Source organism: Etheostoma spectabile, chromosome 3 (assembly GCF_008692095.1).
Source record: "Etheostoma spectabile isolate EspeVRDwgs_2016 chromosome 3, UIUC_Espe_1.0, whole genome shotgun sequence".
Taxonomy (NCBI): domain Eukaryota; kingdom Metazoa; phylum Chordata; class Actinopteri; order Perciformes; family Percidae; genus Etheostoma; species Etheostoma spectabile.
This window is the reverse complement of record NC_045735.1, coordinates 31,277,805-31,403,582: the sequence shown is the minus strand read 5'-3', so window position 1 is coordinate 31,403,582 and position 125,778 is coordinate 31,277,805. Positions and strand designations below refer to the sequence as shown.

The following is a 125,778-nucleotide window of genomic DNA, read 5'->3' as shown; positions in this document are numbered from 1 at the left end:
CGTTGTACAGGCAGTCAGAGTATGGGAAACAGTGGTCTCCATGAGGTATCGCGGGTGAGGTGTTCAGGGTAGGTTACTGTTCGGTGGGCTGGTAATTGGGTTTCATGAAGACTTCATGCGAATTATAGAGGTTTACTGGCCAGAATGTATACCCAGGTCAAAACTCTGTAAAAAAAGTGCCCAGAGTGTCAGCTCACCGCTGGAAAACCTACAGCTCCGCACCCCTTATGCCCAACTCCATGTTCATTTCCACTCCTTTGAGAGGGGGTGGTGTAGAGATTGTTGGGATCCAGGGTAGAAAGAAGGGTCAAGACGGGCAACAAGTTTATTTTAGTCATTGTGATTATTGCTACTAGATAGCCTGAAGCTACCTAAGGAGACGTAAAAAGCTAAACAGGTCAGCTCCAGCGGTGCTTAAGTTTTTCAGCCAAGTAGGAATTCCCAGAGAAGGCCTTAAGATAAGGGACAAATTTTAGAGCCGGATCTACTTTCTCAAGTTTATCAGCGTTAGGTATTAAAGAGGAGTTGAGACCACCTCTACCACCCTCGACTGATGGACTTGTTGACGATTCATAAAACTTGATTGGTTATGCTTAAAAAGTTTGTGTCAGACACAGGAAAGGACTGGGACAAGTGGCTTCCATGTTTGCTTTGTGCCATACCGTGAAGTGCCCAGAGTTCACGGATTTTCTCCCTTGAAGGCTCTTTATGGTCACTAGGTCATCAGAGGTCTCGGCTGTTCTGTGAAAGTGGGAGAGTCAGTCACCAGAGTCTAGACATTGTTTCCTTGTCTTGAAGATGCGGGAAAAATTATGAACAACACATCCATGGCTCGTGACAATCTCCTGACATCCAAGGCTAAACAGAAGCAGTGGTATGGACCGGTCGGCAGGACAAGGAGTTTTGCTGTGGGTTGATAGGGTTTGTTACTTTTGCCCAAATCAGAACTAAATTGCTGGCAAAAATGGCAAGGCACTTTATGAGGTAAAAGCAGAAGATGGGTGAGGTTGACTTGTACCAGATCGTAATGCCTCAGCGGAAACAACAGCTTCAATTCTCACTTAATATGCGCTAGAAAATGGGTCCCACGTGTCGGTCCGGGGGGGTCTGCACCCCATTCTTCTTGTTGAGCTGTGGAGGAAGAGGAGGATTGGGGCAACAACTTCTACGCTGATGAAGAGGAGGGGAAGCAATGGATCTCAACACCTGTCCGATGGAGGAGGAGGAAACGTGCTCTGGACATTCTTGCCTCTAGACCTTTTTTCTAAACAACTGGAAGGACCGAGGTGGTTAATGCAATCATCGCTTTAAAGGATCCAACCCCTCTTCGCCAACGATGTACAGAGTTCCGGAGAGTCTTTGCCAGGTTGAATGAGAGAGCGGATATGATGAGGGAGATGGGGGTGATGAGCCTCTGTCAGTGAATGAGCAGGCCCAATAATCTGGTGCCAAAGAAAGATTCAACGCTAAGATTCTGTTGGACCTCAGAAAAGTCAATGGGGTTAGTAGGTTGGACCCTGTTACCCCCTTGCCCAGGGTTGATGATCATTGAGAGACTGGGCCAGTGTAACTTCATCAGTACGCGGACCATGTAAGGGGTATGGCAGATCCCACTCACCGAAGGAGCAAGGAGTGGTGACGGCATCAAAACCCTTAGGTGGACACTTCAGTTACAGCTTCCTTGGCCTTCAGGGGGCCCTGCAACGTTCAGAAGGAGGGACAGTTGTTGACGGGCACAGGTCCTATGTGCGGACTACCTCGATGATGTGGTGTCTATAGTTCCAGCTGGGAGGAGCACCTGTGTCCTTAGAAGGGAAAGTGTTGGGGGGAGTGGTGAGGCGGCCGACCATCCGACCGGACAAAAATGTTGCCCTTGCAAGCAAAGAAAGCACGTATCTGGGTGATAGTCTGCTTGGCAAACGGGCGTGTTAGACCTCAAGTTGCAAGGTGGATTGCTATCTTGTCAGCTGAAACAAGACTCGCACTAAGTCACACGTCAAGTCGTTCTGGGCTTGGGTGGGTTGGGATATTTTTGTGGGGCTCTTATGCTGGAAGGTTAGACACCCTGGTATAGGGTTTTTGTCCCTGGGTCTTACCATTCCGTTCCCCTTTCCAACCTGACGGAAGACCACCCAACAATTTCAGGGAAAGGGGGATGTGAAGGCTTCCGGTGCTGAAGCTGCTCTGTGTACGGCCCCTGTGGAAAAGTCCATTTCCAAAAACCGTTCTTTTCAGACGGACTCTTGAATTTTGGGTCGGGGCCCCCGTGTTACAGGAGCCAGTGGTCTTAACCCCCTTTTTGTACATCACCGAAATCCCGACATGAAAAAAGTATCAGTTGTGGAGAAAAAATCCTTGCAATATGGGCTTGGCCCTTTTCGCTTTACTTGCTAGACGGAATTTGTTCGGGAAAACAACCACCGGGCTTGCATGGCCCGGGGTTTGGGGGCACCAAAATTCCCAAACTAAAAAGCTTTCCCCTGCAAAATGGTGGAAATGCTGAAGTAAAATTTAAAAAAACTGTAAAAAACTTAATCAGTAGAAAATTTTAAATTTTTGGGAAAAGAGGGGAAAAAAAAGTAAATGTTTCAAAATTTTAATAACACACAATTAAAAGTGGTAAAAAACAAAACAAAAAGAAAAATTGTTAAATCGAAAGAGATTTTGACGTATGAGAAGAGTTAAAAAGTGGGAAATGGTTTCAATAAGTTTAAAAACAACAACAAAGTCAAAAAAGGTGGAAAATTCCCAAAAAAAATAAATGCTAAAGCTTTTTTAAAAAAGCTTAATTCAAAGAAGATGTTAAAGTAGGGGAAATTTTTAAAAAAGTCGGAAGGGGTTTTTATTAAGTTAATAACACCAAAAAAAAATCATAATGGGGTTTTAAATGCCTTTGTCGGGGTTGAGTACTGCGGGGGGACGCCCCTCCATTGCACGGGGCCATCCTAGGATTTGACTGTCTTTGGGATTTTTGGTGAGGTGCCACTGTGGGTTTAAACCCCATTTCCCACAAAAGGCATACACAAACCCTCCCTCCCACCAAAGAACCTATTACAATGTTTATCCTTGTTATATATAATAGAAAAAGGGTGAGGTGGGCCCCGGGTGTGTGTAGATCGGTGTGTGTTTTTGGTGTCTGGGTTGTGGGGTTTTTGACTCTGTTTTGGTTGTGTCCTTTTTTGGGTTTGTGTGGGTGTTGTTTTTTGGGTCTTTGTGTGTGTGTCTGTGTTTTCCGGTGTTTGTCTTGGTGTGTCTGGTGTGTGTTTTTCTTGTGCCCTGGGGTTTTTGGGGGTTTGTCTGTGTGTCTTGTTTTTGTCGTTGTTGGGGTTGTGTGGGGGGGTTTTGTGTGTCCTGTTTTTGTCTGTGTGTCTGTGTGTGTGTGTGGTTGGTGTGTGTGTGTGTTTTCCCTCATAACCACGCCCCAAACCCCAAAAGGATTTTTTTTAGGAACTTACATTGTAACATAAATAGAGCACCCAAATTTTTAAAATTTTGAACCACGCTTAGTGAAAGATAGGGCGCGAATTTTTGGAGCAAAAAGATTTGAAGGTTTTAAAAGCTTGCTCCATTGATTTTAAGGTTTTAAAAATAAATGTTTAAAAGTTTAATTTTTTAAAAAGTATAAATTGCGAAAATACGAAGAATCCCGTTTGCGGGAAAAGTGAAAATTGAAGATTTTAACATAATGATGTTAACCCTGTGGGATTTTTTAACCCGGTCTCTGGGCCCAAAGGATAACATACCCCTCGCCACCCCCGTAACCTGCTCTAAAGACTATACATGTAAAATAAATAATCTGTTTTTGTGTGTTTTGGGGTTGTTTTATGTGTGTCTTGTTGTGGGTGGGTCGTGGTGTGCCGTTTGTTTTGTTTTTTTTGTGTCTCTGTGTTGTCTGTGTGTGTGTGTTTTTGTTGTGTGGTGTTGTGTTGTGTGGTGTGTATGTGTGTGTTGTGTGTGTGTCACGGTGTGGGTTTTTCTGTGGTTGTCGGCCTTGTTGGTTGTGTGTCTGTGTTTTCTTCTTTTTTGGGCCTGGGGTTTGTGTTGTGTGTGGTGTGGGCTTGTGTCTGTGTTGTCCCCTTTTGTATGTGTGTCTGTTCCGTGTGGTGTGTGTTTTGTGTCTTGTGTGTGGGGGCTCTACTTGTGTGTGTTTGGGTTCCCCTCTTGTTGTGGTGTGCCCCCTTTGGGGGTGCCTGTTTGGGCTCTGTGGGTCTATGTTCTGTTGTTGTCCCCGTTGGGTGTGGTCTCTTGTGTTGGACACCAAAGGGCTTGTTCAGGAAGCTATACATTGCAATATATAAGGGAGACAGACAGACATAGAGAGTTTTGGAGTGTCTGTGCAGGGGTTGCCATGGCTACATGTAATCAGTGGCCATGTTTGTAAACACAGTTAGGAAGCCTTTGATCTCTGTGATGTCATGTCTTTGATCTGTAATCAGTTAACGACCGCAGCTGTTGTACCCTTCACCTGTAGGAAACGCAGCTCCTCAATGACTGAAACTAGCTCTCAAACAAATGGTCATTGCGCCAAAGGGATATGAGATAGAAAAAAAATAACTTGCCCATGAGCACCAGGAGGCCTTTGTGAACGTATTGATGTAAAATTCATATGGATAAAGTTATAAATGTGGGCGTATCAGCGATTAAAAAAAGTGCTTCGCTCTGCGTTTTGCTCAGAAATGTGGACAATGTTTAACATGGCAGTGGATGGAGGAAGATCCTGAACTCTTGCCGTTTGAAAGATCACTGAGCAAAAAATATAATTCACATCGCATAAATGAGCACATTGGCTGAAACTAGACAAGAATACTTACGTTTTGATGTATAAATTGTCCATGACAAATTAGAAATGTTGGCGTGGGAGCAAGTTATAGAGAACGGAGTAAGATCATTTTTTCAAAGCGCGTCACTCTGATGACATCACTCCACACTCTACCGAACGCAATACACACTCATTGTAAATGCAGAAAAATCATAAAATGTACACTCTACTTAAACAGCTTTTTCACAAAAACTGTAAAATATATCAATCTGAAAAGCCAAGTTCTGATAGCTAAATAATTTGTGAACATTTTAAAGTTTGAACCACGTCTGTAAGTGAAAGTATGAAGGCGCTGAAACTTTTGGGAGCAGAAGAAGATTTGAAGGATTTGAAGCTTGCTCTCATTGACTTTAATGTTAAAAATTTTTTTTTAAAAGCTTAATATTTGAAAAAGTATAAAAAGCAGAAAAATTGCTGAAGAAGTCCCATCATCTGCTGAAAGAGCTGAAGATTCGAAAAGTTGAATGGTTAAAATAGCTGAAAGTATGCAGAAGATGCGGAGAGCCAAAAAACGTACGGAATAATGAGAATAGACTAGAAAATGCATTTCCTGCAGAAAATGCGTGGGAATGCTGAATAGCTGAATTGCAAAAGCTAACCTGGTTGAATGGCTAAAATCAGTAAGAAGAAGCTTAAATCAGTAAGAAGAAGCTTAAATCAGTAAGAAGAAGCTTAAGTCAGTAAGAAGAAGCTTAAATCAGTAAGAAGAAGCTTAAGTCAGTAAGAAGAAGCTTAAGTAGTAGAAAATAGTAGGAAAAAAAGTAGGAATAGCTTTAACTAGAAAATGCATTTCCTGCAGAAAATGCGTGGGAATGCTGAATAGCTGAATTGCTAAAGCTAACCTGGTTGAATGGCTAAAATCAGTAAGAAGAAGCTTAAATTAGTAAGAAGAAGCTTAAATCAGTAAGAAGAAGCTTAAGTCAGTAAGAAGAAGCTTAAATCAGTAAGAAGAAGCTTAAGTCAGTAAGAAGAAGCTTAAGTAGTAGAAAATAGAAAAAAAAAGTAGGAATAGCTTTAATTAAGTTTAATAACACCACTAATGTAAAAAAAGGTATGCTAAAGCTAACCTTTATAAATTGCTTTAATCAGTAAGAAGATGTTGACGTAGTGAGAAGAGTTGAAAAAAGTAGGAATGGTTTTAATTAAGTTGAATAACAACAATGTAAAAAAGATGGACAAATTCTTAAAAAATTTAAATGCTAAAGCTTATCTTGAGAAGTAGCATAATTCGTAGTGAGAATATTTGAAAAAGTCGGAATGGCTTTAATTAAGTTGAATAACACCACAAAAAATCATAATAGGGTTAAATGCCTTTGTCAGGGTTGATGTACTGCGGCAGGGATGAAACCCCAGTCCATATGCACTGGGCCATCACTAGGAGTTGACTGTCTTTATGGGAATACTTTGGTTGAGGTCCCGCTGCGGGAATTGAACCCGGGTCTCCCACACAAAAGGCATGCGTCATAACCACTATGTTACCACCAAAGAACCTGTTTACAATGTTATCCATTGTTATATATAATGAGACAAAGAGTGTAAGTGTGTTTGTGTGTGTGTATGTGTTTGTGTGTGTGTGTGTGTGTGTGTGTTGTGTGTGTATGCGTGTGTTTGTGTGTGTGTGTGTGTTGCTGTGAGTGTGTGTGTGTCTCTATTTCTGTGTCTGTGTGTGTCTTTGTGTTTGTCTGTGTGTGTTTGTCTGTGTGTGTCTCTGTGTGTGTCTGTGTGTGTGTCTGTGTTTGTGTGTGTGTGTCTCATAACCACTGCACCACTACCAAAGGATTTGTTTAGGAAGCTATACATTGTAACACATAATGAGAGACACACACACACACACACACACACACACACACACACACACACACACAGAGACGTTTTAAAGTTTGAACCACGTCTGTAGGTGAAAGTATGAAGGCGCTGAAACTTTTGGGAGCAGAAGAAGATTTGAAGGATTTGAAGCTTGCTCTCATTGACTTTAATGTTAAAATAAAATGTTTAAAAGCTTAATATTTGAAAAAGTATAAATTGCAGAAAAATAGCTGAAGAAGTCCCATCATCTGCTGAGAGAGCTGAAGATTTGAAGAGTTTTAACACTAGATGATGTTAGACCACTGTGGGATTTGAACCCCAGTCTCTGGCACAAAAGGCATGAGACACAAACCACTTCGCCACCACTGTAACATCTTTTTGAAAGAACTATACATATTGGGGACGAAAATCAACCATTTGCACAGAGCTCACAACTACAATGGAGTATCATAAATTTATCAAACCCTCACCTAGACAGACAAGGAAGTCAGAGCTTTGTGCACCGGCTCACAGTAAAATAACTGCCAATTCCATTGCCGAACGATGTTCTATTAGCCCTAAAATCAGACTTCACTGAGAGAACTTGAAGATAAATATGTCTCCCAGAATTATGTTTATTTAACACAGTTCCTCAGTGACATCACGCAGAAGAAAGATGGACTATATGAGATGCCCCTCTCATTCAAGGCCAACAGTCCACCCAACCTACCAAACAACAAGAGGCTAGCCACAGTTTGCCTGCAGTGTCTTAAGAAGAAAATAAAGACCAATAAACAATATTATGATCAATACAAAACATTCATGGAAGAAACAATTAACAAGGGTGATGCAGTGCCTGCCCCTACAACCTTTGAGTGAGAGACGGCATCTGTTACCCCAGGAAACCAGACAAGCTGAGAGTTGTTTTCGACTGTTCAGCTAAATGCCATGGTGTTTCTCTAAATGACACTCTACTTACTGGGCCTGATCTTATCAATCCTCTGGTAGGAGTCCTTTGCCGCTTCAGGAACGAGGCTGTAGCGTTTATCTGTGACATCGAAAGAATGTTTTTTCAGTTCACCGTCACTCCTGAATCACAGAATTAGGTGGAAAGGTGGAGATTTGGAATAGGAACCACAGGAATACAGGATGGCGGTTCATCTCTTCGCAGCTGCCTCATCTCCAGGATGTGCCAGTTTTGGCTTGAAACATCTGGCATGGCAACACAAAGCTACCTACCATCAACATTTGTGGAGAAAAACGTTTGTTATGTTGATGACAAGCTAGCCAGCGTCCCATCGGTCGAGGAAGCCAAGAAACTGATCCCTGAGTCACAGGAGTTGTCACAGGAGAAATTCTACTCAAATGAGGACGCAGTCCTCGCCTGCTCAGATCTCTCAGGAAGAGCAGAAACCATCACACCTCTAGGACTGGATCCAACCCTAACAGAGCGTGCACTTGAGACTTTCAGCTTTAACAGCAGCTTGAAAGATCAGCCTTCAAACCCCACGTTTTTGGCCTTTCAAAAAGCCTTCTTTATGACTATTTGGATTCACGCGCCTTCCCCTAAATGGAAGGGTATATTTAAAAAGCTGTTCAGGGGGCATAAAATGGGGGCCATCCCAAAGATATCAGGCCCGGTGGGAGGAGTGGTTTAAGGGTTTAAAGGGTTGAAAGGGGTTTTAATTCTGAGTGTCCCCCCCATATGATCTTTACTTGCTGTGAGTTGCCCCAATTTTTTGGGATGGGCATCTGGGGGGGATCGGTGCTGGCTTGTTGGAGAGGAAGAAGTAAACGACCCCCTTTTAAAAACTTTTGTGCCTGGATAAAAAACCCAAGGGGGGACTAACCTTGTTTTTCCATCTTACATAAACTCCCCAGATGGTGGCCTTTCAAGTTTTACTTATTACATTGTTTTGAAACCAATAAGGGGAAACTTTACAGCTTTTTTTTTTCCCCCATCAAAAGACTTGGACGGTTGGAGAACAGAGTAGCCAAAAGTGTTTTAGTACGGGAAAAAACTGTCTATGGAAAACTTTAAATAAATTACTGGTTTAGAAGTATTGGTTTACTGAGAGTCGGGGTTAAATGCTGAAAACAGGTCAAAAACAGGGGACCTTTTTTTTGGCAAAAGGGGGGAAAAATTGGGCCGAACCCTTAACTTTAAACCTTACTATGGCTGGCTGATCGGAGTTGGGTCTGATATGGTGGGTTTTCCCAAAGGGGTTTTTTAAACTTTTAAATTTAAAATTTAAATTTGAGATTGTTTGCTGGATTAAAAAAATTTTTACTTCATTGGGGAGGGGGATGCATGCTAAAAAACCCCCCTTTGTACAGCCAATGCAAAATGACCCCCCACAAATTGATAAAGTCTTTCCAAGACATCTCATAAAAAAACTCTGTACACATTAAAAATCCCAAAAAATTCAAAAGTGGAAAGTATTTAAAAATACTGAAATTGGTGAGCCAATTTCCATTGTCCCATGGGGGACCTACAGGGAAAAAAAAAAGGAAAAACTTTAAATAACCCCTTTTCACCTGAAACTTCCCAGTGATTATTTAAAACAATTTTTTTTATTACAAGTTTTTTGAACTTGATGTTTTTTTTTGCAAAAAAGAAAGTCTTATTAAAAAGTCCAACTTTTCCCCTTTGTTACAGAAAAGGCATCGTCCGATTTTTTTTTGAGCTAGACGGTGGAAGACACTGTGGTCCCGGGGGGGGTTTCAGGCAAAGGGGCCCTGGGGCCCCGGGCAAAAGCGACGGCCACATGTGTGACTGCACGGGGAAGAAGTTAAACCCAAAGGGAAAGGGGGGACAGAATGTCGTAATCCTGGGGATTTGGGAGGGAACTTGTACTGCTCAGTAAGTTAAAATTTGATTTTTTGGATATGTAAAGATGCCATGTTTTTTTGCTGTGTAGGAAGGGGTTTGGGCTTGTGGGGACTAAAGGGTGTTTGTTGTTTTTTGAAACCTTTTTTAAAAATTTTTTATGTCTTTTTGTAGGTGGCATATTGACAGCATGTAAATTGCAAAACGTTATGAAAATGGTTACTATTTTTTTTATATTTTAAACATGTAGTATGTAAATTTAGGGGAATTTTAAAAAGATTCAAAAAAAAATTAAAATTTTTTAAACACGGTTTTTTTCAACGGGCGTCTTTGCTAATTGACTGCTACAAATGTAGGGTTTTACAGTGTAAAAAAATAAATAAGGAAAAAGGACAACCTTTTTTTTTTTTTTTAATTTATTTCCCTTTTTGCTCTATCTAATTCTTCACTTACACTATAACTCTGTTTATATAAATAAATATCGCAAATATCGCAACCCCTTTTGATATAATATTCTGCAATGTGATTTTGCGATAAAGACATTGAGTTGCTGTATCATTCCTATTTTGGGGACTGATGGGAACAACAATCTTTGACATTGGTAAAGTAATTAAGCAAGATCCTGTCGCTAAAATTGGAGACAGACACCGGCAGAGCAGAGTGAAGTCTCAGTGACCAGAGCAGCGTAGTAACAACGTAGAATGTAGATTAGAAACATGTCTGATCATTTTAAGAAATGAGCTGGTGTGAAACTAGCCCAGAACACAGGACCTTTTCCGTATTTGTTCCCGCCCCCCAGCCCTATGCAACCAAAAAGAGGGCTTGACGTTTTTTTTGGCATGCTGAGATTTTTCCAGTGTGAAAACCAAACCAAACCAAACGACCGAGGCAATCACTCCAAGTTTACTAACTCACCAACGGATTTGGACCAAAGCAAACAACTATGTGTGAAACCTGAAATGAGCACAATTAGCACTTTAACTTGAGGTGTAGTAAGTAAGAGAGTCAGGTTTGGGGGAAGATGTCTCAGGTCTATTCGCCCCAGAAACCCAGTGTGTCACTCGAAATACAAAAGAAACATAAGAACGACTTTTCTTCAAACTTCTCACGAATGGAATTTAACATTTTTCACAACAAATACTAAAGCATTTATCATTTATAATATGGGGGAAATTGCGTAACAGGTCTTTTTTAGCTTGTGCACTCTAAAGTTCTGTACCCCTACAAGTCCAGAACACAGGACCTTCTTCCTGTATTTACTGTCTCGTTCCCGTCCCCAGTCATATCCAACCAATAAGAGGGCTTGACGTTCTTTTTGGCATGCTTGGATTTTTCCAGGTGTGAAACCAAACCCAACCAAACCGACCGAGGACAAATCACTCCAAGTTTACTAACTCACCAACGGATTTGGACCAAAGCAAACGAACTACAGGTGTGAAACCTGAAAATGAGCATAATATGAGAACTTTAAGTTGAGGTGTAGTAAGATAAGAGAGTCAGGATGGGAGGAAGGATTGTCTCAAGGTCTGTTCGCACAGAAACAGTGTATGTAACAGGAATGTAACATTATTCACAACAACTACTAAAGCATTTATCAATTAAAATGTGGGTAAAATTGCGTTGCCGGTCTATTTAAGCTTGTGCACTCTGAAGTTGTCTATGCCCATACAATTTGAAATTAGGTACAGTGCTCCTTGTAAAAAAAAAAAAAGTTAGTCTGGAGCCCTGGCCCTTTTAAATAAGGATCACATTATCACATTAAATAAAATAAGGATCACATTTAGTTTCATGAAAATGGGGAACCTGAAACTTCTACTGCCATGTTCAAAAGGTTTCAAACTATCCCCACAGGGTAGTTTAAAACATTTTACGCAAAATGTGTGTGTGTCCGTGTGTGTGTGTGTGTGTGTGTAAGAGAGAGAGAGAGAAAGAGAAAGAGAGAGAGCAGAGTATAAAGTTGGAGAATGCTGCTCACTTAGCTCAGATACAGCTCATTGGTTAATAAGAACGCTGTCGCTCTGTTACCCATTTAGGAATAGGAAGTAACAGAACATGTGTGTATCCGTCTCTGGCCTCTGAGACTACATTTACATTGCTACATTTTGGTTTAATAAATAATATGTTTTGCCATTGTTACACCTTGCATTGCAGTCTTAAAGGAACACGGCAAGTTATTGGGACTTAAGCTTATTCACCGTTACCCCCAGAGTTAGACAAGTCCATACCCTTCTTAAAACATGTTCCTATGTGAAATAGGAACATGTTGGCATTATTCTGTCACTTATTGGGAGCAGTAGCTAGTTGGAACCAGTTACCTGCAGGATCTTTGCTAGGCTAAGCTAATGCTGGGGTCGTCAGACAGCACACACGGACATGAGAAGGGTATGTGCCAACTCATCTCACTCTGGGGGTAACGGTGAATAAGCTAAAGTCCCCATAAGTGTGTTCCTTTAACGGCCGTAAACGTAGACGTTTGGCAACACCAACACTGACGGCTCAAAACACTGCTTAAAAACCAAAACGTAGCCATGTAAATGTACCATGAATCTCTTCTGGTTTGTGTGGGTTTTCCCCGGGTGCTCCGGTTTCCTCCCACCATAAAGATAATGAAAAATGTGTTTTCCCAAAAATAAAAGATAAAAAACCCACTTTGCCTCTGGTCCCCTATTGTCAAAAAGGGAAACCATTTTTGAAATGAAAGGGTTTTTTTAAAATAGCTCATTTAAAAAAAATTGGAAAATTTTAAGGGGAAGGGTTGATGTTTTAGTTTGGGTAATTTTAAAAAAAATTCATCTAAGAAAAAGCTCAGGGGAAGGGGACGAACTCCTTGTATGGGTTTTTAAAACACCAAATTTTCAGTTTTTTTTTTTTTTTTTTTTTTTTAAAAAAAGTTCAAAAAAATTTTTGGTTTGACCCCTTAAAATTTACGTTAAATACACTACTGATTGTTTTTTCCTTTCAACCTTTTTTTGGGGGGTTTGGTTTGGTTTTTCCTTTTCCGCGAGGGAGGAAGGGGTAAAATCCCAAAGGGCCGGGGTTAAAAACCCAAAAAAAAGACAGGCGGTAGACTGGTTTAAAAATTTTTGGATTGGGTAAAAGAGTTTAATTTTTTTTTTTCCGGGGAGAACAATCAAACAAATGACGAAATGGCAGTTCCAATGAAACGAGAAACAAGTGAAACCACAATTTCTGGTAAAACAATCATAAAAACCCCTTTTTTTTATATCAGTGCCCCCAAAGGGGAAAACCACCCTTTTTGGGGGTCGGAAAAACCAGTTTAATCTAAAACCCTTAAAAATCATTGGACCTCAGGCAGCCCAGGGGGGGCCTCTTTAAAAAAAAAAGGGGGGGGCAAAGGGCCCCCTTTGGGGTTTTTTTTTGTCCAAATTTTGGGCCCCCCCGGGTCTTAAAAATGGGGAAGCCGAGGAAAAAAAGGCCCTTTTTTGGGCTCGGGGGAGGCAGTTTGGGCTCACCGGGGGGACCTGCTTTTATAAACACCGTTCTGGGCAACTGTTTCGTCAGGTCCCCCACGTCATCTACCCTTTTGGGGGACAAGGGCAAAGTCAAAACCCAATCCGTTTTTCTCCTAAAAAGAGTCCCCTGAGGACAGATACAGGAACCAAATCCCTTCCTGGGGGCCCTTTGGAATAATTTATGAAAATTAAATTTAAAAAATCTTGGGTTAATGTAATTTGCCCATTTACTTTTCCCCCCTTTTGTTACAACTAATCAAAACCCAATCGAAAATTTCTAAAAACCCAAAAAAAAAAAATGTTTTTTTGTGATGATTTTAAAAAACCTTTTATTTTAAACAAAACCCACTACATCTTACCCTAAAAAAAAGGATGAAAGGGAAAAGGGAAATTTTATGAATCGGGAACTACTGAAAGGGGGAAAGGGGGGGCCCCTGATTTTAAAATTCGCGTTTTTTGTGGGTTCAATCAAACAGCCAAGACATCTTTTTTTTTACGGCACTGCCTAAATACAAACCCCTTTAAAAAGAAAACCAAAAAAAATTAAATTCTTTTAAAGGGGGATAATACAAAAAATGCTTCAAAACAAAAAACAGTCCAAAAATTTTTACGGGGAACCCCACAAAAATTCCCCTCCAACCCTTCCACCCCCCCCAAAAAATTTCCCAAAGCGCCCCAACCCCCCCCCAAAAAGGGGTTTTTGGGGAACCCTTAAGTAAGACAGGGGGTTTTTTTGCGGATAAACGGTGTCATTAGGTTACCTTCAAGTGTCTGGAAAGGGCCAGCATTAAATCACCTAAACAGGGCCTTTGGCCCCCCCCTGGTCTAACAGTAAAAAAACCCCTCTGGTGCTAAAAAAACTTTTTACGCAAGCTCCAAAGGTTTTTTGGGAAAACGCTAAACCCCTGAAAACAGGCCGGGGGTAAAGTTTTTCCAAATTTTCCCATGTACTTTCAACATTCTTTTATTAATAAACCCACCCCCCCGGGTTCCCCAAAACAAAGGGGCAAGGGGGAACTCACGGGACTTTACCTTAAAGAAAGGGGCGGGCCGTGCAAAAAAATTTTTTAATGGGTTTGGAAAAAGGGTTTTAGGGTGAAGCCCTTTTTTGGAGGGGGGAAAAAATTTAAAATCTTTAAAATAAAACAAAATATGACCCACACCGCGGAAAATTTTCCGGAAAAACCCAGTCAGACTTTGGAAATAAAATGCATTGCTTTGTCAAAAAAAAACCTTTTATTTACCAAGGAATCAGGGGGAGGGGGGTGGTCCTTTTCGGACTAAAAGTGGATCGAAAGGGGTTTACAACAAAAGGGATTTGATGCTTAGCAAACCCCAAAAGGGCTGGCAAGGGTTATTGTTTTGGGGGAAATTTTATTTTAAATTTAAAAACAATAAATTAGGGGTTTATAAAAGTTTCCCCCTTTTTTTTCCATACAAGGGGGGGAAAAAAGGGGGGGAGAGCGCTCGGCTCTTTTGGGGAACCCCTTTTGCAAAAAACCCTTGATTGCGTGTGGATTGTCCAAAATACTCGGTGGGGTAACTTTAATGGGAGAAAAATGGTTTTAAAAGAAATTTAGGGTCAGAATCCTCTATCATACCTGCAAACAAAAAAATTGGGCCCCCCCAAAAACACAGACAGAAAACGGGAGAAAAAGAATACACGGTGAATACCCAGTCCCGGGCTCCCTTTGGTTCTTCCATGGGCCCGGGGCGAGTGCTGGCCCTTCCCGGGTTGCTGTGTGTGTTGGGTGGCTGGTCGATGCGAAACCGGGCGGGGAATCAGGCTCGGGCTCTGGTGCCATGGTTTTCTTCTGGGTTTTCCGATTTTTCGTCCCCCAAAACCAAAATGCCCCCCGTCGGGCCCGGGCCCTTCCCCCACTCCCGTTTCTGGGGGGTTGTGTTGCAGCGTTGGGGGGCCAGAACTTAGTCTGTCCCCACGGATTTCCCGGGTGTCTGGGGGACTGGCTTGCCCCCCTGGCCGGGAAAAACCCCTCTTGCGTGGGTTTCTTTGGATCCAGGGAGCCCCCCTTCAAAACCCTTTTCCCCCGTGGGTGACCAGAAAAACCCTGGGGGGCCCTTTCCCAAACTTTTGGTTGCCATTCACCCCCGGGAGTTTTTTTTTACACCCAAAACTCCTGCTAAAGCGTGTGGAGCGGTCCTTCAGCGGGGGGGGGCCAGGGCAGAAACCTGGATTCTTTTTGGCAAGAACAAAAGACATTTTTGTACACCCACCCTGACATTTTCATGCTCGCACGGGGCAGAAAAGGGAAGGGGTTCTCTAGAAGTTTCTAACCCCCACACGGGGGGCCCTCCCGAAGAAAATTTTTCAAAAGGACTGGGGTTTTAACTGGGGGTTTTCTTACCCTCATTCACTTCCATATTTTTTTTCTTAAGGTCCCTTTTCACTTGACAACCGACTTGATTTTATAATAATAGAAAAATAAAAATTTTGTTATTTGAGTTTTTGCAACACTGAACAGTTTTTTTGAAGGGGGAAAACACCCCCCCATTTTGGGCCCAAACCACACAAAAAACTTTTTTCACCCTGTCCGGTGGAGATCTAAAAATTTCATCTGAATTTCAAACCCTTTCTTTCCAAAAAATTTTCCTTTTTTTTGGAAAAAGGGTAAAGGGCCCTTTTGTGTCCATGTTGTTTTTTCCCAATACACCCATTTGCCCCTTTGACACAGGGTCCCGGGGCCCCAGGTGTAAACTTTGCAAAATGGGGAACCCCAAATGGTTGGAAGGAAAGGTTTGGGACCCGGGCCCCCGGCCAGAAAATCCCCCTTTAAAATTTGCACTCGGGGCCTTTTTTCCCCACTGTTTTCCCTGCAGCACTGTTCTGAAAGGGTGAAAAATCGTCAGCTGCCTGTTGTGGGCAAACTTTGGGATTAGCCTAGCTAAAATGGAAAAAAATCACTGATAAATCGGTGATGTAAAGGGGTTTACCAAAAAGACTTTAGGAATTTTTCGGGGGTTTTCCCCCCAATGCCCCAAAAATCATGTAAAAAAAAAACCCCAAAAAGGCTTCCCTTTGGGGGCGGTAGGTTTTAACAGACAAACCTCAGCATTTTTCATGTTTCCCGGTTAGAGCAATGATTTCAGCACCCTGCATAGAAATGTTTTTGGAAGAGGGTTTTAGCAATTGGTTTTCTAAATTGATCTACGCAAACCCCCCCTGCCCCCGCCGGGGGCCCGGGGCACCTAAAGGGCCCCCTCCAAAATAAAAAACCAACTGGTTTGGCCCCGGGGGGGGGGTTTTTCCGTCAGATCGGGGGGCGGGGAGCACAGGTTGGGCAACTCCCCAAAACCCCAGTCATGGGGTTTTCCCCCCTTTCCCTTTCCCCCACAGGCATAAAGAACGGGTTAGCACTAAAAAATTTTTAAACATGCCATTAGGTTTTTAAAGCAACACTTTTTTAACCATAGATAAGGTTTGCAAATAAATGTAAAGGTCTTGCCCCAAATAGGACAAAGAAACTACATGTGGCCCTAAAAAAGTTAAAAAAAGCTAAAATGGCAAAAAAACCCCCTTAACCTGTAAAACCGGGGGGCTGAAAGGAGAAAAAACCATGCCACCCAAACTTTTCCACCCCTGTCTGGGAAGGGAATTTCCCGGGGTTTCCAAACCTAAGGTTGGGGGGTTTTGGAAAAAGTTTTTTTTAAAAATTTTTAAAAATCCTACCCCCGGGGGTTAAACCACGGGGACATGGCCATCGAAGCAATTTTTTTACCATTTTAATTATGTCAGAAAAAGGGTTTTAACTAACTAGCAAAATTTTGGGGAAAAAAACAAAACAATAGGAACACACCCAAAAATCCATAATTAGTTTTCTTTTTTTTCAATTTTTGGGAAAAAAACTTTTTCCAATTCGAGATAGACAATGTTTTCCCTGACGCTAAAATGTCTGACCCCCAAAAAAAAAATGCACTTTTTTTTTCCAAAATTCCCTTTTGGGGCAAAACTAGCTTTGTCCCCTTCTGTTTCCCCAGGTGGCAAACATCCCTTTAGTGTTTTTTAATCTTTTCAAGCTCTCCCCCTCATGCTTTTTTGTAGACAGTTGGGCTGTCAAAAAAAAATCCTTTTTCCAAAACGTGTAAATGTGTAGGCCCTTAAACCATCACATAAAACAACCCAAAAGGTTTGCCCCTTTGTTCACGGGAACAACTAAAAAAAAAAACGTTAGAAAAAATAAAAAACGGGAAAATTGTGCCCCCCCCCCCACACTGGAACCCCTTGAATTTATTTGGTAGGGTTTTGGCACATTGGGAGCCGGCCCTTTGGCCCCGTGCATTTACTGCTTTGGGGCCCTTTAAAAAAACCCCAAATTTCGAGGGGTTTTCCCCTTATCACAAATTTTTTCTTGACGGGGAAAATGGGCCCGGGCGAAGGGGTTTAAATCAGGACAGGGAAAATAAAAACCTGCTTCAAAAGAGAGTTAAAGACCCCCCTGATTCCGTTAATTGTTTTCTTGTTTCATGGTACGGGTTTTTTTTGGGCCTGAAATCTGAGCGAGGAGTGATGACGACCGGGTGAAAATTTTTTGAACCCCACTCCCTACTTAATTTTCGCTGCCCCCAGGGTTTTTCGGGGACTTGGGCCCGCAGCGGAGAGAATCTGAGGGTGAAACAAACACAGAATTATTCAAAAAAATTTCCCTGTGTGGGGTTTCATTTTTTTCCCCTGGGAAAACACTGCGGGGTGGCCGTTCCCAAACTGTGACAGGAGTTTTTGGATAACTTTCAGTCCTTCAGTCCCGCTGGCCCCGTCCCAGGGCACAGGCCCAAATTTCCCAAGGGTCTGTGTGGATTTGGAAAAAAGAGAGATATAGGGTTATGAGTTGGATTTTTGAAAACCCTTTCCTTTTTTTACAAGGGTTAAATTTACTGCCCATCATATTTTATGCCCAAATGTAAGCCCCCTCAAACTCATCTGTTTTCTTCTTTGAAAAAAAAAAAAAAAAAACTTCAACAAAAAGTCATCTTTTCCCCCGATTAAAACAAAATATTTTAATGTGGGTTTTGTTCTGACATGAAGTCAGAAGGGGTTTAAAACCCCTCTCTGGCCTCATGCACGGCTTTCAGCATACCCAAGGAGACCACCACTGAAAAATCAGGGGGAGAAGTTTTGGGGGAAAAAAATGATTTAGGCTGGCTTTTGACTTTTAATCTCACAACCTTGAGCCTTTAGGGTTTTAAAAACCCTATGCCGAACATTATCCCTACCTAAAAAAATTCACAGGGCTTTTGGGGCCCTATGTACACACATCAGAGGGGGAAAATCTTTTTTGGACAACTGCTCCACTTGCACTCCCACCAAAAAATTCCCCAGAAAGCTTTTGATTTAAAAATAAAAATTTTTGAAGCCCATAATTTTTAAATTTTTTTTAAATTGTAGCACCAATTTATACACCTTAGTAAAAACATTACATAAGTAGGAAAAACCTTCCCCAAAAAGTTTTTTTTTTCTAGGGACCATATTGCGTTAAATTCTCCCCCATCGGTTTTGGGGAAAAAGTGTGTGTTTTTGGGCGAGCGTGTTAAACATTTACCATTTTCTTTGCAACCCGGGTTTTTTATGTTGTTTTCATTTTTTTCCCTTTCCCTTATCCGGTGCAGACCCGGCTCAACTCTCCCACTCCCGTTTCCCCTCCCCCCCTTTTAACCCACCTTGCGTTGGGCCCGGGCCCCAGCTGGGGGGCCCCCGGTTTTTGGCCCCCTTCGTATTTTGGGGGGCCTTTGTCTGCCCCGTGACCCTCTTTCCCCCCCGTTGAAAAAAGTGGCTCGGGCCACGGTGGCCCCCGCCCCCACTTCGGCTTCTGCCTCTTTTCCCCCGCTTTTGGGGCCCCTGCCCCCTGCCCCCCCCCCTTTTCAGCCCCCCGTTGGGCACTGTCCCAAGTTATTTTTTTTTTTCTGTTTTTCTTCTTGTTTAGCCTGCTCCGCTGATTTTTTTGCATTGGATTATGGTACCCGAATCTGCTTTTATGTCAGATGGAGGGGGGGGGGGGGCCGGGGGGCTTGTGTTTTAAAGAGAGCGTGCAGCCCAGGGTTGGGGTGTGTGGGGCGGTCCGCTCCTGGGCTTCTTCTGGGGAACACGGGCGGGGTTTTTTTCCCTTCGGCCCGGGTGGGGGGAGGAGGGAGGGGGGTTTGGGTTTGGAGAGCTGATCCCCCATCTTTAAGACTCGGATAGAGGGAAAATGCATTTGGTTTACCCCCGTTCATTTCTCCTCTCTGGGTTTCAAAAAGGGATTTTTGTTTCCCCCCTTTTTACTATTTTTTTTTTATCTGGTTTTTCCCTTTTCCCCACAATGGCCCTTTTTCCAAACCCCCGATAAAAAATTTTTTTTTTTTTCTCTATTTTAATTAAATCCTGGTGCTTTTTTTAATGGGGGGGAGGTGTTTTACCCCCTCTCAAAAATTTTTCTTCTTCTTTTAAATCTTTTTCTTTAGGGACCTAACTTCCCCGGGTCCCAAAAACCCCTTCCAGGGGAAACCATGGTTAAAGGGGCCAATAACCCCAAAAATTTTAAGGTTTTTGGAAAAAACGTTTTTACCATCTCATAAAAAAACCAAAAAGGGCCTGAAGGGAAAGTGTGTTTTGTTTCCATTGCCCCGTCTAAAAATTAAAAGAGCAGGGTAAATTAAAACTTCTTTTTTGGGGGGGAAATGCACTATACGGCCCAGTTTTTTCCTCGGGAAACTTTTTCAAAAAAAAACCGAAACGCTGGAACTTAATTTAAAAAACACCAAAAACTGTTTACGTTTATAGGGGTTTTAACCGGGGGTGAAAAACCAGATAGGCGCTAAAATACTGTTTATCTGTATGATTTTTAAAAACATCCTTCAAACCCCTCCTAAATCCCTTGTTTTTTGAGAGATGTCAAAATTGTTGGGGGGGATTTTTGTTTAAAAAACCGGAGGGGTTAAAAAACCCCCGAATAAAAACCCTTTTTCTCTTTTTTTTTTGTAAAAACCCTAAAATTTCCCCAAAACAAAAGAAAAACCTCCCAAATTTTTCCCTTTAAAAACCTTTGGGCATTTTTTTGTCCCCACCGGGGGCCCCGGGATCCAATTCAAAAGGGGGTTAAAAATTTAAAATTCCAAAATTAAAACCCCCCCTGGTTTTAAAAACTTTTCCCTTTTTGTTTGGGGTTTTTAGAGTGGAAAACATCGAGCCCTCCCCCGGGTTTTTGCCCTCTGTTTTCTCAAAATTTTTGGCCCAGGTTTTTGAGGCAGGGGATCCCCCAATCCCTGGGGGCTACCTTTTCCCTATCACCACCGGGGTCCCGGGTTTTGAACCCCCCCTTGAAATCCCGCCGACAACGCCAAATTTTTGGGAAATTTCTGTTCACGGGGGGGGGAGGAAATTTTTTAAAATGGGGAAAAAAGACCTTTTTTGGGGAAAAAAAAAAAAGACAGGGTGTAAAACTGGATTAAAAGTTTGGATATTCGGGAAAGATTTAAATTTTTTTTCTCGAGGAACAACAAAAAAATGAAAGAGAAAAAGGGAATTTTCCCAAAGAAACAGAGTAACAAGGAAAACCACAATTCCCGGTAAATCAACAGTATACACTTCTTTATATGCGTGGGCCCCCAAAGGAAAACCCCCTTTTTTGGAAACCCGTTTAAAACCCCAAACTAAAAATCATGGCCCCAGGCAACAGGGGGGAGCCTTACTTTTCTGAATCTGTCCCCCCGTGGGGCCCCAATGGGCTTTTAAACCGGGGCCCTTCTAAACTTTTGGGTAAAAAAGGCTCGTGGGCTCTTTGGGTTCTCTGGTCTCGACCCCGGGAAACCCCTATATAAAAAAAAACCCCCTTTGAGGCCCAAATGTTTTTTGTCAGGCTCCACGGCACTACCCTTTGGGGGGACAATTTCAAATCCCTAAAATTTTCCAGGGGTCTCCCCACAAGAATCCCCTGAGGACAGATACAGAACCCATACTTGAAAACCTTAAGATTTATTTTTTAATTTATATGAAAAACATTTGGTTAAATTTAATTTTGGCCCGACATTTTTTAAAGGGGGTTTTAATTTTTAAAAAAAGTTTATTAAATAAAAAAAACCCCTCGTGAAATTTTTGAAACCAGAAAATGCAAAAACCCCAAAATCCTGAAAAAGATTTTACGTAAGCAAAGTGGGCTTAAGTAAAAAACCCTTTTTTATGGGAAACCAAAAATTTTAAATACGGCCCCGGCCCCGAGAAAAGTTTTTGAATTGGGGAGGTCAAGTAAAACCAAATGAGCAAAGCTTTCCGTTACTTTGAAAGGGGTTTACAAAGATTAAATTGGAAAAATTTTCCAGGGTATTGACAATGAACCCCGGGTCTAAATTAGGGTGACCGAACCCCCAGTTTCCCCGGGGACCGTCCCCGGGTGGGCGGGCCCCCCGGTTTTTTTACTGTACCGACAAAACCTGAAAATTGGGAAAGAAAAAAAAGAAAAAATTGACCCAAAAATTTTTCAAAAGTCCCCACACCCTCCCCCGCAAAAACTCAAGACAACCCCGAGCAACGCTCCCGAGCGTTTTGAAACCATTTTACAATGCTAAATTATTTTATTATTTCCCGGAAATCTGGTTGGTTTTTTGGTTCAAACATATCTTAGCTGATTAAGATTCCACAGAAAGTGGAAAGATATCTAACTAAGTATACCAGCCAGTGTGGGACAGATTGAGTAATGAGAGAGCCAGAGAGGGAGCAGCTCAGGACACTCAAAACACTGTTGTGCAATTTCTTAGACTGATTTGTTGAATCAAAGAATCTTCAGGGAGAAGGGATGGTGCAATAATAGATCTTTATTCAACTGAAAGACCCTGAAGAAAACTGACTGCCCTTCCTTCAGCATTCGTTCCTTTTACCCATGGCCCCAAAACAGGCCCCCACTTCTCACTGGACATCCCAGCAACAACATTCCCACATGATTTCACTCAAACTCCTCATGCTCTTCCAATGGTTTATGTAAGTAGTTGTTGGAGTGACTCCCAGACATAGTTCTGATGTTCAGAACTTGTGCAGAAAAACAAGTAAAAAAACTCCTGAAAAAAGTTTCATAAGAGGAAAGGTTGACACAGAAAAATAGAAAACATAGGTAAAACACATTAAGTTAAAGTACTAGATTAAAACAGAAGTGTAGGAGATAAAACAAAAGTCATACAACACAAGCACTATTTGTTTTGACCAGATGATGAGTCAATGTAAAAATGCAAATAATGCACAGTGATATGAAAATATCGTCAAATTTACAGGTTGCACATGTGTGACCAACTTTGTAAAAACTACTTCCAAGTAGTTGCAAAAACTCGCTAAATGCCATTTGGTCGCAGTATAGAGCCCTGATTTTTTAAGGAAACAACACTGATGAACATCGGCTGCGGATCATCACTCATGAATGGATGATGGACTGATTTCCCCAGGAAAATGGTAACGACAGTGCCACAACAGCATGTAAATGTTTCTTCATGGTGAGCACAGCATTAATAATTTAATCTTGGGAGGTGGAATTGCTCAAAATGATAACAGAAACGCAATGCTTATTTGGTTCACTTTCTGGATCAAATCAACATCACTGGCGAAAACAGTGAACACACAGATACGTCCCCCATTCCTGAAACACTTTCCCTGGCACCTAACCTGGGCTCTTAACTCCAATCTGTTACTAGTGGTCATTCAATATTTGGTAAAACTATATTTGAAGGGGTATGCATAAGACTGACATGACACTTTTACTTTGATGACTGTCATGAACATGAAGGAGTCATTTTTGAGTGTTTATGCCTGTTGTCATTAAGTGTCATTCGGTAAATTATGACACTTTTAAAGCAAACTTAGCATCGTCTGAGATGTCTTTATCATGACAACTTGACTTTAGCGAAGACAACAATCTCTGTATTATGACAACTTGACAATAAACTAGACAACACAACCTGTGGCTGTCATGAGAGCATTATAATTGTGTCATGAATATTTTTCCTTGACCTCAGGTAAAGTTAAACCATTTAGACTTGTCATTAAGATGTCCTAAATGTTAAAAGACCAGTTGACATAATAAACGAGTAGGTGTTTTAATAAATTTTTGGAAAAAGAAAACAGGGGTTTTTGGGTTTTTCTTTTTGCAACCCCGCTTTTTGGGCCGTGTCAGTTTCAATGGGGGGAAAAGGGGAGGGCGGAAAGGGGCCTGAGGGCAGCGGCGTTGAGCTCCCCTTTTGGGGGGCTTTTGGGTTTTTTGAAGGGTTGGGCCCAAATGTAGGGCAAACCCCCAAGAACAAGGTGAAATTATCCCGGGAAAAACCCGATCAGCATGGGGGTTCTTTGGGGCCCCAAGGTTCCTTTCACAAAATTTTTCCCCCACAAGCAAAAAAACGAAACCCCCCAAATTTTGTCAAGGGCAGGGGGGCCTGATGGATTGTTGCGGCTCCCAACTCAAGTAGATTTTTAAAGATGTTTTTATTTTACTTTTTATTTTTTGTGGCGATTTTTTCTTTCTCCTTACTTTTTTAAACACAAAAATTGGGAAAATTTTTACTCCTTACATGTTCCCAAAATTGTAAAAAAAGAGTTTGGAAAAGGGGGGAAAAATAGCGCGGGAAAAGGCCACCACGGGGAGGGGTGCTCGCCCCCCACAAAAGGAAAAAATTAGAAAAAAGGAAAAAGAAAAAAGCTGCCCGGGGATAATTAGTGAGATTGTGGCCCCCTTTCCAACTGAAGTTTTAAAATTCCCTTTTGTCGGGTTAAAAACCAAAGGGCTGTTTTGGTTTTATATTTCCCGCAAAATTTAAAAGAAAATTAGTGGGGTTTTTGGGGGTGTTCTTCCCCATGGCACCAATTGGGCCCACTGTAATTCAATTGACAAGGGGTTTTAAAAATTATTTGAAAAGAATTTGTCCCTTCTGTTTTTTTAACGGGACCACCTGGGGCGAATTTGGGGAAACCAGAATCATTTTTCCCAGTCCAAATCTGTCCCAACTTGCCCCCTCATTCCCCCGGGAAATTATCTTTATTTTTGTTTACGCCTCAATACCATATTCCCAAAGGGAATTAGTAGTATGTTTTTAAAATAGCACTTTTTGGTCTTAAAACTACTAAAAACGGGGCTTTTGAATTAAAAAGGGAAAACATTCCCCATTCACAGAAATTCCACGGGGCCCGGGGCGGCTCCCGTAAAAGGGGGCCCACCTGTTCCTAGATAAAAAACGGGGGTTTCAGGGTTTTGCCGGGACATTTTGGGACATGGGCCCTGCCCCCTTTCCAAATTGGCGGGGAAACCCCCCCGTTTCCCCAATGACCCACAGCCGCCCCTTTCCCAAATTTTCAATTAAAGGAGGGGAAATAATTTACTGTCCGTTGCTTTTGGGGAGGGAAAGGACTAAGAAAAAACTAAAAAGATTGGTCATTCTGCATTAATTCACAGCAAATCTTTGCGGCTTGGGCGCTAAGTTGCACTAGTAGTATGGATTTGGGGGACATGATTGAATGCAGACAAGCAGCAAACACATTCCCCCATCCTCGCCATCTGAAAAAGTTGGGGGACAGGGCCTCAAGAAGGGTCTGGCCAAGGGGGGGGGAACTTCTTAAATTGGGCTGTTTTGGGAAAATTAAAATTTTAATCCCCATTTTTTTTTCCAGAAGCATTTTTGAGCACACACAAAATAAAAAGGGGAAATTTATTTAAAGGGTTTGGGGGAAGATTAAAAATAGAAAAAAAAAACTGTAATTTAAAGAATTCAAACTGGGAATTTATATTTGTAAAAAGGGGGCAAAATCTTATTAACCTGGACTCCCGGTTTTTGTCATCATAACCACCTATGTTTTGTTTTAGGCCTAGTGGCAGACATCCACTTAAAATGTAGCCATTGCCATTTAAAGACCAAGTCCTCCTTGTCCACTAAAGTTCCTCAGTGTGCTCTCTAGTTACGTCTGTGTTCTCCAGGTAGCTTTTCATAACAAATGGTTGTCATTCGCAAGGCTACTTTTACTTTTATACTTTAAGTACATTTCCAAGCCTGTACTTTGTTACTTTTACTTGAGTAAAGAAGTTTAATCAGTTCTTCCACTTTTAACAGAGTATTTTTTAACACAAGTATCTGTACTTCGGTAAGTACGGAAAGTGAGTACTTTTGCCATCTCTGCACTTACACTATCACTCTGTCCATAGGGTTTGTCACATAGTGGCCCTGTGCTCTGACGTGTAAGTGGCACGGTGACTGGCCAATGAAACATGATCATTTTAGCGTTTCAAGCGACTCTAAATCAAACACAATTAAGCCACACAACCAGCGAACGGGACGCTGTGCTCCAAAACAAACAAAATATTGCAAATATCGCAACCCCTTTTGATATAATATTCTGCAACGTGATATTGCAATAACAATATTGAGTCGCTATATTATGCACCCCTACTTTGTGACTGATGGGAACAACAATCTTTGACATTGGTATTAAGCAAGATCCCTTTCGCTAAAATTGGAGACAGACGCCTGCAGAGCAGAGTGAAGTCTCAGTGACCAGAGCAGCTGTAGTAACAACGTAGAATGGAGATGTAGAAACAATGTTTGATCATTTTAATGAAATTAGCTGGTGTGACAACTAGTCCAGAACACAGGACCTTCTTCCTGTATTTGTTCCCGCCCCCCAGTCATATGCAACCAATAAGAGGGCTTGACGTTCTTTTTGGCATGCTTGGATTTTTCCAGGTGTGAAAACCAAACCAAACCAAACTGACCGAGGGCAAATCACTCCAAGTTTACTAACTCACCAACGGATTTGGACCAAAGCAAACAAACTATATGTGTGAAACCTGAAAATGAGCACAATATGAGCACTTTAACTTGAGGTGTAGTAAGATAAGAGAGTCAGGATGGGAGGAAGGATTGTCTCAAGGTCTGTTCGCACAGAAACAGTGTGTCACTCGAAGATACAAAAGAAACGTAAGAACGACTTTCTTCAAACTTCTCACAGAATGGAATTTAACATTATTCACAACAAATACTAAAGCATTTATCATTTATAATATGGGGAAATTTGCGTAACAGGTCTTTTTGAGCTTGTGCACTCTAAAGTTGTCTGTGCCCATACAATTTGAAGTTAGGTAAAGTGCCTACTAAAAGTGCTCCTAGTAAAAAAAAGTTACTCTGGAGCCCTGGCCCTGTCGCACTATTTTAAATAAAGATCACATTTAGTTTCATGAAAATGGGCAACCTGAAACTTCTACTGCCATGTTCAAAAGGTTTCAAGTTATTCCCACAGCGTAGTTTAAAACGTTTTATGCAAAATGTGTGTGTGTGTGTGTGTGCTTGTGTGTGTGTGCGTGTGTGTGTAAGAAAGAGAGAGAGCAGAGTATAAAGTTGGAGAATGCTGCTCACTTAGCTCAGATACAGCTCATTGGTGGTTAATAAGAACGCTGTTGCTCTGTTACCCATTTAGGAATAGGAAGTAACACAAACTGCGGGTATCCGTCTCTTTAGGTGTGTTCATACGTTGAAAGTACCTGCAGCAACTCATTCAGCTGAACCTACCTTCAGCAGAGAAGACAAAGAAACCACAACGGAACTTTGCAAAGGAATATACTTATAGTTCATTTAGTGCTTCAATTTATTTTGTTCCCTGTTATTGTTTTTATTATTTAGAGACAGATGGGGACCACTGGGCTCACGGTTGTGGGCATTTTACTCGCCATTTTACAGGTGAGTAAAATAATAAATACAGAGACTGCAATTTGCTGTTTTAATTTAGTTCACAGTCACATTTTAAATAATGGTGCTTAACAAATGCACATTCAGAAATGTAAACAAAGTATTATTACTGTCAATGAACTGTATTACTCCCTCATACAGGTTCTCCCTCCCTCCTTTAAGTCTTTTATTTGGTAACACTGAAATTGCAATCATATCTTATCTGATTAAAATTCCCCAGAAAGTGGAAAGATATCTAACTAAGTATACCAGCCAGTGTGGGACAGATTGAGTAATGAGAGAGCCAGAGAGGGAGCAGCTCAGGACACTCAAAACACTGTTGTGCAATTTCTTAGACTGATTTGTTGAATCAAAGAATCTTCAGGGAGAAGGGATGGTGCAATAATAGATCTTTATTTAACCGAAAGACCCTGAAGAAAACTGAACGCCCTTCCTTCAGCATTCGTTCCTTTTACCCATGGCCCCAAAACAGGCCCCCACTTCTCACTGGACATCCCAGCAACAACATTCCCACATGATTTCACTCAAACTCCTCATGCTCTTCCAATGGTTTATGTAAGTAGTTGTTGGAGTGACTCCCAGACATAGTTCTGATGTTCAGAAAAACAAGTAAAAAAACTCCTGAAAAGAGTCTTGGTCCAGAAGGTTGACACAGAAAAATAGAAAACATAGGTAAAACACATTAAGTTAAAGTACTAGATTAAAACAGAGGTGTAGGAGATTAAACAAAAGTCATACAACACAAGCACTATTTGTTTTGACGAGATGCTGAGTCAATGTAAAAATGCAAATAAATCAGTGAATGCACAGGTAAGAAAGTGATCTGAAAATATCGTCAAATTTTCCTACCAACCTCTCGGGGGGAACCATCACTTTATCGTGGTGGAGAGGTTTGTGTGTCCCTATGAACCTGCGGTCTGTGTTGTCTGGAGCTGTGTGCTCCTGGTAGGGTCTCCAATGGGAAAGTGGTCTCAGGTGAGGGGCCAGACAAAGAATGGTTCAAAAACCCTATGAATAACCGAGGTAGAGAGGGAGTGACCCTGCCCAGAGGAAGCCCGGGAGCCCCGTCTGAAACCAGGCCCAGACGGAGGGCTCGTCAGCGAGCGCCTGGTGGCCGGGTTTGCCACGGAGCCCGGTTCTGCACAGCGCTACCAGTTAGATCTGGTGGGGCTCACCTCTACGCACAGTCTCGGTTCTGGAACCGTACTCCTGGATAGTGGTTGGACTGTGTCCTACTCCGGAGTTGCCCAGGGTGTGAGGCGTCAGGCGGGTGTGGGGATATTCACAAGCCCCCGGCTGAGTGCCGCTGCGTTGGAGTTGGAGGACGAGAGGGTTGCCTCCCTACGCCTGCGGGTGATGGGGGGGAAAACTGACTGTTGTTTGTGCATATGCACCAAACAAGAGTTTGGAGTATTCGGCCTTCTTGGAGACCTTGAATGGAGTCCTGTACGGGGCTTCAGTAGGGGACTTTATAGTTCTGCTGGGGGACTTCAACGCACACGTGGGCAATGATGGAGATACTTGGAGAGGCGTAATTGGGAGGATCGCACAAGTACTGTTTCCCCTATCTCGAGGCATTAACTGTAATATGCCGCCCTATTCACTTACCTAGGGACATAACTGTAGTCAGCATCACGGCTGTGTAAGTCCCCCCAGATGCTAACGTAATGTAGTCCTCAGTTACTGTATCTTCATGGGTGTAAGGAAACAGCAGCATGCACACCCAGGTGGGGTAAAAATAGTAGCCAGGGATTTCAACCAGGCATACTTAAAAGCTGTTCTCCCTAAATTCACCCAAGATGTGAAGTGTGCCACCAGGGAAAGGAGCACACTTGACCATGTCTACTGTAAAATTAAGCATGCACACAGCGCAATGCCCCAACCACACATTGGCTTTTCAGACCACCTCTCACTGCACCTCATACCAGCCTACACCCCTCAAATCAGGAAAAATAAGCCCACCATTAGGAAGATCTTCACCTGGTCAGAGGACGTCCTCTACCAGCTCCACGACACTTTCTCATTCGCAGAGTGGGGTCTATTTGAGAGCCTGGATGTAGAGGAGTATACAGAGACTGTCCTATCCTACATCACATTCTGTGCTCACCATCATATCACCATCACAAAACAAACCAGGGTCTTCCCAAACCAGAAACCGAGGATCAGCATTCAGGTCGGGAGACAGGGCACAGCACAGCTCAGCCAGAGCTAACCTAAAGAAGGACGTTAGGGTTGCTAAGGTAGCATACAAAAGGAAAATAGAGGGATACATCATGGAAAACAACCCATGTCAAGTGTGGCAGGGATTACAACACATCTCCAACTACAAGGGCCACAACATCACATTTACCTCCCCTGATGCTACAATGACATAGGAATTAAACCGCTTCTTTGCCCGGTTTGAGGTGAACGGACAATCAGCCCCTCCCCAGCCTTCCCCAACACCTTGCTATCCCTCCAGGAACATCAGGTGAGGAGAGCACTGAGGGAAGTAAACCCGAGGAAGGTGGCTGGACCCAACATAAGTGAAAGAGAAAATTATATTTCTCATTTGCACACATCCTTCATTAGAACATTTGAAAGACACACTTAAGAGAAGAGCAGTTATTTAACTATTGCAATTACAACACTTTTTAAGGTGCACAGTCTCCACTACCAACATTTCCAAAAGACAATGAACACAGTTCTGCACAAAATATGACAGGATAATCAGAATGTAAAATTCATATATGATATAAAATAGTAATTCTGCGAAATCTGCACAAACATTAACCATGTTTCTGTGTTTGTTTTTTGTTTTTTTGTGGAGGTGCAGGGGCACTCGAAGGGGTCTCGCCCGGGGTGTGATTCATTGTAGAACCGCCACTGCTCCGTTGTGAATGACACTAATGTTAAATACTGTTTTAATCCCAAGGAATGCCATAATCATTTTCATCATAATCAGATTTATAGCCTGAACATTTTCTGGACATCTGGATTATTAGTAATTAAAAGGCTGTTTTCCTCTCTTAGGTTTCTGTTTTTGTGACTTCTGAGGAGCCAACATTAAATGTTGAACATTACCAGGGAGGCCAGAACCATCAACATCAACATACTGAAGTGGGCTATGCTAACAACGTAGAGGTAGGATTAGATTAGACATACTATTAAAGGGGCATTTAAAATAGAATATATTTATTACAAAAATGCTTTGCCAATGCCATATACAGTACATCCTATTGTTGTTTATCAAGGGTCTAGTACAGTAAAGACATCGTTAGAGGCTGTTTTGACAGTGTAGAGGCTCTGCATGCAAAGACCTGTTTTTCTATAACAAGCACTACCCCTCTGTGGCTGTGTAGGAATGGCCAAGACTCCATTTTGTTAGTCTTTTTCACAGCTATGTTGTTGTGTTGTGTAGCAATGTTAGATCTGTGTAAGCCGTGTCATGTCAATTTATTATATGTGCACATTTCTCTGGCTCTGCATGGCTCTTTGCAATAACAAATATTTAAAAACTGTTTTTCCACACACAAACCTGCCTTTATGTGTTTGCTTAGATTGCCGTGGCCTCTCTTTAGGATATATAGAGCTGACAAACCGTAACATTAACTGTTTACAGCCCGTTAACACCCCCTTGACAGTTCTCCATTTGTGCATGTAGTGAGCATGCGTCAGTGAGCCTGTCAGGCCTGTCTACAAAACATTTTGAAACCATTGTAATTTCCGTTGGAAGATAAATAAACTATGAATCATTACTGTATTATTAGTTACATTACTAATGTGCATGCTCTTTCAGAGTGCAACTGATCAACAGGTGCCCATTCTGGAATTTCCCAAGCCGGCTGAGGGGCTGAGGAGGAGGAAGAGAGAATGGGTTATTCCTGACATCTCGGTTATTGAGAATGACAGAGGACCATACCCCCTAAAAGTAACGCGAGTACGATGAAATAAAGCCCTTATACTCATTGTTACTGAACTGTATTTAATATTTGTTTTTGAAAAAGATGACTCCACGTTGGTTTCTACTGCCGTCATTGAGCTTGGATTTGAAATTATTATTTTGGGTTGTATTTCCTTTTTAAAAACCTTCTTATTTACAGTAGATTCAAAATGTAAAAATAGTATGATTCAAATAATTTGGCATTGCTTTGTTATTGTAGTATAACATGTTTAAGAATATTGTAACTATTGTTCTAGTGAGTGAGAGTGGTCTAACTCAGGCCCGTGGTGTTTTGTCCAGATCCGTTCTAATGCGGATAGAGTGAAGAAGATCTTCTACAGCATCAGTGGTGAAGGAGCTGATCATCCTCCTATTGGCCTTTTCACCATGGACAGAAACACTGGCACTCTGTATGTCACACGACCACTGGACAGAGAGGTGAAAGATAGGTACATGGTAAGCATCCTCTCTGATGGTAGTGCTACACATACGTTCTTTGGTCAGTTTTCAGGATTTCCTTCAAGAGGCAGAAACCTCGAGCAGAACCATGGCTCAGGGTGGACCGTCATCTGCCTCGACTGGTTGGGGATGAGAGAGAGAGCGAGAGAGAGTGAGCGAGAGAGAGAGACATGGAGAATTGCAGCAGTAACAGTTAATTATCTAGCTAAATTTCTTACATAACTCTCATATTTAAATTTTCCTCAGTTTTATTGAACATTAAGATGCAGGATTATTGTTATTATTATGCGCACTGGCGAGTCCAACTAATGTTTGACAACACTCCTACTCAAAATGTATGTTAGACATGTATTTACTATTTTATTCATATATTAGGCTATTTTTGTGAACCCAAGATTTTTGTAAACTCATTTCAAGCACCAAAACAATTGAGTGTAGTTATGTTTTCACAAGAGATTTGAGAATTATTTCGGCTTTGAAGCCAAATTATTTCTTCACACATTGCTCTGGAGCAAATGGGCGTCACTAGACAGAAAGCTTAATTTGATATGAAACACATGGGGATCAGTTTATTTGCAAATACCTTAAAGGAGAATTCAAGAAGATATTTTAATGTAGCTCAGAGGGTTAAATTACAATAAAGTTTCTGGCACCCAGAAACATGTAAGACTTTATGTAAGTTCAAAGGCTCTCACTCTAAGAACGGAGAACACAGTGATCAGAGGTGTCAAAAGTATTTATATTTAACACTCAGTTAGACGTATAGATACTTGGGTTTAAAAATACTTCTGTAGAAGAGCTTTTTACTCAAGTAAAAAAGTACTGGTTTCAAAACTGCTTAGAGTATAAAAGTAAAAGTAATGTAAGGGGAAAAAAATGCCATTAAGGACAAAAGCTTAGACAACGCCACAGGGGCCTATGGCGCACTACCACCCCCCTCCCCCCACAACAATACATTTTTCTAAAGGCCATAATGACTATATTACATCAAAATGTTAATGGTGAAACATTTAGGATGGACCTGTTTCAGTCAAATTTAGCACATTGAAAATAAACACATTTTTGTGTAATGCAAATACATTAAATAACCATATATGTGTACCACTGAGCATTAACATGTATTTCATGGCGTGGAAGATATGATGACTAGTTGCCTATAAGTATTGTAATGGTGCAAAAAGTCAAACTTCAGATGCATGTTAACAATAGCCTTTATTGGAGTCTTTATGTATTGTACATCCATTTTTTGTGCTTTTTTTAACAATGACAAGCTGGAATGAAAACAAGCTGAACTGAAATAAGAGTAACAAGGGGCCTTTTTAAAAAAGAAAGGAGTAAAATACATAATGCGGGAAAATGAAAGGGATAAATAAAAGTCTGCGTAAAAAATGCCGGGGTAAATTTAAAAAAATTTCTATTAAAGTAAGGTAAAAAATATCTTGACCCCACTGAGGTCAAAAAAGGTTTGTTTAAAATCATAGTTCTGTTGATCCGCCCAAATATTTATGGAGTTTCTTGCAGTACTATTATACCCAAAAAGTTTGTTTATGCAGTTTCGTTCATGCTGTACGACGGTTTCAGGAAAGCTGAGGCCCCGAGGGGAATTTTATGGGAAAAGTTAGACCAAACGAAAAACAACCTATTTTGCTCAAACATCTTTTCGGGGAGAAGTTGCGGGGGCCCACCAATGGGTACGTTAGGATTCTTTAACCAAAACAGAGTATTCAAGCTAAAACATTTTTTTTTTTTCCCTTTTCAGGCAAAAAGCGGGATAGGTTTTAACGTTTACCTTTTATTTGATTTAGTAAAATCAGTCCGCCCACCCCCCGGGAACCACACCTTATCGTGGTGGATTTTTGTGTGTCCCTATAAACCTGGGGGTTTGGGGTTGTCTGGAGCTTTTGCTCCTGGGGGGGTCCCCCAGGGGCAAGAGCTCAGGGGGGGGCCCAGCCCCCGAATGGTTCAAAACCCAAAGGGAAAGAAAAAGGAAGGGAACGGGGGACCCCCCCCCGGAGGAACCCGGGGGCCCCCCTTGGGGGCCGGCCCCCGACGGGGGGTCTGTGAGCGAGCTCTGGTGCCGGGGTTTGCCCGGACCCGGGTCGGGAAAGCCCGACAAGCGACTGGCACCTCCCCTCAACCCAGGCCCACCACCTGTGGGGGACCAAAGGTGGGGTCCCTGCTACTGGGGGGCGCAAAGGGGTCAGGGGCTTCGGAGGACCAAACCGGGGGGCAGAGTCTCTGGGGACTGGAATGTCCCTCCTGGGGGGAAGGGGAACTTGTGCGGGGGGGAGCGCTACCCTTTAAATGGGGGGGCTTACCTCTACGCCATTCGTTCTGGAAGTTCTCCTGGATAGGGGTTGGGGCTCTGTCCCACTCCGGATTGCCCATGGTGTGGGGCGCCGGCGGGGTGGGGATACTCCCCGTCCCCCCGAGCGCCGTCTTGGGTTACCCCGGGACGGGGGCGCCTCCCACCCTGCGGGTGAGGGGGGGGAAAAACTCGACGTTTTTGTGCATATGCACCAAACAAAGTTCGGGTATTGGGCCTTTTGGGAGCCCTTTGAAGGGAGTCCTGTAGGGGGCTCCGGGGGGATCCTATTTCTGCGGGGGGGATTTCAATGCACACTGGGAAATATGGAGATACTTTTAGAGGCTGATTGGGAGAACCCCCGGGTCAAACCAAATGGTTGTCTGTTTTTGGACTTCTGGTAGCATGGATTTTCCCTCACAAACCCATTTGAAAATAGGGGTGCTAAAAGGGATTGGGACCAGAGCACCCCTAGGCCAAAGGTCAAGATCGATTTTTTTAATCGTTTAGGCTGGGCCGTTGTTTTGGGCACCGGGGGGAGAGAGGGCAGAGCTGTCAATGTCCCATCGGTGGTGAGTTTTCGGGGTGGGGGAACTCTGACGCCCGGGGAACCCAAATTTATGCGGGAAATGGGGAAAGTCGAGGAGGCCCCCTGTCCGCGGCTTTCAACCAACCCCGGGGGCTTTTCGTGCCCCTGGGAGGCTGGGGGCATTTAACCTTTGGGGGCAATGGCAAAGCTTCCATTCTAAGCTGCCGGTGACTGTGGTCTAGGGTTTTTTGGTGCCAGGGGGGGTAACCCCCAACACCCTGGGGCCCCGGGGTCAGGGGAACCCTCCGCGAAGAAGGAGTCCCCCCTTTGGGATTGTTTCCGGGGGACCCGGGGGGGCCGTTGCGGGGGACCCCACCCGAAAACTGCGCCCTGCTGTGCAGGCAAGCACGGTGTGGGAGAAGTTCGGGAAAAATATGGAGAAGGGCTTTTGGGCGGCCCCCAAACTGCTTTGGAAACCGTTCCCACCTCAGGAGGGGGAAAAGAGGGCATCCAGCTGTATACGTAAGGGTGGGACCTTGTTTACCTCAAAATGAGGAGGGGAAGGGGGGGAAAACACTTTTAGAACTCCAAATCCACTGACCGCCCCCTTTGGGGAGCAGAGCTGGGGGATTGGGGGGTTGTCGTCAATTTTTCCCGGTTGGAAGTCGCTGGTATCAAACAAACCCCCAGCGGCAAAGCCCCCGGGGTTTATGAATCCGTCCAGAAAGCTGAAAGGGTCTGGGTGGGGAGGGGGTGTCTTGGGGTTTAAAAGCCTCTTTAAAAATTTGGGGGAAATCTGGGAGGAGTGGCAGAACCCGGGGGGTGGTTTCCCCTCTTTAAAAAGGGGGAAAACCCGAGGTTGTGGCCCAAAACCCGGGGGATCACACTTTTCTCACCTCCCTGGTAAAGGGTTTTCTCCCAAGGGGCGGGAAAAGGAAAGGGGGGGCCGATAAACGAACCTCGGGTTTAAGAGGAACAATCGGATTCCTTCCCCGGGGTGGGAAAAACGGGGTAAAATCTTTAATCTCGCAAGGAGGTTGGAGGGGGCCTGGGAGTAGGGCCCCAAACCCTACTTTTTTTGGGGGGATTGGAGAAAAGGGGGGTATGAACCCCGGGGCCCCCCGGGGGAAAAATTTTGGGAGGGGGTGCGGGGGAAATGGGGGGAGGGGGTTCCTTCTTAAAGGGGGGGTCCCCAACTCTGTATGACCAAAGGGAGCTGTTTTTGGGGTTTTCGGCAGTTTAATTTTAATCGTTCCCCGGGGGGGGTTTTGGCCCCCCGCCAGGGCCCGCTTTGGCACCAATTTTTCCCCCCCTTTTTTAATATTTATGGAAAAGGGGTATCGAGGCTTGGGGGGGGGGGGGGAGGGTTGCCGTTCGGTTTGGGTTGGGTTTATCGCTGCTTTTTTCGGATGAGGGGGGGTTTATGGCACCGGTCGGGGCCTTCACCCCCACTGGACGGTTGCAGCAAGGTGAAAGGGCTGGGATGGGGTCAGCAACCCCTTTAAACTTTGGGGCCCTTGGTTCTCAGCAGGAAAAGATGGGTGCTTTTTTCGGGAGGGGGGGTAGTCCTTACCCCAGTAAGGAGGTTAAGGTTTTCCCTTTGGGGGCTGTTTTTCGATGGGGGACCAAAAGGGGAAACGTTTAGATTGGTCGGGGAAACGGAGCACCGGGCGGGGGAAAAAAAACCCTTTATTTGGCCCCCGTTGTCCGAAAAGAGAGCGAGCCAAGGCAAAGCTCTTTGATCTACCGGGGAATTTCGTTCCCACCCCACCTATGGGCATGGGAAAGGGTTGGGGCATGAAACCGGGGAAAAACGAGGGAAAACCCGGGTACAAGGGCCGAAATGGGGTTTCCCCCAGGAGGGGGGCTGGCCCTCTCCCTTTGAGATAGGGGAAAGGTCAGTTATCCGAAAAAGGTGGAATAGAGCCCGCTCCTCGCGCGAAAAAAGCCATTTTAGGGTTTTTGGGGATCTTGGGAAAGATGCCTCCCCCGGGGCCTCCCTAGGGAGGTGTTTCCCGGGACTCCCTGGGGGGGGCCCCCGGGAAGACCTAGGAAATAGGTGGGGAGATTTATCTCCAACCCGGGCCCCGGGGCCCTCGGGGTCCCCCTCCCGGGGCGGTTGATGTGGCTCCCAAAAAAGGGAAGTTTGGGGTCCCCAATGGGGCGCCCGGGCCCCCCCGACCCAAAACTGGATAAACGGGTGAAGATGGATGGATGAAAGTCCTGCCCAGGAAAATGGGGAAAATACTACTCAGTGGATGTGATAGTGCTGAAGACTTTTTTTAACGTTACCTGTTACCCCCAAAAATAATGTAGTCGCTAGAGATAGCAGTTTGAACAATATTTTTACGGTCTTATTTCTTTGATGAGTATACGTTCTTGACGTGCTATTGCTGTTCAGTGGAACAAAATAAGTTAGCCAAGTCAAATTCTCAAAAAACAAAGTTTTTAAATGTAAACAAATCTTCCAGTTAAAAGTATAGGGGTCCAGGGCAATTTTGTGTCCAGAAAAATACCAATTAAAAAAACATTAGTGTGCTGACTATTTGTCATCTTGGTCATTACTCTCATCTAGTTGTCTAAATCTACCTTTGTTTTCTGTTTGCGCAATGCATTAAAGTAGTTAGCCTTAGTTAGCAATAATATGTTGTACACTACTTTTTATATCTAAGGATAATTTGAGTCCACTCTGTGGGGTATGACAAAACTACAAAATGATGTAACTGACACCCTAACCCTACACATATCATGATCACCAGATGCATTGTTATGGAGTGCTCTTAAAACTTTGAGAAGTCTGTACTTAGTTTTAACTTCTGTCTTCCATCTCTCCAGGTTTTGAGGTGATTAAGGTTGTGGCCACAGATCTTGACGAGCCAAATACTGACAACTCAGATATCCGCTACTGGCTTATCAGCCAGGAGCCAGCGTTGCCCAGTGACTTGATGTTTGCCATCAACCCAGTCACAGGAGTCATCAGAGTCAATGCCGGTGGGCTAGACAGAGAGGTGAGACTCTCAAACTAATTGCCTTTGTCTTTACATGCTTTAACACTATTGGTATGAAAATCCATTTTCATTAGTGTCCATCTCTGTGCTGTGAGACACTGGTAGAGTGGAGGAAATTCACCGAGATAAGAGCAGACGTAGCAACTTTGGACGTGATGTCACGTCTGTAAAATGATTTGATTAAAAATTTTTTTTTGGGCAACTGGCTGATTATATACGGCGTGTCCTCTCTCTCTCAACTTCCTTCAGTCTGCTCTTATAAGCTCGATGACACAGGTAGGCCACACCCACCCCAGTCCGGCGGCCAATACAAAACAAACAGCTGGATTGTGACGTGACACCTTTATCCATGATTGTTCTTTCTATGGTCTCAAGTCCAAGATGCTTGAAATGGTTTTGTGTCAGGATTATCCGTACAGCACTGCTTGCAAGTTTCCTCCATTTTACATTAACAAAGAGCCTATAACTGTAATTGCCTACGGAACCGCAACTGCAATGGATCTCAGTGACTGTACACCTAACAAATGCACCCTGATGGAGTAGAAGGCAGGGTATGTTACTTTTATACTCTATACATTTAGAGTTTGGACCGCTAAATACATATTAAGGATCATTGTTTTATTTATTACATACTTGAATAGTTAGAATAGTTAGAATATTTAAAAGGAATTGATATTTCCAAGGTAAGGTAACTAGTACCACAATGACTAGTTCCATATCACTTTCTGCAACCACTTTCACAGCACACTTGCTTCTGTTCATAGCTGAAAGCAATTTCTAAAGCAAAAGGACTTGAGAAGGTGGCATTGTGTCATCATGTCAGCCGAGGCTAGGGGGAAGGCCGTTAGTTTTGCAGCTGAATTCAGTTTCTTAAAGGATTCTGCTCCAATTGAATCTGTTACATGACCGCAAAATGTTTAAGCCTTCGAGCTGATTAGGGAAACTGTTTCTTTACTAACAGAAATACCCCATGTATACTCTGGTGGTAAAAGCAGCAGACTTGATGGGAGAAGGATTGACTGGAGAAGCAAAAGTAATCCTTAACGTCACAGATGGCAACGACAATGCTCCTGCCTTCTCTCAGCCATCGGTAAGTACAACACACAGTACTTTTGACTGGAAATTCACTAAACTTTGCTAAACACTCTCCAGAAGAGACTTTTCAGAGTTCTCCCCATGCTGAAGCAGTGTCCGTGGGGTTGAAGTAAGAACTATAGTCAATGTTGTTGACATTTTTTAAAGTTGAAGTATTATGGTTTTCCATATTTTCTGTAAAGTTTTACGATGTTATCATGTCGTATTTTCATGTTCAGTTAATGAGGTAAACATATTTTAGAGAAATCGCTGTGAGCTAAAATGTTCAGAACTGTTCAGAACTGTTCTTTAATAATTTAAGACTGACGAAGTTGTAGGTTTCCCGTCCAGCGCCTGCGTTGTTCAAACAGAAAATGCACCTGCACCAACTTTGTGCCCATGGGCGGGCTGGCCGTCCAGTGAGGTGTGTTCAAGTGAATTCATGGTGTATAGCTATCTCGAGGCAGCGGGAAGTGATCGCGCCATTGACCAACAAAAACTTGGTCTAAACAGGGAAGTAGTGAAACGTGTCCAGGGTTATGCACAGCGCATGCACATTATGCTTGTTACACACATACAGGGAAGCGCAGCCGCACACAAACATGCAAACGGTTACAAATGAAAATATTACGGTGCAAATCCGCCATATTAACAATGCGCCATGGTACAAAAACGCATGGCTTTTAAAGGGAATGGGAGATTCCTAATCTAAATCTCTTCTTCCTTCTCCTAGATTTCTAATTTGTATATTGCATGTTATGCCCAAAACACACCTATGAATTAATGAACACACTAAATACAACCCTTTTGAACCATGTGCCTGACGCACCGAACCTTTTTTCCGCCATCAAACTAGAAAAAGTGGATTTGGACATGCCCTAAACGCACCTGCGCCATGCTCTTCCAACTGTGCGCGTAGATTTTTAAAATAGGGCCCTTAGTCGGCCTTCTTTGGCCTTCTATGATTGGTCATCTGCTCCAGCCAGCTAATCCAGCTATTTTGGTGTTAACATTGTCTAAACACAGTGTTAGCCTTCTGCTAATGATTAAGTAGCTGCATGCTAACGCCAGATAGCTGTAATCTTGGTGGCCAATGCTGTTCATTTCTCTCCAATTTCGGGTCACATCAAGGCTGGGACATGTCCGGTTGTGTAGTATATGTTTAAGAAGCCTCTTTTCGTGGTACAAAGTCCTGCTATATACTCTGTTGCAGTCGCTCCAGGTGTTACTATTGAAACAAAACTGGAGCGGGGAGGAGATTCCAAGAAGAATGCTTGCCAATTAGAGCAGACTGGGCTTTGTCGGGAGGGGGGGGGTTAAAGAGACAGAACTCCAGCAGAGCCTCTCGTACAGAGGGTGAGGACAGGTGCAGCTGCCATGGGCAGTATGAGAAAAATAAGGTGTTTGTTGACCATTACAACGAGCAACAACACATTAAGCATGGAAACATGTTCTAGTACGAACTAGAGGTCTTCAAATTAATCAAATAATTGAGGTATCACATCGTGGAAATGGACGACGCTGCATCAATAATTGACGGGGCCATAATTGACTATTTCTTTTTACAATTTATTGTAGGCCTAACACCATTTCTTTGTACATAGTCTGGTATGTTTTGCACATTCATAAAGTGCCATGATCTCAGTGTTGTAGTTTTTTAAAATCCAATTTATTTACTATTAGAGCACTGCACAATGTTTTTGAAGTCTGAAAAGCAATTAGTTAAATATCCTATATGGCTTTAATAACAATATGTATTTGACGCATCGTGATGCATCACAATGCAACAAGATATCGGCTCGTTGACAGGATAAACGTAATCGAATCGGGAGATCAATGAAGATTCACACCTCTAGTACAAACAGTTAAAGTTCATATTACTTAACAACGCTAGTCACATGTAAAAACAAATTCACAAAATTCAGGCCTGTCTAACAACATATTAAAACCCTTGTAATTTCCGTTGTAAGATAAATAAACTATAAATCATTACTGTATTATTAGTCTGTTGTACTAAAACTGGCTACTAATGTGCATGCTCTTTCAGAGTGCAACTGATCAACAGGTGCGCATTCTGGAATTTCCCAAGCCGGCTGAGGGGCTGAGGAGGAGGAAGAGAGAATGGGTTATTCCTGACATCTCGGTTATTGAGAATGACAGAGGACCATACCCCCTAAAAGTAACGCGAGTAAGATGAAATAAAGCCCTTATACTCATTGGTACTGAACTGTATTTAATATTTGTTTTTGAAAAAGATGACTCCATGTTGGTTTCTACTGCCGTCATTGAGCTTGGATTTGAAATTATTATTTTGGGTTGTATTTCATTTTTGAAAACGTTCTTATTTACACTAGATTCAAAAATGTAAAAATAGTATGATTCAAATAATTTGGCATTGCTTTGTTATTGTAGTAAAACATGTTTAAGAATATTGTAACTATTGTTGTAGTGAGTGAGAGTGGTCTAACTCAGGCCTGTGGTGTTTTGTCCAGATCCGTTCTAATGCGGATAGAGTGAAGAAGATCTTCTACAGCATCACTGGTGAAGGAGCTGATCATCCTCCTATTGGCCTTTTCACCATGGACAGAAACACTGGCACTCTGTATGTCACACGACCACTGGACAGAGAGGTGAAAGATAGGTACATGGTAAGCATCCTCTCTGATGGTAGTGCTACACATACGTTCTTTGGTCAGTTTTCAGGATCAGGCCGGGAGTCATCACACGGACTCCATTTGCTTTCAGAATTCATTGTTTTTAAATATTAATTTTCAGCATAAAATGCATTTTTATTTTTCATTTTGTGCTCATCATACATTCAATTCAATTTTATTCAATTTTATTAATGTAGCGCTAAATCACAACAACAGTTATCTCTTTGCGCTTTTCATAAAAGAGCAGGTCTAGACCGTACTCTGTGATGTTATTTACAGAAACCCAACAGTTCCCACCAAGAGCAAGCACTAGGCCACAGAAACAAGGAAAAACTTCCTTTAAGAGGCAGAAACCTCGAGCAGAACCATGGCTCAGGGTGAGCGGTCGTCTGCCTCGACTGGTTGGGGGTGAGAGAGAGAGACAGAGAAAGACAGAGAGACAGACAGACAGACAGACAGACAGAGACATGGAGAATTGCAGCAGAGGGTGTTGAGCAGGAACATGGAGGCAGCAGGTGACTCCAACCACAGATCCAGAGCCTGAAACATCTGCAGGAAGCGATAGGAGGAGAGAGGAGAGGGCAAGACTCTGGGAAAGGGAAGAAGTCGAGTTAGTAACATGCATTAATGGAATGAGGTTACATACAGATGGAGAGAAGGAGGAAGAGAGAGGTGCTCAGTGCATCATGGGAATGTATACATGAGGTAACAGTTAATTATCTAGCTGAATTTGTTACATAACTCTCATATCTAAATGTTCCTCAGTTTATTGAACATTAAGATGTCAGGATTATTGTTATTAGTATACACACTGGCAACACAGTTGACACTCCTCCTCAAAATGTATGTTAGACATTTATTTACTATTTTATTCATATATTAGGCTTTTTTTGTGAGCCCAAGATTTTTGTAAACTCCAAGCACCAAAACAACTGAGTGTAGTTATGTTTTCACAAGAGATTTGAGAATTATTTCGGCTTTAAAGCCAAATTATCTGTTCACTCATTGCTCTCCAGCAAATGGGTGTCACTAGACAGAAAGCTGAGTTTGATATGAAACACATGGGGATCAGTATATTTGCAAAAACCTTAAAGGAGAATTCAAGAAGATATTTTAAAGTCACGTAGACCTCAGAGGGTTAAATTACAATAAAGTATCTAGCTCTCAGAAACATGTAAGACTTTATGTAAGTTCAAAGGCTCTCACTCTAAGTTCAACTAAGAGCATGGTGACCAGAGGTGTCAAAAGTATTTAAATTCATTACTCAGTTAGACGTATAGATACTAGGGTTAAAAAAGACTTCTGTGGAAGAGCTTTTTAAAAGTAAAGTAAAAATGTAAAAGTACTGGTTTCAAAACTGCTTAGAGTATAAAAGTAAAAGTAATATAAGGGGAAAAAATGCCATTAAGGAAAAAAGCTTAGACAACGCCACAGGGGCCTATGGTGCACTACCACCCCCCACCTTCCTCCCCCCACAACAATACATTTTTCTAAAGGCCATAATGACTATATTGTTATATCAAAATGTTAATGTTGAAAATTTGGGATGCACCTGTTTCAGCGGCATTTAGCCCATTGAAAATAAACACATTTTTGTACAATCCAAATACATTAAATAACCATATATGTGTACCACTGAGCAGTAACATGTGTTTCATGGCGTGGAAGATATGATGACTAGTTGCCTATAAGTATTGTAATGGTGCAAAAAGTCAAACTTCAGATGCATGTTATCAATAGCCTTTATTGGAATTTTTATGTACTGTACATCTGTTTTTTGTGCTTTTTTTAACAATGACAAGCCGGAATGAAAACAAGCTGAACTGAATTAAGAGTAACAAGGCCATTTTTAAAATGTGAGGAGTAGAAAGTACAGATTATTGCGTGAAAATGTAAGGAGTAGAAGTAAAAAGTCTGCTGTAAAATAATGACACGTGTAAAGTATAGAAATTTCTACTTCAGTTAGGTAACAAAGTATACTTGACACCTCTGATGGTCAATAACAGGATTGCTTGAATCAGTATGTATCTGTATGATCCATGCCCAATCATTATCATGGAGTGTTCTTGCATGTACAGTATTATAATCCAAATGTTTGTTTTATGCAGTGTCAAGTTCATGCTGTAGCAGACGGTTCAGGAAATGCTGAGGCCCCGATGGATATTATAGTGAAAGTTATTGACATGAACGACAACAAACCTACTTTTGCTCAAGACATCTTTCTGGGAGAAGTTGCTGAGGCCACACCAATAGGTACAGTTAGTGGATCTCATTTAATCCTGAAACAGATGTATGGCAGAGCTCAACAGTATGTTTCCCTTTTAAAAGACAAAAAAGAAGGATAGGATTTTAACTATTTGACCTTTTACTTTGATATATAAACTCCAAGACCTTCTCCAGCACATTAGGGAAAATACTACTCAGTGGATGTGATAGTGCTGAAGACTTTTTTTAATGTTACCTGTGACCCCAAAAAATAATGTAGTCGCTAGAGATAGCAGTTTGAACAATATTTTTACAATCTTATTACTTTGATGATTCTATGTTCTTGACATGCTAAAAATTTAGACTTTTTGTCATCTTGGTCATTGCTCTTATCTAGTTGTCTAATCATATGTTGTACACTACTTTTTATATCTAAGGATAATTTGAGTCCACTCTGTGGGGTATGACAAAACTACAAAATGATGTAACTGACACCCTAACCCTACACATACCATGATCACCAGATGCATTGTTATGGAGTGCTCTTAAAACTTTGAGAAGTCTGTACTTAGTTTTAACTTCTGTCTTCCATCTCTCCAGGTTTTGAGGTGATTAAGGTTGTGGCCACAGATCTTGACAAGCCAAATACTGACAACTCAGATATCCGCTACTGGCTTATCAGCCAGGAGCCAGCGTTGCCCAGTGACTTGATGTTTGCCATCAACCCAGTCACAGGAGTCATCAGAGTCAATGCCGGTGGGCTAGACAGAGAGGTGAGACTCTCAAACTAATTGCCTTTGTCTTTACATGCTTTAACACTATTGGTATGAAAATCCATTTTCATTAGTGTCCATCTCTGTGCTGTGAGACACTGGTAGAGTGGAGGAAATTCACCGAGATAAGAGCAGACGTAGTAACTTTGCACGTGATGTCACGTCTGTAAAATGATTTGATTAAAAATGGTTTTTCGGGGAACTGGCTGATTGTATACGGCGTGTCCTCTCTCTCTCAACTTCCTTCAGTCTGCTCTTATAAGCTCGATGACACAGGTAGGCCACACCCACCCCAGTCCGGCGGCCAATAAAAAACAAACAGCTGGATTGTGACGTGACACCTTTATCCATGATTGTTCTTTCTATGGTCTCAAGTCCAAGATGCTTGAAATGGTTTTGTGTCAGGATTATCCGTACAGCACTGCTTGCGAGTTTCCTCCATTTTACATTAACAAAGAGCCTATAACTGTAATTGCCTACGGAACCGCAACTGCAATGGATCTCAGTGACTGTACACCTAACGAATACAGCCTGATGGAGTAGAAGGCAGGGTATGTTACTTTTATACTCTATACATTTAGAGTTTGGACCGCTAAATACATATTAAGGATCATTGTTTTATTTATTACAAACTTGAATAGTTAGAATAGTTAGAATATTTAAAAGGAATTGTAACTAGTACCATAATGACTAGTTCCATATCACTTTCTGCAACCACTTTCACAGCACACTTGCTTCTGTTCATAGCTGAAGGCAATTTCTAAAGCAAAAGGACTTGAGAAGGTGTCATTGTGTCATCATATCAGCCGAGGCTAGGGGGAAGGCCGTTAGTTTTGCAGCTGAATTCAGTTTCTTAAAGGATTCTGCTCCAATTGAATCTGTTACATGACCGCAAAATGTTTAAGCCTTCGATCTGATTAGGGAAACTGTTTCTTTACTAACAGAAATACCCCATGTATACTCTGGTGGTAAAAGCAGCAGACAGGGTGGGAGAAGGATTGACTGGAGAAGCAAAAGTAATCCTTAACGTCACAGATGGCAACGACAATGCTCCTGCCTTCTCTCAGCCATCGGTAAGTACAACATACAGTACTTTTGACTGGAAATTCACTATTGGCTAAACAATCTCCAGAGGAGAAGTTATCCAATCATTGCTTAGCAACCATAACGAGGCACAGCAGATCTCCAAGCTTCAGGATTCTCACCATGCTGAAGCAGTGTCCCTGGGGCTGAATGTTATTGTCATTTTTTAAAGTGGAAGTATTATGTTTTTCCATATTTTCTGTAATTTCTACAATGTTATCGTGTCAGATTATAATGTTCAGGTGAGGTAAACATATTTTAGAGAAATCTTTGTGAGCTAAAACGTTCAGATTTCCAACTGTTCTGAACGTTCCAGTTTCAACAGGTTTTCTACTCTTGGCTATCTTGCACCCGGTGCAGTGCAAAGCCCAAAGCAAGTGTCTTTGCTAGTTTAAGACCAAGCAGCAAATGCACCTGCACCATCTTTGTGCCCATGGGCTGGTCTTCCAGTGAGGTGTGTTCAGGTGAATTCATGGTGTATAGCTATCTTGAGGCAGCGGGAAGTGATCACGCCATTGACCAACAAAAACTTGGTCTAAACAGGAAATTAGTAAAGTGTGCCAAGGGTTATGGACAGCACACCCACACTATTCTTGTTACACACACACAGGGAAGCGCAGCAGCACACAAACATGCAAACGGTTACAAATAAAAACACACCTATGAATTAATGAAAACACTAAGTACAACCTATTTGAACCATGTGCCCGGCGCACCAAACCTTTTTGTCCGCCATCAAACTAGCAAAAGTGAATTTGGACACGCCCTAAACGCACCTGCGCCGTGCACTTTCCACCGTGCGCGTAGATTTTTAAAATAGGGCCCTTAGTCGGCCTTCTTTGGCCTTCTATGATTGGTCATCTGCTCCAGCCAGCTAATCCAGCTATTTTGGTGTTAACATTGTCTAAACACAGTGTTAGCCTTCTGCTAATGATTAAGTAGCTGCATGCTAACGCCAGATAGCTGTAATCTTGGTGGCCAATGCTGTTCATTTCTCTCCAATTTCGGGTCACATTAATGCTGGGACATGTCCGGTTGTGTAGTATATGTTTAAGGAGCCTCTTTTCGTGGTACAAAGTCCTGCTATATACTCTGTTACAGTAGCTCCAGGTGTTACTAGAGAAACAAAACTGGAGCGGGGAGGAGATTCCAAGAAGAACGCTTGCCAATTAGAGCAGACTGGGCTTTGTCGGGAGGGGGGGGTTAAAGAGACAGAACTCCAGCAGAGCCTCTCGTACAGAGGGTGAGGACAGGTGCAGCTGCCATGGGCAGTATGAGAAAAATAAGGTGTTTGTTGAACATTACAACAAGCAACACTACATTAAGTATGGAAAAATGTTCTAGTACAAACTAGAGGTCTTCAAATTACTCAAATAATTGAGGTATCATATCGTGGAAATGGACGACGCTGCATCAATAATTGACGGGTCCATAATTGGTTATTTCTGCGTACAATTTATTGTAGGCCTAACAACATTTCTCTTTACATAGTCTGGTATGTGGTGCACATTCAGGAAATACTTTGTGCTCAGTGCTGTAGTTTTTTAAATCCAATTTATTTAGTATTAGAGCACAGCACAATGTTTTTAAGGTTTGAAAAGCTATGAATTAAACATCCTATATGGCTTTAATAACAAAAATGCATCACAATGCATCAAGATATCAACTCGTTGACAGGATAATCGTAATCGAATCGGGAGATCAGTGAAGATTCACACCTCTAGTACAAACAGTTAAAGTTGATATCACTTAACAACGCTAGTCACATGTTATAACAAATTCACACTAAAAAGATTGGATGTTGGAAGGAAAGTTTAAGTACTTTTCTGCTTAAAGTGAGTGAGTGACCTATATTAAACAGAGGATCCCACAGCTACAGGGAAGTAATGAACTGAACTGCATGATGATGCAGATCCTAAAAAACATGTCATGTTGAACAAACAAAAATAGCAACATTTTACCAGTACTTGTTTGATTCACTTTTAACACATCCCTTGCATTCTCCTCAGTATGAGGCAGCAGTTGATGAAAACAAAGTCAACGCTCAGATCTTAACGATGTCAGTAACAGACGGAGACGAACCATATTCTCCAGCCTGGAACGCCAGGTTCAAGATTGTCGATGGTGATCCTGAGGGACTTTTTAACGTGAAAACAGGAAGTCACAAACATGAAGGCATCATTTCTACTGCCAAGGTAGGATATTAACAAATATTTTTCTAAAGTGTTCAGATTATGCTCATTATCAGGTTCATTTTTAGGTCATTGTTGTCAGGTTCATAATTATATTCAGAGGTTATATCAGAATAGGTTTTGCCCTTGTGTGTTGAGCCCACTGTTTTATCCATCTCACTTCTGTTCCATCTTTGTTGGGAGGTGCACATGCGTAGTAGCTAGGTGAGGACTACTAGCCAGTCAGAAGCAGGGTATGATGGCGTGCCACGCTAGAAGCTAGGCGAGCATTAAAACGTGTGTTAAAAAGTGATTCACGTTTATCACAGGAGTAAAGGCTGGACTACAATAGAGCTGTTTGGAGCAGTTTTCTGTTGAAGATGGTGAGTCCCTTTCGGGGGGGACTTTGGGCTTTTTCACTTTGTAAACCTTTAGCGTGCACAAAAAAAGATATATAACAAACTAAAGGAAAGGGAAAAAGCCAAAATAGGTTGCTGTTTTTCCTATTGTCAGTTTATAAGAGAACAATTGCTGTTATGTATTTAAGTAACCCTTGTGTTGTCTTCCACATTGATCATGTAACTATTTGTTTTTTTTGCTTCAATCTTCATAAAATGAACTTTTTTTCAACACTTTTGTCACTTTACCCGATATTTTTTCTCTCCCCTTTTTTTTGATGTTCTTGCCACTTTCTCCAACGTTTTTGAAGCCTTTTCCGACATATTTGTTAATTTTTTCAACGTTCTTTTGCCATTTTCAAATCCTATACAATTAAATGAAACAACCAAATTCAATGAAAGTAGTGAACTGATCATTTATATTACTTGTGAAGAGCGTTGTATGAAACTATCCACATTATTTCTTTTGACAGTTTGGTGGCTAGAAACCCAAATTTCTGATATAGAAACTTGTTAAAAGCGGCTCAAATTTGACCCGAAGTCAACAGGAGGGGTAAAGAGTGGGAATTAGAGTTTCAGTTTTCCAGCAGAATGCTGTGTCTGATAAATTGTGCTGCTGTGCGTTTCCTTCCATCCAACCAGGGTCTTGACTTTGAGAAGAGCAGCACACACACTTTGTTGGTTGCAGTGGAGAATGAAGTTCCTTTTGCTACTCCACTGCCCACTGCCACCGCCACAGTGGTGGTGACTGTGCAGGACGTCACTGAAACTCCAGGCTCTGATCCAGTAGAGAAGCATGTGGTAAAACGGGAGGCCCTTGCTGTTGACACTGGACACACACAGGAAGTCACGTAAGATTAAACTCTGATGTTTGTTATTTTATATCTTGTATTTAAATTTTTATATTACAGAAGGTTAACAAATAGTGAATTCATTGCTAAAATGTCTCAGCCTGCAGATGATGACTCAATTACAGGAGATAAAATGTAGGAGTAGCTGAGATTTCAGTAAACGGGATAAAGCTTGTGTCTGAAAATCTTCTGACTTTTAATTTCCGTCACATACTACGTCAACACTTTAATACTACAAGGGCGTGGCGGTGTATCGACTTTTCAAGCTAAATCGATAACTTTAAAAACAAAAACAAACATGGGATTGGACAACACCGTTTATAATGTTGCGTTACATGACCAGGTTCTTCTGTAGGCAAACACAACACCCACATAAACCAAAAAGACCACCGTCAACAACTTAGTAACTAAAGAAGAAGAAAACAATCGTGTATCAGAGTACATAAATAAACACACACACAAGTCCAAGTAAATGAAATAAAATTAAATAACGTTTGCTCTTCTACAAAGACAGAAAAACAGGTTGACACCAGTCACGAAGTAAACGACAACAATGTATCAAAAATCAAGATAAGATGGAAAAAGTATTTTAAGATATTTTTATACAATAGAAAAAAAATGGCTGCCACATTTCATCAAAGGCTGCACAACTGAGAGACATTGTATAGTACTTTCTCCATATGTAACAAATTGGGTATCTCTTTGCTTGCAAGGACTTACAGGAGGTATAATCCTCGCTTTTCCAATTAGAATATTTCGTTAAGCAATAATTATGACATAGTGAAGACTTTCTGATGACAGGTCCCACTGAGAACTGCAGTACACGGGTCTAGTACTGTATCACAGTCGCATCTGTACATCTGTGCAACTGTATCATGTCCCAGTAATTACTGTTACTAACTTAGCTCTGGGGAGCTTGTTCCCCGGAGTCCTTATGTTTATGTCATGGTTGCAGCTTTGTTCCTAGTGGGCTCCCTGCTACGCTGTGCTACGCCCTACTATGCCCTGCTATGCCCTACTACACCCTGCTATGCCCTACTACACCCTGCCACACCAAATTACACCCTGCTATACCCTAATACGCCCTGCTTAGCCCTGCTATGCCCTACTACACCCTACCTTGCCCTGCTACGTCCTGAACTACTACAACTACTATTTCTAGTCATAGTTCCATTATCTTTATTCTGACTGTTTTTGCCACTGTTCATCACACCCCCAACTGGCACCTGGTTCTGCCGAGGTTTCTCCCTAAAAGGAAGTTTTTCCTCGTACTGTCGTACTAAATGCTTGCTCTTGGGGGAGTTATTGGAATTGTTGGGTCTTTGTAAATTATATCTTTAAATTACTTTAAATTATCTTTAAAATTTCTTGAGATAACTCTTGTTAGGCTGATGCTATGAATACATTTTAATTGATTTGAAAATAGAAAGGCAGGCAGAGATGTCCGACCAAAATTGGTTAGGGACAGGACCAAAAAGGGTGAACCACAGAGCTATCTGCAGGCTTACATTTTGAACAGGTTGGAGACACTAAATAATTGTCCAAATGTAGTTTAGTACAGGAGTAGTGTAGTCCATGTATCACTTTAAATTAAATTAGCTGGTTTGTAGAACATCTGTGAGTGTCTTTAAGCTACGATAACCAATTTTATTTATTATTTGTTGTCACACCCAGGTCCATTCCCCATTCTTCCTTTAAATTCTTTGGGCTTCACTGAGCAGCTGCGAGTACACTGTGGTCCTGAGGGTTGCAGACAACGAGGGCCTGGAGCCGGACAGCACCGTACAGGCCACAGTGTGTGACTGCACTGGGAATACATATAGGGCAAGATACTCATGCTTTCTCTGCTGTGTAGGAGGTGGTTGGACTTGTAATGAACCCTTTTATAACCACGTATGTCTTTGTGACTGATAGGAACAACAATCTTTGACATTGGTCCAGTATTAAGCAATATCGCTGCAGTCGGCAGTCAGCGAAACAAGCTACAGTGTAAGTTATTAGGGCACCTTCAATTTACATCCATAAAAAAGTGTTTTACCACAGATAGGCTCAGATTATTATTCTAGTGTCTGACAACATTATGGAAAGGATCCCTACAGAGGTAGATTTGACTGTTATAGAATATGATTCTTTTTTTGAAACATTAAAACATTCCTGAAGTTACTGTCAATAAACCCACCAGCCTCCATGCAAATAAACATTCATTTTAGCATTGTAAAATACAATTAATTTAAAGTCAACAGACACAAGATAAAACTATGAAAAGTCATCTTGATGTGTCTTTCCACTTTTCCAACCATAACAACTGTGGTTTGGTTGATATTAACACATAGTTTACTGATTTACATTTGGAAATATGTTGGCTCTATACATGCAAAAAGTATTGTTTATCTGAATGTAGTCTGGTGGGTTAGGGATAGAAAACTCTTTTACTCTTTTAAAAAGATCTATCTCTGTAGGGATACTTTCTATAATGTTGTCAGACACTTCAAATAATAATCTGAGGTAAAACAGCACTTTGTGGTAAAACAGCACTTTTAGTGGAAGAAATTGACAATGCACATTTGTCCCGTAGGCTTACATTGCAGCCCGGTTCAGTCACAGGGCTATAGCTCAATACTGGACCAATTTCAAAGATTGGTGTTTCTATCAGTTACACACAAAAAACATAATAGGGTCCAGGTTGGGAAAAAAACAAACATGTTAGCCTTTAATCATTGGTGTGTCGTATTAAGCTTTGTGCTCAGTGTTTGTTCAGTACTGGTGTTGCTGCTGTAAGACGGAGAAGAAGAGAAAAGAAGGATGATTAAGAAAAATCCAGTTAGCCAGCCAACGCCACATCACCCACTGAGGCTGTGGGGAATGAGATGTCGAAATGCTTTTTAAAAGGTTCAATTTGTTGTTGAAATGTTAAGTGTCTGTTTGGTTGACATCTTTATCACATTGCAATGTCAACACGCCTTTTGGTGCAATAGTTTAAATGGTACTTTATTATCAAAGCTTTGTTTTTATCAGTATACAGTATATAAAATCTGCTTAGCAATACAGAGGATATTGAATAGGCTAGAACACAATGTAATCCCGCTAAATAAAACATCACATTCATTACAGGTTTCGCTTGTTTTCATTTTACAAAAATTGTATATACAAATAAAATGCACATTTTCTAGACTCAGTCTGATACTTAAAAAAAAGATTCAGTGCTGGTTCCAGGGTATCAGAATATTGGATAGTCATCATGGAAACATTAATTGGTCATGTGACAAGAGCTGTGTTCAACACCGCGCCCTCAATCACTTACTCACTATTCCCTTTATTGTGTTTCTTAAATAGTGGAACAACCAAACAAGATTTCGGACACTCACTTAAAACATTGTTGCGTGACTTGGAGATGTAGCCGAAACCGAAAGAAAAATACTTCTAATATGTTCCTAAGACAAACCAGGAATCAGGAGAATAGTCAAAGGTTGTAGATACGTTACATTTCCACTGTAACGAAAGTCTTTCAAACACAACACCCCCCCTTCTAGCCTTGTCACAGTTCCTATACAATTGATGCTATGTTATGTAACCTACTGTATATTTGCAGCACACCACAATCACTAAATAGAAGACAGACATACAGTTTGATCTCCCATTTGTCTGGCGTTCAGGGTTCATCACACACACTTTGGCAGTCAACAGATGTTACAGCAATGTTTATATTTTACATACACCTGGTTGCTGATGTTGGTAATAATTTCTTCCCAATTTAGCCAGTGTTATATATGGTTTCATTATGCTCTGCTAAGCTATAACAATGTTTTGTAGTGAAATTATTTTTTTTTTTTAAATGTATTTATTTATTTTAAATTACCTTTAAATGTTTAAATGCAGCAACTCTGTGGTCAACTCAGCCGACGTTACCACTGTAGTGACCCATAATGTTCTCTTAACACAGGCACATACTGCCATTTATTTATGGTAAATGTCATCGAACTGACAGCAAGAGCTTTTTGACGGACTTGGCAAACATAGCGCACATCATGCATCCATGATAAACATGTGACTACATCCGGTTTTCAAAATAAAGTGTTAACCTACGGTGTGTAGGCTATACAAAAAGCATGAAAGTAAGGTCATTTGGATTAAATTAACAGGAAGTAGGCTATAGAAAATGACATATATCCCTTATGACAGTCTTAGAGCAGATTTTCTAAATGTAAATATATAATTAATTGTCAGAAATGATGGAGGAATGTTTATTTTTTCCAGCAATAGGCTACAGTAATTTCCCTCACAATTTAGTGGCATTTTATTTTTAATTCATTGGGAACACTGGTGACATGTTTTATACTTTATTTTAAGACATAACCTTTCAGTCACAAGGTGAGCTGCAATCCCTTATGTTTTCTCCCAAATCCCAAATCATTGGGTCTTTAAAATACCTTCAAATGTTATATACTGCTAATAATAATATGCTATTCCCTAAAGAAATCTAATATAATTGAGTAAATAATCTTCTGTTGGCCTAAATTCACATCAAAGTATAAAAGAATACATTTGGCAATTGTTAAGGATCTGCATTTATCTACAGCCCAGGTTATTATTATGGCATTTCAATTCAAATGTAGCACATTGGTCAGATAAACAATCATTCTGGTAGCTAGGTTTGAAGATACGGACTTCTTTCTACAGAGTTTATTTTGAAAGACTTGAACATGATTTTACGTTTACGAAGTTGGCTGTACTGTTGCTACTTTCAGTGCAGTGATGTCTGCGGTGCTTTGCCTCGTAGCAGGAGCACTTTGCTTTTATGTGATAGTGTATTACGGCGTATTCAGAGGCGCTAGGTGCTCCAGTTCAGTGAAGCTCAATGGGAAGACGGCCATTGTTACAGGTAACGAGCCTCACCTACTAGCTACTGTAGCTCCTGCTACCATGTAGCTTGCTTCAGACTCTCAGCTCATCTTCATGTAAACCGTAGTTGTTTCTCTAAAACACGTCCTCAAATTGTGTGTCAACGCTGCACCTTTCATTAAAGTTAGCTATAGGGGCATTAAAGGACATTAACTCGATAATACCATGGTCCATTACACCTTTTAAGACAATTAATATATTATTTTCATGCTTTTGCAATCAAAATCTAAAGTATTTTCCAATAGTCTGTTTCCCTGCAACACTTGAAGGTTTGACTAATCCCTGAAGATACATTCCGATCACAAAAAAGGTTCTAATGCAATGGAAGCGCTGGTAAATCCTGTTCCCAGTAAATAGGACGGACCTGGCAACGGGAAAATAGTTCTAGTTAGCTCAGCTCCCAGCCAGAAAGCTTGCGCTATGCTAGCGGGATTTGATAAACCGTAACGTTAAATATAATTTGTAAAGCATGTTGAACAACAATACAAGCTTCAGCTCAATTTCATGGTCTCCAAAACAATATCAGGACTGTCAAGAACAAATGATACGCCGTGTGTAGGCTACTGTCTGCTAAAACCCGGAAGTAGCGAGGTGAACAGCGAGCGAATGGCTGTGTGGTTTAGAGGGGCACTGTTTACCTCTGACAGCTAGTGCGTTAGCGCCATCTTGTGGTGTTCATGAGGCACAGCAGGGTCAATATTCAGTTAAAATATGCAGTTTATTATTATTATTATTTACTTTTAATCTATCCCAAATGCTATCTTCATCTTTCCCCTTGATCAAAGAGTATCAACTATTTTAGTGTTTTCCTATGTTTCGTTTTGGATCCAGATATTCTAAATCTCACCGAGATATTTTAAAGTTTGTGTGTTATTAGTGCGTCCAATAAACCTACCCACATCTGTTTATGTTTAACCGACTCACATCTCGGTTATTTGAATATAGTACCTAAAATTGTAAGGGAAATGTACCTCTGAAATGAAGAATTAACCCAACCACATACATTTTAATAATGTAAAATAAGAAATATTATGAAATCCAGTGTTGATAAGCCCATGCATTTTCCCAATATGCCCATATAATTAACTCTTAGTCCATCTTTGTATAAAAATATTCCTCTTCTACCACGATACAGTGGGTGCTATAGAACAATGTAGAGCTGCACACATTCATAGATTAGTTGTTAATGGTAAAATTAATCAATTAGGGCGCCCAGATAACTCAGTTGGTAGAGCGGGCGCCCATACATAGAGGTTCACTCCTCGACGCAGCGGGTCCGGGTTCAACTTCGACCTGCAGCCCTTTGCTGCATCCCTCCCCCTCTCGCTCCCCTTTTATGTCTTCAGCTGTCCTGCCAATTAAATGCCTAAAAATGCCCCAAAAAGTTAATTAATTAGTTGCTCTGAGCCATTTTATTATTTTTTAAGAAAAAAAACTCATACATATTCTGTTTCCAGTTTCTTAAATAGGACTATTTCCTTGCTTCTTTAATACTCAGTGACAGTAAATGGAATATCTTTGAGTATTGGACATCTGGACCTCATCTTGGGCTTTGGGAAACACTGATCCACATTTTCACAATTTTCTGACATTTTAGAGTCCAAACAACTAATCCAGAAAATAATCTACAGGTTATTCAACCATGAAAAAAAGTGGTAGTTTGCATCCCTAGAACAATGTGTATTTGAAAAAAACTGACTTTGATTTTAAATGTTGATTGTATAATCTCAATACCAAATGTATGAAACAAGTAATGATTGGTTCAATACATTATTTCTAATTTTCTGTTATCTGAAGGCTACATGAAATGCCAGTCTTTGGAATGACAGGTCTCATTGCGTTCAGCATCGCTTCTTGTTGTCAGTGTTTTGTTGAGTATTATGTTTGTGATTGAGTGGTTTTCCTGCACAGGAAGCAACACTGGCATCGGCAAGGCCACGGCTCTGGACCTGGCTAAGAGAGGAGCCAGGGTGATCCTTGCCTGCCGCAACAAGGACAAAGCTGAGGCTGCTGCTGTCGACATTCGTACGGTAAGACCTCTGCCAGAATAGACTGTTCCCTTCACACACAGCACCGAGAATCCAATTCGAATGTCAGCTGTTCTGATCCAAAAGGTGTGACTATGAAGCCTTTTAGGGATCAAGCGATACTGGAATCTTAATACCGATACCTATTATTTGTAGTTAATGAAATCAATAGTCAATGTTTGGAACCGCTATGCATTTACAGTGAAAAGAAAAATCTTTAAGTCAAAATTAAGATTTTGTAATGTTACAAACTCCAACCCAAAACATTTTTTTAAAATGCTGTAAACAATTATAAACTTTCAACATAATCCACAGTAGCCTAAAAGATACAGATAGTGTTGTGGGCGGGACATTAAGTCAGAGGGACAAACACAGGGCTGCACTATTAATTGCACATTTTTCCTTGATAACGATAAATGAACGAAACGTTTTGGTGATCGACAACCGAAGTTTTAAAAAAAACGTCTTTTGCATGATAAAAATAGGCTGTACAATCTATTTCTTAACTGCTTATTAACTTATCAGTCCTACTTTTTTTTTGTTCCTTCTTGTCTTTTATTGAATGTTGTGTTTGATTATTCTTGGTTGATGTAAAGCACTTGGGACACCTTTTGGTTGCTGTAAAGTGCTATATAAATAAATGTTGATTGAACTTTGAACCGGCAAGTTACGTTTTAAGCTCCTCTTTTTTCTGAAGAGCAACGTGACACATGAGACTATATTGATGAGGACCGGCGAGTTAAATCGGCCGTCCGAGAGTAGGCTATACCAGGCAGACAAACAGCTGCCAGCCTGCAGGTGGAGGCGCTCGGACATACATGCTGCGGGCCGCTATTGACTTGTGCCGGTCCCGCAAGCGGTTTCAGGAAACTGGCTAAAACATCAACACCGGTACAAGCCTACAGCTGTCTGCGGAGTGCGTACGTTGTCCACTCTGTCAAGTCCAAACACACTGCAGGAAAACGTTGTTTTCAATATATTCAAGTGTATTTTCCAAATGCAGAAAAATCAGCAAGGCAACTTTTGTTTCCATCAGTATTGTTTAGTTCTGGCAGATATGCATACTACAGCCAGACTGATCCAGTGTGAATGTGCTTCAGGAGAGTGGGAACAACCAGGTGGTGTTCATGCATTTGGATCTCGCCAGTTTCAAGTCTGTTCGCAGCTTTGCTGAAACCTTCCTGAAGACTGAGCCCAGACTGGACATCCTCATCAACAACGCAGGTGAGAATATTTAAATACGGTGGAATGTCCCTCCATGCTACATTTCTCATTTTTACATCAAAATGAAACGCTGTGATAAAGGTTAGGTAGACTGAAAGCTCAAAATAAAGCGAAACATTGCATAGATCTAAGTGCGGATATCTCTTCTATCAGTTTGGACATAAAGCAAAATGAAAAAGCATTGTTGAAGGCTAATTTTATTTTTCAACCTGGACAACTATTTTCCCATGCTTTGGTGTCTAAGTGAATAATGTGAACAACAATCTTCAAAATTGGTGTTGAGCGAGCACACTGTAACTGGCAGACGCAAACCGGTGGGCACTGTAACCCTATAGGTCAAATGCTCAGATGTGTCAAAGTGTCTGACAACGTTATCGAAAGGACAGAGATAGACCTGTTTTGTTAAAGAGTAAGATCTTTTTGTTTATCCAGAAACCGCTCCAAAATCACGATTGCCAAACCCACCAGACTCCATTTAAATAAAAAGCACTTTTAGCTTGTCCACAGCCAGCATATTTCCACATGTAAATAGGTGAATTAAGGGTTTATTTCAACCAAACCAGAGTGGTGATGGTTGGAACAGTGGCAATATGAACTTTTGATAGTTTTATTTTGTTCCTGTTGAGTCTGGTGGGTCTGGTAATAGCGATTTCATGTTAAACAAAAAGGTCCATCTCTGTAGGCATCCTTTCCATAATGTTGTCAGACACTTAGAATAATAATCTGAGCCTTTCAGCAGTAAAACAGCACCTTTCATTGGATGCAAATTTAAGGTGCACAATTACCCATTAACTTCCATTGTAGCTTGGTTCGCCGCTGCCAACTGCAACATTCTTCCTTTTTATTGGAAACGAAATCAGTTACATTTGACTTAAATTGGAAGCACACTAAGTGATTGAACCACTCCATTTTAGGTGTGATGGGTCTTGGACATACTGAGGATGGTTTCGGCATGGCGTTTGGGGTAAACCACCTGGGTCACTTCCTGCTCACCAACCTTCTCCTTGAGCAGCTGCAGCAGTGTGGTCCCAGCCGCGTGGTCACCGTGTCTGCACTTCTGCACCGCTTTGGCAGGGCGGACTTCCCTCTGCTGGCTTCCAAAAACAACTCGGTGTCTTCTCAGTCTACCTGGCACAACGTTCAAGCCTACTGCGACAGCAAGCTGTGTAATGTGCTCTTCACCCGGGAGCTGGCCAATAGGCTGGAGGGCACCGGTGTCACCTGCTACAGCGTCCACCCAGGTCAGTGCCTTCTGCACATTTTATACATGAATGTTGGGCGAGGCAACATATCCTGTGGCTGTTGTTTTCAAGGGTAACTATTGTTTTGTTTTTTTATTAACCTGGACCAGGGTTGCATGATATTTAGTTTCATTGTCTACATTGTGAGATGTGGGATAGTCACTAGGGATGAGCCGAATACTCGGCTGAAACGAGTATCCGGTACGGATAAAGCACTTTTGCCGAGTACAAGTATTATCCGAGTAATGCGAGTCAATAGGCTCGTTCGAGATGAACTGCGCCTCGCCTGTAAAGTGGACGAGAGCAGGCGGCAGCAGCGGGGGGCGGTGATAAAAAGCTGCGGTAAAGTCGGACAGTTTCCAGCCGATTCCAGCTCCTTCAGGCTGGACAGGAAGTGATGAAAACACTGTGGTGCGATTCCGATTTAATAAAATATAATCAGACCCTCATACCAGCTGGTACCCAGTCTCCAGTTGTTTTAGTTATGACAGAGTAGCTGGCAAAGTGCTCTACATGCGATCTGTTGCTGATTTTAATTAACAACAGACTGTAGATGATCCGTGATCTGATCAGATTTAGTCTCTTTGACTTCTAAACTTAACTATCAGTCACACAACATGTGTTCTGGACAGAATAAGTCTTTAAATCAGACAAATAGCAATTAAAATCCCTCCGATTCAAAAACAGTAAAAAGTTGATATAAAACGTCATCATGTTGTAAACCAATCAGGTGTTAAATCAGCTGAGAAGCCGGCGTTTCCCAGCATGCTCTGGGTCCGCCTGGCTCTTGCAGTCGGTGAAAAGCAACTGCGCCGCCTGCGTCTCAGAACTGCGGCCGCCTTGCTCTCGTGAGATTTCCGTTGCCCACGTGTGCATGACGTCAGAGCAAGTCGGACACAAATCTAACCGGCATGCAACGGGCGCCGATCGCCGGTGATCGATTCTGCGCAGACCTGGCTCATCTCGAACGAGCCTAATGAAATTCTCCATTGACTGTGTCTCCGTTCTGTGATAGGCTAGTCACAGTGCCAGTCACAACGCCTCTCCTTCACACTATTCTGTGATAGGCTAGTCCCAGCGCCCCTCCCCTACACTATTCTGTGATTGGCTAGTCCCAGCGCCCCTCCCTACACAGACAGACTCCCGTTTGCTGTGTGCCCAGTGTTGCCAAGTCCGCTTATTACAAGCGACTATGGGCTTGTTTTTTTGTAAAGTCGCTTACAGATATTGGTAGTCGCGGGTTGCGGTTTTTTTGGGCTTGTCACTAAAGTGTGGTTGCTTATTTGGGCTTGTTCCCAGCTTGTTCTCGCCGGTTCGCTCGATCCCGCCCCTTTCCACATAAACACCATTGACAGCAGCGTTATTTCCCACCCACTTCCTGCTTCTGATTGGCTCTGACCCAGATGGAAACGAGTACCAGCCAATCAGAGGCCGAGCAGGGCGGTCTGTTGTTTTCTGGTTAGGAAAACGCGCGAGTAGCGACTAATGGTGAGTGGACTGTAGGAGAGTTTTTGGAGGAATAAATGCCCGGGATAAAGTGGGTGAAATACGGGAAGAAATATAACAAAGACTGGGAGAAAGAGAAAGGAGGAAAAGAATGGATTCAACCCGTCGTGGGGAACAAGAACAACTCAAAATCACTGTGAAAAAGTGTCTATATTTGATATCCCATCTGTTTGCTAATGTTAAATAATGTTAAAGGTGGTTTAACTCCCTCCTGTGGTCATTGTCCTAAAGCTCAGGAGGGGAAATAAATAAACTTTAGCCCACCGTGGGGACAGTTTACCAATCTGTCCACATGGATTGTAAAACCGTGCACACAGTTTGATTTATTTTTCTCTTCCAGGATCTTAGGGGGGCTCCTTAGAAAAAGTCGCTTATTTTGGGCTTGTTTTCACAGGCCTGGTTGCGTATTTGTCTCGCAAGATCTGGCAACACTGTGTGTGCCTCTCACTCGCACACGGGACACGGAGAAGTGAACAGCTCTCTCCCCTCCTGGTCCGCGGGGCTTTTTCTGTTAACATTTAGGGTTTCTTCAAGCTTCAGGTTTGTTTTATACTTACGTTTGAACTAGTATCTAGTAACCAGGAGACTTCTGGTAACCGTGGGGTTGTTTCAGACATAGTGCTTGGTAGAATGCTACTCGTGTTGCATCTCTGCCGTCGGAATTTTTTTTTTTTTTAACTGCCTGCTGGCTCTAACCAGTTTTTTGAGTGTCTGAAACTTTCTTGCTGTGTTTTATAAAAAAATAAAAGGGAGTTGCGGTATAAATGAATAATATTACAAATTAAGTTACACACACACATTCCAACCCCCCGCCCCCCTCTCTCTCTTTGTTTCTCTCTCTCTCTCTCTCTCTCTCTATATATATATATCTTACTCACTCACAGGCACAGACACTCACACTCCAAAAAATTGATCACACTGATCATAGAAAAATTTAAAGTTAAAAAAATAAAGTTATATTATTGAGTATGAAAACTCTTGTTCATTACATTTTACTTAATAATTGCAACCACATTGTTGTATTTATTGTTGCAAAACTTGTTATATACTGTAGGCCTATATAGTTTGTTACCATGACAACACCATTGATCTGAAGCTTGATGCTGTCATGTAAATAGTTTTCTAATCAGCAATAAATATAACAATTTCTGATCAACCCATATCAATTGCATGCTTAAATAACATACTGGTTAAAGCCCCGCACATTTCAAGACAACCAGACCCACTTCCGGGTTAAATCTGACCACTTCCGGTTTAGGCCCCGCCCACCCCGAGTACGGATCCGGATACAGATAATTCATGTGGTAAACAGATACAGATAATGCTGTACTCGCTCATCCCTAATAGTCACATCGCAGGATGTTGTGATGTGAATATCAGTAATGCACACACTTGTAAAACACTGACTACTGTGCCACTGTGTCAGCAGCAGCTGCTGCCTACGGTACTTTTCTACACATGGGAGAGCCTCACTTCCCATAACAAACCCCTGTAAGACTAACTTTCCGTCACATGCACACGTTGCCCACATGACCACCTGTCTTAAAGGGGAAGGCCCGGCTGGTAACAATCATGTAAAAGGAGAATGGTGTAAGAAATTCATAACTTACAACGCATTCGTTTGGATCTCTGAGGAAAAGGAGGCTGAGGGTCGAATTGAGAATTGGAAAAGGTTTAATGCAACAGCAGTGATGAAGATGATAAGACAAAGACAATCAGACAAAACAAAGTAACACTGCAGCTGACAGCGGACTGATCCACGCTCCTCCTGACGGAGTCACGTAAAAAGCAGTCCAGAAACTTCTTATTTCACACTTTTTATGCGCTGCACCAGGGTTCCTTTTCACCTGGTGCTTTCAAATCCATTCTCATTGGTCCGCTGTTGTCATGACAACATGCCGTACATCTTTGCTGTGCAATGAGAACTGACCTGCCTCTGCACCTCCGGGGGTCACTCCTTGGTAGCAGAGCAACTGCTTCTGTTGTGCAAATGTGAAACTCTGACATCAAAGTAGTCCAATCAACATTGTATTGTTTTAGCCTAGACTAAAACCCCAGGGGACAGGAGACAGAGAGGACCACCTTTTGTTTCATAGCAGGAAGCCCCTTTCCATATGTTGAATGCCAGACTTGACCTGATCAACTCTTTACAGTCAGAGAAACAGGAGGGGGGGGAGGTGAGGAACAAATGGCCATTCTGCCTTCTTCACAGACATATGCATATTAATCCCATCCTGACTGCATCACACAGTTTATAACTTTTTATAACTCAACAATGGTAAATGTTTACTTTTTTTTATCAAGGAGCAAAAAAGTTTCAGCGTCAACATCGCAACGTCCTGCGATAGAGATGATGAAACAAAATATTGTGCATATTTTGCTGTAGTCACAGTGCTTACTTGCTTAGTTGTTTGTAAAACATTAAAGTTCAACTAAGATTTATTTTTATTTTCTTTGAAGATGCACTGTCCTACAAAATCACCCCAGTAGTCGAGAATGATTTATAATTTCCAAATACAGCTATTTATGTCATCTTGTAAAATGTTTGTCAGGTTTTTCCAATATGGTGCAGCCCTAACTTGGGGGCTGTTTCACGAAAGCAGAATTTATAAATCAAGCATTACAGATAAAGCGAAGCATGACCTAGTCTAATCTGTGCACCTTGGCTTGGTGCGTTTCACGACGGCCAAGCCAGGCCAGCAGCTTCTTGTGGAAGTATAACGTGAAACACATTATTTGTAAAAAAGAAACACAGGCGTTGTAATGAAACAGCGAGAGAAAGTGTGGCAGACGATCGCAGACCGACTGAATGCGTCAGTAGCCTAAGTATATAATTTTACTGACCACTGCTCTGAACTGAAATCATCATAATCATACTATTCAATGATATGGCTACTAATCGTTTGCACAGATTAACAGTTGTACTCTTTGCCTTCAAAGTAAGCAGAAGATATAATCTTACTCAGGAAATTAACTATGAAGATCAATGTTCTACAATAATAGAATATGATGCACAAATATCTCTTTTACTCTGTTTCTCCTCCTCTCTCATGGGCTAAAATATATATTTCCTAAGTCATATTAACTTCCACTGCTTGCTTTTAATGCAAAGTGTAAAAACTGTTTGTTTTTGCAAATGACAAGTCACTAATTGAATGGTTTCAGTTAAGCAGTAGTTTGTAAATGTATATTTTTAAACTATCATTCAGACGGTCCGCTGTTATCTGCCACGCTTTTTCTCACGTTTTTTTTTTTTTTTTTTTTTTTTTTTTTTACATATTATATGCTTCCTTGTATATATGGACGTAGAAAAGAGAGACACTGAAGATATTGGACTCCAAAATCTAGAGACTATAAAGAGAATTAAGTGACAAATTCCATGCAAACTGTAAACATGAATGTAACAGAGGACTGTATATTCATTTATTCACTTATTTCCCCCAGCAAAATACAATGTCGAAAGCCATTGAGGTGTCCTTTCCCAGTTTTTACATGAATGTACAGTAGTCCATTATTTGGGAGGATTGTACAATTAGGATAGGTTTTAAAAATCGTACAATCCTCCCAAAGTGTAGTCCCAGTTTACAGGACAACACAAATTGTATGCTAATAATGCCAAATTATTAAGTCCTTTCTTGTTAAAGAATCCCCGAAAAAGAATCAACTAAAATATTTTAAGGTTCATTGGTCCACCATAGAAACAAACGTACAGCACTTTTTGTATTGCCCTTAGTAACAGACTTCATTTAAAACACATTTGGCAACTTTTCTAAACAACAGCTGCGCCAGAACCAAGCCGTCAGTCAGAAAAATAAAACGTGTTTTTGCCGATTCATCACTAGAAATGTAACTGTAGCAAGCATCTCACTGTCACTAACATTATCCACTTACATATTTAGACAAAACAAACGATAAATCCAGCTACAAAAAAGCCTAAAAGTCGTAGGTTTGAACGGAAGTAGCCTACAAAGAGGCGTTGTTATGGAGATGATGCGCCGTCTCGTCTTGTCTCATTAGTGTGAACTGGCAAGTTTCCGAACGCTGCAGACCGGCTCGTTACAAGAAGTTGCAAGTTTCAACTCGTCTCCTCAGGAATCTTTGGTCTGAACTGGGCTTAACTCATAGATATAAAACAGTTAGTTGTGGCTGGATCTGAGTCGTAGGCGACGCTGTCATTTGGTTTGAGTCCAGCTGAGACGGGCCGGTTCAGACTGCTGCAACTTTTACGGCAGCGTTCTAAAACGGTTTGGTCTCGTCGGGAATCTTTGGTCTGAACGCGGCTTCAAAGGTCAAGACCTAGCTGGAAAGCATTTTCATATTTCCCGTCTCTTCTGTTTTAAAGTCTGTTGCAGCTCTGACCACACCACATAAGAACATCATTTTTGAGCTGCTGGTTTTTAATACTAACTAAGAGATGACAACAATCTGACAGATGTCAATCTGACCGGTCTCTGTTATGCAAATGTTCCTTTATGGCTTTATTCAGACATGACACGATGACAATGACGTGGAACGAGACGCAATGCTCGCCTAACATTGGCACCTGTCGCCAAAGTTATTAGAGTTTTTCATTTTTCAGTAGTTTTTATTTTTATTTTGTTTTGACTTTTTTATTTTCAAATTCAATTTAGTTTTAATTAGTTTTAAAAGGGGGTTTGCTAGTTTTGTTTGTTTTTTGAAAATGCTTAGTTTTAGTTAAGTACTAGTTTAGTCTTTTTGTAATGTGGGTTATTTGTCAGGGCCAAAATTCAAAAAGGTCAGACAAAATATTGTGTAATAATAACTCAACAAATACATCATACAATTTCAGAAATATGTATACACAATGTATTTAACAATAACATATTGAAGTGATAATTATTCACACAAAAGAAAGAGAATTTAGGCTTTTTTGGGGTTGGGAACCGGAGGGTCTCTGGTTCAAGTACCCGTACGGACCAAGGACTACATGGTGTGGATTGGTAGCTGGAGAGATACGGCGTCACCTCCTGGGCACTGTCAGATGCTCTTGAGCAAGTGAGCAAGCGTGTGGTGATTACAATCAAAACAGGGTGTAAATTGTAATTCCTCCACTGGGGATCAATAAACAGTATAAATTGTTAAAACATTAAATTATTATTAGTAAATTAAAATTATTATAAATACTTTGTTGTTGCTGGGATATTATGGGCTGTAGTTTTGCTGCCACTAGATGATATTATGTCAGATTACAGTAACCATGGACCCCTTCAGCCAAACCTCATATGCTTGGGTCATGTGTTCTTCCAGGAGTGGTCACCACAGAGCTGTGTCGCAGCATGAGCCTCTGGCAGCAGCTCCTCCTGATGCCCTTGGCCAAGCTCTTCTTCCTGGATCCAGAGGGGGGGTCCCAGACCACCCTGCACTGTGCCCTGCAGGAGGGCCTCGAGCCGCTCAGCGGACGCTACTTCTCTAACTGTACACTGCAACAAGTGGGAGCCAAGGGGCGGGATGACGGCCTGGCTAAGAAGCTGTGGGAAGTGAGTGAGAGGTTAACCCGTTTGACGTAACAGACTAAATCCTAATCCAGAGAGATGGCTCTGTGCCTTATCAGAGACCTCTACAGGCCTCCAGTGTCAATGTCTTATTGATGGGCTCGTTGAGACCATCAATAGTTTGCATAATTCAGTTAAAATTCAAATTTTTTTAAGTGCTTGAAGATTCAATTATAAATAAAGCGTCTGTCACAAGCAAGAGACAATAAAAGCAAATTGAGTGGTCATAGTCGTCATATTGACATTTAAGGTGTTTCGACTGATTTACTATGTCAACTTATGCGTTGAGTAAAAGTTAAACTAAAAGTTTCCGGTAGCTGTCAGCGGTAGCTTTTGAGCAGCACATTCAATTAAAATATGTTTTGTCAGTCTATAGCTGTTTACTAGTAAAGATGACAAGGCAGCAAAACATTTTTTCATGTAAAGCTGACTAATGCATGTAATCTTTCCACCGTAGGATCAATGTTTTAATAACTTTCAAACGAGCCACAAGATAACTCCACACGTGCTCCGGTACCTAAACAAATAGCGATACACGCTTTGTCTCGGGCTGGTATCCTATGATGTAAGCTATATATCTGTTAGTAAACCTTAAGCAGTGCAATGTGTTACTATTTCTGTTATCTGCATAACCATACATATGTGCCTACTGTTTATTAAATAACCACAAAGATGTCATGATTGCATTTTTTTACTGAAATGTTACTCCAGCCAGTTTGAAGAAGATAACCACTTTCAATAAATGCTCCATCAGACCAGAAAGGGGCCAAGGTAATGTCCCTCGTGTACTGGAATACATGGTGCTATCGGTCGCGGTCGCCTGCCAAGCGGAAGGTTGGTGGCTTTGCAGTCCCATAAAAAGACCATAAGGAGCTATGTTTCCATCCACACGTTTTTTTAACTGAATTAAGTGATATCAAATGAAAAATTCCTTATGGAAACAGTAAAATATTATGGAATTTCATGAATATCAGCTCCAAGGAAATACGTTCGGTCTCATCGGATTTTCTCTTGATCGATATACAGCTTATGCAGTAAACGCTGATGGAAACGTTATTTGCCGAATAAATAATGACTTCTGATTAAGTTTTAGGGCATTTTATGGTTGCAACCCGACACAAAACAAAGAAGAAGAAGTTTTAGTTAATATTTGCCCAATATATCCGCTCTGTTTGGACACATGGCAGGTGTCAACAAAGACAGATGTAAGTGGACGGACGAGGAGATGAGAGACTTTCTGAATGTAATTTATCAGGAACTCGCGATGGAAATGGCCGATTACAAAAAGCCGTGGGACGTCCTCCGGAGTAAATGGAAGGTGCTCAAACTGCGAGACATGTCTCAATAAAGAGTTGTCTCCAGCGGTGCCGGAGGGACAATAAAAGGCAATTGTTGCCTCTGCATCATCATAGCAATGTGTTGATAGCGTCCTTGTTTTGTTATTATAGCTTGATATGTCGCTATCAGCTGGCACATAAGCAAAAGTTTGCTTGGTTGTTGTGCGATTTAATGCGAAAATTAATGGAAACACCTTACAATGTCTATAATCCATTTGAAATACAAATTTGACAGCAAAACAGCATGTGACGTTATTACGCACAGGTTTTTATTGGCTTTAAAGCCGTTGGATGGAAACACTCACCAGCTTTATTCGCATGAGTTTTTTACCGAACTTCAGTTCATTTAATTGACTAGTGGGTGGAAACTTAGCTACTGTCACTGACACTGAACCCTGAGTTGCCCCTGATTCTGTGCCTTCGGAGTGTAAATGTGTGTGAGTGTTTATCTGATGAGCAGGTGGCACCTTGGACGGCAGCCCCGGCCACAGTGTATGAAACTGTGTGAATGGTGAATGGTTCCTGTACTGTAAAAATGCTTTGAGTAGTCGACAAGACTAGAAAAGCGCTATATAAGAACAGTCTGTTTACATTACATTTACTACTTGCTGTCTTTGGTTTTAACTGGACAAGGTTATAAGGTTATACTATAACAGCACAGACACTGTAATATGATTGCTGATAGGTCAGACTGCCAATACAGTTTGGTCAAAGGTACAAATTTACTACACCAGAGTCTAAATCAACATTAAACTTAACACCGATTTTCTTAACTAATCCTCTGATCTCCGGACGTGTTAGAAGCTTTTCCTCCTCACGTCCCCCGAACTCTGTACTGCTGTTTTCCGTTCCTCTCTGTGAATGTCAGCCAGACTACGGAGTTGATGGTTGTCTTCTGGGAAGACACAGGGAAGGAACTACCAACCTGCCAGGATCAACCGAGGGTGTCATAACTTGATTGTACCTTACAAGATTGAGGTTATACAAGCATTGTTACACAAGATTACCAAGTGACCCAAATACTTTAAAACACGTCAAAAACTAAAAAACAAATCAGAATGACTGCATAAATCATTGAATTATATGACAAGTGACTATTAATTGTAAGGTAAAGTAAACTTGGATAAAACAGATTGCAAGGAAATTTATTTTCTGTATGGGACGTTTGTGTAAGATCTTTTAAAAGGTGCACATCGTACCCTGATGTGCACCTCTATGTATGTAATGTAACTAAACTTCATGGCGACGTACAATGCTTAGCCGTGGATTGGTAGTGTTGCATTCCCCCCCCCCGATTCATCTCCTGGTTCTTCTCCATAAACAACATGAAATCAAGGAGTGGGTTATCTTTTCCTGCTGCTGATTTCCTACCTTGGTCAGAAAGCACAGGGGAGACACTTTGTTTCCCTCACTATGACTCTAAAGTCAGTACTCACTTCAAAGCTAATCGCCGTCACTCTCTCACTTGTCCTTTGCTCTATCACCCACTCCCCACACACACAAACACACACATACACACATATATCAAGTTCAGGCCACTAACGTATTTTATATTTTATTTTATGTCATTTATTTTTTCTTTACTAACATGGAATTATTGTAATTTTTTTCCTGGTCCATTGTCAGGAAATGTTATGTTTCTTTAAAAAAAAAAGAAAAAAAAAAAATGGAACATGAATTAAAAGCCGAGCAGAGCAAGTCTGGTAATGTCCCTCTGAGTAAGGGACCGTTTGATATTCATGAAAGGACCACCGAAGGAAAATAGGGGAAGGTCATGTCTTTTTATTCTTTGTTGAGGAGAGGGTCACCCAAAGTTTTTAGTCTGGGGGGAGGGGGTTCACCCATATTTATGAAAACAGCAAAAACTTTAAAGTGGCTTGTACGCTTTTCCATGTAGCTCTCAGTCTCGGCCCCCCCATCGATAGCAAGGGTCTGACCCACCGCTGGGTTAACAGCAACACGAGTTTGGAGTTGCTTTCTGTGAGAATACAACCATAACCAACTGCGCTATCTGTTGCCAAAGTATTGTCGTTGACATGTAGCCGGAATGTAATAAAACTCTGACTAGCTCTAAGGTTTCACGTTGCCTCGAGCCCGAGCACCCACGCAAAACCACTGAGCATCCAGGTGTGCCAGACTGCCAGTAGATCACATTCATTTAAAATTAAACATTGCAGTTGGTGCTAAGTGGAGGGTGTGAGCAGTGATCGCTGTTCCGTGTCAGTTAAACTTCTCATCTTCAATCCGATCTGTTGATCTCCGGCCAGCTCGCAGCGGGGTCTGTGAAGGTGGACAGGCCGGGCAGCTAGCCCACGACCCGGCAGGCACCCACCGGCTGTCACATCAGACTGTGGAGCTTCTGAACTCCAACACACTTGGAACAAATTTCAATTTTTGTAAAACAACCCTAATCGTGCCCTATGTAGTTGATTTCTCGCATAAAAAAAGTCTCAGAAGTGAATTTAGAAATGGAATAGCAGACAAACAATGTTTACAGTTCCCAGTTGTAGTTCCACTGAGACACCCTGTAGGGGGCGGCAGCGGGAAAAGTTGCTTTAACTTTGAATTTCAGATTGGGCGGGCCACCCAGTGTACTTTGTTGAATGGTCTTAATGTTTTATTGTTTTATTTCATATGATTACTAGTTTACTAGAAGAGTAACTTTGTATCTGAAGTAATGCAGGAAGTGTGCATTTAGCTTCCATGCTTATTGTGTTTCCACAACAATGTTAGTGGTAAATCTACTGAAATGGCCGCCGTAACAGTAGATTATGATGTGTAAGATGAGAAAGCAGAAGTTGTGTATGTCATGGTTGTGAAAAGAACCAGTGGCTATATGTACCTCTTTGCCAAGCACAGAGCAATACAGAAGGCATCTATAAATTATTGGGAAGGGTCATGCCTTTTTCCCAATCATTTTTGCGGGTCACAGGTACAGTTATTGCTTGGCAAAGGGAGTGTCAAGTCTATTTTGCTTAATTACACCCAAACTCCTCCGGTAGCTCCTCAAATAAAAAACAAACAGTCCCTAACAGAGAAGTTCTGTATGGTAATGTGCTGGTCTTACAGATGAAGAGATAACAGTGTGTATCATGTCTCTCTCGGAAATACTTTTCATATAAAATACAATGATGTGATTATTGATTAAGATAAAATAAGATTAAGATGATGCAGGTCTCTGAATCACATCACCGTAGTCCAAGACTGACATGAAAACTGTATTTATATAGCACCTTTTATGCAAGCATGCAGCCCAAAGGGCTTCACAGAAATAAATTACAACACAGATGATAACAAGAAACAAGAAGACAACAAAAGACAAAAAAGAATAATACAATTTGTTTAAAGCAAGACTAAAAATCACAACAGAGCATACTGTTAATACTCTGAACATAATAAATCAAACATCAGGGTTAAAAAATGGTAAACAAAACAATGTTTAACACTTTAAACTAATGCTGTAACATTCAAATTAAAAGCCAGATTAAAAAGAGAATTTATCAAACATGCATTAACACTCAAACACATTCTTGCATTTAATTGCATAATACATACAATTATGTGTACAGTATATTACCTTATTTATAATGTCATGTCTGTCTCAGAAGCTGCTAATGGGTTAAGTCTCCTGAAACAACGTGAATCCACTGGAGCGTGTCTGTGTCCAGTGTGTCCACAGGGGGGCAGTAGCGCATCACAGCTCCAACAGCAGAAATCCCGGTGTGTCTTTATGCTGTGCCATGGCCATTGTTGCTTGGAGCAAGGTTGTTGAGGACCTTAACCCAGCAGACCTATGGATTCTGTTCATTATGAACACTGATTATTAACACAGGTTGGCATGAAAGCTGGGGCAGTTGTGTGTGTTAAGAGAGGTGCTCTTGTAATTACTCAGTAGGACATTCTTCTGCACAGGCCTCTCCTTTAACCTCAGTGTTGGTGGGGAGGAACACACTTCCACGATCGATTCCTATCTCCTCCTGCCTTCAACTTTCCCTCTTTCACCCCCTCCTCCCTTGTCTCTGCAGCATGCTGAAAGGACCTGTGGTAAACTTGAATCCTCATTGAGAAACAGCTTTAGTGACCATATTTCTTTTTAATCCAGTAACAGCACTCCCCTCCCCAGCAAACAGTTACAGGGTGTAGGTCATTAAAGGGTAACTTCATTTTTTGTTGTTTTCAACCTTGACCCTATTTTCCCATTTTTGTCTATGTGACGGAAGGGGACAACAATCTTTGAAATTGGTCCTGTATTAAGCAAGCAGAGACAAAACAAGCTACAGTGTAATGTTAATGGGCAATAGCACATCTTCAATTTCCGTTCACTGAAAGGGCTGTTTTAGCCCCTGACGTGCTTAGATTGTTATTCTTAGTTTCCTTAACTAGGTGAACCAACCAGGGCCGGTGCCAGATGTGAAAAACATTTGAGGTTCAGCCCAAATATATATATATTTGGACATTGGGCTAATATATATAGCCCAATGTATATATAAATACATTGTCTGGTGTTAATATTTTTAAGTCCCATAACACGGGTAGGAATTTGCCGTAAACAGCATTACTAATCTTAAAATCCATTTTTGTTATACTATGTTGGAGTAAAGTTTGCAGAATGAATGCTTAGCTGAAAAATTTGCTACTGTTTATTGAAATGCCATAATAATCTGGGCTGCTCTAATTGCAATCAAGGATCCATAACAATGTCAAGTAAACAAGGTCTAAAATGCTCTGATTCAACTATTAGGCCAATAGAAGAACATTTGCATTATATTAGATTTATTTAGGCAATAACATAGTAGTAGCAATAGTATAGAACAGTCAAAAGTATTTTAAAAGTCTAAAAGATTTGGGACTTTTGAAAAAACATGGAGCTCCAGTTGCAAACAGGCCAACAGTATGGATCAATTTTCTCAAGAGCAATTTCTGAAAGGGACACAAACTATACAGCCCAAATAGTACAGGTGTATAGGATATGTGTTGTTGTGGAACTCCAGCAAGCAGGCTGGCAAGACTATTTTATTCACTTTAATCATTGGATGAAGGAGGGAGGGACTTTAACTGCTAATTTTGGCTTATTCTGTACAGACCACATGTTGTGTGGCCGATAGTTACGTTTAGAAGTCAGAGCGACTAAAATTGTTCAGATTACGGATCATCTAAAGTCTGTTGATACAAACTCAGCAACAGATTGCATGTAGAGCATTTTGAGAGCTATTCTGTCATAACTAAAACAACTGGAGACTTATACAAGCTGATATGTGGGTCTGATAACATTTTATGAAATTGGAATCGGAATGAATTTTGTCAGCCTAACTACATGGCTACATTTTGGCTCAAAATGATGTTAATTGGCAGATCAGTAGGCTTGCTGCAATTAAATATATATTCTCTGTCCCAGACAAAACCTAATATTTATGTGGGGGATGCAAGATCATTTTTTGCTTATAATATGACTGCGTGGTGGACATATGAACCTAACTCACATTTAGACATTTGACGTTAAAGATTTGTGTTTTTGTTGAGAAAAGAAAAACAGACATAAGATCGTTTTTCAGTATACCAAAATCTCCCTTGATTTCTTTTTGTCCCATTATTTTTTCTCATTTTAATTCTCTTATCAACATGCAAAAGTGGATCGGCTTGCTTTGTGCAAATGTTTTTTTTTATTGAAAACAATATTGGCATATAGCCTACTGTAATTGAACTGTGTTCAATTTCATATGTAACATTCTCACTTGGAGCAAATAATCTCCCACACAATGTAACAATGTCCAGCAATAAAAGGGTGAAAAAAATACTTTGACAGGTTGGGAGGGAGAATTGGCATCAGCTGTGTGCTTGGTCATCAGGTGGTATTTCAGACAGGAAGTGCTGCGATGATAGCTCAGTTCACAATGACAAAACACACAGATCACTTTGGTCTTGTCAGTGGAACCATTTGGCAACTTTTAAAAAGTACACTTTTCATCTAGAATCTTATTGGCATCCATTTTGGTGTCTCAGACTCGCCATCCACTCAAAACGTAACATTACTACTCTTTGGCCGCTCGCAAGCCCAAACAGCGTGTGTGCTGCGTGCCTGTTTCCGGTCTAGCTAGATCTGGTGTGGTGTTGTAGTTTTTCTAACGTTACTAGTTGTTTCAACAGCAGAAACAAAGTTTGCTAGGCCAAAAAGAACATTAATTTTGCGAAAAAAATGCGACAATAAGTCCTCATATCAAGACAGTTTGGTAACATCTTTGTAAGAATGGTTGCTTATGGAAATACTAACGTCACTATGTCACAGGCAAAGGAGACAGAAAGAACTGAGGAACAGGGAGACCAGGGGCAGTCAGGTGTAGAGTCTCAGGTAAGGAACAGGGAGACCGGGGACAGTCAGGTGTAGAGTCTCAGGTAAGGAACAGGGAGACCAAGGACAGTTAGGTGTAGAGTCTCAGGTAAGGAACAGGGAGACCAGGGACAATCAGGTGTAGAGTCTCAGGTAAGGAACAGGGAAACCAAGGACAGTCAGGTGTAGAGTCTCAGGTAAGGAACAGGGAGACCAGGGACAGTCAGGTGTAGAGTCTCAGGTAAGGAACAGGGAGACCAGGGACAGTCAGGTGTAGAGTCTCAGGTAAGGAACAGGGAGACCGGGGACAGTCAGGTGTAGAGTCTCAGGTAAGGAACAGGGAGACCGGGGACAGTCAGGTGTAGAGTCTCAGGTAAGGAACAGGGAGACCGGGGACAGTCAGGTGTAGAGTCTCAGGTAAGGAACAGGGAGACCGGGGACAGTCAGGTGTAGAGTCTCAGGTAAGGAACAGGGAGACCGGGGACAGTCAGGTGTAGAGTCTCAGGTAAGGAACAGGGAGACCGGGGACAGTCAGGTGTAGAGTCTCAGGTAAGGAACAAGGAGACCAAGGACAGTCAGGTGTAGAGTCTCAGGTAAGGAACAGGGAGACCAGGGACAATCAGGTGTAGAGTCTCAGGTAAGGAACAGGGAGTCCAAGGACAGTTAGGTGTAGAGTCTCAGGTAAGGAACAGGGAGACCAAGGACAGTCAGGTGTAGAGTCTCAGGTAAGGAACAGGGAGACCAGGGACAGTCAGGTGTAGAGTCTCAGGTAAGGAACAGGGAGACCAGGGACAGTCAGGTGTAGAGTCTCAGGTAAGGAACAGGGAGACCAGGGACAGTCAGGTGTAGAGTCTCAGGTAAGGAACAGGAGACCGGGGACAGTCAGGTGTAGAGTCTCAGGTAAGGAACAGGGAGACCAAGGACAGTTAGGTGTAGAGTCTCAGGTAAGGAACAGGGAGACCGGGGACAGTCAGGTGTAGAGTCTCAGGTAAGGAACAGGGAGACCGGGGACAGTCAGGTGTAGAGTCTCAGGTAAGGAACAGGGAGACCAGGGACAGTCAGGTGTAGAGTCTCAGGTAAGGAACAGGGAGACCAAGGACAGTTAGGTGTAGAGTCTCAGGTAAGGAACAGGGAGACCGGGGACAGTCAGGTGTAGAGTCTCAGGTAAGGAACAGGGAGACCAGGGACAGTCAGGTGTAGAGTCTCAGGTAAGGAACAGGGAGACCAGGGACAGTCAGGTGTAGAGTCTCAGGTAAGGAACAGGGAGACCAGGGACAGTCAGGTGTAGAGTCTCAGGTAAGGAACAGGGAGACCAGGGACAGTCAGGTGTAGAGTCTCAGGTAAGGAACAGGGAGACCAGGGACAGTCAGGTGTAGAGTCTCAGGTAAGGAACAGGGAGACCAGGGACAGTCAGGTGTAGAGTCTCAAGTAAGGAACAGGGAGATCAGGGACAGTCAGGTGTAGAGTCTCAGGTAAGTGTGTTGAGCTTAGTTCATATTTTTGGAGGTGTGTGAGTCAGGGTTAGCAGATGAGCTTTACCAATGGCTCGCTAATTTACATGATGATGAGCTAATTTAACAAATGTAAATGTAAAAGCATTGTATTTATTTTATATGGGGTCACTTTTTTGTTTTTTAAATAAGTCATTGTGTTTTACGGTATTTTTGTGGCTTGATTGTAAACTGAAAAAGAAATAAATGGTTTTAAAGAAGAATATTTTGGTCAATCACCTCTTTCATTAAATCAAGAGTCACACTGAAAAGAATGACAATCTCCATGCTACACTACTGATAGTATTAAGGCTTCTCTCTGCGTACACATATCCTTTACAAGTATAATTGTGGCTGCAATTGTGTCCCCCCCCCCCCGTTGGGTAAGATTTACGCCCATGCAACTAACGTTACTAAAGTGACTGGGGCCGTTACTTTGTTCTCTTCCACCCAGCGCCGTCTCTCTTTAACAGTACTGCTTACTTAAAAAACTTAAACTTAAAAAGCCTCGTTTGTATTGTTTTACTAAGTCCACAATAATTTTTATAATATATTATTACATTGTTTACAATACACAGCCCCCCGTGGTTAACGCCTATGCAGACGTGTAAAATAATATCCCAGAAAAGTAAAAATGTGCTGCAGCCTCATTTCCTGAAGGCCCATGAAATAAGAAAGCTGTGTTGTTGCAGGCCAAAGGTGTGTGCAGCTCAGGATTGTGCGCTTCTCTTCCTTGATCTATAGTTCATAGATGTTCTGTCAGTCCTGCTCCACTCTCTTGTTTGAGAAGCAGCTCATTGATGACTTGAGTGTTGTGTTTGCTTTGGGCAGACTCCACAGCGCTGCAGTACTTAGTGACTGGATTAGTGCATCAATTAGGCAGCTATTGGATGCATAGAGCCATGGCGATTGATTTAGAGGCTGTGGAAGCCATGTGCAGGTTGTTTGTATGGGAACGATGTCAACACATCTAAATGAAAGAAAAACTGATCTGTTGCAATAACCTGATTAACACCAATTATTTTTTTGTATTTTTAACTCTTTTCTCTTAAATAAGTGAGTCATTGATGAGATGCAAAACTCCCATTCAGTTGATGTCAATGTTTATTCGAGTTATTGGAACGATTTGTGCATCTATATTGAGATTTATCATTTGATCAAGCTCTTGATCTAGGCCTACCAGTCTATTATCACCTGTGGTGATGCAACACATTCTCCCCCCCAAGCACATCTCAACGTCGGCGTTTGGTCAGGCACCTTTGGCGTTCGTTACACAAAAAATCTCCTTTAGCGCAGGCACGGCGCCAGGATTTCAGTTTTGGATGGGCCAGACCAATTTTGGGTGGGCCTTAAATTAAAACATTATATCAAATCACTGTTTAACCTACAAATGACTAATATACTGTTATGTTATCTGTGCTAACATAATAGAGATTTCAATAGCTTGATGCTCTTTAAATATGTTGTAAAAAAACATTGTACAAACGTTTTGTTGTATAGGACGACCCTATCCGCGACCGCTCTCCTTGGTTCTGCCCAGAGAGGAGCGCGTTGGAATCTCCATTACGCACCATACCTGGCTGCGCTATTACGCAAAGCTCCATAGACCTAAGACTGGAACAGTGGTCAGGCATTTAATATTTCCCCAAAACATAATTTAGTTCTGCTCGTATAACAGGAGGCTGAATATTTCACAATTCTGTTTAATTATTTTTAAGTTTTCAACACTACAGGTCAACAACACTGGCCGACAGTTTCATTCAATACTCGGGCACAGAACTTGTTCATTGACGTCATCTGTCATGTAAAACAAGACTCAAGTTATTTCCGAAAGAGACAAACTGTTACTTTAGTGTGATTCATGTTATAACCATATTTAACAAAAGGAAATAAATCACATTAACAACAGACACAGCGCCGATAACAAGGGGAACCCATGAGGGAAAAAGAACAGTAACAAGCTGATATAGAAATAGAAATGTGCCTGTAGATTTGTAACGGGTTATGAATCGATTATTTTAATATATCTCAATACAGACGAGTAGCCTTCACACACCTTACTGTTATCCTCGTGGTGCACAATTAAACTCGCTAAAAAAGGCCTGAAGAAGCGAACACGGAACGACTCATTTCCTCTTTTTCTCTCTGCTATGTTACTAACTTTCAACATGTAGCCTACGGATCATCGCATGTTTTTAGGTCGCTCACACACACACACACACCCCCACACACACAACACACACACACACCACACACACACACACACACACACCTGACACAAATTACAGCAGTAGTCGGCGGGTTGCTCTTTAAAATGTCGATGATATCATCAAAGTCAAGAGTTACTGTAAGCTCTCTTATGTCAACAGACACAGAGACATAGGCGAGATGTAAGCATGGTGCTCCTGTTTGGTGTTTTTAATCTGATTGCACTGGAAAAGTGTACAGGACGTCATCGGCAGTGTTCTCAGAGCTTTAGGAAAGCATGGATATTTGGGAAAACGTCCTCATTGCATATGTCCATCACTTCAACAAGACTTTTGAGATGTTCTCTTTTTTTCGTCCTCTCTATGAGTTTCACAAACACTGCGAGCTCCGACTCTGACACGGTTATGTTGAAGCACTTAATTCCCTGCATCGTTGAGAGTGGCCAAGCGATGGTGTCATTTGTATGAAGGCTAGGGGACATCAGGACTGCTGATGGTGTCATTAGTCTGAAGACTAGGGGACATCAGGACTGCTGCAGATGCCAGAGGTGTCACTGTGGAATTGAGTGTTCAGTTCAATAAGCTAGCAGTAGCGCTTTTGGAAATGTTGCGCAGATCACTGTCACTTAATAGACAAACAACTTTTTTTAAATTAAGTTAAAAACTACTTAAGATTTAGACTAATTTAGCACAAATTACGAGATAATTTGCCACTTTTTAATAATTCTTTATAATTAAACATTTTATTTTCTTTTTTTTTTTAATGAAAATTTGTGGGTGGGCCTGTTGAAAAGTGGGTGGGCCTAGGCCCGTCAGGCCCACCCATGACGCCGTGCCTGCTTTAGCGTCTAGCACTTTAAAGTCATATTTAGACACGCCTGGTCGAGGCTCTTGGCATCAATATTTGACGCTCTGGGTTGGGACGTACGTTTAACTGACAGAAGAACGGGGCAGTTAGGTTACTGTTGTCTCTATTAATACTACGTCATCTTACAGCGCCGCGGACGTGCTGCTACTCTGCCCGGTGCGTTCCATTCAGACGATAAAGGGAGATTTTTGCATCGGTATCTAAAGCTGAGAGACACGGACCAAGAGTCAGTATTTGTATATGATGAGTTGGAAGTAACAAAGTGTTGGTTCATGAAGACCGGGTCATGACCTAAAGAACGAGATCCTGGGTTCAAGCGGCCAAAATGGGTGGCTGGCTAGATAGGGTGAAAAGCTCAGTCATCCACGAGGAATTTGGAGTAGAGCAGCTTCTCCTTTGCGTGAAAAGGAGCCAGCTGAGGTGGTTCAGGAATCTGGTGAGGAGCTCTATCCTGACAGCCCTGCGTAAACACATAGTTACAATGAATGTTGCAGTATTGCAGGAACATTAGAGCAACTGGGGATGACAGTCCCGAAAAAGACGTTGCCTCTATTGCCAACCCGTCTGATGTGTATTAGAAAAGGTTTTGCTTCTTACATAATGTTGTCACTTGGGTAAAATTGACAAGTGTCTATACCAATTGTCTTTTTAACTACAAAATAAAAACAATGATTGAATCCACACAAAACGCTCTTGGCAGTACAAATATCCATCCATCCATCATCATCCATCTTATCCGCTTATCCCGGTTATCGGGTTGCGGGGGCAGCAGCTCCAGTAGGGCGACCCCAAACTTCCCTTTTCCGAGCCACTCAACCAGCTCCGACTGGGGGATTCCGAGGCGTTCACACGCCAGGTGGAGATATAATCTATCCAACCTAGTCTGGTTCTTCCCCGAGGCCTCCACCAAGCTGGCGTGCCTGGACCACCTCCCTAGGGAGGCGCATGGAGCATCTTACCAGATGCCCGAACCACCTCAACTGGCTCCTTTCGACACAAAGGAGCAGCGGCTCTACTCGAGTCCTCCGGAGACTGAGCTTCTAGCCCTATCTATAAGGCAGACGCAAGCCACCCTACTGCGGAAACCCATTCGGCAGCTTGTACACTGGAGCTACGTTCTTGCGGTCATGACCCAGCCTTCATGACCATAGGTGAGGGTATGAAGCAAATGGCCGGTAGACGAGAGCTTGCCTTCTGGCTCAGCTCTTTTTTCGTCACAACGGTGCCGAGGAACGGAAATGTAATCCGCATCACGCTGCTCGATCTCCGACAATCTCTGCTCCATAGTCCCCATCACCTCGCGGAACAAAAACAAGGTACTTAAACTCCCTTCACTAAAATCTCTACTTTCATAATTTTGGGGAGTCTATTTATTTCATGCAGTTTGGAGAAAGGAAGTCAAGGGGTTTGAATAGGTAGTGAGTAAAGTTCCAGTCTGGGATTATTCATCAACATACATTCCTTTAATTGTAGTGTAAAATAATTCCTAGTAATATAATTATTCCTTCAAATACGAATTGTGACCATAAATTGCCAAACAAAATTAAATGTTAAACTAAAGTTAGTAAGTAGGTAACATAGCGTTAAACGTCAAAAATGTACAAACATGAAAAAAGTGTCAAAGGACAAAAATGTGGTGGAGAAAAGTTTAAAAACCACAAGTGGGATTTTTTTCAATTTTGCCGGGAAGACAAACCACAAGGGTTTTTTTTTTTTTTAAAATGTATGAAAAACTGATAAGGTGCAAAAAAAAAAAATGAAATTCGCTTGGGCATTTCTCTAACTTAAGTGGCCCAACATGAAGAACTTATATTGATGTAATAAAGATATTGTTTAAAACTCATGACCATGATTTTCTAGTAACTTTGCCGGTTTGTGCGAAGGTCTTGTTTTTTGAGAGAAAGATTGTGGGGCCGACACACACAAAGGCAACAAGCAAAGTGTGTAACTCAACAAATAAATCCCCCGAAGTGTCTCTTTCCCGCCCTCCTCACTTTTCGTGCAAAGGGACTCACACGCCCCCCTTTGGGCCCCTTACAGTAACAGTGGGGTGTGGAAAAATAGAAGCCCCTTGGTCTTTTTTATTTTCCTTCGCTGAAATTAAAGGTTTATCTGTTAACCTGGTTACGGTGTTTACCGATTGCGGGGGCTTTTTTCGGTCAAGTCCAGTACACCCCTTCCTCTCCTTTTCCCAAAACCCTGCCCCTATCACTGGGCGCCCAGGGTTTTAAAAACTAAACCGTTCCCCCCGGGAATTTATTTCTTGGGAAAATTGGAAAGTTCGATTTTTGTATGGGACACAGATACTACCTTAAATAGGGATAATAAAAAATTATTTTAAAAAAATGCTTAGGGGCTATAAAAATATCAGTATTTGAATGGAAACTAAAATTTTTAAGGGTTTTTCATTGTAGTAAAAACAGTTTTTAAATGGCATACACTTTTGTTGAAAAGGGCGTTAAGTATGTAGTGGAATACGGGTAAAGCAGACATTTACGCATACTTCTACTCGAAAAAAACTCTGACCCTCTTAGGCAAGTATGAGATTAAAATAAAAAATAAAAAGGTTCTTTTTTTAGACCCCCTTTTGGGGGGCTAGCCCACCGAAACAACCTTGCAGTACCCACGTTTAAAAGGAAAACTCCGTTTTCTTTTTTGGGGAAATTTTTGGGGGCTGTCGTGAGAAAAACTAAAACAAGGGTGCTGTCCCCCGGTTATCCCCCTGTTAGAGTTAGCACCCAACGGGCAAAAACAGGCTTTTTTAAATGTTTTTTTTAACTCTAACATTTTTTTAAAATTCATTACCAGTGCCTCCCATGTAAGAGTTTTTTCGAGTGAACACGGGAAACTGACTGCATATTTACAAAAAGGCAAAAAAAAGTTGTTTTAAACCCAAAACCCTCTTTTTTTTTTCCCTTTTTCCGGAAAAAAAGCCCAAAACCTTTTGTAACGTCACCTCATAAAATCCAACTTCCAAAATGTTTTTTTTTTTTTCCAAAAAAAATTTTCGTACCCCCTGATGGCCAAGCACACCTTTGCCGTTTTATGCCCTCGAATAGGGTGCCCATTTTTTGATTTCCAAAAAAAGGACGCTTGGCCCGGCCCCGAAAAATTTTGAGGTTTGGGACAGAGGGTTAAGAAAATGCTTTTACAAAAAAATTTATGTAAAATAAAATTGTTCAAAATGTAAAAAAAAAGTAGCTCCCCGCGTAAGGACGAGGGGATAGTGGGCCCCCTCTTTCCCAGTTTCCCCATTTGCTGCCCCCTCCTGATAAAAGGGCAAAAAAGACGGCACCAGGAAAAAGGGGAAAAGGGAAAAAAAAAAAAGGGAACACCCAACATGCTCCCCCCCAAGGGGCCCTCCGGCGGGCCCCGGCTTTTTAGGGTGGACCCCCGGGGGAAATCGCCACCAAAATAGGGTCCAATTAAAAGGCCGAGATCCCCGTCCCCCCTCCCTTAGCCCCCATCTTTCCCCTCCACCAGTACCCCCCCCCGACGGGATTCCAAAATGGGGACATGTTGTAAATGTAAATGCTGTATTTTTTAAAAGCGTTTTTTCTTTAACAACTACCAAAACCTTTACCCACGGATACTTTACCATTCCAAAAAATTCAACACTGTGGCCGAGGGCCCCTACAAGGTGCCCCCTGTCTCAAAAAACTCACCCCATTTCACCCTCCAAAAGCGCAGCCGGGGCACCCCGGGTTTAGTTTCTTGCCCAAGGGCCTTAACTGCCCTGCGGGGGGGATCAAACCACCAACCTTCCCATTGGGGAGGGAAACCCCCTCTACCACTGAGCCACACCCCCATCAACCCACGGCGGGGGAGGGGCAGGGGGGGGACAAAGGGGATGGAGGGGCCCCCCCTTCACCTGGGAACGTGGGAAGTCGGTTATCCCATTTACGCGGGCCCTTTAACGGAAAGGCCGGGGGGCTGATGATGGACCAGGGAAAAGGGCCCAATTTCCCAAGGGAGTTTCCATACTCTTACCCGGGAACTTAAGAGACAAACCCAAACCCCTGACCCGGGTTTAACGGGGAGCAGGGGGCCTGGCCTGTTGCCACGTTTGGCCGTTCCCTGGTCTAACGGGCCCACGGGGTCGGCCCAAACCCCCGACAGGCGAAGTGCTCCTGTACCAAAAACCCCCAGTTTTTCCCCCTCCGGGGAGGAAAAATGGGGGGTTTGGGAAAACCGGGCCACCCCAAAGAGGGGGAGACCGGTGGCCGAGGTGTAAGGGGAATTTTGACATATTTCCCCCCCAGCGATGGCGCCTAGGTGGGAGGAAGACGGGGCCCCACCGGGGCGTGGTTCAGGTTCTGTTAGCCTCTCCCTTTGGCCGACGCAGATGGAACCCAGACGACAACGACGGTTCTCCCAAGAAGAACAAAATCCTTCACAAACCCCGGATGACTGGGGCCTCGATCGAAAAGTTCCACGGACTCCTTAGGCGGAACTGTTGGCAAAGGGCAGCCGTTCCTGGGTAGGTAATTTTGGGAATGCAAAAATAGGTCATTTCCTTCAAAAAGGGGCAAGCCTGTGACAAAATCCAACGCCACATGGGACCAGGGGTGACTGGGGACCGGGAACGGCTCCAGCAGGCCAGTAGGCTGTAGGTGAGAGGCCTTACTCGGAGCGCAGAGAGAACAGGCTGCAACATAGGCCCGAACATCAGCCTCCACTGACTCCGGGTCCAGGATCCATGGCTTGAGCTGCCTTAACCAGTGACTCGATCTCCCAGCAGACAGCGGGTACTGCTACATCATTAACAAGGGCCTGGAAAACTGCTGAGGTTTGGTAAAGCCAAACGGCATCACCAAATATTCGAAATGGCCCAATGGTGTGTTGAAAGCGGTTTTCCATTTGTCTCCTTCCCGAACAAGAATGAGGTGATAGGTATTGCGTAGATCCAGCTTAGTGAAAACCGTAGCGCCTTGAAGGGGTTTGAAAGTGGAGTTGATGAGCGGCAGGGGATACTTATTCTTAACGGTAATGTTATTGAGCCCCCGATAATCACTACACGGGCGGAGAGTGTCCTTCTTTTCCACAAAAAAACATCCTGCCCCTACCGGGAACGACGACGGTCGGATGATACCTGTCGAAAGCGATTCCCCTATGTACCTCTTCATAGCCTCCCGTTCGGGCCGAGACAGATTGTATAGACGAATAGACGGATACGGGGCATCGGGGAGCAACTCAATGGTGCAGTCATATGGTGTATGGGGAGGAAGCAATAAAGCTTTAGTCTTGTTAAAAAACCTCCGCCAAGTCCAGGTAATCGGGAGGGACTGCGGACTAGTCCGGCGGGGTCTCAACTGAAGCGGGAACACATTCCGCTGGGGGGACAGCTGAGGCACACGGAGTGACAGCTGAGGCACATAGAGTGACCGCTGTCACTCCGTGTGCCTGGGCTCCGAATTGTGTGACGCTGCCAATCGATCAGGGGATTATGTAGTTTTAACCACGGAAATCCGAGGATAAGCGGGGTGGTGGAGGTGGACATAATTCTAAAACTTATAGTCTTTCGGTGGTTCCCGGACAAGATAACCGTAACGGGCACGGTCTGGTGGGTTATTCTGGCTGTCATGTACATCGCCTCCTCCGCCATTTCCCTCGATGTGTTGACTGGCGACGAAGCGGGAAACAACGGGGAAGACGGCCGTCAGGTCGGCCGCCTTTCTCACGTCTCCTCTCCCGCAACCTGTTGTCGAGCCTGAAAGCCAAAGACACAAGATTATTAAGGGGTTCGATTTGGACCCGGACACAGAACAACCAAAGGAGCCGATTAAAAAAATGCAAAAAAGGTTTTAATACTGAAGGTAGTCAGCACATGAGAACAAACAGTCTTAGCACGGGAGGAGGTTGACGGAGTAGGTAGTAGTCCAAGCAGAGAGAGTCTGGTGAAACAGCACAGGCATCATGACGGGACACGAGATCTAAAAGGAAGACAAGGTGAGTACTCTGAATAGTTACACGATACAAACTAGCGACGTAACTTGGCCTGGTTACCACAGAGGTGAAGGTAATGAACTGCCGCTGAAGAGGTGGTCAGCCCGGGTTTAAATACAGAGGTGATGGATGATGGTGATGTGACTCAGCTGTGCAGTGACAGAGCTGGGATGAGTGGCCACGCCTCCTGTCCCACAACAGGCAGTACCCATAGGTCAGCATTTACCCACCAGTAAACTACTTGGCCTCCTCCCCCAATCCACCCTCTTGGCAAAAATCATCAGGTTGCAAAAAACCAAGATGGCGACGCCATATCGCCAAACTTAAGGCTTTAAAAGGGAAGTTCACAAACCAATGAGTGACATCACAGATGCTACATCCACTATTTTTTTTTTTTTTTTTTTTTTCAGTTCATGGTTCTGTTATCCAATTCACACTGACTGTGTCTTCCATAAAAGTCTCTGTCCTGCAGATCCTTGGGAGGTGAGTTTACAGTGGCTGGCTAACCTGCCTATACCAGGCTGACTGACAGCAGAAATTGACTTAAACAAAATAGTTTTCATGTTGGTTTCATGGGAATAAATCAACATGGTTTATGTATTGATTTATTCATTTTCCTTCTCAACATAGCCATTCTACCATTCTACCATAACCATTCTAGATACTGTTTATAAGATCAAACATAAAAGAAGAGACTGGGCTAGAATGACTGTCTGCATTCGAAAATAGGGTAAGAACTTAAAGGTTAAAACCATGTAGAGTTTACGTTACGTCTTGTTGACGTTCAAAGTATTTTCAAACAAAACAAGCCTAGCTCGTCCCTGCCCCGTCCTCATCCCGTCCCCTCCCCCTCCTTCCGTGCACTCAAAGCACACCTGTTGCTCCTAAGGGCCATTATTATGGGCCATTATTTCCTGCTACCCTGTCCAGCCCAGAAGTACTACCAATGAAATACCTCTCATCAAGACTACAATCATCCGTGAAGTCTTTGGTTTCAGCCAGATCCAGAGCTCAAGTATTATAGTAATATGTGTATTTTAGGGCGTGGCTATGATGTGATTTCCAGTGAAAGTGCGTAACGTAACGCAGAGTGTAAGCAGCTCCTCCCTCACTCCTCCCTCTCGTCTAAAATCGTTACATCAACCAGAATGTCTGCGCCCTTAACGGCAAACTCAACGACTCATAGCAGATCTCCACAAACCAATGGGGGACGTCACACATGCGCTGTCCATTAACAAACAGTGTGAAGGAATCCTAAATGACTTAAAGGTACGATGTACTCTCTGACCATTTGGTGAAATACACTGTGTCCTAAAATTGTGAAAAAGTGGTTTTAATATTCTTTCTTTTCCCTTATTGAAAACCCTGGGTTTTTTTCCCAATTAATTAAAGTTTAAAAGGGATTTATCTGTAAAAAAAATTTTTTTTTTAGTGGGTTTAGTTTCCCCTTTTTTTTTAAATATTATTAAAGGGGGAAAGGTTATATTTTTTGAGGGGACTGTGCAATTCTAGAGGGGGGTTATAGGCTCAGGGGGGGTAGTTTTTTGAGACCCTTATCAGTCCCTCCAGGGATTTCGTGATGGGGGCGGTTTGTTTGGGATTTAGCAAATTTAACCCAAACCCCCGGGAACCTTTTGGGGCGGGCCTGAAAATTTTTTTTTTAAAATCACCCCCAAAAATTTTTTCCCCAAATTTTACCCAAAAACGGAGGGTTTCGCAACTTAAACCCAATTTTCCCCGCAGTGCCAAGTCCGAGGTGGGTAAGGAGAGTGAAAAAAAATTTTACCAAGTAAAAAGTTTTTGTTACTTTGAAATTTTATTTTACTCCCCGTAAAAATTTAAAAAGATCCAAAATAATTTCTTTAGTAAGGGGGTAAAAAAGTAAATTTTATGGAAAAAAAAAAACACTCAAGTAGTGAGTAACTGTTGAGTAAAGGTTTTATTTATTTCTTAACACCAAGGGATCAACAGCCTACAAAAACAAAATAAACTTTTTGGCCCAAATATATTCATCCAACAATACAAAAAAATTTAAAATTTAAATTTTTAAATTTCCCAAAAAAAATAGGGTTTTGAGCGAGTACAGCAATCGTAATTTTGGATCGGGCTTTTTTTTAAACCCCCTTTTATTTTATGGAACCCCCGGGTCCGTTTCGGATGGGGGCGGGGCCTTTAAAACCCGGGAAAAAGGGGCAGTTTTTAAACCCCGGAAAGGGGGGTGGGGGTTTTTTGAAATGGCGGGGGGTTTAACCCGGGGGTTTATTATTTTTAAACATCAATTGATAGAAAATTTAAATTTTAAATTTTTATTTTTTTTGTGATTTGGGAAAACCCCTTTTAAAGACAGAAACCAAAACCTTTAGATCAATGGGGTGTCATTGGGGAACCAAACCTTTTTTAGGCCCACAGATATAACAAGTTTTTGGGAACAATAAATACAGGGAATTGGTTTTTGCAATTAAATAAAATGTAATGAACCCAAAAGTTTCCCTCTCAAAATTAAAATTTTTTTTTTAACTTTAATTTTTTTATTATGTGTGATCTTTTTTTTTTTGGGTTTTTTTTATTTTCCCACCAGGTATTTTTTTTGTGAGTTTTCTGTCCGTGAGTGGTAGGATATAGGGAGGAGAAGGAGGGAGGCGGAGAGAGGGAGAGGGGAGGGGGCAGGAAGGAGAGAGAGGGGGGAGAGACAGGAAGGGGGAGAGAGGAAGGGAGGAGAGGAGAGGGGGGGGGGGGGGGGGTTGGATTTTTTGTGTAACTTAATTTGGGAAAAATTAATTTATTTATACCCCCAACGGGCCCCTTTTTTTTTTTTATAAAACAAGCAAGAAAGTTTCAAACCCCCCCTTTTACTTCTAAACCCGGGGGGGTTAGAGCCAGCCCGCCGTTTAAAAAAAATAAATAAAAAAAACTCCCACGGCAGAGATGTTCACGAGGCCCATTCTACCAACACCCTGTTGGGAAAAATCCCCCCCTTTCCAGAAGTCTCCCGGTTATAGGGACAGTTCAAAAGAAGGATTTAAAAAAAACCTGAAGCTTTAAGAAAAACCCCAAATGTTTAAAGGAAAAAAAACCCCGCGGACCCGGAAAAGGGGAGCTGGTTTACTTCTCCGTTTTGTGGCCCAGTGAGAGGAACAAAGCAACCAGTTTTTGCCCAAAAATTTCGAGACAAAATTTCGCAACCAGGCCGTTGGAAAACAAACCCCCCAAAAAAAGGGGACTTTTTCTACGGGAGGCCCCCCCCCCCTAAGCCCCTTTTTGGGAAGAGGAAAATAAAAAAAAAAAACTTTCAGGTTTACAAACCATTTTTGGGTTTTTGATTGGGAAAAATGTCCCCAGGTAGGGGTAGAGGTTTTTTTAATGGTTTTCCCCCGAGCTTCAGGACAATGCCAAAGGGAAAGGGGGTAAAACCCCCTTTTTTAAAATATTAACATTAGCCAAAAAGTGGGATATCAAAATAGAACCCCTTTTTTACAGGATTTTTAGTGTTTTTGTTCCCCATGACGGGTTTTTCCATTTTTTTTCCCCCATTCTCTTTTCCCCGCTTTTCAAAATTTTTCCGTATTTAACCCTTTTTTCCCGGGGATTTTTTTTCCCCCAAAAAAACTCCCCTCCTCCCATTTGCCCCACTGCCTTTTCCAACCCAAAAAAACAGACTGCCCGCTCTCCTTGATTGGGTGGTATGTTTCCTCGGGGGCAAGCCCAAATTTGAAGCAAGGGGGGGGGGAAATACGCTGCTGCTATGTTTATGAGCGAACCGGCGAGAAACTGGGTCAAACCCAAATAAGCAAATACACTTTTGGACAAACCCAAAAAAAACCCCAACCCGCACTACCAAATTTTTAAGGCTTTTCAAAAAAAAAAGCCCCCAAAATCGCTTAAAAACGGGGGCTTTGGGGAACACTGACCAACAGGGTCTGTCTGTGAGGGAGGGGCGCTGGATAGCCCCCACGAAAAGGGAGGGGGGGGGCGGGGACTAGCCAAAACACAGAAAGTGGGGGGGGAGCGGGGATAGCTATCATTAAAGGTGAAGGGGGGGGCCCTTGTGACTGGCACTGTGATAGCCTTTTACAAAGTAGACACAGTCAGTGGAGACTTTCACTGAATCCGAGCACGGATATTTACTCACATTACTCGGATAATACTTGTACTCGGCAAAAGTGCTTTATCCGTACCGGATACTCGTTTCAGCCGAGTACTCGGCTCATCCCTACAAAATAGCTTACTTGAGAGACTTGTCACATCAAATTTGGATGGATACTGCATGTGTAAAACATACTGTATGTAGCCTAAAAGACAAACATCCACCTCTCCACAGCAGAAACTAAAACCACCGCTACGTTTCCTCAGGTTAGATGTTGAGTTGTTGAACGCTCACATGTCCGTTTGTTTTGGTAGACCCTGAACACACCGCATAACGTAGCTGCTGTTTCACACTTTTCCTAAACGGTAACCATGCTTTCACTATGAGGCCGGGGGGGGGTCTGCGTTGCCTTGGTGACGTTTGATTATGACGTCTTTGCTTTGCTACGACTGTAAAGCTAACCTGTCCCGCTGCTGAAACGAGTATGGTCACGTGATTGCACAACGACGTGTGATTGGTTAAGCACAGGCACGTGGTAGAGCCTTCAGCGGAAGACTCTCTCTCTCTGTCAAAATAAAACATTAAAATGAGACGTACGCTGCGGTAAAAACAATGAAGCGTAGTAACGAGTAACGAGCTCCTTGTAGCCTTATGTAGCGGAGTAAGAGTACAGTTTATTTTTCACTAATCAAGTAAAAGTAAAAGTATAGTGATTTAAAACTACTCCTAGAAGTACAATTTTTTCAAAAACTTACTCAAGTAAATGTAACGGAGTAAATGTAACTCGTTACTACCCACCTCTGCCCACGTGCCAGATTTTGTATCAGTATGTGACTCTGAGAGCCAATGACCAAGCGGGAGTGAGAACTGGTTGACATCACATGTACGTCGCCAAATTCATTTGCTTGTGTTTGATATGAAGACGAAACGCGTGTGACTCTAAAATCTCACATTCACATTGTACATTTGCTGTACAAAATGTACAGCAAAATGCCGTGCAAAACACTTCAGACCGTCCTGCCAACCTGTTTACATTTTAACATCAATGTACGCTGTAACGATTTTTCACTCTGATGTAGCTGAAAGTCGCTGTTTCAATCCTGTCGGCTCTCTGCAGCAGGCTCAGTGTGCAGGTGTTAATAGAAGTTTTAATCATGTTAACACTTTTCATTTGTCTTGTAGGTGTTTTAATGACCCTGCCTGTTACCCACTGTGTCTGGAAACAACATGAAACCGACATGGAGGGAAAGCAAACCTTTTTAAAGCCTCTTAAACATACATTCAGTCATAGCACTTAGGTAAATGAGCCCATTATCATGCCTTTTTGCAATTTGCAATAATCTAATGAGAAAATGCTGCTCGCTGAGCAAACTATAAAACAGCAACATACCAGAGAGTTACTGCTGTAAAAGCTATTAATTATACTGTCTTGTTAATTGCTACGGTAACAAATTGGCAATTAGCTGCATAAAAAGATATTTGTGTGACATACATCCATCCAGTCACAAAAGCTTTATTTCCAGAGGACCACTGGTCTTTTACCGTGGTGCAATACAGGACTACACCTCCATATCAGAACAGCTAGTCGTTGTGGTCCATCAACACATATCACTTGTATGCTTTGATGAGAAATCTTGTGGATAGAAGATGTGGGCTTATAACTGCAAATTTCACTGATCTAAATGAGCAAAGTTCTGAGTGAAACTTTCTGGCAGTTCTTACAAAAACACAACGTCCAAGGACACAGATTTTTAGATACAAAATTTCCACCTTCAAATACTGACGCCCAAAACCCACAGGTCATGCTGTATTCCTTGGTCATTTATCTGACTCACATTTGCCATGTTACTAAGTTTGTCTGTGTGCTGTTTTGTGCTGGTGTACAACGGCTTTATCAGAGCTGTTCACTGACAACAGCTGCCTCCTGTTGGAAACCAGGTTGAGGAGGGCCTTGGGACTGAACCAAAACAGTAAAATGGGCTTTAAAAAACTGAAACAAGGAGCTAAAAGAAGCTGTAGCTTACCTTTGTACATTCATTTGGGGGCTAACATTAGCTTAAGTGTAGTGAAACCTTCATTTACTGTGGAATAACTGGCAAAGTTAGCTTAGCTCATTAACAGCTAAACTTTCTAATAGCTTACACTGGTAATAAGCAATATGACAACATGATTAGAGATCAAGAAAGAACCCAAGGCACAACATTATGGAAAGGATCCCTATAGAGATAAACCTTTAACACCTATTTAAGACCTTTCTGTTTAACTAAAAACAGCTCAGTGATTGCTAGCGCTAACCAACCCGACTCTAAACAATACTTATAGTATGTATAGAGCCAACTTATTTTCACATGTAAATCGGTAAACTATGTATTTATTTCAACCCAAACTGGAGTTGTGAATGTTGGAAAAGTGGAAAGACGACCCAAAACTGATTTTCATAGTTTGAATTAGTTTCTGTTGACTTTGAATGAAGTGTATTTTACAATGCAAATGCTATTGTTTATTCACATTTTGAAAAGGGAACGCCCCTCCCACCGTAAGTCCAATTGTCTTGAAATTCTTTACACAAGTCCAGCTCACTGTGCTCTACAAAAATAGCCTCTTGGACCATAAAAGTACACAATAATGATAGTTTTTGTTAATTTGCATAATGTGACCGGTAGAATATTGTCTACTTTTCTATTTTTATGCAGCATTCTGGAACTTACACATTTCTACTATAAATGAGCATGATTGGTCAAAAAACAAGGGCGGGGCTTACGGTTTGCCCAATCATCATAAATTTTGAGCTCAAAACATAGGGGGTGCCAGAAATATGTACCCCTTGAACCTGGTTTACAGAATTTCACCAAAATTGGTGCACATATTTGCAGCAAGTATTACCAAATATCTGAAGTGTCATATTGATTGGTGCATATAGGTGTGGCCTATTTAGCATTATGTGCTAAATGATTTCTTTTCCCAAGTTGCTGTGTGCTGGAATGAGCTAGAGACATGAAAATTGTCACCATAACTGGAAATGAAGTGCTTCTGCTTCCCATAAATTGTCATTCTGCCTGATGGCGGAAGTCCAAAAAAGTGAAAACTTTGCACCGTGAGTACGATTGACATGGAATTTGTCACACAAGTCCAGCTTATGTGTTCTACAAAATGACAGATTGTTTGCTAATTCCTATAAAGTGAAAATCAGTGATATGGATAGACTTTCATCAATTTTGGTTCTATCAACACCCAAATTGATATATACCATTGCGGGACTGAGATAAACATTTCTGCTATTGATTGACGAGTCTTTGCAAAGGGATTTGGCCATAACACAAGTTGTCTGTTTTGGTTGGCGAAATGGCGGTACATATTTATAATACTGCAAGTTGTTGTGACTAAACATATATGATTGGTCTCACCTGTTTTTCTATACAGAATTAAACCAGCTGAAGTGCTCAGCTTTGTGAAGCCCAAAACCTGCCTAATACTGTTTGCGGCTTTGACCTTGGCTATTAAAGTGCTTCCCTCTGTTTTAAGATTCCAACTCGGGTTTGCCACTACTTTTTCCATTGTTAAAAAAGTATAAAAAAGTGGCTTAGTGCAGCTTTAAGAATTATCTTAATATAAATCTAGGAATCTTTGCATGTGTGTGAGGGTGTCTGTAAAGGGCTTTTCACACGGGGAGCAACACTTGGCAACACTGCCAGCGTAGTCGGGTGGATCCACAGGGTCTCACTGCGCTCCTCATGTGAACAGACAGGCGGACAACGCTCTGCGAGTAAACGTCAGTCAATGTGTGGTAACCACGGGGATCCTGTGCACATCTTTATCCCTGCCCTACAACCGAATGAGATTAGCTGACTCGTATCATATATCCCTAATCACAGGTCTATTTAAAACTTTTAGTGGCAATCTTAGTCTTTCCTAACCGCAGACTGTTGTTGTTGATAGCTAAAGTTAGCCAAATTAGCATAGTCACAATTACAGACCTTGCCCAATAAATCCAGTCTTACGATGATGCTCTGTCTATGTCACTGATAACGTTTGGAAAACATTTTTATATTTTAATGAACTCACAATCTGTCTCTTGTTCATTGATTTGCACTTTGCATCGCCCGCGTAGAGAACAGTTCAAGACAATTCAACTGTTGCAGCAGGCTGGCATGTGCGTGTGACGAGCATGAACGCTACACTCTCAGTGGATTGAACCCGCTTGTCCCGTCGCTTGTAAGATTGTCCCCGCCTCCCTACCTGCCCGTCTGCCTCTCATTGGAAAATAATTACAAGGCGCGACAATCGCTCTCCGTGTGTAAATGCCCTAAGTGTGTGTGGAGCGGACACCCCCCCCCCCCCCCCCCCCAATATTTAGATATATTTAAAATGTCAGCAGAGGCCGTTGCACCACTGGTGTGGGCAAGTCAAATGCACCGTACCGTCTCTTTTCAGATGTATTAAAAAGTGGAAAACTAGAATGTAATATGAGTGGTGTGTAGGCTACATCACCGGCTACACAAAAACAAGGTACACGCCAAATCTCTAGATAAACCGGGCTTATATAGTAGTAGTTGTTTGATAAGGTTGTGGAAAAAAAATTGGCCCAATCCGAAGAATGTTCCAAAAAGTTAAAACTAACCATCAGCAAGTCCTACACATATCACACATATCTTAACATCTACTTAACCTCAAAAGTAATTTGTAATAATTGTTTTATCATCAAAATAAGGAAAACATGATTTACAGATAAAGAAGGATCATAAGTGGTTTTGGAATCTAATCGCCTCAAGAAGCAGCAAACCAAAAAAGCCCTATTATCCCATGAGGAAATTCCTTAAAGATTAAAGAATGTTAAGGACATTTTTAGGCAAGGCAAGGCAGCTTTATTTGTATTGCACATTTCAAAAAAAATAATAATTAAAAACAGATAAAACACAAGAAAAAACAGTTAAAAATAAAAAAATAAAAACAGATAAAACACTAGAATAAAAGTTACAGTGCAGTATAAGAAATTAAACATTAAAGAAATGAACAACCATTTAGAGAAAGGCAACATCAAAAAGAAAGGTCTTCAGGCTTAAATTTAAAAGAACTGAGTATAGCAGCGGATCTGCAGGTTTCTGGGAGTTTATCCCATATATGGGGAGCATAGAAACTGAACGCTGCCCCCCCGTTTAGTTCTGACTCTGGGGACAGAAAGCAGACCTGTCCCAGATGACCCGAGAGGTCCTGGGGGGTCACAGTGTAGTAGCAGTTCAGAAATGTATTTTGGACCTAAACCGTTTAGTAATTTATAAACTAGCAAAAGTACTTTGAAATTAATTCTTTGAGACACAGGAAGCCAGTGTAAAGACTTCAGAACTGGAGTGATGTGATCCAGTCTCTTGGTCTTAGTGAGGACTCGAGCAGCAGCGTTCTGAATCAGCTGCAGTAGTCTGATTGATTTTTTAGGGAGACCTGTAAAGACCCCGTTACAGTAGTCAAGTCTACTGAAGATGAAAGCATGGACCAGTTTTTCCAAATCCTGTTGACACATAAGTCCTTTAACCCTTGATATATTCTTGTATATATATATGTATATATATATATGTATATATATATATTCTTGTATATATATATATATATATATATATATATATATATATATATACATATATTTATAATTTTTAACTGTCAAAAGTTCTAATGTCTACATTAAAGGATTAAAGGTGCCTTCATTGTCATCCGCAGAGAAATGTGTCTTTTACATATCTAAGAAGATGTACATATAATATGTCAGTGACTGCTAGACATAACCACTTTAACCAGACAGCAATCTAAGAACGTCTGTTATGTTTTAATTTTGTGGGGGTTTGAAGCATGTGGATGTGATGCCAATGCCAAGACAGTTTCCTCAAGGCTGCTGATTTTCTCTGCTTTTTATTGAAAATTGCAGGAGCACCACTGTTGATTAGACACTGATTGTGGGGTATGATAATAGCCAATCATCCACAGCTGGCATTGACAGATCGAAGTCCGTTATCTTTGCAATTAACACCACAATATATACAACAGCCTGGTTGAAAAAGTGTCCTATTGGAGGCGTTGGGCTAATTTCCTGCAAAGTGTAGTGCAGGAATCTGACTTCCGTTGTGAGGTAGGCTTGTTTACACAGCTCACAGCCTGCTTTCCTTTCACTTGTGACATCTGAAGTGAAGTCAGCATCATAGATTAGACAAACATTTATAATTGAGGTTTTTCCACTTTTAGTTGTAAGAGGTTGTAGTTGCTTAAGGACAACCCCCCCCCCCCCCCCTCACTCACACACACACACACAAACATGTACACACACATACAGAGAAACACGGCTGACAGACAACATTGCAACATTGCTGTGTGTGCAGTGTATACTCTGTGTAACAAAAAGTTATCTTAGAAGTCGCAGTTTATGGTTGTATCCTTCTGAGAACCGTTTGTTTCAAATGAAAGCATTACAATCAATGGCCGTTATCAGTGGGTAGTAGCCTCATAGATGTGGGTTAGAAGGTAAATGCTAGTAGTTTCAGAAGGCTGTTACCTATTCACATGGTAACAGATCCCTTGGTGTTACTTTTAATAAGACTGAAGGCAAACAAGACAATAAGTATCTATTGCAGTTTTTCCATTACCTGGTAACTGCTTGACTCGTCTTGACTCACTCTAGGAGTTCTATTTGAATTCAGACAAAACTAACGTTACTTGGTTAGGTTTAGGAAAAGATCGTGGTTTGAGTTCAAATTGGGGATCAACAGTTCAACTAAAAATTCCAAACCCTTTAGTCTGCTAAACAGGTTGGTGTCAGGGTCACTGTAACCCTAACCCTGGAACTGAAGTTACCTGGTGACACAATACAGTCCCTGACAAAAGTCTTGTCGCTTGTGTACAAATTGACCTGAAGTGCCGCTGAAATATATTTCTAATCAAGATTTATTTACAAGAAATGGCTCATTTTAATCCCAACAGCCTTTGTAATAATGTTTCAGTGCAAAACAAAACTGTCAAAAAGTATTCTAATATTCACAGCTTGGTAAAGCCCATTGACTCAATTTTTGCAAAGACATAAATGTTGTCGCCTTGTCATATGAGCTTCACCTGTGACTAATAATGGATCAATTAGGTCTCAGGTGTGTATAAAAACAACCCCAGTACACTAGACCTTCACATCAACTGCAACTAGACATCTGCAAACATGCCTAAGATTCACCCTGAGACTAAAGTTTTGATTATCAAGAGGCTGAAGACCAGATCCACTGCTGATGTGGCAGACACCTTCAATGTGTCTCAGCGTCAAGTACAGAGGATTAAAAAAACATTTGAAGACACTGGAGATGTTTTTGACAAGCCCAGGTCAGGCAGACCCCGCAAGACAACTACTCGAGAGGACCGTTTGTTGGCTCGAAAATCCAAGGCCAGCCCATTTTCCACTGCAGCAGAGCTCCACCAGACCTGGTCACCTAAAGTCCCTGTTTCAACCAGAACGGTTTTTCGGATTCTGTCTTGAAATGGCCTCCATGGTTGAATCAGTGCCCAGAAGCCAGCACTAAACAAAAGACAATTGAAAAACTGTGTGGCATTTGCCAAGGCCCACAGCCTGCTAAAAGGATGGACGATGGAGAAGTGGATTTTTCAGATGAATCTTCTGTTGAATTACACCACAGTTGCCGCAAACATGGATCCAAGATTCACCCAGAAAACAGTGAAGTTTGGTGGCGGAAAAATCATGGTCTGGGGTTACATCCAGTATGGGGTGTGCGAGAGATCTGCAGGGTGGAAGGCAACATCAATAGTCTCAAATACCAAGAAATCTTAGCTACCTCTTATATTCCCAACCATAAAAGAGGCCAAATTCTCCAGCAGGATGGTGCTCCATCGCATACTTCCATCTCCACTTCAAAGTTCCTCAAGGCGAAGAAGATCAAGATGCTCCAGGATTGGCCGGTCCAGTCACCAGACATGAACATCATTGAGCATATGTGGGGTAGGATGAAAGAGGAAGCATGGAAGACCAAACCAAAGAATATTGATGAACTCTGGGAGGCATGCAAGACTGCTTTCCTAGCTATTCCTGATGACTTCATCAATACATTGTATGAATCCTTGCCAAACCGCATGGATGCAGTCCTTCAAGCTCATGGAAGTCATACAAGATATTACATTTGAATCTCACAGCACCACTATTTAATTTGCTGACATATTTTAGTATTTGCAGTAAATTTGTTCAATTTCTGTATAGGCGACAAAACTTTTGTCTTGCCAATATTTATCCTTTCTGTCTTGTTTAAATGATAAATCTTGTTTCAGTGAAACTAATTTATTTCAGTGCATTGAACATCATTTGGGAGGGTTTTGGCTTTTCATATGAGCTATTTCTTACACCAATTGATTAATTAAAAGTCAGGTTAATAGGAGGTGTTTCTACAAAATAGATAAGCGACAAGACTTTTGTCAGGGACTGTACAGTAACGTGAGCTATTTAAAATTAGCTGGATACATGGTTAAACCTAATTTTCTCTTACCAGGGTATATCACCATGTGTATTTTGTCCACAGCAATCCCACCAATCAGTCCAAAAACGTCCCAGTTAGAGAGGAAATGCTTCTTTGTAAATCATTCCCAGGAAGAATTGAGCAGGCCTGCCTTGTTGCACCATTCAAATTTTCATCAAACTTGCCATTTACAGCGTGTAGCTTGCTAGTTCAAAAATGTTGTTGTTTCCTGAAGAGAACATGGTTTGAGAATGGCAACACAGAGAATGGAAGGCGAGAAACATCTGGGAGAACATCCTGCGTGAGGCAATTATCCTGGAAATGTATTGTCGTTGATCCACATAAGGCGGATACTGACCCAAACTGGATTGGGTATCAGGGGATCGTAGGGAAGCCAACAGCACTTTACGCCCCTGTCCCAATTTGGAATCACGGGTGGTGTGACCTCTAGAACTAAGATTTTTTGGCATTTACTCATGACTTGGATGTGTTGATATTTAATTGACCACCATACAGTGGTCTAAAATCAAATAAATAAATAAAAAGTTCTTTTAACTGCTTCCCATTGGTTTTCTGTTTCCTTTTTATGTTTGCATCCCTCATCTTCCCTGTTAAATTTACTGCTAATTGGTTGTAACCATTCCAGCTGTGTTACCTTTATGGTTTAATAACTCTACATTGTTGGCCTCTTCAGTCTGTTTAGTAGTCTTAATTTAGGGAGACCACCCTTGGATATATGCACCATGGGAAATAGAAGAGCTTGAGAGGAGGAATGTGGAACAAGACTGCGTCTGAGCTAAAGGATGAGAGCCCCCTCAGCTCAGATCCCATTTAGATTCGTACTCTGAAGCCTTCTTGTAGATATTTTGATGAGCTATGAATCTGGCATTTGCTGTAGATGAGCTCTGAAACAGCCACCTGGTGCACCTGACATTGTTTTCATTCACAGCCCCATATCCTATTGAGACGTTAAGTCCAGGTCTGGGGCAGATTGGCCATCTGGCAATTCTGGCAAATGCCAGAGGGGCATGAATATACAAATACATGAAATACATACAAGTCTTTACAGGCCGACAGCACATAGGATGGGCTTTTATCGCTTGCACGATTCCACTATGGTTATAATAATAATAATAATAATAATAATAATAATAATCAGAATAAATATTAAGCATTTGGCCAGTCCGGCCTGGTCCCGAGATGGGCCAAACGACCCAGTCAGAGGTTTCTCTGGGGGACCGGCTGCACAGCGAGAAGCCGCTGCTGACGAGTGCAGATCTTCGCCGGAGCTCCGACTGCTGTCTGTCCACGCGGCCATCTGATGGCATCAGTATTAAATTGAGATTAATAATAATTAGATTAGTAATTATTATTACCGGTTAAAAACGTCTCGTTATTGCGTTAAATACTGGTCTATTTAAGTGTTTTGGTCCAGTTGGTTTTAAAGCCTGATGCAAAGTGTGGGCCAATAGGAGTACACACAAATCGTTGAACAAGCAGCGTCGTTCAATTTGTCTTTCTGCTGTGCCACATTCACGTAGCATTTAGTTTTACATTATGTAGTTTACACTGCAATTAATACGCGGTTCACATGCATACATGAACTGTAGTGGTCAATTACACTGTAGGCTATTATCAACATCACTGAACTGATATTATTAACTTTCATGTAAATCGGATGATGTTTGTTATATAAGGCTGATATCCTGTTGCCAGCGGGGGGCGCTATGATCAAATGTCAATTTTGCCCTAGCAATGTCCTTGGGCCTGGACCCTTGTCAATTGTCAAAGGCTAACACTAGGTTAACAGCAGATATCTGCAATAATATCTGAATAATGCAATCGGAAGGTTACTTTAAAATGGTGGTGTGAATAGTTCTTTTTTAAGTGTAGTTGAAAGCAGAACAAAATAAAACGTATACAAGGTTTTTGTTTTTCATAGTGTGCTGTGTGTCTTTATGAGTGAATGCGTGAGTCTCATTACTGTCTCTCAGCAGGGACCCACAACACAAGTGTGTGTGTGTGTGTGTGTGTGTGTGTGTGTGTCTGACAAATCAACACCCCAATCACCCCACCACCACCACTTGCTGGGAATGGACAGCAGATGAGTAAAAGATATCAATATCAGTCACTAGCCATTGATTAGGTCATTGATGAGGATAGGTATTGTGTTTGGGTGGCAGATGGAAGAGAAGGGGAGGTGCAGGGCTGGGGCTTCTGTTTATTCAGGGTCACAGGGCAGGCCAGTTGTCTATAGCTGGGGCCTTTCATGGGAACAAGCATCTGATTTTGCCATTTGGTAGCTGTCAGTCAGAATTAAGCTTCCAATTTGGGCCTGGTGCCAGGAGGCTGCACTGTTAGTAGGCCAGGTCAATATCAGCGGGGGCAGTTTGTGGCATACACTGTAGGGATGTCTTCTATGATGAAAGTGACAAAGCACAAATAATGTATTTTTCTGATACTGCATTTGGTCAGTATAATGACTCGAGTCTTGCTTTTTGTCAAAGATCAAACCTGTGTGATTGCATGGTAAGACGTCTATGGTGACATTTTAAGTGATGGTGATGTCAGTCCATCACTTTGGTCCTAAATAAATTATCTCAGCAACTATTGGATGATTTTCCATTAAATGTGGTAGAGACATTCATGCATCCACAGCTGGTGGGATTTCAACAACTCAACAGCCTAAACCTTAGATGTATGCTGCATTCTGACAAGGCTTATCATAATATGCTCATGTTTATTGGATATAAAATGACAGCTCAGCTTTTGGACTTGGAGTATTCTCATTGATGAGAGCACAACAGTGTCAAACAAAACATGCTTGATCATCAGTTGTAGGAATGCGGCCATCAAATACTGCTTACTAAACCGATTCTGGTGTGTTCTTCTGTTCCAGCTGGCTGAATGTGTACATGAACAAGCAGAAAGATTTTTGTATTTGTAGTCCCAAACGGCCTAGCCTACTACAAAATCTAACCGCAGTCTTGCTAACACAAGCTAATTTTTGCTAACGTTAGCTAGCATGTCAAACGCGGCTAGTCAGTCTTTCAACGGCTCTGGGGCTAGTTACTCAGCACATAGGACAATGTAAAGGCACACGTCAACTGAGTAGGTTAGCTTCCTGATACAACTATAAGATAGCAAGGTGACCAGTAAAACTACAGCAGACAACTACACTTGGCTAAAAAACAGTTAAAACAGTTGGACTTCATTCTCCCTGTTCTTTCTTTAATGTGAAATGCTTTTTGAATTTCAGAGATAGAAACGGCTAATTCATAATTAATTAGTGATCACCCAAAAAGCTCATTTTTTGTTTATATGGAGTCTTCTGGGAAATGCATGGAAACAGAGAAGTATCATTATGTAATTCATTGATTTAAACAATGTAACTGTATTCTAAATACCACCTGTTTAAATTACAACTACAGCAAAAAAAAACAGTTACTCATAATTTGTATTTTGAACATGTAACACTGGTACATGTAGCCCGTTACTCCCCAACACTGTTGGTCATCTACATTAGAATTCCCTATGAAGATCTGCAACTTATTTAAACTTGTTGATCTGCAGTTGTGCGGTCCATGATGCTGTGAAACATATTACAGACGTGAGTAATTTTCCAATGTTCATTAACTCTGTACTCATTTTTCGCTCAAAGGCCAAAACATGAGAGCGCTTGAGACTGGGGCTTCTGACTTGGGGATGCACACTCGCAGGATCGGAAGAGTGTTTGACGTGCTTTGGCTGTCCTCATCCTGCCCGTCTGTCTCCCTCGGAAAGCTATCCTGTTTAACAAATCAAGATCTTCCATGGAAAGGACAAGATGTCAGGACATTTAAGCTACAATTATACAGCATCCTTTTTTGCCAAACATGGTGTTAGTTAAAAAGATGCAACGGAGAACCTGCAGGCGGTGTCCCTGTTTCTTCAGAGGAGAGCTGTCAGTGCCAATACTAGGTTGGCGTGGCACTGAGAACTATGAAGTCTATGAGGCAAGCCGAGGATGTGAAAGCAAGACGGCTGAAGGAGGAATTTGGAAGTTTCCACACATTCAAGGTGGTGAATGTGTCGGAGGCGGAGACCATCCAAAGTCAGAGGTATTTTGTGAATTTTCCGCCATCAACATTGATTGCTGGATGACAACAGAATAATTTCTGCTACATCCGCTCTAAATTGTCCATTTGATAAAGACGAGTGCATTCTCTATGTACGTAGATGACAAACGTGTCACTAAACAACTAAGTGAATTCAATTTTTTTTTAATTTTCAAGTTTAAGTTCAAGTTCCAAAATTCGTTTATCGACCCTCTGAGGGCGAAAGACGCATAGTCCGAGCAAAAGTTAAAACTCCTACTCTAAAAGGGATATTACGAAACTTACTTTTTAGACATTTCTTTACTATTTTATTATTATATTAGGCCACTTATAAAGTTAAACTTCCATCTGCGTTCACTGGCGGAATGTTTGACCTCAGGCTTTTTTAGTCCAAGCCACAGCCCTGTGAAGTGTTTTCATATTTTGTCAACCTGCTGGCGGCACTAGAGGATGTTGGCCAACCAAGTGATATTTCTATCAGCATATCTAAAATGTCTTCATCCGTGATGTTCTAGAAAATGCAATATACAGTGTAACCGCCGCTGCCTTTGATCTGGCTCTTTCCACCAAATCTTTTGCAAAGGAAGGTGCTGATTCATTAGCTTTGTTGAGGTCTCATTTGTAAAGTTGATCAAAGCACAAGTTGTAATGTTAGAGCTGTAGGATCCTCAATCTCTCTAGCATGTTTCTCAACACAAGCAATTACACGCACACACACACGCTCCCACACACGCGCACACACACCCCCTGTTGACCGTGGAGATTTTCTGTAGTTCTGTTCTCCACCTGTTTGCTGCTCTCATGCTCTGTGTGTCAGTGACCTTGTGTCTTTGAATTCTTGAGCTGTCCCATTTGAACAGGCTGAGCTACTTGTTTTTCATTTACTGAAGTTCCACTGGGACTGCAGCACCCAGCGGACTGTCAGCGTATGTAGGGCATTCAAACTTGGCTCCAGCAGGCCTGTCAAAGGGTTTCTAGGTCATGTTCGTAATCAATTTTTCAATAAATGTGGAGCTCCGCTGAGGTTCATGTGACATCACTGAATACAAACATATACGTGCAGACATGACCTTATATGATACTTCATCTTGGGGTACCACTGTCCAATTAGGCACTTTACAAAGAGTTTATGGAGTGTAACTAATAGTTGTATTACTTAATTATTTAATACATTATTTATGAATGTGTAATGGATACGTTTTTAGAAAAGAAAAAAATCACATGCAGATCTATTTACCTATCATGGGGAGTGCCTGTGAATAATAAAGTCTTCTGAAGCTCTGGAGGACTTTGGTCAAGTCTGATGACATCATCAGTGCTGTCTTGGCTTGGACTTGTAAATATGTTATACATGACCAGGCAGGGAGGGTCTGCCTTTCCAACTAATGCTACTATGGTGCAAAAACAGTCCCATAAGAATTTGCAACAAATGAATGCAAGCAATTTGTATACACAGGGCTTAAAGTATTCCGGCACCGTGTCGGAGCTCTGGCGTGCGGCCGTGAGGAAAGATAAATAAATAAATTTGGGAACTTGCATGCGGTTATATTTTCAAGTCAATTGATTGAAACTACCAATCCTTTGAGAAGGACGCAACTCTAACTAACACAGTACTCAGGCCTGATTCCAGATTTCTGGGGTATGACTATTTCAGAAAAATAAATAAAGTCCACATGGGATTTGTTTTTGATACGCTAGGTTTAACCAATCATCAAACTTCCACCTACCAATGAAACGAGTTGTAGCCAATCAGATGCTAAGTAGGGCAGGTCCTTGCCAAAAAATGAGCATATGGTGAGTGGTCTATGTGGTAACGTGGCTAAAAAATGTAGACACAGCTTTAGTTGAGAAAAGAGCTTATAACAAATGGGCGCTGGGCATGAATAGAAGACAAGAGGAAAGGAGTGGAGACAGGAGCTACAGCGAATGTTCAAGAAAGATTCTCACTGTACGGCAGCAGCGGTAAGAAAGTACTTGCTAGTCATTAGATGCTAGTCATTAGATGCTAGTCATTAGATGCTAGTCTCAAAGCTTTGTTCAGGGCACTCTGTCATATGAGTACGTTACCGCCATGGACGGCTGCCGCAGCGACTGCGCCTTCACTGACTGACCGTGTTTGTGGTTTAAAACAATACGTGTGCAGGCTTATAGTGGAACACGATTTGTCATTAACGATGGCCACTGTGTAAAATATGTCCAAAGGCCAAACTGAACAGACTAAACATAACGGCCTTGTCCCGGAGTTTAGACGTCCAGCTATATGAAAAGCTAAACAATGCTAAGTTAAATGTACATGAAGCAACTTATGTCAACAGGGACAAAATCATGAATGCTCTAATTTGCTTTTTTGATAATGACCTGGCCAAAGTAAGAACACAACATCTAGAAAGTTTTGTTTTCACAATGATTCAATGCAGAATTATGATATTATTGCAATATGAAAATCTACATTGACTCTTAATTAAATATATGGCTGGAAGAAGTGAAAATGTATCCAAAACTTTTTACTAAGGTATTTAATTGTTTTTCTAGTCAAATTAACTTTATTGAGTGCACATCCCCCCCCCCCTCCCCCCCAAAAAAGTTTCAGGCTCAGGATTTCACTTTAAGCCCTGTATACGTACCCTGTGTTGTATTTGTCTGTATTCATTTGTGCATTGTGTTTCAGGAGTTGCGAATGTTTAGCACCATAGCAAACAAGTTGCTTTATGGGAAATGTAGGATCCAGTATTTTTGGAGTTCAACCTATACAGGACTAAAGGTATAAAATGTTTGTTTGACAAATTTATTTTTTATTTACTTATAAAATTGTGGTAAATCAGGAACACCACTCAAATGGTTTAACCACACTAAAATAATCTGGACCAAAATCCATGTAAAAACTTTATGACATTTACACTGGCAGTCCTGACGGATTATTATAAAAGCCATTGTTGAAGGAAATGGGTAGTGATATTCTGTTTTTATTCATATTGACAACAAATCCCATTAAAGGCATAGTCCAGACCAAAGTACATTTACTTTGGGGACGTTGTGTACAAGGCAAAAATCATGCACTTTTCACAGGTTTTTTTATCTAAAAGACACAACTGGTGATTGTTAGTTACTTTTGAATCACTTGACTAGCAACGGCCTCCTTAACCAGAGGGTGATGACCTATAACAGAGCTATAGAGCTTCAATAAATCATTTATTAAGTGGTACCTGCCTTAGTTTACCCATTGCAGCCTGATGTTTGTCCTGTGTGACGTGTGAATAGAAAAGACATGTAATGTTCTGGGAACACCAGAAGTGTCTGTGTTTAAGTGATGCAATGATCATATCCTCTAAAAGACACACACACGCACGCACGCACACACAGACACACACACACACACGCACACATACACATATTCACTGCAGCTGTGGGAGCCGTCCTGCTTCCCTCTGCCAACAGTCAGTGTCACAGAGCGATGGCAGTTATGGTGGTTTTTGAATTAAAACTATGGCCTAGGGCACTTCGTTAACTTATTATGGAAAACAGCGGCTCTCACCAACGCCCTCTCTAACACACACACACACACACACACACACACACCCTTGTGTCTTTTGATAAGACTTGTACCCTTGTCAACAAGCACACAATTTAATTAGTGTTGATTGTTGTTGGCGTGTTCAATAGTTATTAATTAGAGTGGGGAGGGGCCATGGTCTAGATAGCATGCCCGAAGCTGTGACGCACCGATTTGTCTCACACTCCAGAATAACAGAGATGCTGTGAAAAATCAAAGACTGTTGGGAGGGGGGGGGGGGGGTGTTTAGATAACTACCGTAAAACATATTATTAAACAGCAAAATGTGGATTGTACTATTACACCAGTTCTGGGATGTAAAATCTGTCAAAAGAGTTGTTGTTTTTTTGTCAGAGACATTTTAACCAAAGCATCTTCAATTTAAATGCCAGTGTGCTGTAAAGCTTTTTTATTTAATTTATTTTTTTTACATAAAAGAGACCATATTGAGTTCATTCTTAAATTTGAGAATGTTTGTAAAAGCAATGGCAGCTGTATTCTGTGTAAAGCAATATATATGAATTTTCATGCCTAAACTCACTTTTCCATATCACTACCACAACATATAAATAAGCTTCCCCTGCACACCTGAAATGAGCTGAATTTGAAATGGTCTTGCCAGAGAATCACTTCCAAGCCCTTATTACATGAAGATCTTTTATCATCTTGTTTTTTGGCTCAAGCTGTTTAATTTTATTTTCCCTATTCTTCATTGTGAAATTAAACCTACAAAGTCATTGTTTATGAAAACGATAACCAAAGGATAACCAAAATTGTACTTGTAGGCAATCATATTGTTGGCTAGTTTCAGTTTTATAATAAAACTATAGTGCTGTCACAATTAACGATAACAATATTTATCTGCAATTAATCGCATTAATGTCATAGTGGGGCGGCTGTGGCTCAGTGGTAGAGCGGTTGCCTGCCAATTGGAAGGTTGGTGGTTTGATCCCCGCCCCTGCAGTCATTGTCGAAGTGTCCTTGGGCAAGACATTGAACCCCGAGTTGCCCCCGGTGCTGCGCATCGGAGTGTGAATGTGTATGAATGTTTATCTGATGAGCAGGTGGCACCTTGTACGGCAGCCCCGGCCACAGTGTATGAATGTGTGTGAATGGTGAATGTTTCCTGTAGATGTAAAAGCGCTTTGAGCATTTGTTAAGACTGGAAAAGCGCTATATAAATACAGCACATTTACATTACATTTACATAGTTAACTTGCAATTAATCACAATTAATCACAACCAGCCCCATCATTTTTCTCATTTTAATGTTCTTATCAACATGGAAAAGTGTATTGCCTTGCTTTGTGCAAATGTTTTTTTATTGAAAACAACGTTATTATATAGCTTACTGTAGTGTTCAATTTCACACGTAACATTTTCACTTGGAGCAAATAATCTCTCACACAATGTAACACTGTCCATCAATAAAAGGGTAAAAAAATCACAGATCACTTTGGTATTGTCCATGGAATCATTTGGCAACTTTTAATAGTTTCCATTCAGAATCTTATTGGTATCCATTTGGCGTCTCGCGCTTGCCATCCATTCAAACGTAATGTTACTACTCTTTGGCCGGCTCGCAAGCCCAAACGGTGTGTGTGCTGTGTGCCTGTTGTTTTGTTTCCGGTCTAGCTAGATCCGTGGTGGTGTTGTAGTTTTTCTAACGTCACTAGTTGTTGCAACAGCATGTGAAAAAACGACAAAGTTTGCTAGGCCAAAAAGAACTATAATTTCACGATAAAGAAATTGACGCCGTTAAAATGGGTTTGCGTTAATGCAGTTTAACTGACAGCACTGAATAAAACATCTGATTTGATAAACTACGCGTGTTTTGTGTGCAGAAATCTTAATGTGTAAAGAGACTAGTAACTAAAGCTGCCAGATAAAGGTAGAGGAGTAAAAATTACAATATTTCTCTCTCAAATATAGCAGTGTAGAAGTAGAAAGTGGCATGAAAAGAAAAGACTCAAGTAAAGTACAAGTAAATCAACAATTGTACTTAAGTACAGTACTGGAGTGAATGTACTTAGTTACATTCCACCACTGCGTTCAGCTCTGTTTTGGTCTCCACCAACTCAAGAAATAGACAAATATCCATCTTTTTGGCTGTTAAATGCTCCGCTCTGTCCCCACCTAGTCTCTAGCTGTGTCTTTTTGCCCTTTGGAGGAGAGCTGGTAGAATACAGCGGTTTTTAGAGCTGTTTCACTGAAAACAGCTGCTGGCTGCATTTTGAAATTAGTGAGAGGTTTACGAGGGCCATAAAACTATAAGTTGAAAGATGCTAAAGCGCTACATAGAGCTGGAGGGACTCCAGAGGTGGTGATCATTCTGCGTGGGTTTGTCACTGTAAGCGACCCCTTTCATATTAATTTGATTCAATTTTATTTGTAGTATCAATTCATAACGAGTTATCTTGAGACACTTTACAGATAGACCACATAATTTACAAGGACCCAACAGTTTGAGTAGTTCCCACCAGAGCAAGCAACAGTACGAGAGTGGCGAGGAAAAACTTCCTTTTAGGAAGAAACCTGGGACAGACTGGTCTGACGGAGCCGGTTGGGGTTGAAATGAAGGGTGGCAATGACAGTCACAGTAAAAGATAATGGAACAGTGACTAAAAATAGTAGTTTGTAGTAGTTCATGGCATAGCAGGGCACTGCACTGCATTAAGGCACAGCAGAGTGTAGCAAGGCACCACAGAGCACACCAGTATGTAACAGGGCTTTGCAGGACGTGTAGCAGGAACACAGCAACAGCTGCAACCATGATCTTGGAGCCTCCCTGACCCAAGGAAACACGCTGGGGGAAAAGAACATAAGGACTCCGGGGAATAAATCCCCAGAGCTAGGTTAGTAACAAGCATTTCTGGGACATAGATGCACACAAATGAAAAGATAAAGAAGCTCAGTGTGTCAAAGGAAGTCCCCCGGCAGTATAAACTTTTTCAACATAACTAAGAGAGACAGGGTAAAGAGACGAGCCTGGTCGGGCCAGAACTCTCCCCTGCCGGGTCGGGTTGTACTGCCGTGTTACACGGTCATTTGCCCCAATGTTCGTATTTAAATCTGGATTATTGGAGAAAATCAGAAAAGGTTCCTCAAATATATACAGACTGTAATTGAAACTGAAACAAACCGAGCAAGAGAATAGTAAAAGATTGTATATATATATATATATATATATATATAATATATATGTGTTGCATGTGACATTTTCAATTTAAAGAAATAAAAGTTGGTCCATTTTTCTTTTTCAGTTGTCGCGGGTGCTTCTGCTTCTTCTTCTCCGCTGGAAAACACGGCTGTGTTGCATTGTGGTGTAGGGGGGTTAAATGTAGGGTAGAGTAGCAGTGCATTGTGGGTATTTTAAAGTGGACTATAGAGGGAATGAAATGGTTACACTGCATGACTTCATGCATGAAAAAGCATGAATTAGTTCATGTGGTACTTCAGTAATGTACAAGGATTAATAATATCTCATTCATGACTTGTAGTAATACAGGAACCATACTGACCAGTCACAACAGAGTACATATATTCTAAGAATTGTGTTGTTGTACTCAATGTTACCCAAACATGACTTCTTTTTTTCTTCATCATGTTTGTGGCCCTTTAAATACAGTGCTGACTTGGTCCATTGATAAATAAGATATGATTAATGGTGGCATAAAAAATTAACTGTTTTAAGAGAAGAAAGGTGTGGGTTGGCAATTGTTACTGAGGTCACTACATTAATATTATAATTTTAAATGCAGATGCTTTTTTATACATGATTTAAGTGCCTTATGTTGTGTGAATAAACAGTAGAGTGGGAGAGAAAATCAATCCAGCATAGTACTGCGATATGTTCCGTGGTAATACTGTATCGATACACAGACGCAAAGTATCGATCTATTTTTATATATGTGTTGGTCAGTTTGTCCCATTTTGCAGCAATACAATTGAAGTGAGATGAACAAACAGAGAAATGTATCTTTTTAGATAAAACAGATGTTGACAAAGTTTCCTTTTGGGCGCAAAATTAATAAAATGGGAAACATTTTAAGTTGTTAAAAAGGTAATAAATTGCAATATATCGCATAATATTGCAATGTGTTTAAAATCGCAATAAGATCGTATCGTGACATGAGTATCATGATGATATCGTGTCGTGAGGCCTCTGGTGATTCCCACCTTTATTAAACAGTAATGCCTGACAACAGTGCTCACCCAGGTAGGATATTTATGGATTGTCTGAACACCAAAAATGTCTGGACACTTTGTTTTATTTGAGGGATATCAAAAATGATTCATCATTTGTTATTTATCAATTCTAGAGATCAGGCAAGTCAGCACTTCATTTAAAGGGCCAAAAACATGATGAATTAATGAAGAAGTCATGTTTAGTTCATCATGATTACAACACTGCTCTTCAGTTTCTTCAGCCTGTCACTTTAACTACAGATTTACAATGAAGAAGACATCATTAATAAATCATGATGATTGAAACACCTTAATTCATGCTTTAATTAATGTATTGTTCCTGCATTACGTTATGCATGACATACGGTTACTACTTGTACATTACTGTTAGTTCATGAAGTACTACATAAATGAATTCATACTTTTTCATGCATGAAGTCATGCATGAATTCATGATATTTCATGTACCAGTATTTTAATGTGTTGCCAATGAAATTAACCATGGTGAATTTGAACAACACTACAAAATGGCAACAACACTAGAGTGCACTATTTCCATAATAGGGAACAGTTTCAAACACGGCTAAGATAGAAATGCTAAAACAGAAGCAAGCATGGGGACATGGGTCCAGTGTTGGAAGTGGCAGTGTGGAGCTGCACTCCTATTGACCTCCTTCCTCATGCTGCGGGGCTGACACTTCATCAGGAGGCCATGTGACGAGGACCATCCTCCACCCCCCTCCTGCCTCTTCCTCTCCGTCCTGCTCTTGATGTGCCTTTTGTTTGGTGCCTAATGACAGCTGTGATGGAACCGTCATGCTCTGTGATCACACCGGCCGCAGCCGGGCCTTCTATCTGCCGCCGCCATCCTTTCCGCTCATCTATCCACACACAGCAGCAAAGACAGCCGGTCAAACACAGCCCTGCATTCTCACCTCATCACCCCTGATCTAAGGTGGCACTACATCAAATCTTACTTGGCACATCTAGTTTGGTTTGTAAAATATGCAGGTCTGTATATACAGTATGTGTGCACAGCTACTGTATATAGAAGGGTGTTGAAATGAATCATTGCAGTGATGCATTGCGATGCGGACCTGGATTATTTGATGCAGTGACAAACCATAATCAATTATTGCCTGATGATGTTACTTGTTGATTTGCCTGTCGCTGCTTTTTTGAGTTTTTGTCGGTTGTCTGCTGTGTTCAGACTCTGCTACATTCAGGAAGTGTCTTTTTTAAAAGCAAATACAATAAATAAGGGGAGTTCACATATGTCTGACTGCTTAAATTTGGTATATAAATATAATAATATTGAAGAGGTGACGCATCGTGATGCTTTGTGATATCGAATCGATACAAATCGGTGAAAGGATAATCATAAACGAATTGTGAGACCAGTAAAGATTCACATCCTTATATAAATATATATTTATACATTTGTGCTGCCATAAGCTGCAGACAGGGAGGCCCAGTGGCTAAAAATATAATTTTCCTGGCCCAGGAATTGTCAGGAGGGTTCATTGCAAACTTGTGCAGCTGGGTGCGTTTCCTGCTGTTCGCCTGAACACATACTCTCATTCGGAAACGGTGAGCAGCTCTGCCTATTAAAATGTAAATTCCCTCTCGGTGCAGCGGCGGCGGCAGCAGCAGCAGCGACGGCGGCAGGCGAGCCCAGACTGGGATGCAGCGGGGAAGGAAGGGAAAGCTGGTGGGGGTGAGAGGTGTACGCGCTATAGGCAGGATGTGTCTTCCAGCATGCAGTGGCTCGCAGACAGGCAGCATGTGGCTGGGTAATATGCTCCGCTGGCCGGGCCCCTCAGCGTATTACAAAGCCCAGGCTGGAAACAAAAGGTGATTCCTCTGATGTAACAGACTTTATTTTACTGACTTTATGCTGTCACTTCACTCATGTTTGTGTCTTTAAAGAAATATAAAATTGTATTTACTTATCTGCATACTTATGTGGCTTTCCAAAACGTTCAGGATGCAGTTTAGAACAATAAGTATTTCACATCTTTCCTAAAACATTTTTGTAATTTCTCTCTCCATAGAGATACAGTATATTACAAGTTTACATATAGCAAAATAAGCATTTTTGAGCTTCATTTATCTTATTTTATCTGCATTAACAAATGTTTTTTTTTCAGTTTTTGTTTTAGTCCTGTGGTAAATGACCTGTCAATCAAAGGTAGAGTAATAGCAGGTTCCAACGGTGTCTTTTCATTTTGCTGGTAAGGCTGCCGTTTGTTTGGATCATGTACTTTCAATGCAATGGCACCAATTGCTTGTCAGTATCCCAGACTATGATTTTTATTCAGCAAAGTCAACACATTTTTATTGGAAGAGCAGGTCCTGACAAGTCATTACATCTCACTAAATAATCTCTACTGTCGCTGGTGAGGACAAATAAAATAAATAATAAATAACACAGAAAAGAAGGGAAAAAACCCCAAACCAAAAATTACACAATTAAGTTGACACCGAGTCAATATAAAAGTATTAAAAGGCTAGTGATGGATTATTTCTATATACTGTAAAACATTGTCAACATTTAGACTTTGACTTATACACTCTTGAACACATGTCAATGCAGACACACACACACACACACACATGCACACATGGACACTGTCTGTTTCAGCTGTTCAGTTGTTATTATTCTAAATGTGTTTTATCTGTTAGGTTTAAATCTGAATTTAAAACCTCATCGAGGGACATTGTGTAACAACGTCTATCTGTACTTACTCTGTCTAATAAACTAGGAAAAAGAAGTTATGGCTATTTTGGGGATTTTGAAAAGAGGCACATGAACCCAAAGAATATAAAATATTATATTATTGTTGCAATGGTCAGAGTGGTTCTTAAAAAAATGTTCTCTCTCTTTGTTTTCTCATTGAATTCATGTTTTGAAAAGTCATTGGTAGACATGTTATACTTGCTGTAGAAAACTGAAAAAATGGGCCAAATTGAAATCTGTTTATATGATACAGACTAAACCAAAGTGTGGACCTGTATTTTATCCAGGTAACATGGGTCTTCTTTTTATAATTAGAATTATGATGATTACGATTATGTGAACATGTAGGGATGCTTGTTCAGAAACTGTATACATACGTTTTTCTTATATCTTTATTCAAATCACTCTTTGAATTGTATTTTACATGTTTTTTCCCTCCTTATTTTCTTTTCTCTATCTATATATTATCGATAGACATGTTACGTGTATTTGTACTAAATCTGTCAAAGTTACTGTTGATGTATCTGTTACTTGTGTAGATGTAAAAAAGCTTTTTTGTCCTGTGGCTCCCTGTCTAATAGTCCTGATTACAACCGTCCAGTACACAGACAAAGTGAACACAAAATTGACAAAATTGCAGTTGCTTTGAAATACAATATTACAGCAAGTAAACATGCAAGGCGTTGTTCCCATTTCTATTTTGAGCCTACATTCCGATTAGTCTCCAATGACCAAAATTATGCTAAGAACTGACTGGAAGGAATGGCTGGATGATAAGAATGTACTGTTAGGCTGACTGCAAACCAGTGTTAAGAGCAGGCTGAATGTGCATCTGGCGTCACGTCTAAGTTCTCACTGTGTAACACTAGATGGAGCTGTGATCATACCGCACACTCACTGGCTATCACAGCCTCCATCTCCATGTCCCTGACATGGCCAACACAAGAAATGCAGCTGCTGGTTTTATGTACGCCTCTGTGCACAGTGACTCTGCTGCTTGTGTTCCACTTTCCCATGTGGCATGTCATTGAGGAAGAAACAATTGGAGAAAGTGGAGAAAAAGAAAATAACAACATAGTGAAAAAATTATTTTCCTTGCACCAGTAAGAAAGTATGTTAAATTACAATAAAATAAAATGACCATTTCAGTGACAGGGGTGTTGGCCTTTTGCTTTGTGGTTGCATGTGTATTTCCCGCATGTGTGTCAGAGACTTTGATTCAGAGGGAGTCTTGCAGCAGAAGCTCATTGTTCCTCAAACAGAGATTGTGGTGGAATTAACCTGTTAATGTCCATTGTGACAGTAAGCAGCGATGATTTAGCAGTCAAAGGCTGATTTATGTGGGACCAAATGACAGTCAGATGTCCGCTGCCCTGGCCCTGCCTGTGTCCTTATTTTGTTGCCTTTGGAGCAGATCAAACATGACGCTTTGGTGAAAAAGCCATGCATTTTTACTCAGTCACAAGCTGAAGTAGTCATGTTGGGAGTTGGAATGGTTCCCGAGGCTTACTGAGCAGATTTTGCCTCACGCCTGTCTGCTAATTTGCTGAAATGATAAGGCTTGTTCCATTTATATTGTTTCGATATAAACAAATCACATGAAAATACCAAATAACAGCAATAAATACAAAGTATTGTCTGTGGCCAAAGCCTGATATAACATACACCGTTCTGTCATTGTAAACACTCTGTTTTTTTATTAATCCGTATCTGAAAATAGTCCCCAACGTTACTTTCTACTTATTGAGGGACATTTGTTGATTTCCAGCTGCTTTAGGAAGTTACTGAGCCTTTTAATCAAATAAAGATATACATTTCTTGGCCATATAAAACAGATATGCTTTTTCAGCAGAAACCAATGGGCTTGAAGTGGAGTGCCACAGAATAGGAGTAGGAAAGCCAGAAAGTGTTGGCTTCACTCTGACCTGCGGGATTTGTTGACAATAAGAAAAATATAGACGCATTCAGAAGTGCATTATCAGAAGCGCCAGGCACAATAACGCATTTCATGGTTTGAATGACATTGTCCTGTAGCCTACTAATGTAAATGAATGAAAATGTAGACAAAAATGTGATGTCCGACACGTTTTATGAAGAAGAAAGCTTTGACAAAGTAACAAGTTCCATTTGGCCAGCACGTACCACCCACCCCTAGAACATAAGTGTTACAGTTGTTGCAGTTGTTGCAGTGCCCTGTGGGGATAGAGATTTTTGTGGATTTATTGGCATCTGCCCCTCAATAATTATGTGTTATAAACATTTTTTTTAACTAAATTGAGCTTGAGGTTTAAAAAAAAGTGGTGGGTACAAAATGACTCATGATGAAATCTGATAGGTACGCTTACCACCGTCCCCACCAAAATCTACACCTATGAGGTTTACATGGTTTAATTTTCCAAAAACACTTTTTAGTTATTGTAGTTGTACTGCACATTGCTACAACTACTCTTTTCACTCTGTTTTAGCTACAGAGTGAGACATCTCACTTTTGTGCGCAGTGCGCAGTAGCTAGGTAAGGACTACCAGCCAGTCAGAATCAGAGTATGAGGGCGTGCCACGCTAGCAGCTGGCCTAAGCGAGCATTATGACGTGTGTTACAAAGTGATGCACATTTGTCACGGAAGTAAAGGCTGGACTACAACAGAGCTGTTTGGAGGAGTTTGTGAACAGTGTTTTCTGTTGGAGATGGTCAGTTTTGTTAACTTGGGGTGGACTTTGGGCTTTTTAACTTTGTAAACCTATAACATGCATAGAAAAGATATTAACTATTCCTCAGATCTTTGCAGGGTAAATCCAGACAGCTAGCTAGGAATCTGTCCAATCTGAGTTTTCTGTTGCACAACTAAAACAATTTTTGAACGTACACGTTCCACCAAAACAAGTTCCTTCCCGAGGCTGTTTTTCAGAGGCACCGTGGCTCCGTCCGGCACTTAGAGCCGCCCAAGACGATTGTGATTGGTTTAAAGAAATGCCAGTAAACCAGAGCACATTTTTTTCCTGCCCCAGAATGCTGTGTGAACTAGTCAGACCTTCATCCGCAGCGCTGTGGAGGAAAGGTATTTGACCAATTATTGAATCACAAGTTTGTTTCAAGGATCCATAAAGAAACAGGATTTGTAGAGGCAATTGCTTTCTCATTCCTGATTTCTTACACATTGTGTAAAAGTGCTACCTGAACCTACAGACACCAAGCAACGCCAGTTCATCCTGCCAAAGAAGGAAGAACACCTGGTTCCTGACTGGAACTACTGAAAAAAAAGACATAACATGAAAAGCTAATCATAAGGAAGACAATGAAATAAATAATAAAATCATGGGTGAACTGAAATAAATGAATAAATATACCTGATTTCTTTTTTGGTCTTTTGCCAGTTTTCTGTGGTTGGGAAGAAATTGTGGTAAATGAGCCTTTAAAACGCTCAAGTACTCATCAGTGCACTGATGTGTCCTGTAGCTTTGTTTAAGCATTATGTCTGTTAGAATGTTCAGAAAACTGTAACTAATGTAGAATACTAACGCATGCCAAGTGTTGAAGTGAGGTACTGATCACTGGAAGTATACTTGTCGCACACTCTGAATTTTTTCTGTTATTCAGAGGATGTTTTGGCCCTCAGGCTTTCCACAATCAGTCTTGATTGTATATGATGTATAACCAGCTTACATTGAGGCCGCTGATGGCAACCTTACACCAAACGATTTTTAAGGAATTCCACTGTAGCAGACTAATTTCCAAAATCTAAATGACATCACGAGAGTCTTGCTAGAGTCTCATTCTTTCTTTTTCCCATCTGGACGTTCTGACAACATCTAACATGTTCAATATTATCATAAAGTTTTATTTTTTTTAAGATCATTTTTGTTGTGCATGTTAGGCCTTTATTTTCACAGGAGAGCTGAAGACATGAAAGGGGAGAGAGAGGGGGAATGACATGCACCAATGGGTGTGCTCCCTCCAGCACCAAAAAAGCAAGCAGCAAATGGCCAGAGCCAGTGTTGTATATGGTTGCTATGGAGCCGCACTAAGCTAAATGTTGAAGAGGGAAAGGTGCTGATTGTCAACCCTTCTAAAGCGAGTCATCCTACGGGAGTTTTAACGATGGATAAACGTAGACCTGGAGGCATTCATCTGCATGTACGGCAGAACAGAAAATCCGCAAACCTTCCCTCAAGTTATCAGCTAGCACTAGCGGAAGCTAGCTAGCTCGGTTACATTTTTCAAAACAAATCTAGTTGTAGTCTTATAATGTATGACCCTGCAAAATCGCCAGTCTTTACATATTATGATGTTTAGACGTTAGATGTGAGATGATTGTCTTTAGTACGTAAGATGGTGTCAGACTTCAGTCTTTTCAAAGTCTGTTCAAAGTCTTCCAGTGCATGGTACGCATACAACTGTTTGAAAGATTGTAGTCATTGTTAAAAGAAACCAATGTTGCCAGTTGTTGGGAGATGCGAACAGAGGTGTGTTATATTAATCAAGGTTAGTGGGCAGTGATATGAGGTTGACATGAGGAGTGGTTCCAGCTGGAGGTTAGACACAAAGACCAGGCCTGAAGTGAATGGCGGTGAAATAGAGAAAAACCCTATGGAAAACAATGGGCCGAAAGGATTTCTTGTTTCCCACACTACCCATGTTTGTACAAACACCTTTTAAAATATGAACTGGTGGTGTGTACAAACTTTAAAGCATTGATTAGCTGAATGGGGCTGGCCAGAGCAGGCTCCACTGGGCTTGGACTGTACTCGCTGTGTTGTGTTGAATCTAACTCTGATGGTCTTCCCTGCACAACTCCTCCCCTGTACTAAGCTGTTCAGTCCACTAAATGGTCCTTTTCCTTATCACAGTGAGATTTAAGAGTTGAAAATTGTCCATCTGTCTTCTTCAGTGAAAACGAGTTCCAGGTCTAACCAATTGTCAGGCCATGTGTAATTGAAGAGACTGCTCCAAATATCTTTTATGTAATGAGAAGTCATTTTCGTGGCTGTTGTTAGAGCGTATCGCACAAAGGCTTCCATTCTGTCTGAAATGGTACATTCAACCACGATGAGGCAAAAAAGAAAAAGACAAAGTCTGAATGACTCTACGGCCTGTTGAACCCTAAGTCAAATATCATTGTGTGAGCTCCTCTCTTGAGAAGCAGTCACCAAATACTGCTGTTAGTACTGATTGAAAATCCATGAGGACCTTCGAGAAAGCGGCAAAGTGCCCTTGAAAAAATGATCCAAAAAATTACTCTGTCCTTCCTATCAAAATGTTGTGTCTGATGTCTGCAGCACCTCGACTCCTACCTCAATTATTTTATCTGAAAAAAGAAAGAGGCTGGAGAGAGTTCATAGACAATTTCACATTTATTGGAAACGACTGTGACCACAGCAGTCACAATAGACTTTCAGAGGCCATCAGAGTTGTTTTGGTGGTATCTGCTTTGCTCCGCCACTTACTGATTTCTCACAATCCTGTTGTTGCAGTGTTTGTTTAGAGGCATTTAGCACTGAACACTCATATTGGATTGGTTAGTCGTCACCATGGTAATTTATTTCCTTTGAAATTCAAAGTTCTTTCCGTGAAGTGTTTAGCTTTAAAACATTTTGAAGCATAAATTCAATCAAAGTTTGGAAAAAATGTGTCCAAAAGACTATGGCAGATGATCCCTGCAGTACTGTGACCTACTCTCTAAAGCAACTTTTTTCAACTAACACGTTCCCTGGAGTTAAAATCCTAGGGACAACTTTTCAAGGAACGATCCTTCAGCACATTTGCTGCGTGTCTAACGTTTAGTGAAAGACCTGTGAAGATTGGGCAAATTAGTCTGCTGATGTATGAAAAAGCAACATTGGGGGCCGCTGGGGTTTGCAGTGGTAAACAGTCTGCAACCTGCAGTAGAGGTCTTCACGGGTCTACCCCAACCCTAGAACCCAAGACCCCAACCAGGGACTTGTATGGGTTCAGATCCACGGTTTATGTGGTTGACTGGGTCCAGGTCGGGTCCTGTTCTATTAACGCATGTCCTGGGTCTGTGTTTAACAGCGTTGGGAGTAACGTGTTACAAAGGTAACGCAATTACAGTAGTGTATTCCTTTTTGCTGTAACGCAGTAATATAACGCATTTTTAATTACATTTCTTTAATACCATACAGTAACGCGAGTTACAATGCATTATAATGCAACATTTAGTGGTGTTTTGTTTTTTTAGGACTTCACCAACACCGCGAAACAAGCTGTGAGTGTTATTAATTGCTAATGTGTTCGATGGTTGAGATGACTGCAGAGATACATTTGAGAGATATTATTTTCTGGAGTTATTACACTGTATTGAAGCAAGCTGTCCGTCTCTGTTCCCATGGTCAGAGTTAGAACCAGAGACGGTACGGACAACATCTGTGTCCTAACAGTTGACGGTACGTCCGCGGACAGCAGTGTGTCTGAGCTGCTGACAGATAGAAACATAATGCTGAGACTTGCTACACGTAATAGCATTGAATGTTATCAGAGTTATAGAGTAACTATGAATGTAGTGGAATGGCTTTGAATGACAACCCAAAAAAATATGTTGCAGTTTTACAAACAACAAAGTGAGCAGACAGCTCAGATAGCGCAGTTTGTAGAGCAGGTGCCCATTTATAGAGTTTATGGTTCGACTCCGACCTGCGGCCCGTTGCTGCATGTCATTTCCCCTCTCTCTCCCCTTTCATTTCTTCATCTGTCCTGTCAATATAAAGGGCGAAAATGCCCCAAAAATCATGTTTTTCATCTACCAGCGTCTCATGTTCGTCTCAGTAAGCTAGCAAGGGTACACAACAGACAACTTCCGTGTAGACTTCAAAATAAAAGCACTTCCTGTGACGGTTCACAGTGAAAGTAAATTACTGTTAAACAAAGTTGTGTACCTTTTCACATATCAGCTGTAAATCAAGTACTGTGCATAATGTAGATGGTGAGTTTTAATCACACTATAATTGACTATTTCCTTTAGACTTTTTTAAACTAAACAACATGAATTTCTTATTCAAGTGCTTTAAACAAACATTTTACAACAATGCCGTACTTCAATTCAACTGTAAGGTACTTTTAATTGAGTATTTTCATTTTCTCCTACTTGCCTATTGTATGTTTTACTTATCTATTTTTTATAGCTGGAGTTACTTTGCATATTCATATTAATTATACATAGTATTATGAATAATCTATGATGTCTGAAAGTGGATTAAAATTCACAAACTAGCTGCAGAGTAATACTTCCGCTGTTATTTTGGTGAAAATAACTCAAAAGTAATGCAACAGTATTTGCATTACAATTCAGAGACAGTAATATTTAATTTAACTAATTACTCTCACATGACATTAACTAGTAATCTATACCATATTACAATTTGGAAGTAACTTGTCCAACACTGGTGTTTTTGCATGTGTGTGTGTGTGTGTGTGTGTGTGTGTGTGTGGTTTACTACTCCACTTCCTAGACTTCCAAGAGTCTGCTGGAGCACAGCAGCAAAGGATTCTAGTGCAATATCCACATCCATTATTCTTTTACAAACTCGCTTTCAAACCAGCACATGGATGTACTACAACTGCAATTAAACACATAAAGAATGGGTTAGAGGGCTGCAGCCTCTGCCGTGACAAAGGCAAAGCAGCGGGTGTGGGAGAAGTTCGGAGAAGACACGGAGAAGGACTTTCGGTCGGCACCAAGGTGCTTCTGGAAAACCGTTCGCCACCTCAGGGGGAAGCGAGGAATCATCCAAGCTGTATACAGTAAGAATGGGACGTTGTTGACCTCAACTGAGGAGGTAATAGAGCGGTGGAAGGAGCACTTTGAGGAACTCCTAAATCCAGCTGACACGCCCTCTGTGGTAGAGGCAGAGCTGGAGGATGATGGGGGATTGTCATCAATTTCCCTGGTGGAAGTCGCTGAGGTAGTTAAACAACTGCACAGCGGCAAAGCCCCAGGGATTGATGAGATCCATCCAGAAATGCTGAAAGCTCTGGGTGTGGAGGGGATGTCTTGGTTGACACGACCTCTTCAACATTGCGTGGAAGTCTGGGACGGTGCCTAAGGAGTGGCAGACCGGGGTGGTGGTTCCCCTCTTCAAAAAGGGGGACCAGAGGGTGTGTGCCAATTACAGGGGTATCACACTTCTCAGCCTCCCTGGTAAAGTCTACTCCAAGGTGCTAGTCTATATGGACAGGATATCGAGGCGTAGTCGGGGCAGGGAGGGGTTGCAGTTCGGTGGGCTCGGGATCTCATCGCTGCTTTTTGCGGATGATGTGGTCCTGATGGCGTCATCGGTCTGTGACCTTCAGCACTCACTGGATCGGTTCGCAGCCGAGTGTGAAACGGCTGGGATGAGGATCAGCACCTCTAAATCTGAGGCCATGGTTCTCAGCAGGAAACCGATGGAGTGTTTTCTCCGGGTAGGGAGTGAGTCCTTACCTCAAGTGAAGGAGTTTAAGTACCTTGGGGTCTTGTTCGTGAGTGAGGGGACAATGGAGCGGGAGATTGGTCGGAGAATCGGAGCAGCCGGTGCGGTATTACATTCCGTTTATCGCACCGTTGTGACGAAAAGAGAGCTGGGCCAGAATGCAAAGCTTTTATTCTACCGGGCAATTTTTGTTCCTACCCTCACCTATGGTCATGAAGGCTGGGTCATGACCGAAAGAACGAGATCAAGGGTACAAGCGGCCAAAATGGGTTTCCTCAGGAGGGTGGCTGGCGTCTCCCTTAGAGATAGGGTGAGAAGCTCAGTCATCCGAGAGGAGCTCGGAGTAGAGCCGCTGCTCCTTTGCGTTGAAAGGAGCCAGTTGAGGTGGTTCGGGCATCTGTTAAGGATGCCTCCAGGCACGTCCAGCTGGGTGGAGGCCTCGGGGAAGACCCAGGACTAGGTGGAGAGATTACATCTCCAACCTGGCCTGGGAACGCCTCGGGATCCCACAGTCGGAGCTGGTTGATGTGGCTCAGGAAAGGGAAGTTTGGGGTCCCCTACTGGAGCTGCTGCCCCCGCAACCCGATACCGGATAAGCGGATGAAGATGGATGGATGGATGGAAGAATGGGTTACAAGAATACTAAGGCTAAACCTTCAGACATTGAACAAGAACAGTATGATGTGCTGAGTTCAATACCCATTGGACAACTGTATATTTGGCTATCATTGTGCAATCTGCCTGTAGGTAAAGCAGCAGTTATTTGTGTCCCACCTGGCTACAATGGCTCAGTTGTACCTGTAGCGCTGCTCTCTGGTGTATGGTACTACAGAATAATCCTGGCTCCCATTAAGAAACAGAAATCTGCTCCTTTCTTTTTCTATTTTGCTGCTGATGCTTGAATATGAATCTGTCATTAGTCCCCCCACCCCACCCCACACACACATCTCCAAACTCCCTCACACCGTGGCACCCCTCTATCGGTGTTCCATCTCTCTCCATCTCTTCCCCCCTTGTTCGAGGCGCCACATGCGTGGCGTAGTTAAACACCTTGTGATTTATGGAGCTTTAATTTGGTCGTGGCCCATCCATTGTTTTGCGGTGCAGCGGGCTGCCCCGCTGACAGTAATTTCCCGCCAGTTGGAGAGGATTGTGTATCATGAGCTAATGGCCTCCTCTTTTTCCCCATCCTTAGAGAAGGAAGCAAGGTATTTGTCAGTGTGTGAGGGGTTGAAAAAGAGAGCTCACGTTTCAAATCAAGTAAGAAGATAGTGGCGTGTAGGAAACAAACAGCCGTTCCTAAGTACTCTGCCAATTGCACTTGACGGCGCAGTGTGTATTGAAATGAACTGGCTGTCTGCGGCTGAAAGAGCGCCGGGCTGCCAGTTTTGGAAAGGATGGTAGCAGGTAACAAGTCGCCTGTTGGCTGATTAGAGAGCTGCTGTAGCTGAGCGCACCCCCCTCACCCGCAGACCTTCCTCACCTCACTGTGGCCTGATTGACAGCTATCACACATATTCACTAAATGCACCCATCCATCCAACCATCTTGCTGAGGCCAAAGGCTGCAATCCGTCCACAATCTGTTTGGTTTCAGCCGTCCTGAACACTATATTTCCTCGCCTTGATCATTCCTTCCCTTGTTTACTCCTGGGGGTCAGTCTTCTTCTTCTTTTTAGCGGATTTGACATATCTCAACATTTATTGGATGGATTGCCACAAAATCTTTTACTACTTTGATGATTCCCTGACTTTTTAACACCAACAGGTCGACGATGGAGAAAGTTCTCAACAACTAATTAATGGATTGTTGTTAAATTTAGTACTAAAGTAGTCATTCATGTTCCCCTCAAGATAAATTGCTAAGTAACTTTGGTGATTCTCTGACTTTTTATCTAGCACCATTATCAGGTTAATTTTGTCCAATACTTTGCTTCATGACCAAATAACTGCCAAACTAATGGCATCCCATTAGCCTTAGCTGTACTTTGTGTTAACTGCTAATTAGCAAATGCTATAATGTCACTATGTATACTATCTCAGCCATGGTAAACATTAGCAGGTAAAAGATTAGCCTGCAAACATGAGGTTCAGCAGGTATGCTTTGACATTTTTACTGAGAACATGGTGATGTTAGTATTAGGGCTGCACGATATGAGGAAAATATCTAATTGCGATTATTTTGACCAATATTGTGAATACAATGATTCATACAATCTTGAAGTACTTGTTTTATAGAATTTCCATTTTCTGTTACTTTATACTTCTACTCCACTAAATCTCAGAGGCAAATATTGTGCTCTTCACTCCACTTTATTTGACAGCTCTAGTTACTTTGCAGTTTTACATTACAACATATAATCAACTAATAAATGATGATGATGTATTAAAATAATTATATATTGTACATACAATATCAACCCCATATTCAAGCTACAACATTGAACACGTGAATGCATCCCTAACCATAATTCAATAATATAAGATATTTTATTCTGCATAATAAGTAGTGAAAGGGGTGGTTCATTTGCATTGACATTGATACAATTTTAATTTTAACAGAACTAGGGGAGCAACGGGTCACAAAACTCACAGTTCAGATCAGGGTTTTGAGTCAAGGCTTGGTTCAATGTACGGTTCAGCAGGAAAATGCGGGGGAATTTTAATGATTTATAAAAAATTTAATAACAATAACTTTTAACAATAATTACTTCTCTCAGCAGTAAATTCCATTTCACATAAATTTTATTTATAGTATCAAATGATAACAAAAGTTATCTTGAGACTCTTTACAGATAGAGTAGGTCTAGACCAAACTCTATAATTTACGAAGCCCCAACAATTCTATTAATTCCCCCAAGAGCAAGCAAGTAGTGCGACAGTGATGAGGAAAAACTCCCTTCTAGGAAGAAACCTCGGACAGACCCAGGCTCTTGGTAGGCGGTTGGGGATGTGATGCACAGCGACATTAACAGTTACAATTAGATAATGGAACAGTGACTACAAATGGTAGTCGTAGTAGTTCATGTCAGGGTGTAGCGTGGCATATCAGAGCATGGGTGGATGTAGTGGGAAGCAGCAGGACACTGCAGGGCATCGCAGGGTGTAGCAGGGCGTAGCAGGGAGTGCAACAGGACCATGGCAACAGCTGCAGCCAAGATCTTGTGGCCATCCCATTCCGAGAAAATATGCCGGGCGAAAAGAAAAAAATAAATTGCTGTTAAACAACAAAAAGGGTATTTTACAATAACTTTGAAATCATCACAGGGTTTACCATTTTTAAGTGAATGCAACATTTAGTCCCGTCTGTGTTGTTTTCAGACAACAGTGACCAAGTGCTAGTTTTTGTCTTTTAGCTCATAGCTAGACTATCTTTCCAATCTGAGTTTTCTGTTGCACGACTAACAGTACTTTTGAACGTACACATGTTCCACCAAAACAAGTTCCTTTCCAAGGCTATTCTGCAGAGTCAACAGGGCTCCGTCTGGGGCTTGTTGCCACCCATGACGACTGTGATTGGTTTAAAGAAATGCCAATAAACCGGAGCACGTTTTTCTCCCGTCCCAGAATGCTTTGTGGACAGCTACTATTACCTCTTATTTCTGTCTGAGCAGGCATCGTTGCAACAAATACACAGCTTATTTTAACATGACCTTTTATCAAGTGCACAAGTAACACAGTGTGGTGGAGTTGAGTGAAATTATGCTTTCCCTGATGGTTAGTGAGTCTGTCCACTTCCATATCTCTCTCTCCTCGGGGGAGCCGCTCCCTATTACATCATAAAAAGCACTCATTATTAACAGCTTTAGAATAACATTCAAGGGCAAACGACTCTGAAATGGGAAACTTGATGTTTTTCTTCTCCTCTCCTCACATCACATATTTGATTTAGCCACCTCTCAATAGTAATTCACTTTGATATGGTTTTCCACATAAACAAAGCTATGTGGCTGGAAGCAAGCCCCTGGCCGATGGAGTGTGCCGGCCGTAAGAATCCAAAGCGCCACAGCTACAGACCACTGTCTGCACAGAAATGGAAACGGTGTCATCAGCGTTAGGGGAAAGGGGAATGCCCGTGCTGATTGCTCTCAGTGTGTGAGTGTGTGTGTGTGTGTGTGTGTGTGTGCGTGTAAGAGAAAGTGATGAAAGGGGTGGGGGATGGGGGAAGGGGATGCATGATTGTCCGTGTTTATTGAACTGTGTGTTTGTGTGAATGTGTGTGCATTCACGCTGACTAGTCTCATGATAGCTTGGCGGTGTGGTGTGGACTGGTGCTCAAAGCGCAATCCACTAGATGGGCGACAGTGTATGCTGCTAATATCACACCTTCAGGCTGTGTGTAGAAGTGCTGTGTGTGTGTGTGTGTGTGTGTGTGTGTGTGTGTGTGTGTGTCAGGGTGTCTATGTTTCACCATGTCAAATGTAAGACTTTTTAAGACCATTATGAATGAAATTCAAACAAATAAAATCTGTTTGTGTCTGTACACTGACACTAATTGGCTGCAAAATAAGTTGCATGTTGGTCTCGTCTCATTTGTAGTATGTAATACAGCAAATTATATTTGGACTAGCAAAAGAAAGAACTGCAACACCACAGAATAAATAAAAACATTCTAAAGCACTGCAGGAGCATTTCAGCAGAGGTGGGTAGTAACGAGTTACATTTACTCCGTTACATTTACTTGAGTAAGTTTTTGAAAAAATTGTACTTCTAGGAGTAGTTTTAAATCACTATACTTTTACTTTTACTTGAGTAGATTAGTGAAGAAGAAACTGTACTCTTACTCCGCTACATCAGGCTACAATGAGTTGTTACTCGTTACTACGCTTCATTGTTTTTACCCCAGCGTACGTCTCATTTTAATGTTTTATTTTGACAGAGAGAGAGAGAGAGTCTTCCGCTGAAGGCTCTACCACGTGACTGTGCTTAACCAATCACACGTAGTTGTTCAGTCACGTGACCGTACTCGTTTCAGCAGCGCGACAGGTTAGCTTTACAGTCGTAGCAAAGCAAAGACGTCAGAATCATACGTCGCCAAGGCAACGCAGACCAGGAGGACCCCCCCCCCCCGGCCTCATAGTGAAAGCGTGGTTACCTTTTAGGAAAAGTACCTTTTTTACCTTTTTTACCTTTTTTCATCAAGCACTTTTTTACTCTTACTCAAGTAATTATTTGGATGACTACTTTTACTTTTACTTGAGTACAATTTTTGGCTACTCTACCCACCTCTGGTAAACACTATAAGTGATTGTTTTGCTGAAGTATAAATCTGCTTTGGTAAACCAACAGCATTTGGATTAGACTCTGGACAAAACCCTTTCTGTCTTTTTAGCTATACTATGCAACTAGTCCTGCACTAACAGACGTTGAATATAAAAGTAATTGATAATGCAGATAAAAACATGAGGTTACTCAAGGCTATACTAGTGCTAAGACAGTCATACTGTTCTTTCAGACCTACAGGCTTACCAGTTTCCATCCAGGCCCTAATCAGTACTCAGAAGAATTCTTCTCCTGATATGTCCTCAGACTGTGCTTATGTCCAGGGAAAGTTTGGGGCTGCAACTGCCTACCTCACTTCTGTGTCACCTGTTGTTCATGGACGCAGTGAAAGAAATACAGTAGCAAGAGAAAACCCTCCTTACAGCTGCACTCCATCCTATCTTACACTTACCCACCCAAATCCTTCCATGCACTGCATTTCGAGATGATATATACAGGCACAGCACAGTTCACAGCCAACGAGACGATAAAACTCTTTACAGTTGGGAACCTCCTGGAAACTTGGGTTTTGGGGAGTGCCGAAAAAGCCTTAATTCCCTTATCACTTTGTACATGTCTGCTATTATGTCTTCTAACGCCATTTTAAGTTGCATTAGCAAATCGGGCACCCCCTTCAGCCACACAAAATTCAAAGCTTCAATGAAAAAGGCCCGTCCCACTGTTTATAAAAGAGTGCCACCTCCGAGAAAGCTGTAAGCACTGATCCCAGCTGTGTGTATTTGCAAGGCCTCCAGAATTAATCCTGAGCAATTTTTTCTGCACCACTTGTGCTTGTGATAAAGGAAGCCTGAGCATTCAAATGGGCTGGGTCCCTGGCGGCATTAAGTTCTTACCATATTGGGCTGCAGTCAGGCCTGCAGTGTGAAGAGGGGACTGGGGCAAACCACTGAGCCTTGCCCAGCTTAACACTCCCTACCTCTATACAGTATCTCCCACTCCCTCTCTTTTACATCCAATCATCCTATCTCACAGATAAGGAAACAAGCAGAGCCAGTGAGGAAGTCAGGGGTATGTCCTTTCCTGTGATCAATACTAGTGTAATATCTGCTCTGTTACTCGGTGGTCTACATGCATTTACCTTCATGCATTAAACTAATTAAAAGCAAGTTAATTCAAGTGGTCATAATCTTATGAGGCCTTTTAAGGCTTTTTGTAACTTACTTGCACTTTTTCAATTTCACAGCTTGCCTCACCAATTTGCAGCTACGTATTGTATTTAGCATGGCTGTATGTTTAACCTCTTCAACCCCACTAACTGGCATCACAGAGCCACGTTGGGTTGCCAAACTTTTCTCTGTGAACACGGAGACATCAATCTAGCAACACTATCACCAGACTAGAACGTTGATATTTCAGAATTCTGCAGAACATGGACAGGGTTTTTAAAAGTCTGTTGCCCACTTTTTTCAATTTCTTGCTTACTGCAATACCTGCCTATGGCTACTGAAGGATATGGGCAGATTGTTGCTATGTCATTGATTAATGGTTAATAACAAAGTAAAGAATCTGAATAAACTGTTGGCTTGTTTACGATCTGTTTACCTGTTACTCCTGTATTTGTTTTTTTACTTTCCATTATGCCCAGATGTCATCTATTAACTAGGTGACAATGTTATATAATAATAATGTCAAAGCAACAAAAATAAGAACCTATAGTTTCCTGATCCTTGTATTCATCAGTGACACTTTATCCTAATCTATGTTGTATCCCAGTTTCATACTACATACACAGTATAAGTTAAGTTAAGCTACAATACTTATGCCATAGGACATCAAGCAAACTGACTTTAAAATGCTTCTGCCAGCCACACACAACAGAGAAAAAAAGTTTTCTTGGGATTGGCATAGTTGCCAGGGTATTCCTGGTGCTGCTTCCTAACCATCATCAATTAGTTCAACCTTAAAACTACTTAAAACTAAGGGACAGTTAATTCCACAATATAGTTTATTTTTTATTTTTACTTTTATCTGTATGTTTTTCAATCTAGGTAGTTTTGAGTTTCTCCATGTTGGAGATGTCTGCCTTTTTAACAAAATAATGGAACTAGATGGCTCTCGCCTTTGATGCCCCAAGCTGCAAAAAAAAAAAACTACATTTAAAAATGTCAACAGCAATGTCTCTTTCCAAAAAATATGACCCTCTTACTCAAGATAATCCACATTCCTTGTTGTGAGCAGTTACTGTAGAAAGAATTTTCTTTCTATATTAAGTAACCGTGTCATGATTTCTTAGTACCGCTTTGCCAGACCTTCCTCCACAACGCTGCAGGGGAGGGTCTGGCCTTCCTTGATGGGAGAAAAGCCTGCTATGGTTTAATG

General features: G+C 41.6%; 2 protein-coding genes and 3 long non-coding RNA genes across 7 annotated transcripts; 3 read left to right on the top strand and 2 right to left on the bottom strand.

The window, feature by feature from the left end:
- Positions 1 to 26,276: 26,276 nt before the first annotated feature.
- Positions 26,277 to 51,136, top strand: LOC116676313 (cadherin-1). 3 transcript variants are annotated; one of them, XM_032507521.1, is made up of 10 exons: positions 26,277 to 26,590; positions 29,612 to 29,722; positions 30,378 to 30,518; positions 30,822 to 30,977; positions 42,659 to 42,803; positions 43,356 to 43,528; positions 44,473 to 44,601; positions 46,621 to 46,806; positions 47,823 to 48,031; positions 49,706 to 51,136. In XM_032507521.1, the coding sequence occupies exons 1-10, from the start codon at positions 26,540 to 26,542 to the stop codon at positions 49,746 to 49,748; spliced, it is 1,344 nt and encodes a 447-aa protein (XP_032363412.1). In that variant the 5' UTR covers positions 26,277 to 26,539; the 3' UTR covers positions 49,749 to 51,136. The 3 variants fall into 3 exon arrangements, with proteins under 3 accessions (XP_032363412.1, XP_032363410.1, XP_032363407.1); XM_032507519.1 differs by lacking the exons at positions 26,277 to 26,590; positions 29,612 to 29,722; positions 30,378 to 30,518; positions 30,822 to 30,977 and adding exons at positions 36,587 to 36,822; positions 37,784 to 37,912; positions 39,962 to 40,084; positions 40,389 to 40,544 and having other exon boundaries at positions 49,706 to 50,903; XM_032507516.1 differs by lacking the exons at positions 26,277 to 26,590; positions 29,612 to 29,722; positions 30,378 to 30,518; positions 30,822 to 30,977 and adding exons at positions 36,587 to 36,822; positions 37,784 to 37,912; positions 39,944 to 40,084; positions 40,389 to 40,544 and having other exon boundaries at positions 49,706 to 50,903.
- On the bottom strand, positions 39,565 to 46,348 carry LOC116676709 (uncharacterized). The gene is made up of 3 exons (XR_004328811.1): positions 46,279 to 46,348; positions 40,120 to 40,123; positions 39,565 to 39,694 (listed from the first exon to the last, which is right to left on the bottom strand). It is a non-coding gene; the product is annotated as an uncharacterized LOC116676709 (long non-coding RNA).
- A 1,525-nt stretch (positions 51,137 to 52,661) lies between the features above and the next one.
- Positions 52,662 to 65,212, top strand: LOC116676485 (dehydrogenase/reductase SDR family member 13). The gene is made up of 5 exons (XM_032507545.1): positions 52,662 to 52,910; positions 54,842 to 54,960; positions 56,058 to 56,181; positions 57,096 to 57,422; positions 64,197 to 65,212. The coding sequence occupies exons 1-5, from the start codon at positions 52,784 to 52,786 to the stop codon at positions 64,454 to 64,456; spliced, it is 957 nt and encodes a 318-aa protein (XP_032363436.1). The 5' UTR covers positions 52,662 to 52,783; the 3' UTR covers positions 64,457 to 65,212.
- LOC116676647 (uncharacterized) lies at positions 62,733 to 78,138 on the bottom strand. The gene is made up of 4 exons (XR_004328797.1): positions 78,126 to 78,138; positions 75,202 to 75,207; positions 67,861 to 67,865; positions 62,733 to 63,046 (listed from the first exon to the last, which is right to left on the bottom strand). It is a non-coding gene; the product is annotated as an uncharacterized LOC116676647 (long non-coding RNA).
- On the top strand, positions 71,983 to 73,818 carry LOC116676657 (uncharacterized). The gene is made up of 3 exons (XR_004328801.1): positions 71,983 to 72,124; positions 72,312 to 72,344; positions 73,543 to 73,818. It is a non-coding gene; the product is annotated as an uncharacterized LOC116676657 (long non-coding RNA).
- Positions 78,139 to 125,778: the final 47,640 nt, after the last annotated feature.

Bases quoted from the DNA above. Each gene is read 5' to 3' on its own strand.
- LOC116676313 (XM_032507516.1), top strand. From the start codon at position 36,760: ATGTTTGCCATCAACCCAGTCACAGGAGTCATCAGAGTCAATGCCGGT. The intron at 44,602-46,620 runs GTAAGTACAACA...CATTCTCCTCAG, and splicing joins CTGCCTTCTCTCAGCCATCG to TATGAGGCAGCAGTTGATGA. The intron at 48,032-49,705 runs GTAAGATTAAAC...TGTCACACCCAG, and splicing joins GGACACACACAGGAAGTCAC to GTCCATTCCCCATTCTTCCT.
- LOC116676485 (XM_032507545.1), top strand. From the start codon at position 52,784: ATGTCTGCGGTGCTTTGCCTCGTAGCAGGAGCACTTTGCTTTTATGTG. The intron at 54,961-56,057 runs GTAAGACCTCTG...AATGTGCTTCAG, and splicing joins CTGCTGTCGACATTCGTACG to GAGAGTGGGAACAACCAGGT. The intron at 57,423-64,196 runs GTCAGTGCCTTC...GTGTTCTTCCAG, and splicing joins CTGCTACAGCGTCCACCCAG to GAGTGGTCACCACAGAGCTG.